Here is a 103580-nt window from a genome sequence, read left to right on the forward strand (position 1 = left end):
AATATGTAAGTCTCCTCTAGGCCTGCTTCTAAGATAAAATAGGGCCAGAGGGAGAATTTTGGGCCATTTTAAATGGGTATCAGTGCATAATTTGCCAATCATAGTCTTAAGTTCTTTATTCATCCTCTCCATTTGGCCTGAGCTTTCGGGGTGATATGGAACATGGAATTTTGGAGTTATCCCCAAGCAAGAATATATTTGGTTTAAGACAGAATCAGTAAAATGACTCCCTCTATCGGAGTCAATACGTGCTGGCAGGCCAAAACGAGGAATAATTTCCTTTAAAAGTATCTTTGCAACAAAATCTGCTGTGGCTCGGGTTGTAGGAAATGCTTCCGGCCATCTGGTTAGTTGATCTACAATTACTAGACAAAATTTATAACGTCCAGCCTTTGGTATCGTTATGAAATCTATCTGTAGATGTTCAAAAGGTGTGTAAGCCAGAGGACGTCCCCCAAAGGCTTTTCCACGATATGCATGTTGGTTATATGCCTGGCAGATAGGGCAGGCTGAACATACTTTAGAGGCTATAGTAGTTATACCAGGGGCTATCCATACTCTCTTGACAGAGTCCACGATGCCCTGGGTGCCAAAATGACCATTTTTATGAATAGATTGGCAAATTTGGTTATAGAAACTTCTAGGGAGCAGGGCTTTTCCTTCAGATGACACCCATACTCCATTAATCTGTTTTGCTTTAAATTTTTATTTCCATTTTTCCACTTCCTTTTCATTATAGGAAAGTGATAAATTTAAATTATCAGTGGTTGTTAATGTTAAAATTAATCCAGGTCCTTCTATGGCTGCTAGTTTTGCAGCGGCATCTGCTCGGTCATTTCCTCTAGAGACAGGGTCAGAGCCACCTGTATGGGCAAAGCAATGAACTACAGCTAGGGCTTTAGGCAGTTTGAGAGCAGAAAGAACTTCATTAATAATTTCTGCATTAGCTATGGATTTTCCAGCTGAGGTTAAAAATCTTCTCTGGAGCCATAGCATCCCGACTGAGTGACAAATGCCAAAAGCATATCTAGAATCCGTATAAATTGTTGCCTTTTTATCCTTGGCAATTATACAAGCTTGTTTTAGAGCTATGAGTTCTGCTCCTTGAGCGCTAATGTTAGAAGGTAGTGAAGCTGACCATTCAGTGGCAAATTCTGAGACTATGGCAGCTCCAGTATAACGTATGCCATCCCTCATAAAAGAGGAACCGTCGGTAAATAAAATTAGATCTGCATTGTCTAAGGGAGTGTCCAAGAGATTATCTCGAGGCTTTTCTGCCATGGACACTAATGTTTCACAGTTATGTAATGGTTCTCCTGAAGTAGGTAAATCTGGAAGCAAGGTGGCAGGGTTAAGAGTTGAACAGCATTTCAAGGTAATATTTTCACTATTTAATAAGGTTATTTCATACCTTGTAATTCTCTGATCCAAGAATGCCTGTGTTCTATGTTTTATCAATAATGCTTCTATCTCATGTGGGCACATTATTGTTAATGGACATCTCAATTCTAAATCAACGGTTTTTGTTACTAGTAAGACTATAGCAGCTACTCCTCTAAGGCATGGTGGTGCTCCTGCTGCTACTGGGTCTAGTTGGGCAGTATAATAAGCAATAATAAGGTTTACACAATCCCTGCTCACCCTTTTTTCCCTCCTTATCATTTTATAGCCTTTAATTCCCCAATCTTTTCTTATGAATGATTCTTCTATTTACTATAATAATGAAAATATTTTTGAGAGTTACAAATAACATTTTACCCATATATATATGTATATATATACATATATATATATATAATTAGATAAAATTTTATATATATATATATATATATATATATATATATATATATAATTTGATCTAATTATAGCCCTTAAGGAAGAGAGTTTGAATAAAAAAATTTAAAAAAGGGAAAAAAGAAGAATTTTCTCCTTTTCCCTTTCTTTCATAATTACCTTTTCATGTTTCTCTTGATCTTTGTGTTTGGATATCAAACTTTCCACTTAGTTCTGGTCTTTTCCTTACAAATACTTAGAAATCTTCTATTTTGTTGAATGCCCATACTTTTCCCTGGAAGTATATAGTCAGTTTTGATGGATAGGTGATTCTTGGTTGAAGACCCAGTTCTCTTGCCTTTCTGAATATCGTGTTCCAGGCCTTGCAGTCCTTCAGTGTTGAAGCTGACAGGTCTTGTGTGATCCTGATTGGTGCTCCTTTGTATCTGAATTGTTTCTTTTTGGCTTCTTGTAGGATTCTCTCCTTAGCTTGAAAGCTCTGAAATTTAGCAATTATATTTCTGGGAGTTGTTTTGGGGGGGTTTAGTGTAGAGGATGTTCTATGAACTCTTTTAATGTTAATTTTGCTCTCTTGTTCAAGAATTTCAGGGCAGTTTTCTTGGATGATTTCTTGTAGTATGGTGTCAATGTTCCTATTTATTTCTGTCTTCTCAGGTAGACCAATGATTCTTAAATTGTCTCTCCTTCCTCTGTTTTCCTGATCTGTCACCTTGCCAGTGAGATATTTTATGCTATCTTCTATTTTGTCAGTCTTTTTGACTTTGCTTTATTAATTCTTGCTGTTTTGCAAGATCATTGGTTTCCAGTTGCTCAATTCTGGTCCTTAAGACCTGGTTTTCTGCTTTAATCTTTTGGCATTCAGCTGTAATTTTTTGGTTCTCTAATATAATTTGTTGATTTTCTTTTTGAACCATTTTCCACTTCTCTTTCCAGTGGACTTCCATGTTTCTGATGATAAGCTCCATTTGAGACTCTTCCAGGCCTTGTGGACAATTTTCATTTTTTTTTTCGGCTTTGCCTTTGTTTGAGTTTCGTCCAGTATTTCTTATGTAGTCTGGGTTTTTCCTCCACAAAAATATTTGAGGGTGACAGCTTTCTTTTTTTGATTTCCTGGAGGGAATTTTGACGCTCCTGTGCACAGTTAGCCATTTTTTTTTCTGGATGTTTTCAATTACCTCTTTAGTCAGAAATCAGAGTCTGCTGGGCAGGTTCTTTGTGTATAGAGTTAATGAGCAGGCTCTTGATTCTCTGCAGTCCTTTGTGGCTTTTCTCGATGCCTCCCTCCAGGGGGAGCTCAGTGTCTGCGCTCTCTTGCCCACCTGGATTTCTGGTTTAGCTGCTTTCTTGGGTGTGTCCCCTGCAGTCCTAGTCAATTCCCAAGGACCCGAAAACTCTACCTGTTTGTTCCAGATGCACTCCTGGCTCACTCCCTGGCTCTGACAGGTGCACTGGCTCTGGGCACCTGAGGTCTGCGCTCTCTCATGTGTTGGGGTTTTCTTCCTATTTGCCTTTGGGGGGGTCCCCTGCTGTTCTAGTCATCTCCCAAGGGCACAGATGTGCCCTCTCCTTGCTTCAGAGGTGTCCCTTGGTCGTTCATCTCGGTGTGCACTAGCCCTGGCTCTAGCCCTGTAGGTGGGGGTGGGGAAGGGTGTATTGGTTTGCGTTTGGGTGGAAGCCCTTTCACCCTCTTATAGACTGTGTGGAAAGGAAACTAGACTGACAGTTGGTGGGGGAAAGGGCAACTAGGAGTGGCAGTTGGGTCTTGTGACTAGCACTTCCTTCCAGCTGAGAGTGGCAGTTGGGTCTTGTGACTGGCACTTCCTTCCTGCTGGGTTTTACTTCCTTCCTGGTGTTGGAGGAGGGAGGTGCTTGTTCAGCCCAGTCTGGTGTGGTGTGCCTCTTCTTGGTTCAGCCCGAAGATTCAGGCCTAATCACTTCTGAAGGTCAGAACCGTTCTTGTTTGCTTTCTGTCTACTGCTAAGATTCTGAATTAGACAAAGCAAGGACTGATATAGAGTAGATAGGAGTGGAAGAAACCCTCCGCCAGCCTCTGGGCCTGGCCTCAGCTCTGAAGCTAAGGAAAAAACTCCAATCCCTATGCGTTATTAAACTTTATATATTTGAATTCGCAGGCAGATAAGGGACTATCTTTTCTGGTCAGAGAGGGAGCTGAACATCAGTTCAGTCATTCCAGGACAAACAGTCCTTATTGGACCCCTGCTGCTTCCTCTCGGCAGGGGGCATCTCTCTCCTTTGCCTCACAAAGCAATATTCCTTCTCTCCCCTCAACTCCTCCATACCCTGCTACAAACCTCCCATTATCCCCCTGTTTTTTCCAATTCCTCATTCTTTTCCCCAATAAATATTACACTGGTAAAGCCCCGATCCAATGCACCTTCAAAACTGCACCCACTTTACAGCTCCTCTTCCCCTCTGATAAAGATTCTTAAGGTCTTTTGGGGTGATCCTTGTTGGTGTATGTTGGAGAGAGTGAGTAAGCCACATTTAGCTGGCCACCATGCTTACCTAGAAGTCCCTGACTTTAGTCTTTTGGGTCAGCTTGGTGAATATATAAATCAATATCCTTCTCAGTTCATTGTGAATCTTCTAAATATAGTTTAATCTGTAACTTAATTTATTTATAGACTGTTTAATAAGGTTTGTCTCTTTGAGGGATTTTTGAAATTATGATTGCCTAAGTAAGTTTGGTCAACTTTTATAATATCGAAGGAAATTTGGGATTATGATTTTTATAATATTCATGGCCACAGTGTACTTGATTCCTTTTGTAAATTTAAGCCCCTTGATTTAGAGCCTCTGAAACTTACTCAAATTAATTCCTCTGAGTATTAGAGACTGGAAAAAAAGCCTGTCACTAATCTGGCCCCTATCTATCCCCTCCTTAATGAATTTTATAAAGCTTCAGGCAATATGGATAATGAGGAGGAGGGTTCCATTAAATAAAATTATTTTAATGAAATCCCTTTAAAATCAGAACCCAGATTTCTGCTTCTATAATTATGCTTTCACTAGTATGAGATATTGGGCTTGAAAAAAATCCAATAGGAGGAAAGTATAGAAAGAATGCTTTATTATATCATTTGGAAAAATTATTAAACTATCTAAATCCAACTTTGTGATTAGAGGTTGTTGGCATCTAGAATGTTGCCTGACCCCAGTGACTCAAGAAGGCTGCAGAGGGCAATGAGGAATTGTGGATTCTTCTAGGTTCTGGATCCATTAAAATATTTTTGTTTTGGGTCCCCATAACTTGTTACAGGTCCATCCAAGCTTTTGTTTGGGTCCCTTTTCTGTGATTCATGTATGATTTGTCTGTAGAACCCTTTGTCAAAATCCTACAAAATGCATCCAAAACCTGAGTAGGGAGAGCCACCCCTTCTTTTTGGTGCCCTCCCTCTCTACTAAACAACTGCATATACTTCTTTCTAAAACTATTTCAGGTTTTGGAGGGTTTTCTTTTGACATGAGAAACAATTTCAAGGTTCTGGGGTCCATCAGAGTCTAAAGGAGGTTGTGGCTGATGTGGTGGTGATGGTGATTTGATTTATAATAAATTAATATTAACCAAGGCATGATATATCTATTACTAAAAGATGAGTACACTTTCAAAAAGAGGCCAACTTTGTGTCTATATACTTCACAAAAAGCATTCACATTTTGTAGAAAAACAACAACTCTACAAATATGTTCAAGAAAAAAATTATTAATTAAGGAGCAAAAATGCCCCAAACTCTCAGGGGTATAAAAAGCAACCCATTATTATCTTGGTAATTATAGAACAAGCTGTCAGAAGTGCCATAACATTTATATCATTTTTGTTGACTACTGTGAAGCCTCTCCATTCTAAATTCATGGTTTATTCATATACTTCAAATATATATGAGAGGGCTAATAGTGAGAGGGTTAGGAAATGTAGTATTCATATGGTTAACTGTTTTCTATTTAAAACAAGTTTACCAGCACAATAATATCAAGAACAAATGATACAAAGAGTCAATTTAAACCCATCATGGTTCTGCCTAACCTGAAATCCATGATCACTCTTTCGACATAGAACTAAGTGTAGCTTCCAAATTATAAAGGAAGTTGAACCAAAATATCTTTTCATATATAGATGACATCAAGCTATATGGCTACATGAAGAACACATTAAACACCTGTTTAATCTTATGAATCTTTCTCCAATGATACAAAAATGTTATTTTCCCTTGAGGGTAAAATTCTTTAGTATGTCAAGAAAAGATAGAAACTTAAGGTTTCAAGCTTTATTCTGGATGTCATAGTGAACCAATAAATGAAGGCAATATCTTCTTGAGTATACCTATATCTCTGAGGGCAAGATACATTGAGTATCACATGAAAAAGTGTTCTAAATCCCTCATAATTAGAGAAATGCAAATCAAAACAACACTTAAATGCCACCTGACACTTAACAGATTGGCCAATATGATAGTAAATGAAAATAATAAAAGATGAGGGAGTTGTGGCAAAATTGGAATGCTAATGCATTGTTGGTGGATGCGTGAATTAATCCAAGCATCTGGAAGGCAATTTGGAATTATGCACAAAGGGCTTTAAAAGAATGTCTTCCCTTTGATCCAGCAATACCACTACTAGGTTTGTATCCTAGAGATAATAATGAAAAATGTTTGTACAAAAATATTTATAGCTGTACTCTTTGGGGTGGTAAAAATTGTAAAATGAGGATGTGTCCCTTGACTGGGAAATGGCTGAACAAATTGTGGTATCTGATGGTGATGGAATACTGCTGTGCTGTAAGGAGTGATGAATTGGAGGATTTCAGTATGAACTGGAAAGACCTCCAAGAACTGATACAGAGTGAAATGAGCAGAACCAAGAGAACATTGTACACTGAAAGTGAAACATTGTGGAACTCTCCAATGTAACTGACTTTGCTACTAGTAGAAATACAATAATCCAGGACATTCCTGAGGAATTTATGAGAAAGAATGCTATCCACATTGAAAGAAAGAACTATGGGAGTAGAAACGCAAAAGAAAAACTTACGACATCACTTATCACTTGAGTATATGAGTATATGATTTGAGGTTTTGACTTTAAAAGACTGCTGTATGATAAAAAAGGAATAATGTGGAAATAGGTATCAAATGCTAACATTTTGTGCAATCTGGTAGAATTGCTTGTTGGCTCTGGGAGGGAGGAGGGAAAAGGGGGAGAAGAAAATGAATCATAGAAACATGGAAAATATTTTTAAAAATAAAATTTAAGTTTTAAATTTTAAAAAGATACATTGAGTATATAAAGCTATCAAGGCAAAAAACAAAGCTGTCCATGTTAATAGAGGACTGACAAGGGGCAGCTGGGTAGGTCAGTGGATTGAGAGCCAGGCTTAGAGATGGGAGGTCCTAGGTTCAAATTTGGCCTCAGACTCTTCCCAGCTGTGTGACCCTGGGCAAGTCACTTGACCCCCATTGCCTAGCTCTTACTGCTCTTCTGCCTTGGAACAAATACACAATATTGATTCCAAGATGGAAGGTAAGGGTTAAAAAAAAAAGAGGACAGGCATCCTCTTAAGTTAAGGGAATGAACACATTTAAAAAAGTGAACACCTACATAATAATAGTGTATACTTTGGACATGGAAAAATACATGACAATTATTTAAATTTTTTAAAGAAAAGTTCATTTGATGCTACCAAAATACAAAGCTTACTTCCCTAGGACAGATGACTAAAAATTAATACTTCCTCTTCTGAAAGAAGGGAGAGGATTGTCAGAGCACAAGTCAAAAATTTACAGAAAAACTTTTGGAACAAAGAGAACTCACTTTACATAGCAAACAATAAAGTCTGAAAACAGCTACTTGCCACTAATTTGTTGAGTGTAAATGGTTTTACCTCCAGATGGTGCTTCTATAACAGTTAAATCCAATAGTAGAAGAAAAAAGATCTCTATGGTCAATGACCATGAACTCAATTAAGAATATATAAACAAAGAAACATACAAATGGTTACTGTGCAAGGGGGATGGTTTCAGAAAAAACAAACAAACTGGGAAAATTTATATGAATTGATGATGCAAAATGAAGTGAGCAGAATCAGGAGAGAGAACATTATACACAGTAATAGCAATATTGTAACAATGATCAACTATAAAAGGCTTGACTACTCTGATCAAGATAATTTCGAAGGACTCATGAAAAACACTATTCACCTCCTGAGGGAGATTGGATGAACTCTGAGCTTAGAAGGATGCATATTGGTTTTTAATTTATTTTTATTGCATTTTTGGCAACACAGTTAATATAGAAATGTTTTATATGACTTCATATGTATAGTGGATGCCATAATGCTTGCCTCCTTAAATGAGTGCAGGAGAGGCTGGAAGGAGAGAGAATTCTGAACTCAAAATTTAAAAAAATTAAAAAAAAATTTTAAACACAAATGATTGTTAAGAAAATTTGTTGAGACTTCTGGGGAAGCATGGCAGCAGTCTAATCACAGCTTACTTACTCTCCTCAGCACACACAAACAAGGACTCCCCCAAATACCATAAGAATCATTTTCAGAGGAGTGGAGGAGCTGTAAAGTGTAACACAGCATTGAAGGTACATGGGATTGGGGCTTTTCCAGTCTATAAGAGGGTGAGAGGGCTTCCACCCAAAGGTGAGCCGATCCACCCTCCCCAAACCCCACCTACAGAGCCAGAGCCAGAGCCAGCACACACCAAGACGAACAAGCAAGGGGTGCCTCTGGAGTGAGTAGGGGGCACCTCTGGGTCCTTGGGAGCTGACTAGGACAGCAGGGTCCCAACCCTGAAGGCAGCTAGGTGGAAAACCCCAGTGCTTGAGAGAGCTCAGACTTTAGGTGCACAGAGCCAGCACACCCGCAGGAGCCAGGGAGTGAGCAAGGAGTGCTTCTGGAGCGAGCAGGGGGCAACTCTGTGTCCTTGGGAGCTGACTAGGATCACAGGGGACCCACCCTTGAAAGCAGCTAGACCGGAAAACCATGCAGGCAGGAGAGCGCAAACCCTGAGCGCCCTTGGGAGGGTGGCACCGAGAAGAGCTGCAAATGACCGAGGAGAATCGAGAGCTTGCCCCAGGCAAAATCCTTGCTCCTTAACTCCATACACAGAGAACCTGCCCAGCTGACTTAGATTTCTGACTAAAGAGGGAAGGGAAAACATCCAGAAAAATGGCTAATTGTGCACAGGAGCCTCAAAATCCTTCCAAAAACCCAAAAAGAAGGCTGTGACCTTCGAGAATTTTTACAGAGGAAAAACCCAGGGTACAGAGGAAATACTGGACGAAACTCAAACAAAGGCAAAACCAAAAACAACAACAAAAAAAAAACCCAGAAATTGTCCACAAGACCTGGAAGAATATCAAATGGAGCTTATCAAAAAGATGGAAGCCTTCTGTAAAGAGAAGTAGGAAATGGTTAAAAAAAAATGAAGAAATCATAGTTGAATACCAAAAGGTTAAAGCAGAAAACCAAAAGATTATAACAGAAAACCAGGCCTTAAGGACCAGAACTGAGCAACTGGAAACCAATGATCTTGTAAAACAGCAAGAATTAATAAAGCAAAGTCAAAAGACTGACAAAATAGGACAAAGCATAAAATATCTCATGGACAAGGTGACAGACCAGGAAAACAGAGGAAGGAGAGACAATTTGAGAATCATTGGTTTACTTAAAAGCCAGAAATAAACAGAAACCTTGATACCATACTACAAGAGATCATCCAAGAAAACTGCCCTGAAGTTCTTGAACAAGGGGGCAAAATAGACATTGAAAGAGTTCATAGAACACCCTCTACACTAAACCCCCCCCCCCCAAAACAACTCCCAGAAACATAATTGCCAAATTTCAGAGCTTTCAAGCTAAGGAGAGAATCCTACAAGAAGCCAAAAAGAAACAATTCAGATACAAAGGAGCACCAATCAGGATCACACAAGACCTGGCAGCTTTAACACTAAAAGACCACAAGGCCTGGAACACGATATTCAGAAAGGCAAAAGAACTGGGCCTTCAACCAAGAATCGCCTATCCATCAAAACTGACTATATACTTCCAGGGAAAAGTATAAGCATTCAACAAAATAGAAGATTTCCAAGTATTTGTAAGGAAAAGACCAGAACTAAGTGGAAAGTTTGATATCCAAACACAAAGATTAAGAGAAACATGAAAAGGTAAATATGAGAGGGAAAAGGAGAAAGATGCTTTTTTTTCTTCTTTTTTCATTCAAACTCTCTTCCTTAAAGGCTACGATTAGTTCAAATTATATATATATATATATACACACACACATATATTAATATATGGGTAAAATGTTATTTGTAACTCTCAAAAATGTTTTCATTATTATAGTAAATAGAAGAATCATTCATAGGAAATGATTGGGGGCATTAAAGGCTATAAAATGATATGAAAAAAGGGTGAGGGGGAATTGATGATGGTACTAAGAGATACTTGAAGAAATAAAATAAATAGAATAATAGAATAATCTTTGTCACACAAAGATACACATGGGAAGGGGAGGGGAAGAATACTTTTATAAGAGGGAGAGGAAGAGAGTGCTAATAGGTAATACTCGAATATTACTCTCAGTGAAATAAATTCTGAGAGGGAAGAGCATCTAGACCCATTGGGATCTTGAAGTCTATCTTATCCTACAGGGTAAGGAAGAAGAGGAAACTAAGGGGGTAGGGGTGAGGGAACTAAAATAAAAGGGGAGGGAAGTAGAGGGAGGAGGGAACTCAACAGACCCTAAACAAGAAGAAGGGAACAAAAAGGGAGGGGCCAGAAAGGGAAACATATCAAGGGAGGGGAATAGGGGGATTGACTAAAAGTAAACCACTGGTTTAAAAGGACATAGCACAAGAAGAAAGGTCAGAATTAGGAGAGGATATCAAAATGCTAGGGAATTCAAATGTGACAATCATAATTTTGAACGTTAATGGGACAAACTCACCCACAAAACTTAGACGAATAGGAGAGTGGATTAGAATCCAGAATCCTACCATATGTTATCTATAAGAAACACACATGAGGTGAGTAGATACTCACAAGGTCAGAATTAAAGGGTGGAGCAAGACCTATTGGGCCTCAATTGATAGAAAGAAAGCAGGAGTTGCAACATGATATCTGGCAAAGCCAAGGTAAAAATAGACCTGATTAAAAAGGATAGGGAAGGTAAATACATCCTGATAAAAGAGAGTATAGATAATGAGGAAATATCACTAATCAACATGTATGCACCAAATGGTAAAGCACTCAAATTTCTAATGGAGAAACTAGTAGAATTGAAGGAGAAAATAGATAGTAAAACTATACTAGTGGGAGACCTGAACCTACCACTATCAAATTTAGATTAATCAAATTAAAAAAATAAATAAGAAAGAGGTAAAAGAAGTGAATGATATCTTAGAAAATTAGAATTAGTAGATATATGGAGAAAAATAAATAGGGACAAAAAGGAATACACCTTTTCAGCAGCACATGGCACATTCACAAACATTGACCAGATACTAGTTCATAAAACCATGGCATACAACTGCATAAAAGCAGAAATAATAAATGGAACCTTTTCATATCAAAAAGCAATAAAAATAATGATCAGTAAGGGTACATGGAGAGCTAAATCAAAAATTAATTGGAAATTAAATAATATGATTCTCCAAAATTGACTAGCCAGAGAACAAATCATAGAAACATTTAATAATTTCATTGAAGAAAATGACAATGATGAGACATCCTTTAAATCTCTATGGGATGCAGCCAAAGCAGTACTCAGGGGAAAAATTTATATCCTTGAGTCCATATATAAACAAATTAGGAAGGGCAGAGATCAATGAATTGGACATGCAAATCAAAAAACTTGAAAGCAAACAAATTAAAACCCCCCAGCAGAAAACCAAATTAGAGATCTTAAAAATTAAGGGAGAAATCAATAAAAATGAAAAATGATAGATCCATTGAACTCATAAATAAGACTAGAAAGCTGATATTTAAAAAAATTAAAAAATAGACAAAATACTGGTCAGTCTAATAAAAAAGAGGAAAGAAGAAAATCAAATTGACAGTATTAGGGATGGAAAGGGAGCACTCACCTCCAATGAATAGGAAATTAAGGCAATCATTAAAAACTATTTTGCCCAACAATATGGCAATAAATATGCCAATCTAGGTGATATGGACGAATATTTACAAAAATATAAATTGCCTAAACTAACAGAAGAAGAAATAGAATTCTTAAATAATCCCATATCAGAAAAAGAAATTGAACAGGCCATCAAAGAACTCCCAAAGAAAAAATCCCCAGGGCTTGATGAATTCACAAGTGAATTCTATCAAACATTCACAAAACAGCTAATCCCAATACTATACAAAAAATTTGACATAATAAGCAAAGAGGGAGTTCTACCAAATTCATTTTATGGCACAAATATGGTACTGATCCGAAATCCAGGCAGGTCAAAAACAAAGAACGAAAACTATGTACCAATTTCCCTAATGAAAATAGATGCAAAAATCTTAAATAGGATACTAGCAAAAAGACTCCAGTAAGTCATCACAAGTGTTATTCATTATGACCATGAAGGATGCATACCACGAATGCAAAGATGGTTCAATATTAGGAAAACCATCCACATAATTGAACATATTAACAAGCAAACTGACAAAAATCACATGATTATCTCAATAGATACAGAAAAAGTCTTTGACAAAATACAACACCCATTCCTATTCAAAACACTAGAAAGTATAGCAATAGAAGGGCCTTTCCTAAAAATAATAAACAGTATATATCTAAAACCATCAGCCAGCATCATCTGCAATGGGGATAAACTAGATGCATTCCCAATAAGATCAGGAGTAAAACAAGGATGCCCCTTATCACCTTTATTATTCAACATTGTACTAGAAACACTAGCAGTAGCAATTAGAGAAGAAAAAGAAATTGAAGGTATTAAAATAGGCAATGAGGAGACCAAGCTATCACTCTTTGCAGATGATATGATGGTCTAATTAAAGAATCCTAGAGAATCAACCAAAAAGCTAATTGAAATAATCAACAACTTTAGCAAAGTTGCAGGATACAAAATAAACCCACATAAGTCATCAGCATTTCTATACATCTCCAACCAAGTTGAGCAGCAAGAAATAGAAAGAGAAATTCCATTTAAAGTCACCCGAGACAATATAAAATACTTAGGAATCCATCTGCCAAGACAAACACAGTAACTATATGAACACAACTACAAAACACTCTCCACACAATTAAAACTAGATCTAAACAATTGGAAAAACATTGATTGCTCATGGGTGGGACAAGCTAACATAACAAAAATGACCATCCTACCCAAACTTATCTATTTAGTGCCATACCCATTGAACTTCCAAAAAACTATTTTACTGAATTAGAGAAAACCATAAATAAGTTCATTTGGAAGAACAAAAGATCAAGGATATCCAGGGAAATTGTGAAAAAAAAATGCAAAGGAAGGAGGACTTGCAGTCCCAGATCTCAAATTATACTATAAAGCAGTGGTCATCAAAACAATTTGGTACTGGCTAAGAGACAGAAGGAGGATCAGGGGAATATACTTGGCATAAATGATTTCAGCAAGACAGTCTTTGACAAACCCAAAGACCCCAGCTTTTAGGACAAAAATCCATTATTTGATAAAAACTGCTGGGAAAACTGGAAGACAGTGTGGGAGAGATTAGGTTTGGATCAACACCTCACACTCCACACCAAGATAAATTCAGAATGGGTGAATGACTTGAACATAAAGAAGGAAACTATAAGTAAATTAGGTGAACACAGAATAGTATACATGTCAGACCTTTGGGAAGGGAAAGATTTTAAAACCAACCAAGACTTAGAAAGAGTCACAAAATGTAAAATACATAATTTTGACTACATCAAATTAAAAAGTTTTTGTACAAACAAAACCAATGTAACTAAAATCAGAAGGGAAGCAACAATTTGGGAAACAATCTTCATAACAAAAACCTCTGACAAAGGTTTAATTACTCAAATTTACAAAGAGGTAAATCAGTTGTACAAAAAATCAAGCCATTCTCCAATTGAAAAATGGGCAAGGGACATGAAGAGGCAGTTTTCAGTTAAAGAAATCAAAACTATTAATAAGCACATGAAAAAGTGTTCTAAATCTCTGATAATCAGAGAGATGCAAATCAAAACAACTTTGAGGTATCACCTCACACCTAGCAGATTGGCTAATATGACAGCTATGGAAGGTAATGAATGTTAGAGGGGATGTCAAAGTCGGGACATTAATTCATTGCTGGTGGAGTTGTGAATTGATTCAACCATTCTGGAGGGCAATTTGGAACTATGCCCAAAGGGCACTAAAAGACTGCCTACCTTTTGACCCAGCGATAGCATTGCTGGGTTTGTACCCCAAAGAGATAATAAGGAAAAAGACTTGTACAAGAATATTCATAGCTGCGCTCTTTGTGGTGGCCAAAAATTGGAAAATGAGGGGATGCCCTTCAATTGGGGAATGGCTGAACTAATTGTGGTATATGTTGGTGATGGAATACTATTGTACTCAAAGGAATAATAAAGTAGAGGAATTCCATGGGGACTGGAACAACCTCCAGGAAGTGATGCAGAGCGAAAGGAGCAGAACCAGGAAAATATTTCACACAGAAACTGATACTCTGTGGTACAATTGAATGTAATGTACTTCTCCATTAGCATCAATGCAATGTCCCTGAACAACCTACAGGGATCTATGAGAAAAAACACTATCCACAAGCAGAAGACAAACTGTGGGAACAAAAACAGTGAAGAAAGGCAATTCTTATCTACAGGGGCCGAGGGAATATGATTGGGGAAGCAGACTCTAAATGAACATCCTAGTGCAAATACCAACAACATGGAAATGGGTTTGGATCAAGGACACATGTGATACCCAGTGGAATTGCGCATCGGCTATGGGAGGGGTGGTGGGAGAGGAGGGAGGAAAAGAAAATGATTTTTGTATTCAATGAATAATGTTTGAAATTGACCAAATAGGGGGCATAGTCAAGATGGCAGCTTAGCAAGCAGCAGAAGTTCAGACCTCGTGGAAGACCCTTCCTTACCAATACAGGCTGAATGCTCCTAGGCCATTGAAATTCAATCTGAACAACAGGACAGAAGCGGGGAACCCTCCTTCTGGACTCAAATCAAAAGGTATGCCCCCCAAAAGCCGGAATCCAAGAATACTCAGGGCTAAGGGGAAGGCAGAGCGAAGGTCCCAGGACCCCTCCCCCACAACCCAGAGGGCTGAGCCCCCAGCAGCAGTGGGAACCTCTGAGCAGGCAAAGGTGCTGATTTGCAGGGTCTACCTTGTGAGCAGCAGGGCACCAGGCTTGGATCATCCAGCTTAGACAGCGGGGAGGAAGCCAGGGAGAAACAGGAGGTGGCTGGGTCCCTCCATCAGGCTCCAGTCTCATCCTTGCCTCAGGCACATATCCAGACCAATCCAGTTGAACTAATCCCATCAGAATTCCTCAGAGTTTAGGGAGGTGGGCAAAGGCACTTGCGGATAGCAGAGAAGCAGTTGGAGAGAACTGAAGAGAGCCTGGGCGGCCCAGCCTTCCAGGAGTCTTCAGAGCCTCAGTGCTTCATACCACATACAGCCCAACCCAATTGAACTCAATCCAATCAAAAGTCTCCAGAGAACAGGGAAGCTAACATTCCTCCCCTAGAGACTGTACCAAGAGATCTGTCAAAGCTCCAAGAGGGGAGACTGACAGCCCCCAAATCAAAACAAAATGAGAGGAGCAAGAGCACAGCCAAATACGGGGAGCAAAGAAGGGATAAACTCGAGCAAACAACAGAAAAAGATGAAAGAAATTACAATAGACACCTTCTGCACAGGTAATGAGCAAAGAGCGAATGGAACAGAGGGGGAGAGATCAGCAAACGATAAACCAGAAATCCCATCGAATTGGATACAGGCTTTGGAAGAACTCAAAATGCAATTCAAAACACAATTAAGAGAGGCTGAAGACAATTGGGAAAAGAACTTAAAAACTAAGATAAGTTATCTGGAAATAGAAAATAGTGTCTTGAAAGCCAAAATCAACCAGCTGGAAAATGAGGCAAAGGAGATGAAAGATGAGGCAAAGCAGATGAAAGATGAGGTGAAGAAGATGAAAGATGACCTCCAAAGAAAACCAAAAAACTAAAGATGAAATCCAGTCTTTAAGAACCAGAATACAACAACTTAAAATTGACCAAATAAAAATGTTTTTAAAAAAACTTGTTTACAGAAAGAGAGAGGTTTATGATAATGATTCAGTGAGAGATCACTGCAACCAGAAATTACAGGAAGGTGACCTTTAAGCTGGACAGATTGATCAATATAGAATACACAGTGAAATGGCAGAAACTGAAATGGAAGTATCACTGTAGATTGGAAAAATTTAGTATTGACTAAATATTTTAAAAGACAACTAAGTCACTAGAATTATAAACTAGGAGCTTGCTATATTTTTTATGAATCAGCAGACAATATTTTGTCATAATTGAAATTAAGGTAAATTGAGGCACGAACTTCTGAGTACATTTAATTTATTAGTAAGGCTAGCAATCACCAATAAGAGGGATCTCTCAGCAAGTCAGCCAGCCAAAAGACTAAGAGATAAAGTAAACTAGCCTTTTTTTTTTACTTTTTTACTGTTTTTTTTCCTGGAAACCACAGAACAAAGAACTTTAAAGGCAGAAAAACAAGTTATGATTAGTTATAAAGCTTAAAGAAAACAATATGACTGGGAGCACTATAAATATAGGGGACAACACGATTGACTGAAAATCTGGAATGTAGGGCTGGTAACAACCCCTCCTTGTTGTTAAGGAATGCTGATTGACTTATGGAGACTATGTGCAAACTGCAGGGCTTGTTAGTGAAACAAAGATAAAACTTCCTGGCACCCACTTCTCTCTGGCAAGGTTTTTTTTTTTTTAATTTTTTAAATTTTATTTAACTTATTAATTAAGAAAATTTCTTCATGGTGATGTGATTCATGTTCTTTCCCTCCCCTCCTCCCATCCCCTCCCATAGCTGACTGCAATTCCACTGGGTTTTACATGTGTCATTGATCAAGACCCATTTCCATATTATTGATATTTGCAGTAGGGTGATCATTTAGAGTCTACACCCTCAATCATATCCCCCATCAACCCATGTGATCATGCAGTTGTTTTTCTTCTGTGTTTCTACTCCCACAGTTCTTCCTCTGGATGTGGATAGTGTTCACATGGAATTCCTCCAGTTCATTATTCCTTTGAGCACAATAGTATTCCATCACCAACAGATACCACAATTTGTTCAGCCATTTCCCAATTGGAGGTCATCCCCTCATTTTCCAATTTTTTGCCATCACAAAGAGCGCAACTATAAATATTTTTGTACAAGTCTTTTTCCTTATTATCTCTTTGGGGTATAAACCCAGCAGTGGTATGGCTGGATCAAAGGGCAGACAGTCTTTTAAAGTCCTTTGTACATAGTTCCAAATTGTTTGGCAAAGTTTTTAAGTGAAATAATAATCTCCCTTAATTATACATGGGTATGGATGGTTCATTAGTAACATAACTGGTTTTCCTTAGTTGTATATGGGCAGAAAGATGGGTAGAGTAATATATTTCTTTGAATGAAGGTGATTTATGGGAAAACTTAGCTCAGAGAGGAAGGGAGAACTTCTGAACCTAAGAACTTCTTAGTTCTGAGACAAAGAAAGGGACTTAGGTAGAAGATACAGAATAAAATAAACTGCAAATAGGATTAGTTATAAAAATGGAGACAATATCAATTTTATTTTCTCAATTTGAATCAAACTTCAAGATATCCTTGAGAATACAGCAACTAGACTGTTTAGTACTCAAGCATTATTATAAATAGAGCTATTGTACCATAATGTCTAGATATAATATCAATCCATAATATTTTAAATAAGTTTTAAGAGATGTAAGCATACTGAATATTAGTAATATGCAAACTACCAAAACAAAATACTTTCAAAATATAAGAACCTAGTGGGAAAAATGAAAATCATGTGGGAAGAAGCAATATGGAATAGAGGATAGAAAGCTGTCCCTGGAGTCAGGATGATTTGGATTCAAGTCTTACCCCTAATACAAACTGGATGTATATATAATCCTAGGCAAGTAACAACTACTGAATACATCTGTAATACTATAAGAGCAAAAAATGCAGAGACAATACTGGAAGTCCCTTTTTGAAAACTTCCTAAAACAATGAAATAAAAGATTGGCAATAAAATAAAAATAAGCAACAAAGACAAGGTCTATGTCATACTTTTTCATCTTGTTGTCTGCTATTGGTATTATCCTAAAGATGCTTCCAATAGACCTACAGAAGATTAGCTTATATATTAATATTCTTTATCAATTAAAAAAGCAATTGCCTTATCTACTTGTATAATAGTACACAGAGCATTAAATATAAAAGAATACTAAGATAGACTTACCCTTGAACTGTTTCTATAGAAATTCCACCCCAAAAGATGAATTGGAGTAAGATAGCAGTAATAATGTAGGGGTAGGATTCAACTGAGTCAATCAGTTACAAAATGATCCTACCTCACTTTAATGAAATTAATATGATGCTGTACCCTGATAACTTAACCAGGTAAGAATGCTTCTACCAAATCAAACAACCAAAGATCTTAGCCTACAGGCCAAAAGTCCTTGATGAGTTCTGAAATCTTTGAAAGCTATGGAATGAAATAGTGATGTTGCACAAGAAATATTTGATTGAGGATTGATTGAAGAGGCTGGATCATATCTTCGAGGGCTTAAGTCAAAACAATAAGTTAGTCTGGAAACAAGCTTTTGAGCATCTGGCAAATTAGTGGTGAAAGTCTTCCAGATAAGCTCCTAAGAAGTAATCTTTTTAGGGTGTAAAGGGAAAAAGAGAGAACTCCAGCCTTCACTCTTGACCTCTGGAGCATTAGCGACTTCTAGACATACTATCAGTCTTTTTTTTTTTTTTGGTTTTTAAAACATTATTTTATTTGGTCATTTTCATACATTGTTCATTGGAAACAGATCATTTTCTTTTCCTCTCCCCCAACCTCCCGACACCCCTTCCCTAGCCAATGCGCAATTCATATGGGTATCACATGTGTCCTTGCTCTGAACCCATTTCCTTGTTGTTGGTACTTGCATTAGGGCGCTCATTTAGCGTCTCTCCTCAATCATGTCCCCTCAACCTCTGTAGTCAAGCAGTTGCTTTTCCTCGGTGTTTTTACTCCCTCAGTTTGTCCTCTGCTTGAGGATAGTTTTGTTTTGTTTTGTTTTTTTTCTCATAGATCGCTGCAGGTTGTTCAGGGACATTGTAAAGCCATTACTGGAGAAGTCCATTACATTCTCTTGTACCACAATGTGTCAGTCTCTGTGTATAATGTTCTCCTGGTTCTGCTCCTCTCACTCTGCATCACTTCCTGGAGGTTGTTCCAGTCTCCATGGAACTCCTCCACTTTATTATTCCTTTTAGCACAATAGTATTCCATCACCAACATATACCACAATTTGTTCAGCCATTCCCCAATTGATGGGCATCCCCTCATTTTCCAATTTTTGGCCACCACAAAGAGCGCAGCCATGAATATTCTTGTACAAGTCTTTTTCCTTATTATCTCTTTGGGGCACAAACCCAGCAGTGCTATGGCTGGATCAAAGGGCAGAGTCTTTTATCGCCCTTTGGGCATAGTTCCAAATTGCCCTCCAGAATGGTTGGATCAATTTACAACTCCACCAGCAATGCATTAATGTCCCTACTTTGCCACATCCCCTCCAGCATTCATTACTTTCCTTTGCTGTCATATTGAACAATCTGCTAGGTGTGAGGTGATGCCTCAAAGTTGTTTTGATTTGCATCTCTCTGATTATCAGAGATTTAGAACACTTTTTCAAGTGTTTATTAATAGTCTTGATTTCTTTAACTGAAAATTGCCTATTCATGTCCCTTGCCCATTTTTCAATTGGAGAATGGCTTGATTTTTTGTACAACTGGTTTAGCTCTTTATAGATTTGAGTAATTAGACCTTTGTCAGAGGTTTTTGTTATGAAGACTGTCTCCCATTTATTGCTTTCCTTCTAATTTTAGTTACATTGGTTTTGTTTGTACAAAAACTTTTTAATTTGATGTAGTCAAAATTATTTATTTTGCATTTTGTGATTCTTTCTAAGTCTTGCTTGGTTTTAAAATCTTTCCCTTCCCAAAGGTCTGACATGTATACTATTCTATGTTCATATAATTTACTTATTGTTTCCTTCTTTAATTTCAAGTCATTCATCCATTCTGAGTTTATCTTGGTGTAGGGTGTGAGGTGTTGATCCAAACCTAATCTCTCCCATACTGTCTTCCAATTTTCCCAGCAGTTTCTATCAAATACTCAGTTTTTCTCCCAAAAGCTGGGGTCTTTGGGTTTGTCAAAGACTGTCTTGCTGAGGTCACTTACCCCAAGTCTATTCCACTGATCCTCCTTTCTGTCTTAGCCAGTAGCAAATTGTTTTGATGACCGCTACTTTGTAATATAGTTTGAGATCTGGGACTGCAAGGCCACCTTCCTTTGTATTTTTTTTTCCATGATTTCCCTGGATATCCTTGATCCTTTATTCTTCCAAATGAACTTTGTTATGGTTTTCTCTAATTCAGTAAAATAGTTTTTTGGAAGTTCAATGGGTATGGCACTAAATAGATAGATAAGTTTGGGTAGGATGGTCATTTTTGTTATGTTAGCTTGTCCCACCCATGAGCAATCAATGTTTTTCCAATTGTTTAGATCTAGTTTTAATTGTGTGGAGAGTGTTTTGTAGTTGTGTTCATATAGTTCCTGTGTTTGTCTCGGCAGATAGATTCCTAAGTATTTTATATTGTCTCAGGTGACTTTAAATGGAATTTCTCTTTCTATTTCTTGCTGCTGAACTTGGTTGGAGATGTATAGAAATGCTGATGACTTATGTGGGTTTATTTTGTATCCTGCAACTTTGCTAAAGTTGTTGATTATTTCGATTAGTGTTTTGGTTGATTCCCTAGGATTCTTTAAGTAAATCATCATACCATCCGCAAAGAGTGATAGCTTGGTCTCCTCATTGCCTATTTTAATACCTTCAATTTCTTTTTCTGCTCTAATTGCTACTGCTAGTGTTTCTAGTACAATGTTGAATAATAAAGGTGATAAGGGGCATCCTTGTTTTACTCCTGATCTTATTGGGAAGGCTTTGAGTTTTTCCCCATTGCAGATGATGTTTGCTGATCGTTTTAGGTATATACTGTTTATTATTTTTAGGAAAGGCCCTTCTATTCCTATACTTTCTAGTGTTTTCAATATGTATGGGTGTTGTATTTTGTCAAAGGCTTTTCCTGCATCTATTGAGATAATCATGTGATTTTTGTCAGTTTGCTTGTTTATATGGTCAATTATGTGGATGGTTTTCCTAATATTGAACCATCCTTGTATTACCAGTATGAATCCTACCTGATCGTAGTGGATAACCCTTGTGATGACTTGATGGAGTCTTTTTGCTAGTATCCTATTTAAGATTTTTGCATCTATATTCATTAGGGAAATTGGCCTATAGTTTTCTTTCTCTGTTTTTAACCTGCCTGGCTTTGGGATCAGTACCATGTTTGTGTTGTAAAAAGAATTTGGTAGAACCCCTTTTTGGCTTATTCTGTCAAATAGTTTGTATAGTATTGGGGTTAGCTGTTCTTTGAATGTATGATAGAATTCATTTGTGAATCTGTCTGGACCTGGGGATTTTTTCTTAGGGAGTTCTTTGATGGCTTGTTCAATTTCTTTTTCTGATATGGGGTTGTTTAGGTAATTTATTTCTTCTTCTTTTAGTCTAGGCAGTTTATATTTTTGTAAGTACTCATCCATATCACTTAGATTGCCATATTTTTTGCCATATAATTGGGCATAGTAGTTTTTAATGATTGTCTTGATTTCCTCTTCATTAGAGGTGAGGTCTCCCTTTTCATCTTGGATACTGTCAATTTGGTTTTTTTCTTTCCTTTTTTTAATTAGACTGATGTAAAAAATAGACTCGAATACAGGACTACAATCCCCACAAGCCTTTGCTCCACTTCCCCAGAATGCCTTGTAATCTCACCTGGGCCGAGATCGAGAAGGTATTTAAGCTGATTGAAAGGCTTTTGAGGGCTCTTGGACTTCCATTTTGGGGCAGGTGTGGTTTTTTTTCATAATGTAGGTGAGGTTGTGTCTAGGCCACTCTATGGCCTGGACACGTGTTTCTTATCCTGTATTTTCTTTAATCCTTAACCTTCAATAAACCTCTAAAATAATAATACTCCTTGCAGAGAGAAACTAATTTCTACCTGCCTCAGATGCCTCAGTCTCCCCATATTCCTAAATTTTAATCTTTACAGTTTGGCGACCTAATGGGAAAAAAAAAAAACTCAATCTTCTGATTTCTTTTCTGATCTTTAGTTCAACTTTTAATATCTAGTACCTAGAAAAAAAAATTTTTTTTTGAGCCATATCTCTCTGGCCAAGGTTTTCTACCCTCGCAAAGCTGCTACAGGCTCCGGACCTGCTGCCCACCCCACCTGGCTCGGCCCTGTCGATTCCTGCCTGCAGCCTGCAGCCCCGATCATCCTCACCTGGTACCTGGTCCTGGCCTTGCCCACCCCCGAAGCCGCTCCAGCTCCTGCTCCTGGCCTCTCACTGGCCTGCTGCCTGCCTATTTCTGCGCCCCAGACCCACGAGCACAACCCCAGTTGGCTCATCACCCAGATCCTTGGAGCAGATCGCTCAGGACTCATTGCGACCAGCTGGTAACAGTATTGGCCACATGGGCGGAGGGGAGAGACGAGAGGGAAAGGAGACCGGGTAATTTTCCCTTAAGCTAAACCTCCAAGCAAACGGGGGTGTATTGGCTCCATGTGGGTGGACTGGGGCAGGAGGAGGGATCATATCAGGGGAGAGGGGAAAGAGAGAAAAGGGAGAGGAGAAGAAACAGATTTTTCAAGCAGAAACTTAAAAAGCAATGGGCTGTTTAAAAGGATTTTTGACTGTTCTGGTAATTTCATTGATTTTACCTGCCTGTCAGGGAGCAGACTCAGCCCAAAGATTCAACTTTAACTTTAGGGAGGAAAATGGGTGGCTTAGCGACCTGATAGCCAGACATAAAGACATTCGGTCCTGGGTTAAAATCTGGCCTCAGACACTTCCCAGCTATGGGGCCCTGGACGGGTCCCTTGAAACCCATTGCCTAGCCCTTACTACTCTGCCTTCGGACAATAGACATTTAAATGGATAAGAACCCAAGGAACTTTGAAGAGACTAAAGGCTATATTCTAAGGCATTTCAGACTCCAGTGGTTTATAAAAATCTCTGTATTCTATTGCATTTTTTGTTTAAGGTTTAACTTTGTGATTTTAAGTTCATATATTACTGGATTCAATATTATTCTGCTTGAACTGAAGGTTGATTGAATTTATTTTGAATGTACTGAGTTTTGAAATTCTGTTGTTTTTCCCCTATAACTGTGTTGAACAAATATTATTGTGAATAAGCCCATATATGAAAAAACAGCTTTTTTCTATTTTGCTGAGGATAGATGGACTTCAGAACTGGTTATAATTGTATTAACAACCTTTGGAATTTTAATGTGCTAAATACCTCAAATGATTTGATTTTAAGGGTTTTTAAAATATGATTTTTGGATTTTTTTTAACAATCTGGTTATTTTTGCCTGCCCCTACCACAAGGTAAGGCCCATTAGCTGAAGTGAAATACATTTTATAAACCCCAACCTTCCAACATGTGAATGGAAGTTGGGCAGTTAATTTCAGGGCATTTGTACCCTTAAAAAGCCTCCAAAAGGAGCACCCCCTTATTTATACTCTTCAGCTCACTACTTTACTTGCACAAGAATGATATATAGATTTCTTGATTATGTTCTTAACCCTAGATGAGTTTTACTTTGTTTAAAAAAAAATATGTTTATTACCAAGGTTGAAAGATTGCTATGTTTGTAAAAATTGTGACAAATGTCCATCAATTCATAGGTTTTAAAAATGCCATACAGCAACTTATGTGAAATGTGAAAGTGTGTTTATTTGCTATTGTAATTGATTGGGCTATTGAGAATTTTGGGGATATTGATAACTACATATTTATACTATGGTATTTTAAAGATGGAAAATTGTTTACCTTGTTCAATTCATTTGCCTTCTACTCACAGTGAGCATGGCCAGATATTAAGAGGAAGTGGATCTCATTTTTGGTGAGAAAGCCTTGCATTTTATATTTTCTTAGCTGATACAGAGTGTCAATGATTATAAGCTATATTTTTGAATTTTTAAAGCTTTTTTATTATTATATTTTTCTTGCATGTGCAATATACTTTTTCAGTTTTTTTATTATTTTTTCCCTCCTTTTTATATTGTGACTTTTCAGTGCTACAAGTTTGAAATACATTTGCTAATGCATGCCCTAAAAGGCTTGTGACTATAAAAACGATGCCACTAATTATTTAAATAAATTATGGGACTTTGCGTAATGATTCTGTCTGATTCCATGACAAGATATACACACAAGAGCCATTGCACAGAGCCAAAGAAAAGCCAATCCAGGATGGATTGATGCACTTCTAGGCCAATACAAAGGTCTTGAACCTAGTGTGAAGACTCGAGGTTACTATGTTTAACATGTGTTAAGACATAGGCTTTCCTTGTATTCACACTCACTCTGAAGATACTCACAGACTAGTATCCCCAAACTTGGCTCCTACTTGGCTTCTATAATCTGGTCCCTTTCTTTTCTGCCTCTCATAGTGTGATACCTTTCTGTAGTCCTGGCTATTGACTGGGTAAATGCATCATTGCTTAGATAATTTTGATTGGGCCCTGATTGAAGGACCTGTTATAGATTTATTTTTCTTCTACTTGGAATTTTTACACATAAGACTTTGATAGTCTATATTTTCATCCAGAAGTTTTTCTTTTCTTTTTGATTTTTCTGATGTCTTTTTAATATCTCTTGCCAATTGATTCATATACCTCATACCTCAGCCATGCATCCCTAAGTGATTCTGTATCTTTCAATCACCCACAACATGGGGAAATGTAAAAAAAAAATATTATCGTAAATTGCAAAGTTTAAATTCCTTTTGAGAAGAATTTTAGGTAAAGAAGATGCTACTTCCCTGAATCCACAAACTGAACTGTTAGAGAAGCCATCATGAAGAAGCCTCCAGACCACAAGCTGCACAAAAATGGACTTTGCGTGTGGTTGATTGAACATTTATTTGTATGTATACTTTCATGCCAAAGGGGACTGCCCCCTAACTGGCTTTTTGTCAATGTGTTCGGCAATTATTGGTTTTATGCTTTTTTTTTCTCTCTCTTATCCTCAAATTATTGTAATCTTTAAATTTATTATGTTTTCATGATCCTTTGGAAAAAAATTAATTTTTTTCAAACGATCAAACGGGGGTATGTAAAAAATAGACTCGAATACAGGACTACAATCCCCACAAGCCTTTGCTCCACTTCCCCAGAATGCCTTGTAATCTCACCTGGGCCGAGATCGAGAAGGTATTTAAGCTGATTGAAAGGCTTTTGAGGGCTCTTGGACTTCCGTTTTGGGGCAGGCGTGGTTTTTTTTCATAATGTAGGTGAGGTTGTGTCTAGGCCACTCTATGGCCTGGACACATGTTTCTTATCCTGTATTTTCTTTAATCCTTAACCTTCAATAAACCTCTAAAATATAATACTCCTTGCAGAGAGAAACTAATTTCTACCTGTCTCAGATGCCTCAGTCTCCCCATATTCCTAAATTTTAATCTTTACACTGACTAGTACTTTGTCTATTTTATTTGTTTTTTCAAAGTACCAGCTTATAGTCTTATTTATTAAATCAACAGTTCTTTGACTTTCAATTTTATTAATTTCTCCTTTGATTTTTAGGATCTCTAATTTGGTCTTCATCTGAGGGTTTTTAATTTGTTCACTTTCTAGTTTTTTAATTTGCATGCCGAATTCATTGGCCTCTGCCCTTCTTAATTTGTTTATATATGAACTCAAGGACATAAAATTTCCCCTGATTACTGCTTTGGCTGCATACCATAGGTTTTTAAAGGATGTCTCACCATTGTCATTTTCTTCAATGAAGTTATTGTTTCTACAATTTGTTCTTTAACTAGTATAAGAATTAAAATGGTTGGTGTCATAAACTGTAGTGAGTTAAAATAGTGGGAGCCTTAAATTGTGATAGATATAAGAGTGGATGAGTAAATTGTGACTGCAGAAAATATGTTTTTACTACAGTGTCTTGTTTTTAAATCAAATATAAGGTGGTCACCAGGGAAATATTCCCAATTATGAATATACCCAAGTCAACTGGGTTTTATAGAGAATTTAATTAATAATACAATGAGGAATTAAAGAAAGAGAGAAAAAGGGTAATAATGAGAAAAGGATAAGCTGGCCCTGGCCAGTCCTGGCCAACCCAGGCCTAAGCCCTAAGAGAAAAGATCAGTTAGTCCTTAATCACTCACCACAAGATCTGTCCAAGCAAGGATTCTAGTGACACCAGGCCAGCTCCATCTCAGCTGACTTCACCAGCTCAATCCTCAATCTGAATGTTTCAGAATGTCCCCGAGAGAGTCTCGAGAGAGACCCTTCCAGGCAGCCTTTCCCAGCTGACTGTTTATAGAGAGAGCTTTTTATCTCCTTTTAAATGGCATTTTCTCCTATGTCACCTCCCCTAAGTTCTTCCATCTACCAATCACAGTAGACGTTTCCCAAAGGACAGCCCATTCTGAATCCACACCTGAGTAGACTAAAATCTCTAAGTTCTCACCTCTTTGTTCCTTGTAAGTTCACAAGTTGCCTGACCTTTATAGGTACTCAGCACCCCTTTGTATTAGTTCTAAAAATAGGCATGGCTTAAGTGCGGGTTTAAGTACTTTTCATTGTTCAGCAAGGAGTTTTCTCCCCTAAAGCAGGCTTAAGTACGGGTGGAGTAGAGGTCTTCACATTTTTGATCTAAGTAGATTTCACTGCCCAAATGGGGAATGGTCTTAATCCAATCTTATGAAGTAGGGTCTGGGAATTTTTAAGGTTCACACTAGCTGTTTTTGGAGAATCATATTGTTTAATTTCCAATTAATTTTTGATTTATCTATCCATGTATCCTTACTAATTATTATTTTTATTGCATTGTGGTCTGAGAAGGTTGCATTTATTATTTCTGCCCTTTTGCACTTGTTTGCAATGATTTTGTGCCCTAGTACATGGTCAATTTTTGTGAATGTACCATGTACTGCTGAAAAGAAGGTGTATTCCTTTTTGTCCCTATTTATTTTTCTCCATATGTCTACTAACTCTAATTTTTCTAAGATTTCATTTGCTTCTCTCACCTCTTTCTTATTTATTTTTTTATTTGATTTTTCTAGTTCGGATAGGGGAAGGTTAAGATCTCCCACTAGTATAGTTTTTCTATCTATTTCATCCTTGAGCTCCTCTAGTTTCTCCTTTAAAAATTTGGATGCTCTGCCATTTGGTGCATACATATTGAGTACCGATATTTCCTCGTTGTCTATACTGCCTTTTATCAGGATGTAATTACCTTCCCTATCTCTTTTAACTAGATTTATTTTTACTTTGGCTTTATCCGATATCATGATTGCTACTCTTGCCTTCTTTTTATCATTTGATGACCAATAGATTTGGCTCCATACTCTTACTTTCACCCTATGCATATTTACCTTCCTTATGTGTATTTCTTGCAGACAACATATGGTATGGTTTTGTATTCTAATCCACTCTGCTATTTGCTTGCGTTTTATGGGTGAGTTCATTCCATTCACATTCAGAGTTATGATTACTAGCTGTGAATTTCCCAGCATTTTTATTTCTACTCCTGGTCCTGCCTTTTCTTCTTTCACTATTTCCTTCTATACCAATGTTTGTTTATAGTCAGTCTCCCCCATCCCCCCTTATTTTACTTCCCTTTCTACCCCCCTCCCTTCTTTTCCCCTGTAGCCTTTTTAAAATTCCCCCCCTCCCTCTCCCTCTCTTGTACTGCTTCCCTCCCCACCATTCTGTTTTTTACCCTTCTATATCCCTATAGGGCGCAAATCTATTCTCTTCCCCAATGGATTGGATTGTTCTTCCCTCTTTGGGTCAGTTTCAAAGTACTTAAGAGTTGAGTATTTCTTATCTCCAACCTCTTTACCCTTCCAGTGTATCAATGTTCTCCCCCCTTCCTCCATGAGATTCTTTGTGACATATAAATTTACCCCCATTTGTTTCTTTTCCCATTTCTTTTAGTTATAACCTCTTTTCTTTTTTAGCTCTAGTCATTTATATATATATATATATATATATATATATATATATACATACACATGTATATGTATTTATGCATGCATATGTCTATATACCTATTTATGTCTTGTCCTTTCATCCTATACAGTTTGTCACTGTTCCCTCTGAGTGTAATTCTTCTAGCTGCTCAGGTGATGGCAACAGTTTTTAAGAGTTACCAATGACCTCTTTTCTTATAGGGATACATATAATTTTAACTTAATGAGTCTCTTAAAAATTTTTTGTTGTTGTTTTGATTGTTTTTCCCCCTCTCTTTTTAAATTACTTTTTGATGATTCTCTTGAGTTCTGTGGTTGGACATCAAATTTTCTGTTCAGGTCTGGTCTTTTATTTATGAATGCTTGGAACTCTTCTGTTGTGTTGAATGACCATACTTTCCCCTGTAAGAGTATAGTCAGTTTTGATGGGTATTTTATTCTTGGTTGTAGACCTAGTTCCCTTGCTTTCTGGAATATTGGAATATCGTATTCCATGCCTTTTGGTCCTTCAGTGTGGATGCAGTCAGATCCTGTGTTGACCTCACCGTGTTTCCATGGTATCTGAATGGCTTCTTCTTGGCAGCTTGTAATAACTTTTCTTTCATCTGATTGTTTCTGAATTTGGCTATAACATTTCTTGGTGTTTTCAGTTGGGGATTAAATGCAGGGGGTGATCTGTGGATTCTTTCAATCTCCACTTTCCCCTCTTTTTCTAGGATCTCGGGACAGTTTTCCTGGATACTTTCCTCTAGTATTATGTCCAGGCTTTTTCTTTTGTCGTGGTCTTCTGGTAGTCCAATTATTCTTAAATTGTCTCTTCTTGAATGATTTTCTAAATCATCTGTTTTGTGAATGAGATGCTTCACATTTTCCTCAATTTTTTTCATTCTTTTTGTTTTGTTTTATAGTGTCCTGCCGCCTTGTGAGGTCACTTGATTCTAGTTGTTTTATTCTGGTTCTTAAAGATTCGATTTCATCTCTGGCTTTTTGGTCATCTTTTTCCTTCTGGTCTGATTTTCTTTGAAGATCGTCTTTCATCCTCTTTACCTCGTCTTTCATCTCCTTTGTCTCATTTTCCAGCTGGTTGATTTTGGCTTTCAAGACACTATTTTTTTGTTTTAGTTCAAGTGCCTCTGTTTCCAGATGACTTATCTTAATTTTTAAGTTCTTTTCCCAATTGTCTTCAGCCTCTCTTAGTTGTGTTTTGAGTTCTTCCACACCCTGTATCCAATTCGCTGGGATTTCTGGTTTATTGTTTGCTGATCTCTCCCCCTCTGTTCCATTTGCTGAGTAGTAGCTGTCTATTGTGGTTTCTTCTTTTTCTGTTGTTTGCTCAAATTCACCCCTTCTTTACTCCCCATATTTGTCTGTGCTCTTGTTTCTCTCATTTTTTTTTGTATTTTGGGGACTTCTATCAGTCTCCCCTCTTGGAGCTTTAACAGAAGATCTCTTGGTGTAGTTTCTAGGGGAGGGTTGTTGGGGGTTTGAGCTTCCCTGTCCTCTGGAGGCTTTTGATTGGCTTAAAGTCCAGCAGTCAATGAGGATGGGTGGGGAGCCTGGGCTTCCCTGCCTTCTGGAGACTTTTGATGGGATTGGGTTCAGCTTAGTTGGGCTGGGTTTACTCTGAGTTTTAAACTTCCTGGACGGCTTGAGCAAATATGGAGGATCTCCAAAGCTCTGGCCAGGCTGCCAGGTCTATGCTCCTTCTAGGCTGCCATCTCGACTCCGCCTCTAGGTTCCTGTTTTTTCAGAAGACCCTGCTCTCTAAGGGGGGAGGGGTAGTGGCCTCCCTGGGCTCTGAGGGCTCCTGATGGGATTAGGTTCAGCTGGTGTGGGGCAAATGATCCCCGAACCAAAAAAAAAAAGAAAAAAAAAGAAAACAACCTCTTCCTCCACAATCTGTGTTGAATGCCCAGAGACTGGCCCAGATTACTTTCAAGGTAAGCTCTTCGGAGCAACCCCTTTGCCGCCCCTGAGGTTTCTGTCCTTTCAGTAACTCTGAGGGCTCCTGATGGGATTGGGTTCAGCTGGTGCCCTAAAGCTGGGACCTTCCTTGAGACTCAGATGGAAGGACCCAGCCAGGGGGCTACAGGCTTCCCCCTTCTTTCTATGTTTCCCTGCCATCTGTGTTGGGTGCCCCGAAGACTGGCTCAGGTTGCTTTCAAGTGAGTCCTTCAAAATAGCCAGCCCTGAGGCCCTTTTGCCGGCCCTGAGGTTCAGTTCCCGCTGCTGCCGTGGGCTCAGCACTCTGGGTTGGGGGGATTGGTCCTGGGACCTTCCTTCTGCCTACCCCTTAGATCCGAGTGATCTAGGGTTCTGGCTTTTGGGGGGCCGTACCTTTTGATCCAGGTCCGGGAGGAGGGTTCCCTAGGTCTGTCCTATTGTTCAGCTTGAATTTCAGTGTCCTAGGAGCACTCAGTTTGTGATCGGTAAGGAAGGGTTTCCAATGTCTAAACTTTCGCTGCTTCTAAGCCGCCATCTTGACCAGAAGCCACAGTCCATCCTATCAGTCTTCAGCAGATTTGATTCATAATCTTCATTGGGAGCTAAGGTCAAACTAGATCTACTGAAGAAAGATAGCTTCAAGTTTTTACAAGAAATCCAGCAGAGAAACTACTTGATGTCTAAGAGGAACCTCTTGAGAACCCCATGAAGGGGAGAAAAGGACTTCTGGAAACCAAGGGCTGTAAATTATTGCTTTACTATCTCTAAACCTGAGCCTACTTTCACAAGATCTCTGTATGTACTTGTGGGAGAGTATATCCACAGACTTTCTGTGGGGGGAGGGGTTTGTACAAATCATTCTTACTATAGTAGTAGTAGTAGTAGTAGTAGTAGTTGTCGTCATCTCTAGGTAACCGAGGATGACAATTGTCTTTGTGCGTTTTCATGCACAAAGACACTTGTTTATGAAGATTTAAGTGGAAAAGTCAATGCACAGAGACAGTCCCACTCTCTCGGCGTTGGAAGCCTGAGTCCAATGGCACGAAAAGTCATTACACCTGGAGACTTCCTCAGCTGCATTGGATGGCCGTGTTGTCTTTTGTGCTCCAACATGCCCTAAGCACTCCACAGTGCCTTGCTGCATCGCCATCTCAGCCTTTGAACCTTCTTGTTGGTTTCTTCCGCCTGTTCCGAACAGTCTTCACATGCTGGGTGAGCAAAGCCCTGGTTCCCCAGGGGTCTACCACCCGATGGCTACCCTCACAAGGTTTAGCCGGCCTGTCGAAGCCATTGCCTGGGGTGTGGCCGCTGCCGTATGCTAACAGCTACTAGGAGCCACAAGTGAGAGGTAGGTGTCAGGTGAGGGTCAGAGGCTGGAGAGCTGCCCTAGGAGGGCACGACAAGCCCTCCATACCAAAGATATTACTCCTCCCTGAGGACCCCATACACCCCATCTCAGTAAATAACCTCCCCTTTAAAAAACAAACAATTTACTCCATCCCACTTCCATATATTCTATGCATCAAACCTGTTACAAATAAGTATATAGTCATGTCATGTAAAACAAAATCCCAAATTAGCCATGTAGAAAATGGATGAGGAGAAAAGACAGAAAAGAGAAAAGAAAACATACTTTGATCTGCTCTCTGAGTTCATGACTAATCTACCTGGAAATTGATAACATATTTAATCATAAGTGTTTTGGAAGTGTGACTGGTCATAGTGTTGATTAGAGTTCCTAAGTCTTTTAGAGTTGATTGTCTTTACAATATTATAGTTATTGTACAAATTGTTTTCCTAGTTTCTGCTCGCTTCACTTTGCATCAGTTCATCAGTTTTCCTAGGTATTTTTATCACATCTATATGCCCTAACTTGTTCAGTCATTCCCCAGTTGATGGACATAATTTTCCATTCTTTGTTATCATAAAAATTGCTGCGATACATTTTTTTTTGTCCATATGAGCTTTTTTCCTGTCTTTTTGATCTCTTTAGGGTACAGGCCTAATAGGTAGTATATACATAGTTTAATAGCTTTTTGAGTATAGTTTCAAATTGCTTTCCAAAATGGTTACATCAGTTCACAGATTCAGTAACAGTACAAAAGTACTGTTTTCTACATTCCTCCTAGTTTTTGTCATTTTCATTTTTTAGTCAATTTAGCCAAACAGATGAGTGTGAGGCAGAACTTTGGAGTTATTTTGATATGCATTTTTCTAATTATTAGTCATATAGAGAATTTTTTTTATAAGGCTATTGATAGCTTGGATTTTTTCCCTTTGAAAACTATCTATTCATAGCTGTTGATCACTCATCAACTGTGGAATGGCTTTTATTATTATAAAATAAATAATTTCATTTTAATTGATATAAATTGATAATCAAGGGTAGTGTTTAATTAATATTCACAGTTTTATTTGGTCCAGAAGATGGAGGGGGTTGGGGGGGTAACACTAACCTGAGGTTGGAAAGGAAATGAGCCATTCTCAGTTTCCATGGTTACCTGCTTTCTACACTGACACTCAGGAGAGAGATCCTTCCCAATTATCAAAGCTATTATCTCAGCCCCTCACTGAATAGCTGGACTGTGGTTTCCAATTTATGACTGTTTCTCATTTACCTATAGTCTCTCTGAGCCTCTCCTTCTTTGATTTCCCCAAGAATTCAGGCCCAGATGATCCCTCTAGCTGGAAAGTCATATCTTGTACAGAAACTAGGAATTCTACATACAAGGAATGAAATAAGAACATCTAAATTATCATCCTAACTGATCTCTGAACCTTAACTTTCTTTAGCCTCTGAGCCATTCTTCTATAAAGGTCAGTCTCTATAAAGGTCAGTTTGGCATTCAAGGCTCTCCACAATCTAGTGCTTTAGCTCAATTACTCATTTCTTGTCCCCCATTAGGCCTTGGGTCCTTCTGCCTCTGTGCCTTTGCTCATGCTTTTTATTCTGCCTAGAATGCCTTCCTGCTTTCTGCCTATTGAATTCCCACTCAAAGGCCCCCTCCTTCAGGCAGTTTTCGCTGATTCTCTTCTGCCCAAACCCATTTGGTAAAGATTCTGATCTTAAGTAATATTGGTTTTGCAAATTCCTAATATATCTCATGTAATATTGTGCATTATAGTTATACTTTTGAATTTTAGCCTCCTAATAGACTATGAGACTAATGAGATTAGAGATGGTCTTAACCAAATTTTTCATCTTTCTCAACACCAAGCACAGTTAATATACATATAGTAAATGCTTAAGAACTGTCAAATTTGCTCTTACTTAAAAAATACATATATATTTAAGTTTCCCTATTAAATGTAATAACAATTTTCAACATACGTTTTCTGAAATTATAAGATCCAAATTGTCTTCCTCCCTCTTTTCCACCCCTTTTCTCCCAGAGATGGTAAGCAATTTTATCTGACTTATACATGTATTATCATGCAAATCATACTAATATATTGGTCATTGTTGTAAAAGAATACCTCTATAAAACCAAAATCCCCAAATGAAAACAAAAATAAAGTGAAAAATAGTACGCTTTGATCTATATTCCTGTTACCTCAATTCCTCCTCTGGGGGTGGATAGCATTGCTTGTCATAAGCCCTTCAGAATTGTCCTTGACCACTGTATTGCTGAGAGTAGATAAGTTTTTTACAGGTGATCATTATGATGTACAATGTTCTCCTGGTTCTGCTTATTTCACTTTGCAACAGTTCTAATAGGTTTTTCCAGATTTTTCTAAAATTATCCTGTTCCTTTCTTTTTCTTTCTTTTTTTTAAACCCTTACCTTCCATCTTGGAGTCAATGCTGTGTATTGGCTCCAAGGCAGAAGAGTGGTAAGGGCTAGGCAATGGGAGTTAAATGACTTGCCCAGGGTTACACAGCTAGGAAGTAAGTGTCTGAGGCCACATTTTTTTTTGTTTTTGTGTTTAGTTTTGTAACAAATATTTATTTAACGAATAAAGACAGGCTTTTAGGAAACATAAATGCATTCAGATACCCGATAGTTGTTTTAAGTATGATTTAAATGGGATTTCCAGGTGAGAAATTAGACCATGTTTACAGAGACCTTCTCAGAGATTGTTTAATGGAAATGAACTGAGAATTAGATTGGAAAGATATTGGGTGGACAATAGGAAGGATACTGACTGGGGCAACTTGAGTAGAGCCTCAGAGGTGAAAGGGACTGAGGCCACATTTGAACTTTGGATCTCCCTTCTCTAGGCCTGGCTCTCAATTCACTGAGCCACCCAGATGCCCCCTCATCATTTCTTAAAGCCAAATAGTAATCCAACACTATTATATATCACAGTTTATTCAGCCATTCCCCAATCGATGGACATACCCTCAATTTCCAATTCTAAGTCACCACAAAAGTGTTGCTATAAATATTTTTGTACAAGTAAGTTCTTCTCCCTCCCCCTTTAAAAAAAAAAATCTCTTTGGAATACAGACCTACTAGAATTAACTCTTACTTTTCTAGATGTTCACTAACCACCTCTTTAATGATCTGCTCTAGAATTTTCCCAGAAACTGAAGTCAGGTTCTAGCCTAGTTTGTCTACATTGCTTGTTTCACTTTTTGAAAGTACAGATATATGCTCTTCTCCAATCCTGAGGTACTTTTTCTATTGTCCACAAGCTTTCAAATGTTGACAGCAGCTGAACAATCAATCACCCCCTGCCCCCAATTCTTCAGGCACCAGATGACTTGGATTCATCAAGGGTAACTAAATGCTTTCTTACTGTTTTACTTATCCATTACATAAGCCATTTTTTTGTTCCCTAATTCCCAGTGCAAAGGTCATTCTCTTTGGCAGTAAAAACAGAAGCAAAATTAAAATTGAGCAGCCTTGCCTTCTTTCCTTAGCTATCATCCCATCTATCCACAAACAGAAGTCTAACCCCTCTTTCATAAAGACTGTTCTTCAAATACGTGAAGGTAGATCATGTCCCAAACCTCTTCTATCTCTGTCTCTTTAATGACCCAATTTCCTTCAGTCAGTCTTCATATAGTAGTCTCCAGTAGCTAAAACTTCTAGTTTATACTCAGACAAGGGAGTAACTATTATCTCTTAAGGAGCCCAAGAATGTGAAATATTTCAAAATAAAAATTAACAAACATTTCTTAAGATCATATTATGTACAGAGCAAAACAATCCTAACTCTGGACTGAAGAATGTGGTTGTTAAAGATATGATTCAACTGATCCAGTAATGATACTAGCATTTTAATAATATTAGCATTTTAAGGTTTGTAAAACATTTTATATATTATTTCATTTGAGCCTCAAAAAACCCATAAAGTAGATATTATGGGTATTATAACTTCAGTTTTGCAAATGAAGAAACTGGTTCAGACAAGTAAAGGGACTTGCCCAAGATCAAATCAATAAACATGTATTACAAAGTACTGTGCTAGATACTGAGGAAACAAACAAAAATGAAACTGTCCTTACTCTTGGGGAGTTTAGAATCCACTAGAAAGATATATGTACCCAGAGAAGTAAATCCAAAGTAATTTCTGGAGTTGGGGAGAAGGTATAAGAACACTAATAACCGAGGGATGGGGAGTCAGGAGTCTCTTGGTAGGAGATGGTACCACAGCTGGGTCTTGAAGGAAGCTGGAGTTTCAAAGAGGAGGAAGGGTTGAGGCTGAAAAGAATTTAAGGCATGGGGGACAGCTTGCATTAAGGCACCAAAACAGGAGATGGAATGTCATGCATGGGGAACAAGTAAGTCTGCTAGTCTTGAATGCAACATGGGTGAGGGGGAGTAATGTGAAATCAGTATGTAGAGTTGGCTAGAGCCAGATTGCAAAGGGCTTTATATACAGAGGAATTTATATTTTGTCATAGAATGACAGTAGCAGCATTTTGTCTGTTAGATCATGCTGACTCTTCAGAAGGTCACTGTACTGAATATACTAATTGGGAGTTGAGATTTCTGACCAATCTTATACTGGAAGGATGAATTCAGAATAGAATTTTTATCTGTAACTGTACTTTCAGTGTTGGAGAGAATACTCAGGGGGGAAACCTCATCTATCATTGTGGATTAGCAACTGCTCTACGATTTATAATGTTGCCTACAGACATTAAATTATTCAGCAAAATTAACTTAGTAGAATAAAACTAATTTTAGAATCTCAAGAGTTAGAAGTGTTCTTGGAGTTTACAGTCTAAATCCTTGATAACTTCTTGAATCCCCCATGCAAATTCTCTAAAGGTGGTCATAAATCCTTTCCTTGAAGACTTCCAGTGGTGGGAAGCTCAGTATCAATTAAGCCAGTATACTCATTACATAAAATGATCAGAGAAGTAACACGCCTTTCCCAACCCTTCTTAATTGTAGTGCCTTCCCTGTTATGTCCTATTTATCCTCTATATAGCTTGGTCTGTGTATATTGTTTGCATGTTGTCTCCCCCATTAAATTGTAAACTCCTTGAGGGTAGGAACTGTCCTTTGCTTCTTTTTGTATCCCAGTGATTAGCAATTGTGCCCAACACACAGTAGGCACTTAATAAATGTCTATTGGTTGAAAAAAATCAAAACAAGCTATAACTATGATGTTTCAATGGGTTTTTAGAAATTGTGTGGTCTCAAAACACCAGCCTGGGTAAATTCTTTTGGGATAAATTTCCCCAGGACTACGTTAAAAAGGGTAGGTTAAATTCTGGAAGCCCTTAGGCAGAGGGCCTCGAGGGAGGGAGAAATAGGGACAAGGAAATCCCAAACCCATCTGGGATAGTTCTGCCTCCTCCTCCTCCTTACTGGTTCTACAGAATCTGTAAACTGGAAGAAATCGCGGAGGCCATTTGGTCCGTCCTCTGGTTAGGATGGGGTGGGGAAGAGTCAGTAAGAGAAGTCAAAGTTCGGTGCTGGTGCGGGGAGGGCCCAGCAGAGAGCGTGTTCTCTGCTCTACGAAATCCTTTTCATCCTCCAGGGTCCCCGCCTTTTTCACAGCTCTCCCGTCTCCTCCTATTCGCCTCCTTCCCCAGTCAGCCCCGCCCTCTACGAGGAAGGGGAGGTAGACACGAGTAAGGGAGGCGCAGGACATGGAAAAGGGTACGGGACGGGAAGGGTCAGACGCTGATCTCGGAAATACTTTGCGCACTTCCGCAAGGAAGTTGGAAGTTCTAGGAATCCAGGAGGAGTTAAGCTCTATGGTCAAGGGCGGTAGGTGAAGGGAGGGTGTGAAGAAAGGGGCGGGGCAGGAGGAAGAACACGCTAGAGAAGCTTCTAACTGCAGCCCTTACTTTCCTGCTGCTTTTCTTGAGGGTTGGGAGGTGGTGTAGCTTTTGAGTAACCTGTAGATGCTGCCCACCTTTATCTCTCCGGTCTGGGTGAGTCACACCAGACCTCTCTCATTCTCCTGCCGCAGCCGAGGCTCATTTGTTTGTTTTCTCCAAAAGTGAGGGCTGACCACAGCCACAGGATGACGACTCTAATTCTCAGGATCCTAGGGGTAACCCCGGTGTGTGTTTGGGGTAGGTAGGTGGGGGCAAAGGAAGAGGAGATGCACTCCTCTTACACTTCATTGTGGCTCCTGAGCCCCACCTGTGCATCTCCTATTTTATGTAAATAGAATCAGCCATGATGACAAGATTCTTGAACATGAAACATTTACTTAATAAGGCAAAAGCAAGAATAATTTCAACATTTACTTATTAGAAAGCAAAAGTAGAAAGAATGATTTTTTTAACAGTAGGCAAGATAATCATAATATTTACTTAGTAGAAGGTGAGAATAGGAATAATCAAAATATAATAGTTGAACTACAAACCAAGGCCACACGCTTTTACCAACACACACACAGTGTTCATAGGGAGACTTTTACAGAAAGCTAACCGGGAGGCATTTGAATAGGAAAACACATTTGCCAGGCCAAGTCACCACAAACCTAGGCATCCTTGGTCTCTTTAGAGAATAATCAGCATAATGAGCCATCTGCTAGGCAAAATTGCTTCTCTGCTACTCTTGGACTCCTGAAGTGGTGACAAACTCTTTTAGCACATATCCATTCTTGGGAGGAAAGGGAGAAAATTTTGTGCTCGGTGACTATAAACTCTCTTAGGCAGAACTGCCAGGCTCCTCATTTTTTTTTAATACAATCAGCTTTCAAAAAAGCTAAAACGCTTCTCAGAGCAAAGCAGGTGTAAAACTTATCTCTCCCTTTCTCTTTCTCAAACCAGTGAGAGAGAAAAAAATCAACAAAGGAACCCTTCAGAGAATTCTCCTCTCTCAGGTTATAGATAGCACAAGAGAACATAAGCTCAGACAGTTCTCCATATCAAACTCCAAGCAGCTGCAGAGCTAACAGACTGCAGTCATCTCTCAATTGAGTGAGCACCTGTTTGTCTTCTGTAAATAGCTCTTCTCACTTCTTTTGCCCTTCTGTCCCCAACTCCTCTTGTGCTTCATCTGATCATCTACTTTTCTTTGCTTATAGCAGATTCTGCTGGCCTGTAGCTTCTAAGGGCTTAGATCAGTACCTCCTCATAATCCATCTCCAATTTATGATGTGAAACTCAAAAGACCCACCTTTCTGTCAAGTTTACTCCAACAGTCCTTATAGTCTTCTTATAGTTCCCCAAATGGATATTTTATTGACCGTTTCTCAGTTATAACTTTTAAAATTCACATGCAAATGAGCTGATGAACCACAATGCCCTTCAGCCATTACTTCAGTTATTACCCCACCTTTAAATGGGCCTTCTCAGTATTTTCTTCTGAAGGGCAGTTCTCCATCAGGTTAATATACATTTATTAAGCACTTACGTGCCAGGCATTGTGCTAAGTGCTGAAGATTAAAAAACAAGATCCTGCTTTCAAGGAGCTTGCAGTCTAAAGGGGAAGACAAGATAGAAAAGGAAGCTGAAAAGGGGGGGGAGGTGCAAGAAAAAGGTACCTGATACAGGGACATGATAGAGAAATCCAAAAGGAATATAGCCAGGAATGAAGAAATAGCTGGCCTGAGTATCATCCTTAAATGGAGGTTCTAGGAGGAGCTCTCTATTCTGTATTCCAGTCTCAAGGGCCTGAGGGGCAGAAGGTACTGATGATTTCGAGTACCAGGATTGATGTCATCTTGCAAGATGAAGTTCGTGGGACATGATGAAGACAAAGGAGTACTGCCAACTGAGAAATGAAGAGAGGTCCTTAGAATAGCTTGTCTCCCCTCAACATTTTTATAAGACCCTTTCTTTTCAAGGTGAGTTTTAATCAGTTTTCTTTAAACAAATGTTCTTTTTTCTACTTCTATTAGCAACAATAATATAGACATTAGATAAGGCAAAGGTGCTTTCTTGTTTTCAGCCCTAAAAATAGAGCCTAGCAGCTCTAAATGCCCAATAAAAATGTGTAAAATGAACATAAATGAAAGGAAGAATGGATAAGAGGGAGAAGACCAAAGGAAGGAAGCAATGGAAAATAAATTTTAAAAGCCAGTTGAAAGATCAGAATGGAAGGGCAAGGGAGTCTACATCTCCCACCCACATATGGAGTGTGAGATTATTCTCTTGTGCAGTGACAGAGATCTAAGAGGTATTTTGAAAAAGTGAGACTGACTTGTCCTATTCATTTCTCACAACTTCCAAAATATAAGTAATTAACCTCTACAAATCTGTTTCCTCAACTGTACAATGAGGACAGACTATACTGCCCATTTTATAGGACTATTATGAAGAACATGTTCTGTAAACAGAAAAATACCATACACGTGAGAGCTTTCATTATTCTGCCTTTCCAAGTGCATTATATGATTCTGGTTTTAAGGAAAGAAGATCGTATATATCATCCAGTGCTCAAGGCTTCCTTGACTAGAAAATTTTAAGAACTGCCAGCAACTTGAAGACATAGGAACTGTCCAAGTTCCTCCTGTGAAGCTGTCCCCCTAACAAAGGCCTCATGGTATAATGGAAAGATCACTCAATTTGGAGAGTATCTTCCTTCAAATTTAATTTCTGCTACCCACTAGCTATATGGCTTTGGGCATCTGTAACATGAGGCAGAGGTTAGGGAAGTTAGCTAACTGCCCTTTAAAAGGCTTCAGTTTCATCATTTGGAAAGTGAGGGGGTTGGCTATATAGCCTCTGAAGTTTCTTCTAGCTTTCCTGTTTAAGTCTAAAAGTCTATGATTAGATGACTTCCAGTTTCCTTCCAGCTCTAAATACATGACTTATGACTCCACTTCTGCTCTGAAACCAGGTTGGTATATGGACTGCCCATTGTGTGGCTCTGCCTGCCAATAGATATTGCAGCCTAGAGAATGGCATTCAAGATCGTGAGGAGACTTAGTTAAATCATAGGAAGTATAGTAGAAAAAAAATTGCAATGTGTAATGTGAAGACTTAAGGGGAGATGCAATGAGAATCTATCAACACTAAATGATTGTTCTGTTAAGTGGACTCAGGTTCCAGGCAGGGTTTGACCTAGACAACTTCCGAGATGTTTTCATATAAGCAGACTATGATTCTATGTGGGAGATGACTTGTTCCTCTTGACCCAAGAAGGCAGAAATAGCACTATAGGCTGGAAGTCATAGGGAGTCAGATTTTCATTCAATCTAAGAACTTCCTAACAAATAGAGGTAGCATAGTATACAGGTAAGGCTTGGCTATGTATTCTGTTGGACCTGGGTTTCCTATTCACCACCTATGTGACTTTAGGCAAGTCACAACTTTTCCAAGCTACGTTTTTCATCTGCAAAATTTTTCATCTTTTGGATGACATGACCAATTTACTGCAGAATTTGGGAACTTAAAGGATGTTTCATAGAGTCAAGCCATTAAATGCTTAAAGCAGGCCTTACTAGCTTATATTTTAACTCAATCATTGGAAAGCTTATGGCCTAAAATGAAATGGTTAGAGGCACAGTGACAGTGTAATAGGGATAAAGAAATAATAGGTCAGAGGAAAGGATACTCCTAGGTCTCAATAGCCAAAGGGTTGAGAACACAACTGAATCTTGTTACTAGAGGGAGGGTTGTTGAGCCTTGAATGCAATGGTTTTGCCTCATTCAGGAAGGAATTAGACCTGTAAAAGAATGGCATGTGCTTGCCTTCCTAGACTGTAAGCTACCCATCACTGGAGAACTTTACGCTGAGACAAAAACCTGCTAGAACTGCTGTAAAGAGAATTGAGTTAGATGCCCTATATGGTCTCTTCTTCCTCTAGCATTCTATTTTCCTGAGCGTGCATGCATGCAAGTATGTACACACACACACTCCTGACCCCAAATCCTCACTATTGGAACAGGTTGATAAAACGAGCTTTGGAAAACTGTTAAATATAAACACATTACCTTGAGAGAGAGAGTAATAGTGGTGGTGAGGGATCCTACTCCTTAAACTCTTTGTCACTGATAAGATATAGTTCATAGGATGAATAAGTTGTTATCCTGGAAGATTCAGTATTAGGACCATAGAATATAAGTAAAAATGAGATGGGGGAGTTAGCCAAATGTACTATTATTAGAAACAAAATGCCTAATGTTAGCCTACAAAACATGTATAAACCACAAGCTGCCAAGTAAAGTTTTGGCCACAAGACCTCATGAATAAGAGAATTAGACTGAAGATATGAATTCAAGTTGGCTTTCTGATATTTACTCTCAATGTAACAAAACAGTCCCCTCTCCTCTCTAGGTTCCAAAGTTCTGTATTTGTAAAATGCAGTTGGAGGAGCCTATCTCCAAGGTCTCTCTTAGCTCTAAAGCTTAAGACTACTAAAGGAATGAATGAAGTTGCTTTATGTTCAAAGTCCCTATAATGATGAATGGTAGAGATGGGATGAAGAGGGCCATATTCACAAGTCTTAAAAACTTTAGAGGTAAGAATATGTTAAGTTTTATGTCACTCAAACCATGGTGGATGGAAATTCCCTGATATAGGATACAAGGCTAAACCTATGAAATGTTTGGAAATAATATTATGTGAACTCTTTGGTGACATGTCTGTAACAGATCACTAAAATAAGTCAGGATGTTTTGGAGTTCTTTGAATTAATCTTTGAGGATACTCTCAGGGACAACCTAGATCTACTGCCACATATCCCTTGGGATCCCTATCAAATATAACACAGGGTCAGATGGGTTTGAGGCAATTCTCTGGTCTAATGTGTCCCTTCTGAAAAGAAGGCAAAACTCTCTTTACACTTTCCTCATGAAGGAAAGGAATTTTGAAATTAGGATCTCTTTTTATGTCAGTTAGATTTGTGGAGTTCAGACATGAGATTGTAAGGGGGACTTAAAAAATTGGAACAAATCTAGAAGACAATCAGGTTGAAAAGGGTGAGATCATAAGGATTAGTTGAAGTAACTAGAGAAGTCAGAGGAAGAATGTAAGAAGCCTTTGAATTACTTTTAGTTGTCATATAAAAAAGGTTGAGATTTCACTATTTAATTCCAGATCACCAAACTAGGAATACACTTAGCAGTTTCTAGCTTAGCTTAAGGACTGCTCTCCTAAAAAAAACCTGATCCAATTGCTCAATGCAGTGGACACCATTGGGAGTTAGTGAGTTCCCTATCAGGCAGCAACAAGAAAACCATTTACCAGGAAAGGTGGAGAGATGTTGTTGGACTAGGCAATTCTCTTATCATTCTTTAAGACTTTTGCACTATCAAGTGACTTCATTAAAGCTATAAGTGGAATTCTACCTTGAATGAACTTTAAAAATAATTTATTATTGATACTGAGGTATCCCTTGCAAAGTATTCAAGGTACTTTTTAACCTAGTTTCTTTACTTGTATGCAAGTAAGAGTTAGGGAGTGATTTTGCTTTGGTCACCAGAGTTCCACACAAAGGTAAGCTAGGACCCCTATTCCAAGTCTCCTGTTCTACCAAACCCTGGCCCCTTCACAGCAACTAGAAATATAGTGAGGGAACAAACATGGAAAGGGGAGAGAAGCGAAGGGCAAGAAAGGATAGGGAGGAAAACAGAAATAAAGAATCCCCAGGGAATAACAACTTCTCTTTTTACTCTTCAAAGTCCCCTTTGTCTGTCTGACTACATAAGAACACTTTTTTATTTTCATTCTCTTCAATCCTGACCTCCAGGACATGAATTCTATATTTTGCCTCTTTAATACCCCCCAAAGTGAGAGTTCAGTAATGCTGGTGGTGACTGACTTGCCTAAATTATTATAACCCCAACCTTTTCTCAGCCAAATTCAGTGTTCTCCATTTAATGTTCTCTGATCCTAGGGATCTTCAAAGAAATTGGCCAACACTCACTTATTCCCAAGTTTTGATTTCCCCCCTTGACAGTGTGCTCCCGTTTTTACTTTTCTTGTGACCCCTCAGTAAACAGTATAGGGGAGCAATCACTAAAGGGTTTTACACAGTTATATAAACAAGAATTTATTATCACCAATCACCAAGTATTTATTAATTACCTCACTGCATGCGGTGCTGGGCTAGGTTGCTGCACAAAGAGAATTAGACAGACAAGGACCTTTTTCATTAGGACCTTAATTTTTTTTTTTAAGGGCTCATGCCCCAATGTAGATTCTCTCCTCTATCATCTGTCCCCCACACTCATTACGATACATTCCTGGGGTTATTCTCTGTAGTGGATTCTCTGATGCTGAATAAGTTGTGAGCTCTGACCGAAGGCTTTTCCGCATTCATTGCATTCAAAAGGCTTTTCTCCAGTGTGAGTTCTCAGGTGTCGGAAGAAGTGTGACCTCCCTCTGAAGGCTTTCCCACATTCATTGCATTCATAGGGTTTCTCCCCAGTGTGAATTCTCTGATGCTCAATAAGCACTGAGCTCCAAATGAAAGCTTTCCCACATTCACTACACTCATAGGGTTTCTCTCCAGTGTGAAGTCTCTGGTGTCGAATAAGATTTGAGCTCTGGCTGAAAGCTTGCCCACATTCGTTACATTTATAGGGCTTCTCTCCATTATGAATTCTCAGGTGTTGAGTAAAATGTGAACTGTGACTGAAGGCTTTCCCACATTCATTACATTCATAAGGCTTCTCTCCAGTATGAATTCTGTGATGTTGAATAAAGCCTGACCACCCTCTGAAGCACTTCCCACAATCACTGCATTCATAGGGTTTCTCTCCAGTGTGAATTCTCTGGTGTTTAATAAGTAATGAATTATACTTGAAGCATTTACCACAGGTGTCACATTTATGGGGTTTCCCTCCTATGGAGCCTCCCTGACGTGTCATAAAGCTTGAACTCAGACTAAAGCTTCCCCCAAATTCATCACATCCTGGGCTTCCCTCTACTTGGGGAGCCTCCTGGTGAAGGACTGTCATGTGCCAGGAACCTCGCTTCTGGGAGAGGGATATCCTCTCTCTGCCCCCAGCAGAGTTTCCCATCTGCCTTTCTAAATTGTCTTCCCGTTCACAGGGTTCTGCAAACTTGGGTCCTCGAGGAACATTCCTGAGGAGACTTTTCAACACCCCTCCATGTTCTTCTCTTTCTTCGGAAACTTCTTGCTTTGGAGTTAACAGTTCAATCTCAGACTCAGAATCTGAAAGGAGGAAATGAAAATCCAAATGTCATCTTTTCCCTGTGCTGGGAAAGAGGAAACAAGTAGAAAAGGGAGATAATCATCATCCTTGAAATTTATTTCTATCAGATGTCCAAAGCTTTGATGGCACTCCAAGAGGACTTTACTAACAAAAGGAAAGGGGAATAGGGACATAGGTAGGAATTTTTACTTGGTAATATGGTGCTCATTAGAGGTTTTCCCAGACCTCCTGATCAGTCTATAGGACTAGGAAATTGTTAGGAGATGATTAAGAAGGGGGCCAGGGAGAGAAGGCAAAGTGAGCAAAGAAAATAAGGAATGCCTTCTAAAGAAGAATGTCTTTTATGAACTTTACCAGCAATCTATGTATCTGATTGGATTATTCTGATGAGGAACTGTTTTATTTGCTTGTTTGTATTTCTTCTGTTTGGCCCTTGGTATTCGAGAGTGAGATTGGATAAAGCTAACCAAGGGTAACCATTCTCTGGGCAAAATGCCATAAGATTACCATGTTGATCAGAAGGTTTTCCAAGTAGCTGAGAATGAACATAGGATAGGAAAAATATACCAAAGAACTTGGTCAACAGAGCCCAGGTGGTTGAATCTCAAATTTAGATTTGTTTGAAGACACCATTCTGATCTGGAGGGGTAAAAGAGGTGTCCAGTTCCAAGCTTAGAGATAATTCACATTAATCCTTGAGAATTTTAGTTAAAAGATAAAGTAAAAAAACCTTAGACATTTCTCAGTCTGGAACTGTTAGAGACCCCCCCCCCCCCAATAAACTGCTAGTATATTATACCTTCTTGGATTGTCTGAGTTTATATATTCTCTTTCCCTTACAAATAAACCATAGAAAATGCCCTCTTTACAGTCTGGATTATATAAAAATGGGGAAGAAGGTAGTAAGGAAAGAGGTCATTAGGAAAAGCCATTCAGCAATGGGAAAGGCAGATACATAGGGTCCAAAAATTAGTATTTAGATCTGGTACAATGATGTGACCAGGCTAGCTCAGAAACCCAGCAAAGCCAGTGCCTCAAAATGAAATTTAGTTATTAGAGAAATTTAGTAAAGAGCAAAAGGTGGTAGCCTGAAGGCCAAAGGCACGGCCACCTTAGAAGCTGACTACTAAGTCAGGGAACCCTATGGCTCAGGACTAGACTCCAATATCCTCATGCCCATCAAAAAATGGGTACCTTAGGGGGCAGCTGGGTAGCTCAGTGGATTGAGAGTCAGGCCTAGATGGGAGGTCTTAGGTTCAAATCTGACCTCAGACACTTCCCAGTTGTGTGACCCTGGGCAAGTCATTTAACCCCCATTGCCTAGCTCTTACCACTCTTCTGCCTTGGAACCAATACACAGTATTGATTCCAAGACGGAAGATAAGGGTTTAAAAAAAGGGTGGGGGGGACTTTAGTGGTATAGGCTAGATGAAATGAAAAGGAAGATCTGAAGATGAGCAGACTGAACACAAGTTACAGTGAGTAAAGAGGAGCTTTTCTGTAGGAGCCTATTCTCACTCACCTGTGTAGGTATCTCTTGAGATCTCTGTTTCTTGAATTCCTTGAAAATCTGAGCCAGACAATTCTTCCTCTTCCTGCAGCAAGGAAATGACATCAGGTTTGGAAACTGGAAATCCTATTTATGGAAAGGAGAAAAGGGAAATGATGACATGCTCATACCCTATACCTAAACTAATTCAAGTCTTCCCAGTTCTCTCAATCCAGTTTCTCCCCTTCCAATCCATCCTGTTCCTGCAATCAGAGGAATCCTCTGAAAACAATGTTCTGGGCATGTCCTTCTGCTCAAACACTTAAAAAACAAGCAAACAAACAAAAAAACACTCTTACCTTCCCATCTTAGAATCAATACTAAATACTGGTTCCAAGGCAGAAGAGCAATGGGGGTTATAGAGCTAGTAAATATCTGAGGTCATGCTCAAAAAACTTTGACTAGTTTCTATTTATCTACAGGGGAAAAAAAAAGTTCTAAATCCCTTGGAATGGTATTTAAAATCCTCCACAAAACTGACCCTCAAAATCTGTTACTCATCCTCTATAGGAACCTACCAGAATAGTCAAAATAGTCTGCTAATTTACCCCTAAATATAGCACAATCATTCATGCTTAGGGGTCTTTGATCATGCTATTCTCTTTGCCTGGAAAACCCTTCTTCCTTACTCTACTTGTGCATTTGAGCTGGACCATAAAGCATGGGTGTTTTCCCTCCACTTTTCCTATGAAAAACTTCCTCACCTTTCAAGGTCCAGCTAAAATCTCTTATACTCCAGGAAGGTCATTCCTCCCATGACCACTAAACACATTTTATTTCTTATTTCTTTTTTTTCACACCTTATTTCTGAACTACTTATTTAGTATTTAGAGGTCGTTTCCCGTACTAATATGTTTATCTTTGAAAAATTATATTTATTAGTATTTTTAAAATAACACTTATATGGCACTTCAAAGTTTACAAAAGCATTTTATATACATCATGCATATATATGATAAGATTACATATTATAGAATACAGGTTGTTCAAGGGCAAATACTGGTTCATTTTTTGTTTTGTATTCCCAGGACCTACTATAGTTCTTGGCACAGAGTAGGAACTTAATGAATACTTGATTGGCTGATGCTGAGGAGAAGACATTCTAGTTATAGAAAACATAATGAACAGAGGCAAGAAAGCTCTGAATATGCTAGGGGATTTGGCTGCACTCAAAACAGGACCTCAGAAGATGGAGGGAGGTGCAGCCTCTGAAGAGCACAGAGAAGCAGCACTATTTCCAACTCTGCCAAGAACAGCCCTTTCTGGCACAGCTGCCTAGGCCTAAATAGGATTAGGAATTTCTAATCCAAGGACTGTTGATCAAGGCTGGCTCCAACCTATCTTCAACCTTATCTCTTTGGACTCTCCTTCACATATTCTACATTCCAGTCAAACTGGACTACTCTGCATTCCTCAATCTTGATCTTCCTTCTATGGCTCAAGTCATGGAATACTCACCCCATTATAGCCATCTGTTGATATCACTCCCCTCCTTTAAGGCCAAACCATATGGTACTTTGTCTAGAAGACATTCGCTTATGCCTCCTTTTGTTCCCTTCCTCAGTGAGGTAAAAGTGAGCTCTCTTTTCATGTTTTTCATAGTCCTTTACTTTGACCTCTCCTTTGAACTTATTTCATGCTTACTTGTATCATAGTTACTTATGTACTTGGTGAGCCTTTCTCATAACTGAGCTCTTAATAAATGTTGGTTGAATTTAATCCTACTCCACAATTAATTCTAGACCCACCTATTGGATCAGGAAGTTTTATCTCACTTAGTGCCAAGGTAAATAAAGCTTGGACAAATATGGATTCTTTGGGTTAAAGTCTTTTTTTTTCCTTTTCTTCTAATTCCCCACATTACTTTCCAGAATGGATCAATTCACAGCATTACCAACATCAAAGTAGTGTCTCTTTCCACAGTCCCTCTGATATTGCTTATTTCTTTTGTCATACTTGTGAATTAGCTGGGTGTAAAGTGAAACCTTGGAATTATTTTGAATTGCTTTTTTTCTTGTTATTAGTTAACAATCAAGAAAAATTTATTAAGTATCTACTCAGTACCAGGTAAGGTAGTAAGAGCTATTGGAAAATTGTTCCTGGTCTTACATATTAATAATGAACTTTCTACATGTCTTGGAACGATAGCTTTTTAAAGTCTAAGTAACTGCCCTTTGATCCAGCCATAGCACTGCTGGGTTTGTACCCCAAAGAGGTAATAAGGAAAAAGACATGTACAAAAATATTCATAGCTGTGCTCTTTGTGGTGGCAAAAAATTGGAAAATGAGGGGATGCCCTTCAATTGGGGAATGGCTGAACAAATTGTGGTATATATTGATGATGGAAGACTATTGTATTCAAAGGAATAATAAAGTGGAGGAATTCCATGGGAACTGGAACAACCTCCAGGAAGTGATGCAGAGTGAGAGGAGCAGAACCAGGAGAACATTGTACACAGAGACTAATACACTGTGGTACAATTGAAGGTAATGGACTTCTCTATTAGTGGCAATGCAGTGATCCTGAACAACTTGGAGGAATCTACGAGAAAAACCACTATCCAAACTCAGAGGAAACACTGTGGGAGTAAAAACACGGAAGAAAAACAACTGCTTGAATACATGGGTTGAAGGGATATGGTTGGGGATGTAGACTCTAAATGAACATCCTTGTGCAAACATCAACAACATGGAAATAGGTTCTGATTAAGGACACAAGTAATACCCAATGAAATTGCGTGTTGGCTGCGGGAAGGGTGGGTGTGGGGGAGGGAGGGAAATAATGTGATTATTGTAACCAAGGAATAATGTTCTAAATTGACTAAATAAACTAATTCAAATAGAAAAAAAAATAAAGTCTAAGTAAGCTACAGAATTCTTTGTGCACCTGCCCAGCTTATACACCTAAGAATTCCAAGATTATTTGACAAGTTATTCAACCTTTCTAAACCTTAGTATGCTTACATACAAAATGAGTCAATTCATACTTGTACCACCTACCTCACAGGGGTTTTATAATGATCAATTGAGATGATTTCTATAAAAGTGCCATATAATGATAAAATACTAAATAAACCAACATTTTAATTACTACTCCAGAATGTCATGGTTGGAAGGAATCTCAGTGGAATACTGAATATACTGTTAGACATGGTATATGTATTGGTTGGTTTTGCTGAACTGATTTTTTTCTCTTTCTTTTTTCAATTTTTGTTATAAGGAATGAAATCACTTGAGGAAGGGAAGAAGGAAAATGGTTAGAAAAGGACTTTATATAAAAAACAAAAGCCACCAAAGGAAAAAAAATCACCTCTAGTAAGAAGAAACTATCCCACAAGGAGCCCACTTTGTTTTTGGATAGTTCTATGGGTAAGTCTTCCCTTAAATCAAGTCAAAAATCTCCTGCTCCATACATTTTGTTAATTGCTTCTAATTCTGTCTGCAGACAATCAGAAGAAATTCAATCCCCTTTCTATAGCCTTTCAAATACCTGAAAGAAAGACTCTAATCCTAAGAGCGGACTAGGTTTTTTCCATCTTAGCCCCAGCTGCCTTCTCAAGCTAGAGATGCTTCCACCCTTGTGATTTATTCTTTCAATTGGTTTATTTCTTTCTAGAACTTCCATTTGAGGAAGTTCCAAGGTCAGCTGTGCTTACTTTGCACCTCCAGACTTTTTTCATCTCTGCCCCAAGAAGGTTATCTTCCCCCACCTTTGAGCTTTTATGCAATATCTTCTCTGTTAGAATGTAAGGTCCTTGAGGCTAAGTACTGTATTCCTCTTTGCTTATATTTGCATTCCCTATGCTTAGCTCAGTGCCTGGCATGTAGTAAGCACTTAAAGGCTCACTCAAACATCTACCTATCATGTCCCCAGCTCCAAGTCTTTTCTTTAGGCTAAATGATCCCAGTTCTCTGATCAACTGTTATATGATATGGTCTCAATCCTTTACTATCCTAGTTGACCTCTTCCATATGAAACCTAGCTAAATAGCCATCCTGAAATGTGATATCCAGAACTGAACACAATACTATAGAAATGCTGTACTGATCAAGGCTAAGTACATTGAGGCCTGCTTTTCTAGACACTATACTTTCCTGGACACTGAACTTCTTCAAATGCAGTTTTGGAGATGGACAAATGGGCAAAGATTAAACTGATTTTTTGGGCTGCCATAATATCACACTGCTGCCTCAGGTTGGGCTTACAGTCCACTAAAACCCCTAAATCTTTCCCACAGTCTCATCTCTCTCAAGTCAGAAAGGTTTCAACTTCCATATATGACAGCATAAGCTGGAGCTTAAAGGGTCAGGAGAGGCTCATCAGCAAAAGATTGGTCATTAGGCAATTAATTGTTTTTGCTCTATAACTCACATGTATTCTTTCAACAATTAAAATAAGTGAGTGAGCTACAGCACGTAAAGTAAACAAATAGCTTGAGCAACTCCGAGCCTCGAACTGTTAAATATAATGAGGGCTAAGGAGTTCACTGATCAAATGAGGGGGCAGGATTAGATTAAGGGAAGTCTGAGCTCAAAGGGTCCTTAACAAATCAAACTGTCCAACCCCTTTTACTTTACAATCAAGGAAACTCAGCTGAAACCCAGAGAGGAGAAAAAAAAAATTGCCTAACACCACACACACAGCAAGGGGCAGGGCTGTAACCCAAAATCAGTTTGACTTCAAAACCAGTGCTCTTTCTATGACATCATTCTGATTTCTAAGGCCCCTTCCAACTGAGTCTATGATTTCATGAATCTACAGCTGCATAGAAGGCGGTTCTTTAGGCTAGCTACTACCCAGATTTTCTGAATAAGGGGAAAGAGGGCAGCTCTCCATTTGGACTAGAGCTCTGGCCTATATATATCGAATGCTTTTAAAATTGATTTGAATCATGTTACTCTATAAGAAAGAGTTCCCCCATGCACACCTGGGATATACTTTCCCACAGGTTACAACCTCATTAGTAAAAAAGGATACTTATGAAATGAACATGTTTGACACATGGAGGGTACCCACAAAGGGAAGCCTTCTGACTAAGAAACATGCACTGAAGGACACATATGACAGATATATACCTAGCCAGGCACACATATGAATGGCATACATATAAGAATATAGTTTGTCTTTCAAATGCCTATTCTTCATCCCTTCAATAATTCTAGTGCCTTTCCTCTATTGATTATCTCCAATTTATCCTACTCATAGCTTGTGGTTTCCCCCATTGGACTGGGAGTTCCCTGAGAGCAGGGACTGCTTTACTTTTCTCTGTGTTCCCAGGATTTAGGTACTTAAAAGTTTAATGATTGACTTCATCAATCAACAAGTATTCATAATCAACAAGCACCTACTATATGCCAGATACTGGGGATACAAGTACAAAGAATAATCCCTAATGTCAAGGAGTTTATGTTCTGAGACAAAATATACACTTAAAAACATGTAAAGCACAAAGATAGTCAATAAATACAAATACATATGAAGTAGTTAAATGCAAAGTAGTTTAGGAAGAAGCAACTGGTAATTAAAGTAACAGGAAAGGTTTTCAGCATGGTGCCTGAGCTACATCTTCCAGGAAGTGAGGGAATGCTTTCCATACATGGAGAATGGCACCAATATGAGAGATGTAGCTGTGTGTGAGGAACAGAAAAGAAGGACAGTTTGTTGGATTTGGTGGGTGGGAGCTGAGTAATGTCCAATAAGGCTAAAAAAATAGGCTGCAGACAGACTGTGTAGGGTTTTAAATGCTAAACAGATGAATTTAGATTTTATGCTAGGAGCAATAGGAAACAGTGGAATTGTTGAATAGGAGAGTCATATGGTCAGCATTGTGACTGTACTTAAGGAAGTTTGTACTTCAGGAAAATGACTTTGGCAACTGTGTGTAGGAGTGCTGAGAGACTTGAGGCAGAGGGACTGATTAGAAAATTGTTGCAATAATCTAGGCTGGAGGAAACTAGGGTTTAAATTAAGGTCCTAGCTGTGAAGGAAGAGATGGAGTCAGATGTGGGAGATGTTGTGAAGGTAGAATTAGCAAGAATGGAAACTGGCTGGATATGAAAGCCTTGAGTTGTTGGGGATATGTTGAGATTCAAATCTAAGACACTAGAAGAGGGGTAGTGCCTTGGACAGAAATAGGGAAGTTCAGAAAAAGGGTTAGGAGGAAAGGCCAAAAACTCACTTTTAGATATTTCTGGGGCACCTGGTTTGAAATGTCCAAGAGTCAAATTAGTGATGTGGAACTGAAACTCTGGAAAAAGATTGGGGTTGGATATATAGAGTTGGGAATGATATGCGAATTGGATGATGAACCAGCAAAGGAGACTGAGAAGGAGCAGCCAGATAAGTAGGAGAGAGAGGTGTCATAAAAACCCAGAAAAAGAGTATCCGAGAGGAGAGGGTGGCCAACAGTGTTTAATGCATATAGATTGTTGGGAACGAGAAAAGACCCTTAGATTTGACAATGATCACTAATGATGATGACAAAGATCATTAATAACTTGGAGAGAGTTGTTCCAGTTAAGAGAGGAGGTTGGAAGCTGGACGGCGGATTTAAGAAGAGAGAGGAGAAAAAGTGAAAGCAGTGAGTTTAGGCAACTTTTTCAAAGTTTGGATGAAAAAAAGAGAGATAAAGGACAGTGGCTTAAGTAGATGATAGGTTATAGTGAAGGTTTTTTTTTTTTTAAGAATAGAAGAGACTTGGGCATGTCTGAAGGAAGTAAGGAAGGAACTAGCTAACTGATGTTGAAATTTTGGAAAAGAGCAGAGATTACGGAGGATACAATCTGAGGGAGAAAACAGGTCGGGATGGGATCAAATGCATATGAAAAGGGGCTGGCTTTGGAAAGTAGAAGGACCACTTTTGTGTCAGAGACTCCAGGAAAGAGGGAGGGAGTTGGAGTTTTGATCTGAAAAGAAAAGACTCCAAATCAAATGGACTCATTAAAAAAAAAAAAGAGGCTTCTTTTCCTTTTTTTTTTAAAAGCTCTTGGCATTTACCAGAGAATGCATTTGTCATTTCCTGGCCTCAATCTCTTCCTACCAAAAATACCTGTACTCTGGGTCCATAAATTCAGATAAGTGATTTTTCTCTTTATCTTGTTTGGAATCAAACCTTCAAATCACATCCCAGTTATTTCCAAATCATGTCATCATGTGAATACCTCCCCATGCCTTTCTAGATCCCTCTTATTTACTGTCTTCCTTCATTACAATGTAAGCTGTTTTGCTTGACTGCATTTGTAACTCCAGCAGAATGCCTAGAAAATAGCAGGTATTTAATAAATGCTTTATCATTCTCATTTGTTCATTCACAGAAAGTCTGGGGAACCCCAGCTTCTCTACAGGGCATCAATCTTATTTGGTTACCAGAAAAACATATAGTTTAAGTGACACTTTTGTTACCTGAGTTAGATGTTTCACAGATAGTGAGGTTTTGAAAGAATAGAATAGATCCCAAAAATGTATTATGAGTATGGTCTATAGCCACAGCAAAGGTATCTTGGATGAAAATATAAGAAGGCAACAGAAAGTCTTTTATAGATGATTTTGTAAAATAGAATATTATCATGGGTGCTACAAGAGACCAAAAAAAAAGGTAGAGGTTGTCATATCTCACTGTATTTATTATTTACTGAATGCAAAAAGTATTTGATTTGTTAGAAGCAAAAGTTTTAAAGGTCACATACAACAATACATTTTCCATGTACATATTAAAATCAAAGCAGATTCTACAACAGATACAACCAGAAAGATAATTTTGTTTAGTGCTCTGCTTAGTATTAAAATCCAGTGAGGTAACAAAAAGGGAAATACATGCTTCAAAAAGGTGCTTTGTCACTGGCATTGAAGATGTGCTATGGAAAATATAAACGAACGTCATCCAGAAGCTCCTATTTTTTTTTAAACCCGTACCAATATTGTGTATTGCTTTCAAGGAGGAAGAGTGGTGAGGTAGGCAATGGGGGTTAAATGACTTGCTCAGGATCACACAGCTAGGAAGTATTTGAGGTTCAACTCAAGACCTTCTATGTCTAGGCCCTCAATCCTATGCCACCTAGATGACCTCAAGATGCTCCTATATGAAGGTACTATGTTAAGTGCATAGAGATCTGGAACAGTATAAAACCTTTATGATGAGATCCATAGCCAGTCAAAAGAGATTGGCCTAGTATTCTTCATGGGAAAAGCCAACTGGATGAAGAATGCATACTATACAGATTATAATATGTAGTTTGATGAGTAAGTAGCCCATTATTAGTCCATAAGTACCTATATCTTGGCTAGACAAAGTAGGTCCAATGACCTGGGCTCCAGAACTGAAATTAAGAAAAGGGAGCTGGATTTCATTTGGGAAATGTCATAGTACTTTGGATGGTCCTGAGCTACTCCCCATCATAAAAACTGATTTAAAAAATACGAACATTCTTTCAGGGGCAGACAAACTCTTAACATCCCAGGAAACCTGCTAAAAATTACATTTCAATCTGCATCAATAGAAAGATCCTAGATCCTCTTCTCACATGTGGTCCATATGTTCCCATTGTATCTTTCAGGACTCTACCTCAACCTCAGAATGCCTGTGTCCCCAACTCAAAGGTCACTCCCTCTAAGAAACCTCTCTTAGTTCCTCCCAATTAATAATGACCAGAACGAGTATTAAATTTGGAAGATGGGTTCAAGTTAGAGAAGAGTGTTAATTATATAAATTACCTCCCAGGTCCTTCCCAACTCAAAACTTCACGGAATGCTTTGCTTTCATCCTTTTGATGCATCTAATGCACAACATCATGTTTCATTTCGCTTCTTTGAATATGTGTCAGGGACTGTGCTACTTTTGGGCAGAAGAGTCTACCAAAATAGATAATTGACAAATGTGTTGAAACTATTGTCATAATTATTTTCACACACCCTGGAGGCAGGTGTCTGGAGAAGCTCTAGGTCATAAATGAGGCTTTAGTTCCTTTCAGAGGTGACTGGGGCTGGAATGTTGCTTTTCTTGCTGAGTTCACTGACAATTAGCTGCTAGGCTTCTTTCAGTGGGTCTAAGGACAAACAATAGAAAGATCTCTAGACTGAGGGTTGTTAAAGATACTGTTTGGGGGCCTCAAGCAGGCAGTGATTGGATTACATTGGCTTTACATATTTTCTTCCAGCTTTAAGATTCTAATTAATCATGAGACTGTGATTTCATGGGAGGCAGTATGGTGCAATGGAAAAAAGTCTTGAATTTAGTCTGACGACCTAGGTTTGAATCCCAGCTCTGCCACTTACTATGTGTAAGAGACTTTGGCAAGTTTTTTAATCTTCATCAAGATGACCCCCATAGTTCCTTCCAGCTCTAAATTTGTCCTCTTAAAATGACCTATGGGCTGGGTGAGTTTAGAGAGGCAGACTGATGTACTGGCACTGTGCCTAGAATAAGATCTGGAATGGAATCCTGTATCTGATATTGTGTGGCCATTATGCTATGTAACCTCTCTGATACAGTTTTCACATGTGAAAAAGAGAAACAATGAAGGTAATACTTACACTAAAGGTCTCATGGAATTGTTCTGTAGAAAGCACTTGTAAACCTTGAAACATGATTTTTTTAAAAAGGGATTTATTAACATGATCAATGTTATTCAATGATCTCAAAGGTTACTTTCAGCTCTCATATTCTAATATTCTAAATGAAGTTGTGGGGCAAAAGACAGAGAATATGGAATTCTCCAAAAATGTGGCAGAAAGATGCACCCACTCAATTTTTGTGCATTCAAAGAAAAATCTATCTTGATATGGAATGCAGGGGGTGGTGGTGAGAAGTGCTGGTGGGAGGAGTTGCCAGAGTTATGTGCCAGCCTGAGATAAGCACAATATGTGGAGAGGAAAGGAGGAGGGAGGGAAGGTATAAAAAGGTTGTGAGGAGGAGAGACTGACAGAAGAGAAAGAAGAAGGCAGAAAAAAAATCAAGCCAGATGATGTAGAATTAAAAGATGGGGGCAACAATCACTAGGTGGCAGTTTATAGGAAAAGAAAGTGAAAAGTGAAAGGATGATATTGTACTGTCATAGTTTCCTTTGATTTGGTCAGAAAATACATATGGCCCAGGTTTTAGCTTTAGTGGTCACATCTAAAGCCAACAGAGACAGTCATTGTCTTCCTGAGGATTGGAGGGAAGAAACTCTTCAAGCTCCATTTGTGGCCCATTGCAGGGTTTTATAGTTGATGGGCTATGGGAAGTGAGAAGGCAAGGGCTAAAAAAACCCTGGAAGCTTGGTTGGAATAAACATAGTACAAATTTATGTTTATATAACACTTCTGGGGCATTTTTATATTCACTGTGGAATGTAAATCTTTGAAAAAGTGCATGAGGGAGCTGGGACAGAGATTCAATCAAGTGAGATAACATATGTAAAGCTCTTTGCAAACCTGAAGACTCTATGTAAATTCTAACTACTATTTTGATATTTCTCCCATTTTCAGTTGAGGAAGCAGAGTCTCTAGAAGGTGAAGTGAAGCAGGGCTCCTTTTTATCCAGTGCTTTTTCTGCTGCACTGCTCACTAAGGGCAACAGATATGGCAACAATGATCAAAGAGATATAGAGGATGCAAGTTTTCGATCTATTTATACCCAGAGACATTTCACTAGCTGAACTGGCGTTATATAGACGATCCCTTAAACTTGGAAGGCATCCTCCCTAATGCCAGTTCCTATCCAAATCCTATGCTTCCATCCAGACCCAATTCAAATGTCCCTTATCCTCAAAAGCATTCTTGGCAGGTTTAACATTCTTCTGGTAAGTTCCAAAACTACTACAGCACATATATATTGCCTTATCAGACCAGGACTGTGTCTAATCCCCACTGAACACTCCTTAGCACAAAACTCAGGACTCAGCACATAGAAAATATATCTTCTGAATGAATTTATTACACATTATATATAATGATCTTGAGAGGAAACTTGTCTCTGACTCACAGAGTCTCAGAGTTGAAAGGGACTTCAGAAGGCACCTGGTCCAACCAGTATCTAAACAAGATTTCTAATATATCAGGCGTTCTTAACATTTTCAATGTCATGAACCCCTTTTGGCAATTTGGTGAAGAACACCTTCTATGAACGCCTTCTCAGAATAATGTTTTTAAAGTGCACAAAATGCATAGGATTGCAAAGGAAAGCAATTATAATAAAATAAAGATTTTTTTTCTCATTCAAGTTTACAGATCCCCTAAAATCTATCTATGGACCCCTCAGGGATCTGTGGACCCCAGACCTCTCCTCTACCACACCCCTGCCAAGGGACCAGTGAAAGAGAAGCTTTTACTTCCTAAGCAAGCCTATTGTGTGTACTTTTGGACAAAACTATTAGTAGGCAGCTATATGGCATAGTGGATAGTGCACTGGGCTTGGAATCAGTAAGACTCATCATCTTAAATTCAAATCCAGCCTCAGACACTTACTAGCTATGTGATCCTGGGCAAGTCACTTAACCTTGTTACCTCAGTTTCTTCATCTATAAAATGAGCTAGAGAAGGAAATTGCAAATGACTTCAGCATCTTTGCCAAAAAAACCCCAAATGGGGTCATAAAGAGTCAGACATTACTGAAATATAACAAAAAACCTGTTAGGAACTTTTCCATTAAGTCAAGCTAAAATTTGCTTTTTTTACAATATCTACCTAGTGTTTCATGTTCTCTTCTTATGTTCAAGCAAGGCAGCAGTCAAGATGGTAGAAAGTACAACCCATTTATACCAAACTCCCTCCACAAATATCTAGAAAACTCATTCCTGATAAAATCTAATTCCTGATAAGAAAATCAAAAAAAAAAAAAGTTAACTCTTTTGTCATTTCTACCTTTGTTAACATTCCCCAGATATAACTCCTTATTTTCTCTGACACTATCATTCCCTTGGGGGCAGGCTCTCATCATTTCACATCTAAACTATTGCAATAGTCTGCTAGTTAGTATCCCTATCTCAAGTCTTTTACTACTCTAGTCCATCCTCTGCTAAGCTGCCAAACTGCTTTTCAAAAAGGGCAAGTCTGTTAGTCCTCTACCCTATACAATAAACTCCAGTGTTTCCCTATTCCTTACAGAATCAAATATAAAATACTGCTTGGTGTTCAAACCCCTTCATAACCTGGTTTCTTCCTACCTTTCCAGTCTTCTTATATTTTACTCACCCCTATGTCCTCTGATACAGTGACATTGGACCCTGCTATTCCTCATCCAAGAAACTCCACCTTCTGATTTGGGTCATTCTCTCCCTCCTTCAAGTCTCAGCTAAAGTCCTACCTTCTTCAATAAGCCTTTCCTAATCTTTTCTAATGTATCTTCCCTCTGTTGATTATTTCCAATTTAATATGTCTATATCTTGGTTGTACATAGGTGTTTACAAATTGCCTATCCCATTAGACTATGAGCTCCTTGAGGACAGGGACCCAGTGCTTAGCAGAGGGCCTGGCACAGAGCAGGCTCTGATTTCAATACAGTGACTATAACAAATGCTTGCTGACTGACTGAAAGATCTCTTGAAGAAGAACGTTAGACTTTAGATGAGACTTGAAGGAAACCAGGAATGCTTGGAGGGAAGGGAGTGTCAGGTGTGGGGGAAAGTAAAAAAAATGGAGTGTCTCATTAAAGTTACACCAAGGAGGCCAGTGGCACTGAATGTCAGAGTACATAGAAATGGAGGAGAGTCAAGATTGCAGAGTAGTAGGAAGAAGGACAGTCGAGCTTTTCTCCACAAACTTCTTCAAATAAGATCTAGAAAATCAGATTGAAACATAATGGAGAAATTCAGGAAAGAGTCATAACAAAACATTTATCCAATCCAGTTGGTATAAGGAGACAGAGAAGTCTTCAGACACTGGGAATGGACAGAACAAAGATATATACACCATGTATAGAACATACTAGTGTGTAGGGAGAAGGTATGCACTAAGGTAAAAGGAGGTCCCAGACTCATATGAGGTTACCACCAGATCCATACCAGGTCAGTGATATAGGAATAGATGCCAGCTGGCAGCTTTGTTACCTAGCATCTAGTTCTGGATTACAGATCCAAGGAAGACTGAGAAGAGGACCTGGGCATAGCAGTTGTCTTCTTGGGTAGGGAGTCACTGGGCCAGTGTCTCAGGAAAAAATGAAATTTGGGAGTCAGCAGCAATAGTGTGGCTCAGATCCCTGGAGCAAAGTTTTAGTTCCAGCACCTAGTACAGTCTACAGAGGAATAAGCAGGGAAAATCCCAGACCAAAGGGGATTCTGACACTCTAAACCATCAGTTTTCCACCTGGCTGAGAAAACCTAAGTCTAGCAGTAATCTATTGTGACTCAGATACAAACTCAGGTAAGTAATTTGCAAAGATCAGACAAGGGGAACAGCAGTCAACTTAAGTCTTGAATTAGACCACTTTGGGAGCTCTGGAAACTTGCAGGTCCCTAACCTGTCCCTGAGATCCTGGACCAAGACAATATTCAAAACTTCAAGAAAGTATCACAAACTCCAAGAAAGTATCAACTAGGATCAGCTCTAGAAATGTGGCACAGTCAAGCCCAAACAGCAATGAGTAAACAAATGAGTAACACAAAATGAGCAAACAAAATCCTATCATAAAGAGGTATTATATTAACTGGAAAATTGAAGATCCCAATTCAGAAGAGAATGACTTAAAAAAATATCTACATGCAAAACCTAAAAGAAAACAGCTGAGCCACAAACTCAACCTGAATTCCTAGAAGAGATGAAGCAAGAATATAATAAAAGAAAATTTTAAATTTTAAAAGAAGTTATAAAAAAATTTTATAAATGAAATGAAGGTACTTGAGGAAAAATAAATCTGAAAAGAAATGAGAGCTTTGAAAGAAAGAATTAGAAAGGTAACTAAAAGCTTGGCATAAGACATATAAAACCGTCCAAAAACCAAACTCCCTAAAATTTAGAATGAACCAAATGTCAATGTGAAGCAACAAGAAATATGAAGGCAAAATCAAAAGACTGGAAATACGTTAGAAAATGTAAAGTATCATAGCAAAACAAAACAAAACAAAAACTGACCTGGAAAACAGAGTGAGAAAAAAAATTTAAGAATCTAAGTAACATGACCAAAAAAAAAAAAAAGCCTAGACTTGATATTTAAAGATATCTTAAAAGAAAACTTGCCCAGGTTCTTAGAACTAGAAAGTAAAGTAGAAATAGAAAGAAGCCCCCAAATGAAAACTCTAGGAACATCAGAGCCAAAATTCAGAGTTTCCAGATTAAAGAAAAAAAATACTGCAAGCAGCCAAAAAGAAAGGGGTCATAGTTAAGATCACACATGATTTAGTAGCCACCACTATAAAGTAGCAGAGAATTTGGAATACAATATTTCATAAAGCAAAAGATATAGGTATACAGGCAAGAATGACTCTTTGGCAAAAGTGAGTGTAATGCTACAAGGGGCAAAATGGATCTTTAATGAAATAGATGATTTCCAATAATTCTGGATGAAAAAATCAAAGTTATATAGAAAATTTGAGGTTCAAATACTGTGTGTTGTAGTAAAGAAAAACAAAAACAGGTAAACACAAAAGGAAAATTACTAGGGTCCAAACAAGGATGTTCTAATACAGAGAGATGATACTTTTGTTTCTGAATCCTAACATCAGAAGTTTCAGAAGTTGTTTAAATATACAAGGCCTGGGATATGATGCCCTGATGATCTGAAGAGATGGAAAGAGAGGATTGGGAAAGAAAAAGAAGATTATGGAAGGGGTAGCTAGGTGGCTCAGTAGATAGCCAGGCTAGGAGACAGAAGGTCCTGGGTTCAAATATAGCCTCAGATACTTCTTAGGTGTGTGACTCTGGACCAGTCACTTAACCCCAATTGTCTAGCCCTTACTCCTCTTCTGCCTTGGAACAATACTAGTATCAATTCTAGACAGAAGGTAAGGGTAAAATTAAAAAAAAAAGAATATTAGGGAAAATCATCTCACATAATCAGGGAACACACGTAGACATCTATACAAACAAGAAGAGGGTGGGCAGGAGCAACTGACATTTAAACCTCACTATCATCTTAATAGGTCAAAGGAAGAATACACAAACAAATATACAGAATTGGGTACAGAAATACACTTCACTCAAAAAGGAAATAAGAGGGGAATGAGTCCTAAGGAAAATAAACTCTTAAGAATGTACAAGAATATTTACAGTTCTTTTTGAGGTGGCAAAGAATGGGAATATGAGGAAAATCCCATTAAATGGAAAATGGACGAACAAGTTAATACTATATAAATGTGATGTAATACTATTGTGCTGTAAGAAATATTGAAGGAGATGATTTTCAAGGAAACCTGGAAATTCTTTTATGAACCAATACAGAGTGAAATAAACAGAAGCAGGAGAACATTTTGTACAATGGCAACAACATGGTAAAGAGAAACAATGATGAAAGTATTGGGAACTCTTATATTAACTACCTACCACAATTCCAGAAGACTAATGATGAAATAATCTACTCATCTCTTGGCAAAGGAGTGAAAGACTCAAGAGAGTAGAATGAGACAAAGTATTTTGGACATGGTCGATGTGAAAATTTGTTTTGACTGACTAAGTTACCAATTTGTTGCCAAACCCAATGGTCTTTTCTCAATCTTCATTCACCTTGTACTCTCCTAAAGCTTTTGATTCTGTTAATCACTCTCTTCAACTTGATACTTTCTATGTAACCACTCCTTTTTCCTTTGCAGGATCCTCCTCCAGATCATGTCCTTTAATTGTGTGTGATCCTCAAGAGTTCTATCCTGGGATCCTTTCCCCTCTAAGCTACTTTACTTGGTGATCTCATCACCTCCTGTGGATTTAATTACTGTCTCTATGCTGATGATCCTCAAATCTACCTATCTTGCCCAAAACTATCTCTTGACCTCAGATCTCACATCTCTTTTGAAGAATGCATTTCAGACATATCAAACTGGATGTCCAGTAGACATCTTAAACTCAATGTTTCCAAAACTGAACTCATTATCTTTCCCCCTAAACCTTGTCCCCTTTCTACCTTTCCTATTATTGTAGGGGGGCAACATCATCCTTGCAACTGAGGAATTATTTTGGACTTTTCACTATCTCTCATCCGCCATATTCAAACTCTTGACAAGGTTTTTTTCCTTTCAGCTTTATGTCTTTTCAAGCACGTCCCTTTCTTTACACTGACACAGCTACCACCTTAATCCAGGCCCTCATCACCACATGGCTGGACTACTATAATAGTTGCTGCTGGTGGGTCTGTCTAACTCAAGTCTCTCTCCACTGCAATTCATCCTCTACTTAGTCACTAAAGTGAATTTTGTAAAGCACAAGTGTAATTATGCCACTTCCACCCCCTACCGACCCCCATTAAATAAACTCCTATGGCTTCTTATTGCCTTCGGGATCAAATACAAAATGTTCTTGTTTGGCATTCAAACCTCTTTGTAGCTGTAAAAATAAATGATGATGGTGAGGTACATAAAAATACAGATGTAATCAAAAGTATCATCAGTAATGAAGTGAAGCTCAAATGGGAACTTCCGTTGAGGGCCAGGTGCAAGGATGCTAAAGAGATTCTTATTATAAAAATAAAATATTTATTGAAATATAAGGATAAAGGATTTCTAATTCTAAGGGATTCTAAAACCACCCAAATAAACACCCTGGTTCTGCAAGGAACTTCTTCTCCTGTGATTCACAGGCTATACTAATCCTCCCTGATCTGACTAACCCAAATTAATACTATCTAAATAAAACTACCACTATTATCCTTATAAATCTTAATTTTGCCTTCAAATTATAAAATAGCAAAGGCCACCTGGTTGAGTCTCAACAAGAAATCAAGTTAGGACTCTGAGTCTTAACAGACTCAGAGCCCAAACCAAAGACCAGGTTTTTCTTTGGTCTTCTCAGAGTTAAATCAATCTATAAAAACCACAATAGTCACTAGTGTTTCCCAAGATGGGAAAAGAAAACATTGAGCTCCTTCAGATCTTTCCCTCAGACAGAGAGAGAGGCAAAGATGTTACCTCCTCCAGCCCTGAGAGTCTCTGAGAGCACATGTCTCTGCCAACTGCCAGAGAGAGTAATTGACACAGAAAAATGGTTATAACTGTGAGCAATTGAAATTAACACACTCTGCTTCAAACTCAGTTCTTTTCTCAAGCCGCCACTCTACTAATCTCTAAACTAATGAAACAATACTTATTTTCTAATATTATCCTTACATAATCTAGGCCCCTCCTCACCTTCTAGACTTCTTTTTTTAAACCCTTACTTTTATCTTAGACTCAATACTATGCATTGGTTTGAGGACAGAAGTAAGGGCTAGGCAAATGGGGTTATGTGACTTGCTGAGAGTGATGTAGCTTGAAAGTATCTGAGGCCCCAGTTGAACCCAGCATCTCCTATCTCCAGGCCTGGCTCTCTATTCACTGAGCCTCCTAGTTGCCCCCCTTTCTGGTCTTCTTATACCTGACTATCTTACACATATCTGATTCAGTGACACTAGCCACCTGGGTTCCATGTACAAGACACTTCGTTTCTTAGCTCTGGTCATTTTCTCTAGGTTTCATGCTTGAAATGCTCTCCCTTCTGAGTTTCACATATTGACTTCCATTCCCTGGCTTCCTTTAAGTTCCAACTAAAAGCTTACCTTTTACTAGATGTATTCCTCAACCTCTCTTGATTCTAGTATTTTCCCTCTGTATTTATTCTGTATATAACTTGCTTTGCATATATGTTTGCATATTGTCTTCTCGTATACTCCTTGAGGATAGATTGTCTTTTGTCTCTTTTTGTGTCTCTAGAGCTTGCACATAGTAGGAGTTTAACAAATGTTTATTAATCAACTAACCATAATAAGGTTTTTCTTTTGTTCTTAGTTAGAGCTGGGGTGGAATGTAAGAAGGGAATTTTTGCTGATTGAAACAAATAAAATAGAATTTAAAAAACTGAGCGGCGGATGGGCCAGAGTGGGGAAAGACATGAAGCAGTGAAAACAACCTGCAGGTCCCTGCATAGAGATGAGAAGAGGAATATACGAAGATTGTACAAAGATGGCATCAACAGGTCCTGGCCACAGATTGGCTATGTAGGAGTACGTAATTGTGAAGAGTCAAGAATTACATCTAGACTAATAGCCTGGGTGATTAGGAGAATAACAGTACCCATCACAGTAAAAGTTAGGAAGAAGGGAGAGTTTGGATAAAGATAATGAGTTCAGTTTTAGACATGTTAAATTTACAATATCTATGGGGATACCCAATTCAAGGAGTTCAATAGGTAGTTGGAATTATGACATTAGAAGTGAAGAGAGAGGTTAGATGTAAATTGATCTAAGTTCATCTTCATAGAAACAATAATTGAATACACGGAAGTTGATAAGATCTCCAAGAGAAATAGTACAGAGGGAGAAGAGGGCCCTGGACAGAGCCCTTGGGCATGACCTAGATGAAGGAACAACAAGAAAAACTGAGGAGTGTAGGAGGAGAACTAGGAGACAGCAGTGTAAGGAAAACCTAAGAGGAAGAAAAGAATGATTGACATCATTACATGCTACAGAGAAACCCAGAAAGACAAGAATTAAGAAAAGGCTTTTAGATTTGTCAATTAGGAAATCACTTATTATCATAAAGATCAAGTCATGATAAGGGAAAAAACTACTTATTCAAAATTATATATATTAGCATTATAACTTTAAATAATTAGAAAGGTAAATACCCAACAGCTGGTGAATAATTAGGATGGTGTATCAATGTAATATGACACAATGAATTACAGAATCTGAGACCCATAAATGGCTCTAAAAAGTCATCTCCTTCCATCTGAATAAGGTTTTTTTCTACCACTGACAAGGAGTCATCTAATATTTGTCTGAAGACCTCCAAGGAAGCCGAAGTACTATTCTCTAAGGCTGCCATTCCACTTTTGGATTCTGGAAGGCTCTAACTATTAAGAGAATACAATTTGATCATATGAAGAATATAAACAAATCTGCAAAGGAAGAAAATTATGAAGAACCAAAGCAATGTATAATACCTTCAATAGAATGCCATGAATCTCTGACTACAAATTTATAAAAGCAAAACTATATTAAGAAATACAGAGGAAGAAGCTAGATGGCACTGTAGTTGGGAGGACATGAGTTCAAATCTAGCTTCAGACACTTTCTAGCTGTGTGACCCTGGGCAGATCACTTAACCTTGATGGTCTAGCCCTTGTCCTATCTTAAGAGTTGTTTCTAAGACAGAAAGTTAAGGGTCAAAAAAGAAAAAAATGGAGAATTGAAGAGTCAGAGAACTGAAAGGAATATACAGAGAGTAATGAATAAGCTGTTATGGGCATGTTGTACATAGAAATTATTTTTTAAAAGTGAAAATATAAGCATTTTGCAACCTAAGTTCCAAATTAAAAGTGACCTACATATAAAAGGTCACATAAAAACCTGGAGGAAAAAGGATGAAGGCACCTTTAACAACTATAACTATGGGAAGAATTCTTAATCAAATATCAGATGATAAAGGTCACAAAAGATAAACTGAAAAGTTCTTGCATGAATTAAATCAATGAATCTGGTGTAAGAAGGGAAACTACCATTGGGAATAATTTTTTTACATGGAACACCTCATTTAAAGATTTGCTATTCAAGCTCTATAGGAGATTAACACAAATATATGAACAAGAAGCCTCCTATTCTCAATAGATAAAGGTCAAAAGCTATGAACAATTCTCAAAAGAAGAATTACAAACTATTAACCAAATGCAAATGGAAAATTGTTTCACATCATTAATAAGAAAAATGAAAAAAATTCAAAATTCTGAGATTTCACCTAAAATCCATTAAATTGGAATGGATGACAAAATATAGAAATACTTAACTTCTATGGCATATTAAGCAATAAAGCCAAATAAAGCATAAAAATGATATGCTTAATTGCACACACACAGAGACACACACCACAATCTCTCCCACATTCTTGAGCCATTTTTGACCTCTTCTATAGGACAATCATCATTTTCCTTGAGATCTACCCTTTTTAAACACTTACTTTCTGTCTCAGTAACAACTCTTAAGAAGGGCAAGGGCCAGGCAATCAGGGTTAAATGATTTGCCCAGGGTCACACAGTTAAGAAGTGTCTAAGGCCAAATTTGAACCCAGATTCTCCCAACTCCATGCATGACATTCTATCCTCTGTGCTACCTAGCTGCTTCCATATTATTCCTTTTGAAGTATATTGACTAAAATGAGACAAGGTACTCCTATATACTAGTATCCTAAATACTAGCAAGTTCTTTGAAGATCAATGGACTCTAATTCCATGGGAGAAGTATAATGAAAAGGAAGGAGCCCTAAACCAGGGTGGCTAGTTTGAACCTTGGCTCTCACAAAAAAGTGCTCCTGAAGAGCTATGTAACCCTGGGTAAGCCTCTTAACCTCTGGACCTCAGATCCTCATCTGTAAAAAAGAGGGGTTATATTGGTTGATAATTAAGTTTCCATGCAGTTCTAACAATCTAGGAAGTATTTAAATTATTTAAAATTTCTGTCTCTCCCAGTTCTGAGTATAGTGTTCTATACTAAAGTATCTTGAATGTTACTGAATGCATGCAGAGTCTAAAAGAAGGATGACTTCCTGGCCCTTATTCTCAGAGATTCTCAGAGAATCCAAGAATGCCAGTGTTGCAAAGTGCTTTCAGATTAACTAGCCTAAAATTTCTTATTGGATGGAGGAGAAAATTAACACCAAGACAAGTGGAGAGACATGTGTGAGATCACACATGAAGTCAAGCTAGAATCAGGATCTTCTGATTTCTAGTCCAGGCTTTTTTGCAGTATACCACCAGGGATGGAGGGATACAATAACCCAGATCCTCATCTTGGCTCTGCCAAGGAATTTGCTTCTAACACACCCCAGCATTCCAATGGCTTTTTTCATAATGGCATTCCAGGGTTACTAAACTTGTGGTCAACAAGTGATCCTAGATTATCTGCTTTTCTTGTGCCTACCCAGCCCATTCTCAACCTGGATTTGGTTTGCTGGTACCAAATTCCATAAATGTGCCATTTTGTCCCTGTACCTCCTAAATTTCATCCATTTAGTCAGGATGGCATGGGGCAATCAAGGAAGGCTCTGAATGAATAAAAAAGCATTTATTAAGGGCTTATCATGTGCTAATCACTAGCTAATGTCTGAACTGAGAGTGGAAAAAAAAAGTATAATATGCTTAGAGATGGAAGTTAAGTAGATATGGGAGGGAGAGTACAAAATAAGCAGTCTGAGTAGGGAAGGATATAGTTGAAGGGTACCATGTTGATGATCATGGAGGTGGAGATGTGCCTTTTGGCGATGAGGTCCAGGAGTTATCCCAGGTGATGAAAAACTGATGGGGGATGGAACAGGAGGTGACTCCTGTTCTTCCCCCAGGTCTGCCATCTTCCTAGAGAAGCCTTCTTGAAGATGTAGCACAGCTGAGACCTGGGAAAAATGGAAAATTGTGGCAGGATGAGGGTGGCTTTATAAGAGGCCAAAACATGAGAGTTTGGAAACACATCCAGGAAGGAAAAGGTAGACTAAAGGACTCTTAGGGAGCCAGACCTATGATTTTATTGGTTTAGGGAATGAACTCCCAGGGAAGATACTCCCTCTACTAAATCAGATAGACCATTATTCTAAAACTTAAAGAGTCTAGAAGAATTTTCTGGGGCACTGAGAGGTTAAGTCACTTTCCCAGGGTAAAATAGTCAATGTGAGTCAAAGGCAAGCCAGAAAAAGGGTCTTCTTGACCCTGAAGTCAATTCTTCACCCATCAATCATTCACACTACTATTGACATTTACATAATGTAATCTGACAACCCTTGTAGAAAGGTATTACAGGTATTATTTACCTGCATTTTACAAACGAAGTTAAGTCTTGTCTATTTACACAAAATTATCAAGATATTTTTTTGGGGGGAGTCTAAAACAGCCTGCTATTCATTTCTCTAAGGATAGGGGCTGATGAGTGGGTAAGGTCCAGAGTAAATATCATCTTTCTTGAAGCCTTCCCTGATTATTTCTTCACTCTCTACTCAAAGTTGGTAATAGCTTTACCTCTTATCCCTATAGTTTGCAAAGCATTTGCAATGCACTTTTTGGAGGGTCTGGTTGTGGAAACTTCCTTAACTAATAAAATTGCAGATGACTAAATTTGTAATTTGTAATCATAGAAACCTTGCTCCTGGCCACACAGCTCTGAGGCAGAGCTTGAATCCAGAAGGTCTTCCTGTCTCCAAAGATGCTACACTCATAAACATTCTATTGTAACTGTGTGTCATATTGCCATTCTAAACTCTATAAGGGCAAAAAAGTATTTTATCTAAATGTTTTATCTTTCTCGTTACCTAACAGATTGCCTTTTATATAACTGATACTTAATGTTTATTGAAGCTGAAATTGTCCACAAAGTTCGGAGTATCACGCTTTTAGTATCGGAATCAAACAATGGCCAGGCTGGAATTGACTTTATGGATCCTGATTTAATACAACCCTCTCATTTTACAGATGAAGGAAGTGATAGGGACATCTGGTTCAAGTAGTTTGCTCTTACATACACTGAACCTCAAAAAAAGAGATAATTTCCCAGTCATCTCAGAAAAACATTCTGTGATCCTGCAAGTGGCCAAGACAAGAAGTAAAAATATAGTCTTAAATCTCAGGGAAATTTTTTCTTCAACACACACACACACACACACACACACCCCTCTTTCTCTTGATTATTGGGTCTGGCAGAGACGGTTCTTTCAAGGCAGGGCCAATTTAGAATAGCATTTCAACCTTGGCTTTAAGCAGTGGAAAAAAAGCACTGGCCTCGGAGTCAGGAGACCAGGGATTGGCATCACTGTTCTAACACGAACTGTCAGCAAGTCCTTTCGGTTCCCTCATTTTGTACAAAGAGCACAAGACCCACAACAGCTCAGTCTATTTTCCCAGGGTGGTGGCAGGGCACGCGCTTGGGGGACCCCGAGGTACTGTAGGAATGGGGGTCCGGCCGGGCCGGGGCAGGGGACGGATACGTGGAGGGACTGGAGAGGGTAGCAACCGAGGAGGCTCCGAGCGCTCCCACCCTCGGGCATGCAAGTCAGGGTCCAGGCGGAGAAAGGGGCGCGAGGACGGGAGGGGGCGCGGGGCTCAGAGGCTCTCAGCCCGCGCCGGCGGGCTATCCCTCAACCCCCACCCCAGGAGGGAAGGACGGTACGGGACAGGACAGGCGAGGCGGGGCCGCCCTTCCCTTCCCGGCCACAGCCCCACGGAGACTCCTCCACTCGACTTTACCCCGAGAGCTCCAGGAACCTGGGGCAGTGTGGGGCCGGGGGAGTTCGCAGGCCGCGTATACTGACCCAGTCCCCTGGACCCAGACCCCGCAGCTCACCTGCCGGACTCCGAGCCGTGGCCCCGGACAGGAAGTGTCCCCAGCTTTCGAGCCCCGCCCCCGCGCCTGTGGACGCCCCGCCCCCCCGACGCTTTCTCTAGGACGCTCTAGGAAGCCGGGACGACTGTGATCCTCGCGCCTCGGTGGGCCGGGTTAGGTGGGGCTGACATGGAGGTGGGGAGGGAATCTTGGCCAGGAAAGGGGAGAGAGAGGGAGAAAGGGGAGGGAGAAGGGAGAAGGGAGAAGAGAAGGGAAGGAGAGGAGGAGGGTGCAGGAAAGGGGAAGAGGGGAGAAAAGAAGGGGGAGAAGGAAAAGAAGGAAGGAGAGGAGAAGGGGAAAAGAGGAGCGGGAGGAGGAGGAGGAAGGAGAAGATGGGGAGAGAAAGAGAAGAAGAAGGAAGGGAGAAAGGAGAGAAAGGGAGAAGAGGGAGGAAAGGAGGAGGAAAAGGAAAGGGGAGCGGTAAGGACATGAGAAAAGGGAGAGGGAGTGCTGAAAGGAAGTGGAAGGGAAGAAGAGAAAACGAGGTAGTTATGGATAAGTGGAATAGAAAGGGAAAAGGAACAGTGAGGAAGGAGGAGGAAAGTGGGAAGGGCTGAGACAAAAAAAAGAAGAAGGAAGGGGAAGGGGGGAAGAAAAGGGAATTGATGAGAGGAAGAGGAAAAGGGAGAGCTAAGAGAAAGATAAAGAATAAGGGAGAAGAGGGGGAAGAAAAAGTTGGAGACAAAGATGATGAAAGGGGGCCTCTTCTATCTTTCCTCTTGAAGCCAGAAACACCTGGAGTGACTGCCAGGCCTGAATCAACTTGAAGCTTGAAAAGTTCAAAAGAAGACTTGCTGAAGACTGAAGATCTCTCCATCTCACCAACTCCACCTTTTCCCTCTTGCAGTCAGAGGACATTGATCTCCACCAAGAAGGAGAGAGTTCCATACTAATGGGCTTTGGGACTGGGGTTATATTAAAAAAAAAAAAAAATATATATATATATATATATATATATATATACATATAGATAGATAGATGGATAGATAGCATTGCAAAGGAAAGCAATTATATTGAAATAAAGATGTAATTTTTTTTTACCTATCCAAGTTCACAGATTCCTTGAAATCTATATCCAGTCTGAGGTTTAAGAACCTCTTTGTAGTTCAACTATTTAGTGTTTGACCCAGAATTCTCCAAAGCAGTCTTCCAGCCTTGAAGACTGCCAGGGAGAAGAAATCCAAGATAGACCATTCTGGGTTTGGACAGTTCTAATTAATTCTTCTTCCATGTGACTGCTTTTCAAGTAATTGGAAAGGGCTTAATGTCCCCTCTAAATCTTCCCATGGTCAAATTACATATGCATTATGCTAAAGCTGGTTTTATAAGGATACAGGGTAGATCCTGTTGCAGAGAATTTTATTTAGATATATGTAACTTGTCAAGGATGTGGTATTGTCATTATGGCGAAGTATCATCAAAACCCATATTGTCTAGGAAGGAGCTTCATATCTTTCATCTCTCTGGGTGTAATTCACTCACAACAACCTGTCCTCAAAGTGACAGGTCTAGATTCCCAGAGAGAGAATGTTTTCATTCAAACCCCTTGTTGAGGGGAAATACACTCCCCAACTCACCACTCTAACCTTAGCCACTGAGTTTTCTATAGTTAATAACTCACAATAAGGATGCTTCTTTCTCAACCTTAAGCATAACTACATAAGGCAAAAGAAAAATATGTCTGAAGTGTTTATTAAATACTTTGTACAAAGTGCTGGGAATACAAATAGAAAAGATAATCCCTATGTTAAGGTAAAATTTTAGGGTTGTTGACTGAATATATTATATTAGTGGTCACCAGGGATTAAAATTCAATCCCAATGAAATACTCAAGTCAGTTTGGGATTTTATGGTGGTTTGATTACAATAGAAAGAAGAAATTAAGAAGGAAAAGAAGGAAAGGGTATAAGGTTTTCTCTGGCCTTCCCTCAGTCAAAGGAAGTTCAGAGGCCTCAGCCAAGGGGCCTTCTCAGAAGATTAAATCTAGCTCGGCTTCCAATTACAAGGCCTCCTCCAAGATGAGGGGCCTCCTCAGAGGATAGTGCCTTCAGGAGGTAAAGGAAAGGGGGAGTCAGCTTTATCACTTACCAAGGATGATTCAGCAAAGACACCTCACCTAAACCATGCTTACAAAGCTCCTCTCAGTGACCTCCACTGCCAAAGTCTGCCAAAGCCTCAAGCATGCCAAACCTGCCAAATGCTCCCAACACTACCAAGAGAGTGATCACAGGAAGTGATGCAAAATATATAGGCAGTTCTTTACATCACTTCCTGTGTCTCATGTACCAATGGTGGCTTAAGTTTGAATTAGGACAGTCCAGGGGGTCAGTCAGTTGTTTCTGATTTGTCACTTGCTAGCACATGCTGGTAATAGATCTTCCTCCCCAACACTTAATCCTTAAGTGGGGGTGTATACATTCCTGGTTGCTAAAACTCTAAAGACTAAGCAGGGTGGAATTCATCTAAAATTCACAATTCCCCCTGAACTAGTCTCCCCAATTGATCACTAAATCTTGTACCTCTAAATTTTCTAAGTACAGGTGTGTGTACAAAATTTCACCTTATCCCCAAAATTACAAATAGTTAGAGATAAGAGGGGAATAGAAGAGAGAAAAACAGAAAAACCAATGTTTGTTGGGTGTATTGACAAAAACCAATTAGGGGGCAGTTCCCTTTTGGCATAAAAGTATACATTCAAATTAAATGTTCAATCAACCTTCAGTTCAATCAACCACATCCAAAGTTCATTCTGGATCTTCTTGATGTAGTGTAGTTTTTTTCAGGCATCTTTCTGCAAATAGTTCATTCTCTGGATTTTAGGTGTTAGCAAGCTTCTTTCCTTGAAAATCTTTCTTGAACAAAAATTTTAAATCTTGGATTTTTATTAAAATACAATCTCCCTCTTAAGTGGGTATTAAGAAACGTCCAGTTCAGCTCAGGATGCAATGTTGAGTTATGGGGGTATATGAGTCAATTATCAAAAGAAGAGAAAAAAACCTCAAAAATATAAAGAAAAAAATGGAAGAAAGTTAAACTTTTGGGAAAAAGAAAAAAATGGAAAATCATAGTCAAATATCAAAATCTCTATATATAAAATTCTGAGTAAATAAGAATAAATTCATAATAGGCCCTTGTATTAGGGTCCAATAAATTTCTAACAGGCCCTTATATTAGGGTCCAATTAAAGTAATTTCTATCCACAACTCTGTAGGACAGAATGCAGTAATATTTCACTTACACATTTGCAGCCAAGACTACAGGAAGTTGCCATACTATAAGAGAGAAAAAGGACAGATTTTTGTGTGTGATAGGGAAGTGTCATTCCCTGGTCTGATTTTTTTTTCCGTTCTCAGGGATAGGGGGAGCCAGAATGATAGCCAAACCCCGGTACTTGTCTGTGAGTATTTCACAAAGACTGTGGTGGATACAAGGAAGTCCTATGACTTAACATATTTCAAGTTTTGCAACCTTGAGTCTCACACTAGGTCAAGTCCTTTTATAAATGGCTTAGAAGTTCATCAATCCTACCTGGATTGGTTTCTTTCTTTTTGAACTGTGTGCTCTTTTTGGGCACTCTTCAGGTTAAGTCTGTGCTTCTATGGCACTGTATAGATGTAGTCTGAGCTCCTTTTAAATTCCATTTCCTAGAATCAGACACAAACATTAATCACAGTCCCATAAGATTTTATCAATAAATGTGTTAAAGCTTTTTAGGTATGCATTAGTAGTATAGCATGTCTATCTCTCTATGATTATGTATATTTTAAACTTATATTACTGCAGAATAAAAAATAATATTGATTGTATGTCCCTTAACTACAAGAAATGAGAAAAGGGAAAAAATAAAATATATTCAAAATAAAAGAAAACCAATAATAAGAATATGGGAAACAAAACTTCAGGAATTCAATGTGTTCCCAAAAACAGTATCCACTTGTCTATGGATTATTATCTCCAATGCATGTGATAGGATACAGTCAATCAGTCTCAATAGAAGATGCTCTCTTTACATGTGAGCAATGAATCCAAGAGTCCTCTCCAATCTTTATAGATGTTGGAGTAGTTAACAATATTTGGAATGGCCCTTCCCAGGAAGGCTGAGTTGCTCCAGTATGCTGGAAGTTCTTTATATACACCTTGTCTCCTGGGTTCAGGTCATGAAGTGAAAAGTCTAGTGGTCTGGCTTGTACTGCAGCTCTGGATTCATGGAGTTCATGCAGTTTGTGCTGTAGCTCCTGTATATAGGAAGCAATAGAAGTATCTCCCCTTAATAGTGATGTATATGCAGGGGAGAAAGGCTTGGTGTGTATAGGTGGATGTCCAAAAAGCATCTCAAATGGTGAGATGTGTAGGTCTCCCCTGGGCCTGCTTCTAAGATAAAATAGGGCCAGAGGGAGAATTTCAGGCTATTTTATATGTGTCTCAGTGCATAATTTGCCAATCATACTTTTAAGTTCTCTGTTCATTCTTTCAATTTGGCCTGAGCTCTGGGGGGTGATATGGAACATGGAATTTGGGAGTTATCCCCAAGCAAGAATATATATGATTTAGAACAGAATCAGTAAAATGACTTCCTCTATCGGAATCAATACGTGCTGGCAGGCCAAAGCGAGGAATAATCTCTTTTAAAAGCACCTTAGCAACAGAAGCCACTGTGGCTCAGGCTGTAGGAAATACTTCCAGCCATCTGTTCAGTTGGTCTACTGTGACTAGACATAATTTATATTGTCTAGCCTTTGGCATTGTTATGGAATCTATTTGCAAGTGCTCAAAAGGTGTGTAAGCCAGAGGATGCCCACCAAAGGCGTTGCCACAAAAGGCGTGTTGGTTATATGCTTGGCAGGTAGAGCAGGCTATACACACTTTAGAGTTATGGTAGTTATACCAAGGGCTATCCCTACTCTCTTAACAGAGTCCATGATGCCCTGGGTACCAAAGTGTCCATTTTTTGAACAGATTGGCAAATTTGGTGATAGAAACTTTTAGGGATCAGGGGTTTTCCTTCAGATGACACACATAGTCCATTAATGTTTTGCTTTAAATTTTTGTTTCCATTTTCCCACTTCCATTTCATTCTAGGAAAGTGATAAATTTAAGTCATCAGTGGTTGTTAATGATAAAATTAATTCAGGCCCTTCTATGGTTGCTAGCTTTGCAGCAGTATCTGCCTGGTCATTTCCCCTAGAGACAGGGTCAGTGCCACCTGTATGGGCAGAGCAATGAACTACAGCTAGGGCTTTGGGCAGCTGGAGAGCAGAAAGAACTTCATTAATAATTTCTTCATTAGCTATAGATTTTCCAGCTGAGGTTAAAAATCCTCTCTGGAGCCATAGTATCCCAACTGAGTGACAAATGCCAAAAGCATATCTAGAATCCAAATAAGTTGTTGCCTTTTTATCCTTGACAATTATACAGGTGTGTTTCAGGGCTATGAGTTCTGCACCTTGAGCACTAATATTTGAGGGCAGCGAAGCTGACCACTCAGTGGCAAAGCTTTTTGTCAACCTAGTAATCATTGGTTTTGTTCTCTTTTCCTTTTATCCACAAATTATTGCAATTTTTAAGTTGATTATGTTTCCATGATCCTTTTGGGGAAACTGGTTTCCCAATAGGATCACAAGGGAGATATGTATAAAGGGAGATTTTGAGCCTTTGGACTGCATCCCCTAGAAGTCCCTTAGTCTTTCCCAAAATTCCATTTTGCTGCTTACCCACATTTTGTGTGATTGTATTTAAGTGGCTGAAACTCCTCCCTTTGTTGTTCCCTTGGACCTGCAACTGGATGAAGTCAGGCAGTTCTTTTGTTTTAGTTATTATTAATAAAACTTTATAAAATACAATATTTAGTTATTATTAGTTTTAAAACCCACACCTGCTATTAAGGGACTCATTCTAATTAGGGAGACAACACATAAGAAAATATTTTGCTGCAAGTCATTCAGAAAAATCCCATGATCCTTGAGGTGCAGTGGCAAAACAGATGAGAACACTTTGTTATTGTCATTCTACTAATCAAATCAGTTTCCAAAGTTGAAGCATTTGATGATGTAAAGGATTTTGGTGACAAGAAATTTTTGAGTCTTCAATAGATGGGACTACAAGAGACCATGCAGGAACAGTTCTCAGGCTGCATCTTCATAGGGGATGTTTCCCAAAGCATCACTATTCTTTTTTTCTTTGTCATGCAAAAACACACTTCCATATTGGTTATTGTTGTAAGAGTAAACTCATACGTAACCAAAACTACAGAATAAAATCATAAATACACTGATGTGAAAGACAAATTGTGAATTTTGATTTACTCCATCCTGCTTAGTCTTTAGAATTTTAGCAACCAGGAATGTATACACCCCCACTGAAGGATTAACTTTGAGGAGGATGGCCTATGACTGACATGTGCTAGCAAGTGACAAATCAGAAACAACTGACAGACCCCCTGGGCTATCCTAAGCCAAGCTTATTAGTACATGTGAGACGCAGGAAGTGAGGTAAAGAACTGCCTATATATTTCGTGTCACTTCCTTGCTCTGACCTCTCCCTCGGAGATGTTGGGCTTGCTCAGCGATGTTGGGCTCTCCTGGTTCAGCAAGATTGGGAGTCCTGGTGATGGTTTGGCATTTGAGGCTTGGTGGTGAGGTTACTGGGAAAAGCTTTGTAGCGTGGTTAGGTGAGGCTTCTTTCCTGAGTGACCTGGGTGAGTGGTCGGGCTGATTCCTCCTTTCCTTTACCTCCTAAAGCACTATGCTCCTAGAAGACCCCTCATCATGGAGGTCTCATGGCTGGAAGCCAAGATAGATTTAATCTTGCAGGAGGCCCCTTGGCTGAGGCCTCTGAACTTTCCTTAGCTTAAGCTAGGCCAGAGAAGTCATATTCTCTTTCCTTTCTCTCTTCTTCTTAATTTCTTCCTTCTATTGTAATTAAACTACCATAAAAATCCCAAACTGACTTGAGTATTTTATTGGGATTGAATTTAAATCTCTGGCAACCACTAAAATAATATATTCAGTCAACAACCCTAATTTTACACTTAACAAACTCCAACAGTTTTTTTTTTTTTCTGGAGGTGGATAGCATTCTCCATCATAAGATCTTCAGGATTGTCCCAGATAATTTCAATGCTGAGAGCAGTCAAGTTTTCACAGATAATCATCATACAATATTACTGTTATTATGTACAATGTTTTCCCAGTTCTGCTCATTTCACTCATTTTAGTTCATGCAGATCATTCTAGCTTTTTCTGAAATAATCTTGCTTATCATTTCTTATAGCACAATAGTATTCCATCACCAACATGTTTAGCCATTCCCCAATTGATGGACATTCCCATAATTTCCAATTCTTTGCCACTACAAAAAGAGTTGCTATAAATATTTTTGTACAAGTAGGTCCTTTCCATTTTTTAAATGATATCTTTGGGATACAGCCTAAGTAGTGGAATTACTAGATCAAAGCGTATGCACAGTTCTGGGCATAGTTCCAAACTGTCCACCAGATTGGTTGGATCAGTTCACAACTCCACCAGTAATGCATTAGTGTTCCAATTTTGCCCCATTCTCTCTAACATTTACAACTTTCCTCTATTGCCATACTGGTAAATCTGAAAGGTAGGAGGTGATACCTCAGAGTTGCTTTAGTTTGTATTTCTCTAATCAAGAATGATTTAGAACATTTTCCCATATGATTATTGATGGCTTTGATTTCTTCATCTGAAAATTGTTTGTTCATATCCTTTGACCATTTGTCAATTGGGGAATGGTTTATATTCTTATACTTTTGACTTAATTCTCTATAAATTTGAGAAATTAGATCCTTATCAGAGACAATTGTTATAAATTCCCCCCCCCAGTTTGTTGTTTCCCTTCTATTTTTGATTATATTAGTTTTGCTTGTACAAAAGCTTTTTATTTAACATAATAAAAATTCATTTTACATCTCATAATGGTCTCATACATTCTTCCATTTTCCAAAGATATGCCAGGTAAACTATTCTGTTCCCCCAATTTATTTATGGTATCACTCCTTATATCTAAATCATATATCCATTTTGACTTTATCATGGTATAGGGTGTGAGATATTGGTCTATATCTAGCATCTGCCATACTATTTTCTAATTTTCTCAGCACTTTTTGTTAAATAGCTTTAGTTCTTATTCCCCAAAGCTGGAATCTTTGGGTTTATCAAATACTAGGTTGCTAAGGTCATTTACTCTTGTATAGTGTGTATCTTATCTACTCCATTTGATTCTATTTCTTAGCCAGTACCAGATTGTTTTGATGACTACTGCTTTAAGTACAGTTTGAGATCTGGTACTGCTAGGCCACTTTCCTTCACATTTTTTTTATTAGTTCCCTTGATATTCTTGATCTTTTGTTCTTTCAGATGAATTTTGTCATTATTGTTTGAGATCTATAAAATAATTATTTGGTAGTTTGATTGGTATGGCACTGAATAAATAAATTAATTTAGATAGAATTGTTATTTTTATTATATTAGCTCAGTCTACCCAAGAATAATTAATATTTTTCTGATTGTTTAGATTTGACTTTATTTGGGTGAAAAGTGTTTTTGTAATTGTGTTCATATAATTCCCATGTTTGCCTTGGCAAGTGGATTCCCAGGTATTGTTTAGAGTGATTTTAAATGGAATTGTTCTTTCTCACTCTTGCTGCTGGACTTTGTTGGTAATATATAGAAATACTGATGATTTGTGTGAATGGATTTCATATTCTGCAACTTTACTAAAGTTATTATTTCAACTAGTTTTTTAGTTGATTCTCTAGGATTCCATCATATACCATCATATCAGCTGCAAAGTGATAGTTTAGTTTCCTCATTGGCTACTTAAATTCCTTTTTCTTTCCTTATTGCTAAAGCTATCAATTCGAATACAATATTAAATAATAGCAGTGATAATGGGAATCATTGCTTTACCCCTGATCTTATTGGGAAGGCTTCTAACTTATTGCCATTGCAGATGATACTGAAACATCACTATTCTAAAGGCTTTTGGGTTTAGATCTTGACCTGTCTTCATCAGGGTCTGGGGAGAGATTATGGACAAGGTAGTAGCAGTGGTTTGACTTATCTGGAATATGCTGCCTTCTAAAGGATCTCCTAGGATCCTTTGCTGCTTCAGTTGTATTTTAATAAAAATCCAAGATTTTGATTTTTTGTTCGAGAAAAGATCTTCAAGGAAGAAGCTTGCTAACTCCTAAATCCAGAGAATGAACTGTTGCAGAAAGATGCCAGAAAACTCACACTACATCAAGAAAATCAAGAACGAACTTTGGGTGTGGTTGATTGAACTGAAGTTTGATTGAACATTTATTGCTAATGTACACTTTTATGCCAAAGGGACTTCCCCTAATTTGGCATTCTGTCAATGCACCTAGCAAAACATTGGTTTTGTTTTCTTTTTTTTCTATTCCTCCCTCACTACTGTAATTTCCTCTTAGAAAATTGAATATTGTATACATCTGTAGTTAGAAGTGCTTTAGGACTACAAGATGATTATGTTAAATGATCAATGGGGAGACTAGTCTCCCAATAATCATCAGGGGGGGATTGTGAATCTTAAAACTGCTCAGACTGTACCTTAGAAGATTTGATTAAGCTATTAACCATTTTTAACAATGGAGGTACTTGATCAGGAATGTATTGAGAACTTTTAAAATTACTCCACCCTACTCAGACAGTGCCTTAGGGGAAGATAAAATTGTAAACTCCTGATTGAACAATGAAAAGTCCCTAACTCATACTTATAGTAAAGCTAGAACCTTAAGCTAGGTCTGTTTTTAGATCTAATACAAAAAGGTGCTAACTACCTATAAAGGTTAAATTAATCACTAAAAGGTCAAACAACTTACAAAAGGCAAGCTTAACAAAAGAGGTGTGAAGTACTCAGTAGATTTTATCTAATCAGAGAAGGTGAGAACAAAAGAATATGTGAACTAAGAATGGGCAGTTCTGGGAAAAAGCGTCTACTGTGATTGGTAGATGTGAAAATTTAGGGGAGGTGACATAATAGAAAATTTCTTTAAAAGGAGAAGGATTGAACTCAGTTGGGAGTTCAGGAGTTCAGTGGAGGACTGGAGCTTGTTTGAAGATGATCTTAAAGACTGACGTGCTCTCCCTTAGGCCCTTTCTACTATTCTCTCTCTCTCTCTCTCTCTCTCTCTCTCTCTCTCTCTCTCTCTCTCTCTCTCTCTCTCTCTCTCTCTCTCTCTCTCTCTCTCTCTCTCTCTCTCTCTCTCTCTCTCTCTCTCTCTCTCTCTCTCTCTCTCTCTCCCCCCTTCCCTTAATTCCTTCATTTGTATTAATTAAGATCTCCATGAAACCCAGCTGACTTGGGTATTTTCATATTTGGTAATTTTCCCATGGCGACCACTTAATTTTAGATTTTTAAATCAAGACACTAAAAATTATCTTTACGGTTTGACCGAAACCTTTACAGTTTTGGCAATTCACAGTCTTGGCAAAACCACATTTTCACGGTTACACAGCTAGGCAAGCTTTTTTGTGTATATGTATGTGGACATAAATATTATTTATATTTATGTATATATATGTATATTACATCAAACAAGTAATAAAATATATCACAATGCACAAATATACCAGGATCATACTTCCTTATAAATACTTTTCACTTTAGTGATGATTAGGCACATGTTTGTAGGAACCTATCAGGGAAGCACATGGGAGAATAATTATAGAGAGGAAAACTCATGTGCTAATAGTAACTTGGAGCTCTGACTTCAATATTATTGATTCATTCAAAAATATTTTCACTGTTCAGATCTGGCCTCAGATACTTCCTAGCTGTGTGACCCTAGGCAAGTCACTTAACCCCCATTGCCTAGCCCTTACTGCTCTTCTATCTTGGAATCAATACACACTATCGATGCTAATAAAGAAGGTAAGGGTTTAAAATATACATACATATATATTTATTCTCTGCACATAAAACTGCTTTTCTTCTCAATGTTTGGCTATCGATACTCACTACTTTCCTTTTTTTTAAAAAACCCTTCCCTTCTCTCTTAGAATGGATACTAAATATAATTCCAAGGTAGAGGAATGGTTAGGATTAGGCAACTGGGGTTAAGTGTTTTGCTCAGCATCCCACAGCTAGAAAGTGTCTGAGATTAGATTTGAACCCTGGTCTTCCAGACTCCAGGCCTGGGGTTCTACTCACTGATCACCTTTCAGTTAGGGAAATGTCTTTTCTATCCTTATATGCAGCATTTACAAGCGCTTTCAATCAAGGGTTGCCCCTAAAGGATGTTTGGAAAGTGCAGTTGCAGTTTTCTGTAAGCTGGAGAATTGCAAAGCTTATCAAATTGACTCTCCCTGGGTTTATACACTATACCAAAACATTTATTTTCCCATCTGGATACTGCTTTGATTCAATAGTAATAGAGCTCATAACAACGTAGCTAGATATTGAGTTTATCAGAATTCCAGAGCAGCTGTAAAACCTGTCTACTTTTCTTATAAGAGGTGGCAGCTAAGAGCAAGCCATCCTGAAAAGAATCACCTCTCTCAAACTCCAGATGGCGATGCAGGACAATAGCTGTCATTGGCCCGCTGGGCTAATGAAGTCAGTTTTCTCTCTGAGCAATCAGGAATCACTCAGCTGAAGCCAAGGGTCATTTGATGACTTTTTTTTTTTTTAATATATATTTTTCCCATGGTAACATGATTCTTGTTGTCTCCTTCCCTTCTTCCCTCCCCCCTCCCAGAGTTGATAAGCAATTCCACTGGGTTATACATGTATTATCACTAAAACCTATTTCCACATGATTCATTTCCATAATAGTGTAATCTTTTAAAACCAAAACTCCACATCATATACCCATATACACAAGTGACAAATCATATGTTTTCTTCTGCATTTCTACTCCAACATCAACTGAGGACTTTTAAATACTACATCTCCAACAAGGAAGCTTTTCAGCATTCCCAACTAGGTCTTCAATTTTTTTCAGGTTCCTATGTCAAATTATTCTCTAAGATTCCTTTACCCAGTTTTTGGATCTTTCAATGGCTTAAATGAGCCTCTGGCCACTCAGGCATAATTTTGTGGTCTCCACTGGACCCACAATATAGCAAGGTAACCCTTTATGCCTCTTTAAACTATTTATCACTCCTCAGCATTTATAGTTCATTTCCTTATCCTCTCAGTTGATGACCTTGTCTTGTTTTTCAGTGAAACAATTCACTAAGAGGGATCTTCTTGCCTTCTCATTTCATATAATCAGATGTCTTCCCCCACTATCTCCTTAACTCCTAACTCACATGAAGAGGTGCCTCTTCTCAGTAAGACAGATCTTTCTACATGTATCCTTGATGCCATTCTGTTCTGCGTTCTCCAGGGGATTGCTCTTTTTATCATTCTTACTCTTTAATATTCTCACTCTCTCTATTCACTGGCCATTTCTCTAATGCCTACAAACATGCCCATTTCCCCTCCATCATAAAAAACATTATTTGATCTGACCATCTCCAATAGCTATCAGTCCAGTCTCTCTGATTTTCAGTCTCATATCACCTGAACAGCCTATTGTCCAAAACTGAACTATCTTTCCCATAAAAATGTCTCTTCCAAACTTTTCTATTACTATTGAAGGAAAAAACTACCATGCTCCTAGTTACTCAAGCTTGCATCCTTGATGTTGATTTCAGCTTCTCACATTCACCCCATATATCTGATCTGTTGCCCAGTTTTGTCATTTCTACTTTCACAACATCATTAACATACATCTTCTCTCCTCTTATATAGCCACCCCATTGGTAGAGGCCTTCACTGCTCCATCATGACTAGATTATTGAGACAGTCTTCTGTTGATCTTCTTGCCCAATTCTCTTCCCACTCATCTCTCCTCTCTGCTCAGTTGTCAAAGTAAGCTTCCATAAGCTCAGGTATGACTTTTAAAACTCCACAAAATTTTTTCAGTGGCTTGCTATTACTTTCAAGACCAAATAGAAATTCTCTGGAATTTAAAGCCCTTTACCATCTGGCCCCTTCCTATCTTTCCAGTATTTTTTCACTTTATTCTCCTGTGTGCCTCATTGCAGTTTCTCTTCCATGATACTCCATCTCCTTACCCTGGACCTTTTTACTGTTTCCCATGCTTCGAGTGCTCTCCCTCTTCAGTTGTTTCCTGACTTCCTTCAAGACAGTTCAAATCCTAACTGCTGCAAGAAGTTTTCTTCATTCTTTCCCATTATCATTCCTTTTCCTTGGAAGCTACCTCCCATGTATTCTGTATAGGTCTGGTGTCTCCATTGGAATGTGAGCTCCTTAAGGGTAGGGACTATGTCTTTGCTTTTCTTTGTATCCTCAAAGCTTAGCACAGTGCCTGGCATATAGTCAGTATTTCATAAATATTTATATACTGTGATGTATATTTTGTACATACTTACTTGGTATATTCCATTTTTCGTCCAGTAGAATTTAAACTAGTTGAGAACAGGGACTGTTCCGTCTTGGTAACAATTTTAAAACAGAACGGCAAGGGCTAGACAAATGGGGCTAACTGACTTACCCAGAGTCACACAGCTAGAAAGTCTCTGAGGCCAGATTTGAACCCAAGTTCTCCTGACTCCAGACCTGCTGCTCTATCTATTGTGTCACCTTTCCCCCCTGGGTTTAATACAGAATTAAAAGTTACTAGGTTGTAAGTTCCAGGAGGGCAGCAACCAGATTTTATTTCTTTGCGTGTAGCCTAGTCCTTAGCATGCTGCTTCACACATCATAAGCATTTAATAAATGTTTATTTATAAAAATGAATATAGATATAATACTTTTTATTTCTATACCAGATAGGTGTTCAGGATGAAGACCTCCAGCATATCCCCTTATGTTCATTCTTTGAGAAAACATGGACAAGAATCCAATAGAATGAGAAGGCATCAATGAATAGCAGTTTACACTGCTTCAGTTCCACTGAAGTTCATGAGGTTCTTGAAACACATGTAAAAGAAGCAAATGTCCACAGAAGGAGTATTGCTAACAATTCAAATAGAGACTATTTCGAAAAGGGGGATTTGCTAACAACATTTAATAAATAGGCATTTATTTGAATCACCTGCAGAGACATATAGTCCTGCTACCGCCTTCTGTATAAATGGAAATTTTGAACCTTTGACTTCATTCCCCAGAAGTCCTTAGTATTTCCCAAAATTCCCTATAATCTCTCCTGTGTCTCCACATTGGCAGGATCATGTTGGTGTTTAACTGGCGGTAACTCTGCCCTCTTTTTTTCTTTGGGATGATGCAGCTCAAGTATGGTGGTAGCCCATGGTTTTTATTTTGTATCCTCTTTATTCCTTGATTTCTAATGCTCACTTAAAAAACCTCATAATATATAATATTTTGATATAATTTTAGATTTTACACTTCTACTTACTAGATTGTGCCAGAAAGCAGTGGGAGCCAGAGAAAGGAACCCTTCCTGTTTGAGGCCTGAGAAGACCAGACAGTGTGCAGAACTTTTCCTGTATCCTCAGAGAGATGTAATAAGCAGGGACCCACTTTGCCTACTCTCATCTCCCAAACCTATGCTTTTTCCCCACACGAGGTATACTCCTTGTGTTGCCTGAGAGTCAGGGCTTTCCAAACTTTGCCCTTCCCTGATCTTAGACCTCACTCAGGTTTCCTATTTAAAAATAGGGAGATTGGAAGCTAATTCTTATAGTTCTTGTCTCATTTTCAGAGACTGTTTGGATCTAAGAGAATCACAGAATCTCAGAACAGGAAGTATGCTATTTAGTCCATATCTGAACAAGGATCCTTGATACAACATACTAGGGAGAATTTTCATTGAGACAAGTGGACATCCAGTCTTTGCTTGAAGGTTTATAGTGAAGGACAATGCACAACCTCCTATTGTAGTCTATTCTACTTTTGAACAATTCTGATTCTTAGGAGATTTTTTGTTACATTGAGTCAAAATCTGCCTTCCTATAACAGCCATTTCCCCTAGTTCTGTGTGTGGAGATCCAGAAAAGCAAGTAAAATTCCTTTCCTAAATGAGAGTCTTTCAAAACTTGAAGGAATTTATCCTGCCCTCAACCCTCAACATGCCCGGTTTTTATAACCAATCCTGTTAGGGCATGGTTTTGAGCTCCACTCCCCATCCTGAAAGCTCTCATCTGGATTGAGCTCTGCACACAATACTGCAAATAATTGTCTGCTTGAAGTTAGTGCTTAACAAGTTTATAATTTTCCTACTCTGAAGTCATGGTTTTGTTGGTGGAACCTATGATCACATTAGCTCTTTTGGCTGCCACATCACATTACTGATTCATCCTGAAGTCTGATAAGTCTTCTAGGCTCTTTTCAAATGAACTGCTTTAGATCCTGGTCTACCATATCCTGCGCTTTTCCTGAAAAGTCATTTGCTCCTTCCTTAGATGACTCAGTTTCACTTAGAACGACTTTCTATTGAGAAACATCCTAATAGAAAGAAGTGAATTATTTACAGCAGAACTTAACCACTACCAGGGTTTTATTTCTCTTAATAAACTGACACTCCAAGAATTTTTTTACAGTTACTGCCTGTCTCTCAGAGTCTTCTTAGTTCTCCTGCCCTAGACAAGGAAAAAAAATGCTTCTTCCCTTTAGATACACAGAAACATGCTTCAAAATAAGTTTACTCAACAATTATTGATAAAATAACACTAAGCATGCAAGGTAGATACAAATATTGAATGGTCAAACATATGAAGACACAGTTCTTTAACTGGGTATCCTTCAGTAGGGGTCACACACATGAGAAAAATGAAATTGTCACACTGAATCTTATTGCCAAAGCAAGAAGTCAGGAAAAAACCAAGATATTGCTGCAAAAGCATTTTCTTGTTGTGACAATATCAGAAAACCTCATGAGTTAACAATTCCATGAACACATTCCTGATTTTCTACCTATAAGAAAGAATCCAAATTCCTAAAAGTTCATCCTTTGCAGCCCTGGCTGAATGAACAATTGACCTTCTGCCTCTTCTGAAAGTGTTTACATTAGCATCAGATAAGATTCTTACCAAGAGAGGAAGCTTCCCATTCAGCATTTCTAACATCTCTAAGTTCTTCCTATTTTGCATATCAAACATCTTTAACAGCAATAGGACCTCACAAGTTAGAACTTCCACAGATGGCCAATATCTCCCAGACTCACAGGTACCTCGTTCTAGCCCCTGGATTTGTTCTTAGTGATCTTCCCCCTCCCCATCTTCCTCATCCCTTGTCATCAGGTAGCCATGAATTGAGTTTTAACTCTAATAAAGATTTGGGCAAACATATATTTAATCCAGACTTTGGATCTTGAAAGTATTCCTTTGAAGTAGCTATCTGTATTGCTTCCCCTTGCTGTCATCAACCTATATCCATCATGTATCAATGTGTAATGATTTTCCCAACAAATACTTTAAGCTAGAGCATCAGCAGCAGTGCTTTGCTCAAACCCTTTATCCTGTTTTCTGCTTCATTCTTTCATGTCAAGTTGCCCATCTCTGTCAAAGAACACTGCCTTGGCTTGACAGTGCAGGCTACAATGACTTCTTCACCTAGTTCTTTGTTGTTGTTCTTAGGAGTATTTAGGTAGCACAATGGATCCAGCACCAGGATTGCAATCAGGAAGATCTAAGTTCAAATCTGGCTGCAGTTGGATACACTATACTGTAATGGTGAACTGTCCTAGAGGGATGTTAGATGTTACAACCCACCTAGGTACTCCCCTGGGCCAGTTAAGCACCAAACCCTTGGCTTATGGAAACAAAGTTTATTTTGGTAAAAGGAATAAGAGAAACTGGTAGATAGGACCCTAACACTCTTCAAACTACCTCCACCCAAGTTCCAAGTGCCTTGCTTAAGGGGAGGCTTCTGTTTCTTCTCTGGGTCCTGCCTATAGCTCCCTGTCCTACCTAAAACCCTTTCCCAAGCCACCTGACTCATCCTAATCTTCCCACCAGTAATTAATAAAGAAAGGGGAAAACCCTGGGTTTGGCTGCTGCACTAACTAACCCAAAGTTATAGATTACCTTAGCCCAAGAGGAATTCTGGCAGCTGGACCACTGGCAGGTGATCTTTAGACTTGGGGAAACTGGTTTCCTCCAAATAAATTCCCTACCTAGATGTCAAATGTCCATGAAATCTTGACTATCCAGGGAGAATCTCTTAGAGCAAAACCTCTCCGTCAGCTTGATGGAAATTCAGGCAGAAAGACAAAATCTACTTCCAGCTCATAGGAAATCCAAGAAGGAAGGAAGTTCAGTTATTTTCAGTTTTAGACTCCCCCAATTCCGTTCTTACCCAGAATCCTTTCCCGGAGCTTATCTCAAAATTCCTTTCTTTCAACTAACCCTAGAAAACCAGACCATCCCTAACTTATAGCCTCTCTGTCATCTTTGAGTATAAAGGACATCAACCAATCATTTGCAAAGTTTACATTTGATAATCAGAAGTGTGTATAATGGCTTATACCTGTGTTGGCAAAACTATGGCATGTGTGCTGGAGGGGGCTTCTCCCCTCTCCCTCTCTACACATGCCTGAGAACATTTCTTACATCACCTGTCCCTCTGCCCAGCAGCCCAATGGGAGTGCTTCCTCCCTACCCTGTCTGGAGTAAGGCAGGGGCCTCATATGCAGTGTGAGGGTGGCAGTTTGGGCACTCAGTTCCTAAAAGGTTTGCCATCACTAGCTTATACTGAGTGGCTGCCATATTTATAATTTATTCTCTCCAGGAAACATCTTTAAGCCAAAGTTTTTGCCTCTCCTGATGTAACAACATGAAATAATAGGAAAAATAGAGATTTGGAGTTGGAAGATCTAGGTTTAAATTCCACCTTGTCACATGACTGGACAATTTACTTCTCTGGCTTTACCTCCTCATCTATAAAATGAAATGAAATCTATCATGACCTCTAGGGTTCCTTCTAGTTCTAAAATAGGCTATAGGTGCTCTGGCTCCATCCTAACTCATATCAGAAATGGTTCTTGTCCCAAACCAAGTGTTATTTCTAATATTTGGCAGGTGAAGAGGTTGGCTCTGTCCTTTACAGAGAAGTACCAGTCAGTAAGTGGTCACACCTGGGACTGAGAAGCACAGTTGATCAGTAAAGTGCTAATATTTAACTCTCCATATCAAATGAGTTCTCTCAAACCACTCTGGTAAATTAGGACAGAAAGAACAGACATGAGAAGTCAAGTTCTAATTCGCAAGTCAACTGCCCCAACCTCTAACCAAGAAAAAGAACTGTTGATTTTATCTCCAGCAAATACAATAAATAATAATAGTTTTCTATTACCTCAAGAACATAATAAAACCCCTCAAAAGTAAACAAAGACATGCCTTCCTTCATAATGACAGCTTGACCTTTTGGCTACCCTCTTCTCTGTATTGCTGCCAGAGATTCTAGACCAAGACAATGAGGTCTCCTTGAAGACCTTGCTCAAGGAGGATCAGTTGAAGAAACTGGGAATGTTTAGTCTGGAAAAGAGAAGACTCCGAGGAGAGAGGCATATGATGGTTGTCTTCAAGTAGCTTAAGGGTTAGATTGTGAAAGAAATATCAGACTTCTTCCACCTGGCTCCAGAAGGCAAAATTAGAAGCAGTAGGAAGTTGCAGAGACATATTTCTGTGCCATATAAGGAATGTTCAAGAGTAGAATGGACTGCCTCAATAAATAGTGGCTTTCCCATCATAGGTAGTCTTCAAACAAAGGCTTTTTCAACAATATAGAACAATAGTAGCAACAAGACAGAATGGCCATATTGCTGAACTTGATAGGTAGATCTGGACTTGAATCCTACCTTTAAAATAACCTGTGAGACCATGGGCGAGTCATTTCACCTCATTGAAAGTGTTTCCTTGTCTGAAAAATGAGGAAATCTGTATACTTACCCCAAGAGTTATTGTGCTGTAATGATCAATAAGAGGGCATATGAAAAAATATTATAATCCTAGAGGTTATAAAATAGCCATCATTATTTTGTAAAGGGAGCTATTATTTGGTTATCATTTGAACTAGATGACCTCTGAAGACCCTTGCAAACTCTTGAGATCTCAGTCTGTCCATACTCAGTCTGTCCAACAGCCTAAAGAACATCACCATTCAGAAATTTAACATAACATTTCAGATGTCACCATGTTCTCTTTACACAGTCACTGATGCCAAACTTCCCAGTGCAGAACAATGACATCACCAAACTCATAGGAGATAAATAGTACCTCTAGGAGAAAGGTTGGGCTGTTCTATTCAATTCATGCCACTTTTGGGTGGAGAGTAAGGCCACAGCAGAAATTTGGCATTCTTTTTTATCATTACCCTTGGTATTGAGATATATATATACTGGACTGGTATTCTGTCATTGTGACTGAAGGGGGAATTATTACTGAATGTTTCTATATTTTCATCAACCTAATAATTCAACTACCACACATATATTTGTTATCACTCTACATGTGGCCTGGGATACACTGCTTTACCAATTAAATTAGAATAAAATTTTATAACCACCATTAAAAATTTTATCATTTATTATGGGTGAACACCAGTCAACAGAGTTCTCCTTTATATTTCCATAGTATTTACAAATTGGCTTGAGTGTGATTACACTGATGTTGAATGAAAAGTGAATGGAAAGTAAAGGTTATATACCACATGTATTATATTCACATGGTTCCTCTTCAATATGAATTCTCTGGTGTTGAATAAGTTTTGATCTCCTATTAAAGGTTTTCCTACACTCATCACATTCACTTGACTTCTCTATAGTATGAATTTTCTGATGTTTACTAAGGAAGGCCAGATATGATTTTGAAAGTTTTCCCACATTTATTACATTCATAAGGTTTTTCTCCAGTGTTAATTCTCTGATGTTGATTAAGGGTAGAGCTCCAAATGAAGGCTTGCCCACACTCTTTACATTCATATAGCTTCTCTCCAGGATGAATTCTTTGATGTTCTTGTAGGGCTGATCTTCTACTAAAAGCTTTATCACATTCATTACATTTGAATAGTTTCTCTCCAGTATGGATTCTTAGATGTTGAATAAAGAGTGAATGGTGATTAAAGGCTTTTCCACATTGACTGCATTCGAAAGGTTTCTTTCCACTATGAATTACTTGATGCTGACTAACATTTGATGTTAACTGAAGGTTTTCCCACATTCATTACATTTAAAAGGTTTCTCATCAGTATGAATTCTGCAATGTTGAATAAGGAGTGAGTTTCTGCTGAAAGCTCTCCCACATTCATTACAGTTATAGGATTTCTCACCAGTATGAATTCTCTGATGATGCATAAAACCTGTAAAGTGCGTGAAGGATTTTCCACATTCATTATATTTATAGGTTTTCTCCCCGGTATGAATTATCTGATGTCTAGTAAGAGTTGAAGGATAATTGAAGGCCTTGCCACATTCATGATATTCATCAAGCTCTTCCCTATGAATTCTCTGGTGTTGAATAAAATCTGTGAGATGAGTGAAAATTTTATCACATTTATTACATTCATAGGGTTTTCTCCTTTATGAATTTTCTGATGTTTCTTAACCCCCGAGTTACTACTAAATGTTTTTCCACATTCTTTACATTCATATGGTTTTTCTCTAGTATGAATTCTTTGATGTGATATATTTGAAGTTCTACTAAAAGATTTTCCACATTCATTACATTTACATGGCTTTTCCTCACTGAATTCTCTGATGTTCACAAAGACTTGATTGTGTACTAAAAGCTTTCTCACATTCTTTACAATTATACAGTGATTCTTTGATGTTTAGGAAGGTCTGAACTTCTATTGAAAGCTTTGCCACATTCATTACATTCAAATGGTTTCTCTCCTGTATGAGTTTTCTGGTGTCAAATAAGGACTGAATGTCGACAGAAGACCTTCTTACATTCATTACACTCATAAGATTTCTCTCCAGTGTGAACACTCTGATGCTGAATAAAACCTGCCATATAAGTGAAAGCCATCCCACATTTATCACATTTAAAGTGCTTCTCTCCGCTATAAATTTTCTTATGGTGAATAGGGGCAGATGGCTGGGCAAAACTTTGGCCATATGTATTACCTTTGTAGATTCTTTCTTTTGTAGGATCTCTCTGGTGTATAACTAGTTTGGGGATATAACCAAAAGTTTTTCCAAATTCATTATATTTTTTGCCTTTCTCCTCTATAACTGTTTTCTTGTAGAAGACTGTGACATTCTGGAAACTTTTCTGTAGGTAAACAGACTGAAGACATCTCTCCCCATTGGTGTTACTTCTCTTTTTCTCTAAACAGTCATTAAGCTCAGAGGCTTCTCCTAACTCTCTGACCTGGTTAACATCTCTTGGGAATTCTCCTGATATTTTCTATGAAATTTTACTTCTTTAGGAAGAAACAGAGTAAAAAAATTCATATCCTTCGATTTTTTTCTTGAAATCTAAAATAAACAAACAAAAAACTATCATCATGTGGGTCATAACAGCAGTTGCTTGTTGCCTGTGTGACACAAGGCAAGTCATTTAGCCAGCCTGGAAATATTTTCTCCTCTGTAAAATGAAGAGCTGGAGTAGATGATCTTTGAGATCCCCTCCAGTTCTAAATCCTATGAACTTAAGATTTTAAAAATCTGAACTTGAAAAAATCAGACTTAAAAACTCACACTCAAAGATACAGTTCAGCCAGTTCAAAGCTAAAGAACTAGCAAGATATGGTCCACAGGGTGTCTTTTTTCCCCCTCTTTCCTATGAAATCATGGGTCTTAAATAGATACAAATCTTCTTTCTATATGAAAAGAAACAAAATAAAGAATCTGGAATGAAAGACAAATGAATTAACAGTCAAGAAAGCTATAAATGAGGAGGGGTAAGGGGCAATATAAAAATATTTTTGCCAAAATAGGCAAGGACAGCAAAAGAAACAACTATATGCAGTCAAAAGAATGGGCAAAGAAAAAACTAAGATTTTACTTACAAGAACTTCCATCTTGATGGTACTTAAAAAGTTTACACAATACTTTAAATAGGTTATCTTACTGATATTCACATCAGTCCTGTAAAATAGGTGATACCTATTTTATTTTCATTTTGCAAATGAGGGAACTGAGGTTGAGAAAAGTGAAGTGATTTAACCATGGTCACAAAGCTAATCAGTGTCTGAGGAAGGATGAAAATCCAGGTCTTCCTTACTCTAAATCCATTTCTTCTTCCATTGAATATGGCTTAACTAATGAAAATGGTACCGAAGAAGAGATACTACTGTCTACTTCTCCAATAAAGAACAGTATACCTATCCCTGCCAGGAGGCATTCAGCCAGTCAATAAACATTTATTAAGTGCCTTCTATGGGCCAGGTGCTGTATGAGCACTGGGGATACAAAAAGAAGTAAAAACAGTCTTTGCCCTCAAGACATTTGCAATCTAATGGGGGAGACAATATGCAAATAAATATGGGCAACGAAGCTACGTATTGGATGAATAGGAAATAATAGAGAGATAGCACTGGAATTAAGAGGGGTTGGGGAAAGATCTATATAATTAGAAAAATTTGGACTCCATCTCCAGAACTCTTTTCTTGTCCCAAGAATCCTTTTCCCTTTGTTCATGTTTCCATTTGTTTGTTCTGTGTGTAAATAATTTTGTGGCTCCTCCTTCTTGCTCTCTTTTTCCCCAGGTGAACAGCTGGGAAAGTGGGTTTTCTTTACTGCAGTTTTTCTTCCCTTGCTTCAAGTTTATTATTAATAAATCTTATAAATATAATACTTGGAGTATTAGATATTAATTCTAAAATCTACGGTTCTTTGTAGAAGGTGAGATTTTAGTTGGGACTTAAAGGAAGCTACAGAGATCATCAATTAGAGTGGAGAAGGGAGAGGGGTCCAGTCATGGGGGGGGAAGGGGGAGTCAGAGAGACTATAAAGAGCCAAGAGATTAGTATCTTGTTCATGGAACAGCCAGGAGGCTAATATTATAGATCCTAAAGTATGTGTTGAGGTGTAGAAGGTGAGAAGACTGGAAAATGGGGAGGAGGCAGGATTATTGAAAGGTTTTGAATACCATGAGAAAAAGAAGTGCTAGCTTGTGATGTAATGTTAAGTGAGAAGAGGTCTAAAAGTAGTCTTTGATCTCTGCTCATTACCATTCACAGCTGAGTTACCGAGGACAGGAATCCACTATTAAAAAATATTGATGAACGTTGCTATACCTTAGTATGGAAGCTGTTGGATTCTTGCTGTTTTCTGGGGTAGATACTGAATTAAGTCCGGGACAAAGGCACTGTAGATCTATAAAGTAGGCTGTAGGCTTAGGTATTGGGGCTCACATCTGCAGAAATAAATTTCCCACTGTCCAATCCTGCTCTCTGGCCTTAAAACAACCTATTTATTAAAAGCAATAATTTCTTGGGCTCTATCTATGCTAACAAACAAACAAACAACCTCCCCCCTTCAGCTGAGAAATCTAACCTTCTCTCTCTGAAAGGTAGGTTTATATGCTAGATTGTTAAATTTCATCAGAGATAAAATACTTGGAGTCACAAAGACCTGGATTCAAATCTCACATCAGATACTTACTAGCAATGTTATCTCAGGCAAGCTATCTAATTTCCCCATGCCTCAGTTCCCTTATTTGTAAAATAAAAAGGGAAGATTCAATGTCCTTTAAGGTCTCTTTTAGCTATAAATCTATGTTCCAATGAAAGAGCAAGAAGATAAAATAAATATCTTCAGAACCACCCAAATTTCATACTCAGAATCATAGAATTAGAGAGAATTTCTTTAATCTAGTCTAACCCATACCTGAATAGGAATCATCTTTATAATAATAATGATGAAGTTCATATATTGGTTGAAAACTTCAGTAATGGGGAACCCACTACCTTCTAAGACTGCTCATTCTACTTCTGCACAGTTTGGATTATTATGAAATTTTCCTTATAGTAAACTAACATAAAGAACCTAATGCATTTGTGTAAGGATCATATTCCCTTTGTAAACTATAATCTTTCTGAAGGAAAGGACTTTCATTTTTATCCTGGTATACCTAATGTAAGATTAAAATCAATATCCAATAACTCCAAGTATTATATTTTAAAATTATTTATTGATAATCACTTGAAGTAGAAAAAATACAATAACCAAAATAAAAGCCTGAGTAAAGACATGTGAGAAAAATTCACCTGCCTGGGACTCACTCCACTTCCACAAACTATGAATCAGGGAAAAAAAGCATGAGAGGCAGGGCTACATCAAAATATATCCTCCCTATGTAAGGACATAGGTAAACATGTAAATAGGATGCTGGGATTTAGAGTCCTGGGGAGCAGATTCTAATTATACACTAGTTAGTATTCAGCACAGAATCATTTACAAAAGGGGTTAAAGCTTGTACTCAAATATAAAATCTATCTACAGAGATCCATTCACTGTTTTTACAGCATGAACAGGAAGTGTGTATGACTTTAGAAGGATAGAGAAAATGTATGTTAACTCTTCCTATTAGAACATAAGCTCTTTGAAGTCAGGAATTATCTTGCTTTCCTATTTGTAAGCACCTTGCACAGTGTTTTGCTCAGAGTGAGCACTTAATTTTTTTCTTCCTTTCCCCCTTCTTCTTTCTTTAATTCATTAATAGTGTACCTGTTACTGATAATAAATTCTAATCTTTTAATAGCTATATGATTTCTCTATGCCAGTCCTCAGAAATTAATCTACTTAAGTAGATAATAAACAAAGTAGAAAGTATATGATATACAGTTAAACAAATGAAGAGAAAAAAACAATCACCAATAGGTGGTTTATTCATATATGATTGTCAGTGACAAAGATATAGAATTTCTTTTAATGCCAAGTTCAGAAAAATGTGCACTACCAGAGAAGAACAAATACAAACAAGGTTTTGTTTTGTTTTTACAATGGAGAATTGAACAGAGATAAACTTGCTTCCTTATAATGAATCTATAATAAAATACCATATACTGTAATTATATTATTGGGGTAGAAGTATCTTATCTTTCACTATACTATAAATTCCAAAAAGGCAGGAATAATTTTTTAGCTAAACTTTGTATCTCCCCCAGGGTCTAGTACAGCTGATTAAAAAAAAATTATTTAATTGATTAATTTAATTTAGAGTATTTTTCCAGGATCACAAAAATTATGTTCTTTCCCTCTCCTCTCCCCAACCCCCTCCCGTGTACGTGCCAATGCACAATTCCACTGGGTTTTACATGTGTCATTGGTCAAGACCTATTTCCATATTATTGATATTTGCACTAGGGTGATGATATAGGGTTTATAACCCCAATCATATCCCCATTGATTCATGTGATCAAGCAGTTTTTCTTCTGTGTCTCTCTTCCCACAGTTCTTCCTCTGAATGTGGATAGTGTTCTTTCTCATAAGTCCTTCAGAATTGTCCTGGATCATTGCATTGCTACTGGTAGAGAAGTTCATTATGTTTGCACAGCTTATTTTTAATGTATGTTTTTGGATGACTAACTGAATACAATATAGAAATGGAGATGAAAGGCCTCCATCAAAGATGCTCAAAACTCAGTGCTTTAGGGGCAAGTGGTATTAGAGATAGGACTCACTTTGGGAAAAGAAACTGCAAAAGGGTTATCCTTTCCCTCTAGGAGAACCTTCTTACCAGCAACAGGGTATCTCAGAAGAAATCAGTACCACTCTGATTATATAGAATAAGACTGTAGTATTCTGGACCATGAACTGCCTTTTGTTTATAGGTGAAGAGATGGGGCTGAACTCTATAAATTAGTTTCAGTCACCCTTAACACTACTATAGAAAAGAGAGGGCCTGAGAAAGTAGATGGGATGGGCAAACTTTGGAGGAGATGTAGAAAAAATGATTATGGTTTAATAAAAACCAATGCACATAGATGGAAAAAGGGAAGGAAACTATTTAAAGCAACTTGGCATTGATTTCAGAGGAAAAAGTGAGATGCCCAAGGAAAATCTTTCTCTGAAATTTCAAACTGTACACTAACTATCCCAAAGAGATACCATGTTCTTTTTCTTTTTCTGTCTCCAATGGCACAGGTTCTTATTTACTTACCTCTGGAAGCATTTCTAATCATCTCCTATTCCTTAGTTCTATTATCAGTCAGCACCCACAACCCTCCTCCCAGCTCTAGATGGGAGATAATATCAGCTTTAGAGACTGGTAATTCTAAGAAAGATTATAGAGAAGGAAATAGAATATGAATCATTTGTGTTAGAAATCATAACAGTTTCAGAGTTCAAATCCAGCCCTTATAGCTATAGGATGGAGAGAAAAGAGAGAAAAAAAAATCCCAACTACAGAGATAATATAATAGGAAGGGGTCAGAGGGAAAGATCTCTCTGGTTTCAGAGAAGGATTCTAGAAATTGTTCTAGTACAGTAACTATTGAAATAAGGTCTTACCTAGTGAAACCAGGTTCCCATAATTCTCCAGCATCACATCATTATAAAGCTCCCCCTGGACAGAATCCAGCTGCCTCCACTCCTCTTGTGTAGAAAACCCAGCTACATCCTCAAAGGTCACCAGGTCCTGAAAAAATAGAGTGCTCAAAGTTCAAACCATATGGAGAATATATATATATATTCTGTGAAGATTAAATTTAACTCTCCCCTGATTATAACAATGAAATTAATTAACTCTCCCCTGATTGTGAAGATTAAATTGTAACCCCTGACTATTTTTAGAACACCCTACTTAAAGTTGAGTATGGAGATCTGCTCATTTTTAGATCTAATCACCAAAAGTGTGAACATCGCACTTAATCATTGAGTGGGAAATCTGTGACCCACATGTGCGATAAATAGTGGGTGATGAATCAGAATCAATTGACTGTCTTCTGGGAAGTCCTAGAGCAGAATGCCAACTGTGATTGGTAGATGTAAAATTAGGAGAAGACACAGGAAGTGATACAAGAGAAAATGTCTTTAAAAGGGAGTGACAACTTCCTGAAGAATTCAGTTCTTCACACTTTCTAGTTGAGGCTAGTGAAGAGGGGCAGAAGGATCTGATGACTGGACCTGAGACCCTGTTTCTTAGAGTGATGTGGTGAGTGAAAAGCTGGTAATTCTTAGAATTACCAGTTTCTAAAGCTGATCTTTCTTACATTCCTACTATGTATATACTATATATATATATATATATATATATATATATATATATATATATATATATATGTATATATATATATATATATATATTCCTACTAGGAATTAGTAGGAATATTCCTACTAATGTATATACATAGTAGGAATGTAAGTTAGGGATAGACTGGTTTCAAAGATCAGTTAAAAGAAGGGAATTTTGATACAAGCTCTGGGAGAGGATTTTGGGAAGGAGAAAGGAATTGTGGGAGTTTGAACTGAAAATAACTTCCTTCCTTCCTTCTTGGATTTCATCTGAGCTGGAAGTAGGTTGGACTCTCTGCCTGAATTTCCACCAAGCTGAGGGGCTTTGCTCTGAGAGATTTCCCCAAGATAGTAAAAATTTCATGGAGAAATTTTGGACTTCTAGGTAGAGAATTTATTTGGAGGAAATAATTTTCCCCCTGAGCCCAGAGATCATCTTCCAGTGGTCCATCTGCCAGAAATCCTCTTGAGCTAAGATAATCCAAATATTTTCATCTGTTACTTTGGGTTACTTAGTGCAGCCAAACCCAGGCTTTCCCTTTCTTTTGCTAATCACTAGTGGGAAGATCAGGATAGAGTCAGATAGCATGGGGAAGGGTTTTAGGTAGAATAGGGAGATGTAAGCAGGGCTCAGAGAAGAAACAGAAGGCTCTTCTTTCTCAGGAGACTTAGAATTTGGGTGCAGTTAGTTTTAAGAGTTTTAGGGTCCTACCTACCACTTTCCTGTATTCCCTTTATAAAATAAACTTTGTTTTTTAGAAGCCATGGGGTTTGTGCTTTATTGGCCCTGGGGTGTTCCCAGGTGGGTTGTATCATTTCACATTCCTCTAGGACAGTTCCCCATTACAATATATTGCTGGAGGCCATCATACCCCCACTGGCTGACAAGGTCACAGTTTGGGAGATGGGAACTGCAAGGCAGCCCCCAGAGAATGAAGCCCCCTCTGATCCCCCTCTGTGACTTGTCTCTCTTTAACTTCCCTCAATAATGGATGATTATTGTTCTCTCTCCAATATAAAAGAAATTATATAGAAGCAAAGACTTATAGAATAAACATATATCCCACCTTAATCCTCACAGATTATTACCCTAAAAGGTTACGTTCACAGAATTAAAACCTAAAGATCACTACCCATTACCCCACTCCTTTCCCTTTTCACAGAGTTACATTCACTCCCATTACAAGTCAGGCAAGCCAAGAACATCAGTCACCTTCAAGACACACTCCACTGAATTCTGTTTATGGACAGAAACCAGGCAACATTCCAGGTGCTTTAAAGTAACACAAGCAAAACAAAACTTGTAAACTGAGGAAAACCCCAAATCTGGTCTGTCATTAAATTACCTTCTAACCATGTACCTAGCTATGAAATGTTTTGTTATCCATCTCCTAAGTAATTGTGATTGATTGTGAAAGCTAACCAAAAGTAACAATGATTATCCTAGGTCAGGGAGAACTAATCTCTAGATCACCCTGTTTATGTCATTCATCTATAGCAACAATGTTTTGTTGACTATCTCCTTAGGCTACACGTCTATTGTTAAGTACTATGGAAACACACATATATAAAATTAATTGTGTGCCAAGGAAGTATTTTATCACCAGCCTATATAATAAATGAACCTCTGTGCTATGGCAGAACACTGTGTGATGCCTATGCACGTGGGCCTGAGCACACAGTGTCTCTCATCTCATTACTTGACTGGATTGTCACATCTAGACAGAGTATGCCCTCACCCTCAGAGAGACTGCTGGATGGCTCTCAAAGATATATGTGTATATATATATATTTCCTGTGCCCAAGAGCTGTGAATGATTATATGTATGTATGTATTATATATATGTGTGTATGTATTTTATATATATGTATTACTAAGCTACTAAGGAAAATATATGGCTTAAAATATATTAAGCAACCTCTGGGAAAAATTGGAAATGACAGATGAAGTCATATAAAATGTCAACATTTTTAATTAATGTACTAATTAACATTAATTAATTAATGATTAGTGTTTTCCCATGAATACCAGTATCAATCAGGATACTTAAGGCTGAAATCTCTTGGATAAAATCCTCTGAATCAAGCAACCAGCATTTATTAAGTACATTCTATGTGCTAGACACTATGCTAGATGTTAGGTGTAGAAAGTCAGAAATGAAAGAGTTCCTATCCTCAAGGAGGTTTTATTTTTATCGGGGGGAAAATATGTATGTAAGTCAGTATATGAAAGATAAAAACATGGTAATTTTTTTGGCAGAAGCTCTAGTAACTACAGAGGAGGACAGACTAGGAAAGGCCTCAAATAGAAGGTAACGCTTGAGCAGAACTTTGAATGAAACAGGAGTCTAAGAGGAAGAAATAAGGAGACTGTATTCTAGTGTAAAACCTGTGTAAAAGTTTGACAAAAAGTCAGTTTGGCTAGGCCAAAGAGGGCAAGATGAGAGTAATATACAATAAGGCTTGGAAAGTAATTTGGAGTCAGAGGGTAAAGAGATTTATAATGTCCAATCAAGTAGTTTAAAAACAAAGATAGAGCTCCATATTTTCAATGCTGAGGTGACAGTCTAGGGCTTAGAAGTAGCTTTGTGGTAAATCTACAATGGGAGACATATTAAGGATAGATGAAATGTATCAGGAAGGGTGGGAATCCACTCCAGAGGAAAAAGTGCCTGGCAAAAGACCATACACAAGAAATGATCAAGTAGTTTTTTAATTAAAAGTTGGAGAAAAGCTAATAGTTACTGAAAAATAAGTCTCGAGCTGAAAGGATCTTCCCAGGGTACATTCAGAGAATTCAGTCACCTGCTTGAAGATGATCAGGATGATAATAATAATGGTCTTAACCTTTACAACATTGCATAAGTAAGAAATTATTAAAGTTCTGAGACTCTTGTTTGTTTTTTGTTGTTGTTGCTAAGGCTAGCCTGTGTGAATTTTAGATTTTCTCCATTTTGCTTAGTCTTAGAATTCTAGCAACCAGGAATGTATACACCCTTACTTAAGGATTAAGTGTTGAGGAGGATGGTCTATGACCGACATGTACTAGCAAGTGACAAATAAGAAACAACTGACAGATCCCCTGGGCTGTCCTAAGTCAAGCTTAAGCTACCATTGGTACATGTGAGACACATGAAGTGATGTAAAGAACTGTCTATATATTCCACATCACTTCCTCTCTCTGGCTCGCTCTGGCTCGGAGGTTGGGAACTCCTGGTGGTGGTTTGGTGTTTGCCGCTTGCTGATGAGATGACTGGGAGAAGCCCTGTAGCGTGGGTTAGGTGAGGCATCTTCCCTGAGTGATTTCAGTGAGTGGCTGCTGATTCCTCCTTTCCTTTACCTCCGGAAAGTGCTATCCTCCCAGGAGACCCCTCATCTTGGAGGAGGCCTCATGACTGGAAGCCAACCTAGACTGAGAAGGCCCCGTGGCCTAGGTTTCTGAATTCCTATTGGCTTGCCAGATCAGTCCAATACCCTTTCTTCTCTCTCCTTCTTCCTAATTTCTTCCCTCTATTGTAATTAAACCACCATAAAAATCCCAAACTGACTTGAGTATTTTATTGGGATTAAATTTTAATCCCTGGTGACAACTAGTATAATATATTCAGTCAACAACCCCAATTTTGCCCCATAACACCTGGTTGACTATTAAAAAAATTTTGCTTGATCTTTAAGGAATGTTCTCCTCCAGCCTTAAAGGTTTTAATCTCTGGAAAGTAGAGGTAAGAGTTATTAAATTATGCCTGAATTAAATTGTTATGAAGTGTTTTGTGAGTGACAAAGATTTTGAAATGTCTTGCTAAAAGCAGAAGAGACGACTATACTAGTTCAAATAAATGAATAAAGGCCAAAAAGAAAAAAAAAAGACAAAACAAAATCAGATACCACCAAACCCTGAAACCAAACAACAAACTACAGATCAAATATATTAAATACTGCCATAACAAAGCAGAAGGGATAATATATCACAATGAGAGGGCAAACTAAATTGAGAAAAGTCCTATAAGCTGTGTACAACCTCTGAATGTGGTTCACTAATGTGTGTACACTTCTCATCCAATAAGCGCAAAAATTCACTAATTTGCTATCCCCTTCCACCCTCATCTCCATTCCTAGGGGAGGAAGATAACATTTAAGTGTGAATAAAAGTACATTTGGATAGGAATAAAATCTCTAATTAGATAACCTTAGAATCCATGAAACAAATATACTGAAAGGAACCTGAAATAGGATAAATCTAGGTGAACCAAAAGCATCAATCAAGAGATTAAGCTGAATATCCTGACAGGGTATCAAAAGATATAGTGTTTAGTCCTGATTTTGCCCTAAATCCTTGCATGTCTGGGCAATACCCTCCCCCTTTCTGTACACCCCAGCTTTCTTATCTCATGTTGGTGATCATAGGAGTAGTAGACTCTTGAGAATGAAGCCCAAGAGATCTCCTACAGGAATCAAAGCTGATGGGAAAAAGAGCAGGAATGAATCTCTGAGGAGTCTCCAACCCTTCAGTCCTTAAGGCTTCCTATCTCATGAGAGAAGTGTTTACAAAAATTTCACTCTCCTCTTACTCTCCACCAGCTGAAATCCTACCCACCCTTCAAAATCCAGCTCAAATGTTAGCTCCTAAATGAAGCTCTTATTGATATGATCTTTCTTTTCCCTGGATCCCTCACAACACTATAGTTAATACCTCTGTGTTCTACTTTCTATGACCATTCTGCATCTTTTTCCTGTTGTAGACTTTTTTAATAGTAGTTTAGGGATGAACCTGGATTTCATTCATATAGGGAATCCCAGGGGAAGAAAATCTCTCCAACGCAGGTTGGCACCTTCTCTACATAGAGAACTGCCTTCAACATTAAGAGATTAAGTGACTTGCCCAAGGTCACACAGCCAGTAGATATCAGAGTCAAGACTTGAATACATGTATTCCTTGGCTTTGAGGCCAGATCTCTAATCACCACACCAAGATTTCTTCCAATAACAGTTCAAATGATCTACATTACTGTGTTTGAGCCTAATAAAGAATTCCATGAAGGTGGCAATGCATTACTATCCCCACTACAGATTTTTAAACCAAAGTCCAAAAAAGTTAAGTTCTAAGTTCCCAGAGCTAGGAAGTGGTAGACTCAAGTCCAAGTTCAATAGTCTAGGGAAGCACCATATTACATCTCTAAGAAGAGGTACCACCATCTCATTCAAATGCAAAAGAGTTAAGCATAATGCTTCATTAAAATATTAGTTTGACTGAAGAACTGTCTTGAAAAATAAGCAAGACCTTTTGCTTTGGTAGTTATGGTCAGTAATAACTCCTTACTTTGCACTTCTTTAATCCTCTGGATGAAAACTTCAAAGTGACCTTTGAATCATCCTCTCTTTCATCCCTCATTCTTTTGTCTTTCTGCTTGGTGTTGCTTCTGTTGTCTTGATGATCAATTTGTACCTTGCTTCTTACCAAATAATCATATAATGTTCTTTCTCTTGAACAATTTTATGATATAAGTCTCATCTTCCCAAAGAAGGCTACACATTCTAGGGTGCTGGCCTCCACTTAAAGGACAGGAATACTACCTGAATCTTCTTCACACTAACACAAAAGGCACATAGTAAGTGCTCTGTATAACAAAGTTTCAAAACCTAAAAATATCTGTTGCAATGAATCACGATTAATAAAATCACTTACTTTTTGGAATGCAAGGAAGTTTTTGCTAAAGATGGGATTTTCCTTGCAAATTTTTTTTCTTCAAAACAATCACCAGAGACACACACACAAGAGACACAGGGCATTCTGAACAAAGCAATGTGCCTTTTTATTGGGGCAGATACAAAGGGTAGACACATTCCCTGCCCTCAGGGAGATGACTGAGAGACCACCCAGGAGGTGGAAGAGAAACAAAGTTCAAATATATTTTGGAGTTCCAGACTCCGTTTCAAGATTGATTTGCATCAAAACTCCCAGATTTACAAATGGGGGCTATCAGAACCACAAACCAGCCTTTCCCCTGGGTGGACGAGTCCTTAGTTGAAAGGCGTGGCAGAAAAGAGAGGAAATCTGGGCAAAAGGGAGCTAGCTTTGACCACTAGGGATGTGTTTCCTCAAGGTAAGAAGGGCTGGGGGCAGGGGCGGTCATTCGTTTCTGGCACCCATTTGGGCTTCTGTGTTAGTCGGTGAGAAAGAAACCTTCAATCTCAGGGAAGAAATCAAGGCCTTTAAAAAGTGTGACGTACAAAGGGCGAAATGCCACCGCGTTCCCGAAAGAGGCAAAGGAGACCAGCGCCCGCGAGAGAGACCAGCAGACAGATCGAGGCCGGGGAGAGACGCAGGGCGACGCAGAGGACCAAGCTATTGCTAAGGCCATCGGCCGTGTGCGACCCTGGGGAAAGGCATCAGTGCCGTACGTGGCGTGCCCCACTCTCAGGGTGGCGTCCCCGCGGTCCCGTGGTCCCTGGGCCAAGTCTGGGCAGGATACCGCTCACTAGCCGGACGCCAAGAGGTGGCCCTCGAGCGAAAGTGCCCCGCATTTCTGGGGACGCTCTAGGAAGCGTGCTGTCCCGGGAAGGCGTCTCGGCGTTCGGTGTGATCGGAGGGCTTGAGTTTCTTGGGGTCGGGGTGGGTACTACGTTGGATCCCATTTAGGAGGAGGGAGGACAACGCCTAAACGCAGTCCTGTTCCCTAGGGTTTCTTTTCTTTGTAATAGGCCAGCACCTTAGAAAAAGTGGTCTCCACTACTACCCTGTCCTCAGCCGCGGTAGTACCCGGAGAAATACCACTTCCCTACGTCTTGAAAGAGAAAATGAACAGTAGGAAATGACTCGGGGA

At 38.5% G+C, this 103580-nt stretch overlaps 2 protein-coding genes and 2 long non-coding RNA genes across 4 annotated transcripts; 1 reads left to right on the plus strand and 3 right to left on the minus strand.

The window, feature by feature from the left end:
• Positions 1-43491: 43491 nt before the first annotated feature.
• On the minus strand, positions 43492-69672 carry GLI4 (GLI family zinc finger 4). Its single transcript, XM_007488845.3, has 4 exons — positions 69579-69672; positions 67476-67644; positions 46144-46257; positions 43492-44620 (listed from the first exon to the last, which is right to left on the minus strand). Exons 2-4 carry the CDS (start codon positions 67600-67602, stop codon positions 43692-43694), a joined length of 1170 nt encoding a protein of 389 aa, XP_007488907.1. The 5' UTR covers positions 67603-67644; positions 69579-69672; the 3' UTR covers positions 43492-43691.
• Positions 69184-70554, plus strand: LOC130458317 (translation initiation factor IF-2-like). Its single transcript, XM_056822955.1, has 2 exons — positions 69184-69721; positions 70343-70554. Exon 1 carries the CDS (start codon positions 69281-69283, stop codon positions 69677-69679), a length of 399 nt encoding a protein of 132 aa, XP_056678933.1. The 5' UTR covers positions 69184-69280; the 3' UTR covers positions 69680-69721; positions 70343-70554.
• Positions 70555-71301: 747 nt separating this feature from the next.
• Positions 71302-87020, minus strand: LOC130458318 (uncharacterized). Its single transcript, XR_008917475.1, has 3 exons — positions 86663-87020; positions 73146-73261; positions 71302-72614 (listed from the first exon to the last, which is right to left on the minus strand). It is a non-coding gene; the product is annotated as an uncharacterized LOC130458318 (long non-coding RNA).
• A 2123-nt stretch (positions 87021-89143) lies between these two features.
• On the minus strand, positions 89144-96162 carry LOC100021044 (uncharacterized). Its single transcript, XR_465665.2, has 2 exons — positions 96037-96162; positions 89144-91056 (listed from the first exon to the last, which is right to left on the minus strand). It is a non-coding gene; the product is annotated as an uncharacterized LOC100021044 (long non-coding RNA).
• Between the last annotated feature and the right edge of the window lie 7418 nt (positions 96163-103580).

The sequence above is a fragment of the Monodelphis domestica genome, chromosome 3, assembly GCF_027887165.1.
Source record: "Monodelphis domestica isolate mMonDom1 chromosome 3, mMonDom1.pri, whole genome shotgun sequence".
Classification (NCBI taxonomy): domain Eukaryota; kingdom Metazoa; phylum Chordata; class Mammalia; order Didelphimorphia; family Didelphidae; genus Monodelphis; species Monodelphis domestica.

Coding starts and splice junctions, on each gene's coding strand:
- GLI4 (XM_007488845.3), bottom strand. CDS start 67,602: ATGGCAGACCTGGGGGAAGAACAGGAGTCACCTCCTGTTCCATCCCCC. Junction 46,258..67,475: donor CCTCCATGATCATCAACATG/GTACCCTTCAAC, acceptor TTCCATAAATAG/GATTTCCAGTTTCCAAACCT. Junction 44,621..46,143: donor CTCAAGAGATACCTACACAG/GTGAGTGAGAAT, acceptor TCCTCCTTTCAG/ATTCTGAGTCTGAGATTGAA.
- LOC130458317 (XM_056822955.1), top strand. CDS start 69,281: ATGCAAGTCAGGGTCCAGGCGGAGAAAGGGGCGCGAGGACGGGAGGGG.